The sequence below is a fragment of the Varanus komodoensis genome, unplaced genomic scaffold (assembly GCF_004798865.1).
Source record: "Varanus komodoensis strain SLA01 unplaced genomic scaffold, ASM479886v1 scaffold1, whole genome shotgun sequence".
Classification (NCBI taxonomy): Eukaryota; Metazoa; Chordata; class Lepidosauria; order Squamata; family Varanidae; genus Varanus; species Varanus komodoensis.
Genome location: NW_025335268.1, coordinates 42,455,595 through 42,585,982, shown reverse-complemented (window position 1 = coordinate 42,585,982; position 130,388 = coordinate 42,455,595). Strand labels below are relative to the sequence as shown.

Sequence of the window (130,388 nt, the reverse complement as noted above, 5' to 3'; positions counted from 1 at the left end):
AAGGAACTATTTCTAGCTGGAAAGGTTGTCGACCAGAAGAAGCAGCAGCAAAGAGGAAGAGGGCTAGACTTGTCCATTTGTAGAGTGCTTTTATTATACTCAAGCACAGCCACTAAACAACTTCATCTTCTTGCTGGTAGGATGATGCTTGCTAAGACCATATACACTTGCACTTTGTCATGAAAGCAAGAAGTTTGGGGCGGAGTAGATTCAGGGATTCAGTTTTGAGCTGGAAGATAGGAGAATCAATAACTATCTGTTCCTGAGTGATCCTGAATAAAATAATGTTTCAATTTTGTCTCTAATGCCTAAGATACCTCTCTTAGAGGCAGCACATCAGAAAACATTATAAGGCAGTCTTACACATATTGTCGGTTGATTAATTGACTACATATTAGTGGAGTATTCTGCCTACTTTGGAACAAAAATCTAAGCAGATAGAAAGGGATGTGCTCTGTTTTAATGAATATAAATGAAACATGACTTACTGGCATTCTGACTTAATAGCAGATTTTAGAAATTAATAAGACTGATTCTTTTAGAAAGAAAGACAGCACTGCTGTTATGTGGCTTTGATTAGTTACTGATACTGTCCTGCAACTTTGGTAGATCAAAGGTAAAACTTGTCTGCTTTAAATAATGTCATGTTAAAATATATCACTGTAGTTCTTTTAATTGTTTTATTTATTCATTTTGTTTCTATATCATCCCATCCCAAAGCATCCAGACAGTTTATAATGACTGTGGGTTTTTGTAGTTCAGTACAGGACTGAAGTATAAGATATAAACAGGTATTAACTGTGCTATTACAACAAAACTCATTCATAACATCACACTCTACTACAAATGAAAAGGAATGGGATATGGGACAGATGGGATACAGATGGAGTTTACAGTAGTATCAGGAAAGGGAGCACTTGAGAAGAAGTGAAGTAATGAGGCCAAGGTTAACTTAGGAAATTTCTATCATGAATTTTTGTTTTCATTCTGTTTTTTATGTATTTTTTTAAATTGGAGTTTTATTTTGAAATTGTCCACTTCCCTCAGTTTTTGAGCTAGGATAGTAAAAAACAAACAAATTAGTGCTGCGGTCCCATCTACACTTACTGGAGAGCAAACTACTGAACTGAGTGGGATGTATGTCTGAGTAAATGTGCATTATATGGATATTGCATTACAAGCGAACCATCAGCCTACTGAATGGTGGCACAGAAGTGGTGTTGCAATAGACAAGGTCTTGCTTTGAACATTTATTGATTAAATTTCTAAAATTCCCAGTATCTCAAACTCTCTGGGCGTTTTATAGCAACTTTGGGATTTGGTAGTTCAGTACAGGGTTAATATAATATAATAAACTTAATAAGATTCTGTTGCAATGGTCACTGGGCCCTTGGGATAAATTGACTGATAAGAAAAATAAGACTGAAAGATAAATGGGAAAACTATTGCAAAGAACACCAGTTGCAAACATATATAAGTAATTTTCTTCTTGATTATTAATGTAATAATAACATTTTGGATTAAAATAAATTTAAATTTAATATTTAGCATTTCACATATCTATGATCATATCCTTGTATAAACATTTGATTTAATTTGTAGTTTGGCTATCCTTAGTTTAATATTTAGTTTAAGACTAAGGATAAAAAGTCTAGTTTTTTCTAGATCCGCAAACGTTAATATGCTATAAGGCTGACATTTCTTGTCAACTTTCCTACTGATGGAACTTTCCTTTAATGAATAAGTTGACAAACTCTAGTACTGGTGAATAGTCATGCATTCACACTGGCATATCAGGATCCAAGGAAACTTTTCACTCATTCTGCTTATTACTCAGTGAAAAGTATTCATATCATCATGCTTTAGAGGTTACATTGTGTTTTCTGAGACAACATGGTGTGTGCATATGCCCTAGCACAGGGGTCTCAAACACAACTTACCTGGGGGCCACTGGAAGTAGAGTCTGGGGGAGGCTGGGCCGCATCAAGTATTCCACCACCGCGGTGGTGGTGGGCTGCTCATCCCGCGTCGCTCCCGGAGGCCGGCCCGGGCGCCACCAGCGCTTTGAAGGCCGCAGGGCCCCTCCCCCGTGCCCCGTCCGTCCCGGCAATTGGCCCGCGGGCTGCGAGTTCGAGACCCCTGCACCAGCAGGATCAGGCCTGCAGCTCAGCACTTTGCCTGTTACTTCCTGGCACCTTCTTGTAACTGAAAAGGGGACACTGCATGGCACTGTTGATGGGCCTGCTGGCTATTGGAGCTGCCACCAAAGGGGGACAGTTGAGAGGAGGGGCATGAAGGCCAGCCCGTGTATTGAGACAGTGGATTGAGGAAGCAGTTGCCAGAATAACAGGGAATGACAGGAGTGAACAGATGGAGCTATAAGTGGGGAAGGCAGTTGTGTCATTGTGGGGAAGGAAGTCACAACAGTATGTTCCTCCCAAATTGTCTCCCATTTCCAACAGTCTGAGTGCCTTCTGGGACTGCCCCTCCGAACTGAAGCTATTGCCGCTGAATGCCAGCTATTGACCTGGTCCTGGGCAGGTTTTTCCTTCTGGCTTATAGCATAGAGACATGGCTGCATGAGATGGGGTAGGAAAACTCTTCCCTAGTTTTCCCACCTAGGTTCCCTGTGTCGCACCAGGTAAAACTTGTTGGAACTGCAACAATCTTACCATGATTCTTTTCCCCTGTCCTTGATTTTATTCCCCTGCCCTGTTGCACAGACTTCAGGTATTAAATCTAAATATCTGAAGGCAGCTGTTTGGGAAAGAATACGAATTTGATTGTTGTAGTATCCACTCCGCTGCCCAGTTGTCTAGCTTTCTGTGCTTGCTGAAGCGGTATTGGAGTCCCTTGGCTTGTTGTGCAGGAGAACTTCCACAGACACACTGAGGCTGCTACGTGAGAAGTGGCCCAGTACTTCATGGTCTCTATAACAACAGTAGATCTGTCTCAATTGGAATATGGTCCAACTCATTCTGGACTAATCTGGAATCTGGGGTACTCAGGATTTGGGAGTCAAGCAATGTTCTATACCTGCAGTGTCATGAACAGATCAGTGATGGGGTTTAGACAGGTATGACAGAGCCTTTGCAAGGAAAGGAGGCAGAAGATGATCTTTCATCAGAGGCTGATAAAACTAAGTGGTTTTCTGACAGCTCTTGGGAATTATTGCATCACTTCAGCAGGAAATTCTGTTGAAGCATGGTGGACTTTCGGAATAAGGAAATAATTCAGGAGGTTCACAAAATTGCCCCAAGTGCCTTTTCCTACTGCACAGAATTAAACAAGCTCTCTAACTTTCCAAGGAGCTGAAACATGGGACAGTGGCTAGAGTAGGGGCCCTCATACTTTTCCACCAGGGGGCCAGCTGAGAGCTGCCGGTGCTGAGCGCAGGCCAGAAAGGTGATGCCGGCGGTGTGCGTGGGCGGGTGCCGGGGTGGGAGTGGGCACGAGCACGGCAGGTCCAAAAGGGCATGGCAGGCCAGATAAATGGTCATGGCGGGCCGGAGCCGGCCCCCGGGCTGTAGTTTGAGGACCCATGCGCTAGAGCAACATTGGCAGAAAATGCAAAGCAGGTCTGATCAGTCCTGGGCTGGGGCCCCCAGGAAGACTAAATCCATGGTGGTTGTAAAAGAAATGTTCTTGCCCACCACTGCACCTCCACAGGTTTCCCAGTGGCCTTGGGTGATCAAGGCCTATTGCATTCTGGCTTATGAAAAGAAAAGGTACACTACTTCCTAGCCCATGGTCTGGGTGCCCCTCCCTTTGTCACCATACAGCAGGATGACAGAGACCTAGATTCAATGACTTAGCGTTACTCAAATGCAGATCATGTGACACAAATCACTTTTCAGTGGTCATGGCACTTACTCTTAAAAATTACAAATCGGTTAACTGAGGAGCTAACAGCCCATGGCTTAAATTAGCAGCTGTGCAGAAGCCAGTACATAGTCTTAGGTAACTCTCAGTACAAAGTTAAACGCATTTAGAAATCCAGGTTCATGATGCAAGGCTCAATAACAGGCTATGGATCACAATTAAAGAGGAGTTAGAGCTAACATTCTAGGTAAAAATAGAGACATATCTAAAAGTAAGATCTTCATGCTCAGGAGCCCTGAGGTGTCTTGCTCTCAAGATCAACAATAGGTTCAGCCTAGCAGGTCCTTTGACAGGCATGTTTAATGACAAGGATTCTAAGTTCATGGGCCGCAGAATGATTCCCAAGCCCAGCAGCCCCAAGCTGAGTCAGTTTCAGGACAGGTTATGAAAAGGCAGAGGCCTGGTTTATTGAGAGAGATTCCATATCTCAGAATTTTACATTGCAGCAGTCCTAGTCAACCAGGATCCTGGGATTCAAGAATTATTTATTTATTTATTTAAAATATTTATATGCCATCCTAATCGCAAAAAAGCCTCAGGACAGCTTATAATACAATAAGCTAGAAAATAAATCCAAGTAACAGAGAGGTTTTTCCCTTAGAGCTTCTGCTGCAAAGACTCCTTGGTGGATCCTCATTCAGGAAACAGGTCTAGAATTTAACGAACCTTGCACTACACACAATGGCTGTGATCAGGTCCAGTAGCAGGGTCTGCATTGGAAATCTCTAACTTGTAGACATCAAGACAAAGTAATGATCAGTAATAGTCCAAACCTGAAGGCATTCTGACAAGCAAAGACTAAAAGACCTGGCACATGGGAAATATTACTTTGTGGTCTCTGAAAAGACGGACATTATATTCCACAATAGTGTTTAATGATACACAGTTCCAGAATGGATAACAAGTCTAGAAGAAAGAGCATGTTGTTCATTATGTTGAAGGAAAGTCCAGAAAGAAGGTTTAACAGGCAATCAAAGATATGTCATCTGTTCTTCTACAGGGAACCAGTCAGAGTCCCAAAGTACTTGTGTAGCATTAGTTGCTGTTTGAATTTTTCTGGTTACAAGATTTTTTGGAAATACAGACAGACAGGGTTAAAAGTGTTGTCAGGCCAAAATATTTGGGTCAGCATGATCACCAGCTACATATTGTGTCTTGGAAGGTCTGTCCGTACTCCCCTCTGCCCAACACACACATTCTTTGAAATCTCAGCCAAGCAACAATATTGGAAGTCTTGCACTAGGTCATTTGGAGCTGCAGTAGCTAGTTATAGAAGGGAAACAGCCCTGGCATATGCTGGAATCAGAAGCAGCAGAAAGAAGGAGCAATTACAAGGAGGATGCTATGAAAACCTGTGGACTTTATTATGTCCAACCTGGAGAACAAGTCATCTTATGAAGAAGAAGAGTGAAGAGCCAACATGAAGGGGCCCAGCCAAAGTCGGACAGGGAACTGCAGGATTCCTCCTGGACTATTTCTGAACTCCCCAAATGTAGGAATTGTGACTTGAGACAATTCATTTCTATGAATCGTGTAGGAGCAGAAGTTTAAATAGAATGCTGTGAATTTCTCTGAATTACTTTGGAGTAAACTGGCTTTTCTTTTTGTTGTTCCAGTAAGGTTGCAGGTAGTTCAGTGTGAGCTTTGCTGGCTGGGACTGTGGAAACCTACTGGAAACACAAGAATATGTTGTCTCAGAAAGCCTCATGTGGATTGCCAGGATCTGTAGTGTGGTTAGGTCTACCTAGTCTGGAGGAGCTGACTGGACTCACCTGATTCTGTAGTCTATGTCTGCAAGGCTGGAGAGATGGAAATTTTCCTTTGACTCAAAGGAGAGGGCAAAGCCAGAGCCTGAATACAAGACTGAATGTCATGTTCCTGGAAGAGCAATCTGATTGCCATCTTCATCAGAATCTTCTGTACCCTGAAAAGGCTGAGAGCTGGAAGACATGGCAGTATTTTCCCAATTAAGTTAGCTTAGAATTGTAGCTGTCATATAATCACTGAAGCAACTACCTGTTCTCACTTGGACAGATAAAAAGAATTGAGTTCATGGTGTAGCCTGGCCTTAACATTCAAGGATAATGTTCCCTATATCCCTATATTTCCCTATATGCTACTCATAAATATTCTGCAGGGTATTTCAGTATTCTCAACACAGCATGGGAACTGAGGCTAAAAGAGCAAAAAGCAAACTTCTGTGTCTAATAAAGAACCCAGCATATTTGTGATTAACTATTCATTATGGCCTTCCGACATTCCATTTTTCAGATAGTCGAACAAGGATTTGGTTGCTGTTTTACTGAGTTTAGAACAATCATTTTGTTGTGTGCTAATCTGGTTATTTTAGAGGGTCTGGATTCATCAAAGAGCTTTTTATATTTCAGAGCCCCAAGTAGTATATGATCACCTTCAGCAATATTAAGTTTAATTTTATTGCATATCAGGAAGCTAAGTCACTCTTAGCTTTTAAGTTGATGAAGTTAGAACAACCTTCAATAAAGAAAAATACATTTCATAACCTATTGCTTAATTATTTATAAAGAATAAGAATCATTTTTAAAAACTTAGAGTGTATAAAAATTACTGTAGTTTTATTACACTTACCTAGCCATATAGGGTACCTCTGCCATGTTGCATTATTTACAGAATTTTACAGAGGGTTTTATATTACTTTGCTTTCCCACCACAGTCTTATTTTGTTCCCAAGTGTTGCCTTTTGTTGTTGTTGTCAGTTGCGAAGTTGTGTCCGACCCATCGCGACCCCATGGACAACATTCCTCCAGGCCTTCCTGTCCTCCACCATCCCCTGGAGTCCACCTAAGCTCACACCAGCTGCTTCAGTGACTCCATCTAGCCACCTCATCCTCTGCCGTCCCCTTCTTCTTTTGCCGTCAGTTGTTCCCAGCATTAGGCTCATCTCCAGAGAGTCCTTCCTTCTCATTAGGTGGCCAAAATATTTGAGTTTCATCTTCACTATCTGGCCTTCTAAAGAGCAGCCAGGGTTGATTTCCTCTAAAGTGTTGCTTAATCTCTGGCTAAATAAATACAGTTACATGTCCTCTCTATCTGAGTGATGGCAACTGTGTGCTATGATTGTGTATTGAGTTACCCTGTATCTTAAACTTTTTTTAGTGGTAATGCTGCTATTGGAGTTGCCTGGTACTGAAAGTATTAAATAATTTTGTTCATTGAGTCCTGAAAAAGTTGCAAACTGCTGATCTGGCCCTAAAATAAGCAGATGATTTAATAATAAGTCTGAGAAGATGAACAAGAAAATATGTAACAATACCCCTGTCTCATATACAAGAACATTGAAATATCCTAGTGAATATGTATGCACTAATAGATCTGAATAATTCAGATTTACCTTGACTCCAATATGGAGTAAATAATTGGAAGTTATCTCAAATTCAGTGTTGTAATTTGTTGGTGAAAGAAATGAGATATAGATGATACAGATAGATAATGGTATATAGATGATATAAATATATGAAAAAATAAAGGTGTGGCTAAAGGCCAGCTAGGTTTATGTAAGCACTTGTACATTGGTAATGAAGCTCACACATTTTTGAAGGGTTCTTCTATGTCAAGGTAATCTCTGAGAAGAATCAAGGTTCTAATTGAAGAATATAGATTTGGTTTTGGATCTTACCTTATATGGTTAGGATTATCTGCTGATTCATACTGAGCTTTTTTCTTTCCTATTTGCATTTACTTTTCTGCTTTAGTAAGTTCCAGAATCGTCTGCTTCGTCTTTAAGTTCCAGGCGTATAAGAACACACAGGGCTCCTACCACAGTTTGTACAGTTAGAAATATTTGTCACATCCTGCAAGAAACAGGTCCAACTGGGGAAAACTAAACTAGCAATATTTCTTAAGAATAAGGCACAACAAGGCAATACAGAGTATGCACATGTATAGACAGAATGCCTTGGGCCTGCGCCAAACACAATTAGAACAAAGCATCATCACTTGACAACTTTCTCATGAGCTGCCTCCCATCGCATGTCTGGGAATTTTCTTCCCTCCTTTCATACCATATCTAAGGATGACCCTAACCAAGATGCAGCTCAAAGACTCATCCTTGGGCTGATTCTTTCTCTGTTCTTTACTGATCTATGAGCAGTTTCTACTGCAGCTGCATAAACATCAGTTTTTTCTTTAACCCTGCATTTGCCAGAGCAAAGGGGACACCATTTTCTCCAGCCATTAAACTGTGATCCATTTTCTCTTACAAAACTGACACATTGTTAAGAAAATGTTTTTGTGGAAGATACCGACAGATTTTTACCTTAGATTAACTGGTGAGAGGGGTTGTTCTCTTTCCATTCTGGTTAACAAATATGATAACAGCTATAGCTGAATGGAAATGTTTGCAGCCACAACATTTGTTATTATCTAGGGTTGGCCATCAATATTGTATTGACTGGTTGGGCAAAGCAATCCATAATCCATCTCTATAAACTTTTGTTACTGATCAATACATAAAATACATAGGGATTTAAGCAAGAATGTAATAGGGAACTGAATTGTCCCATTCTGCTTAACCAGAGGATCACCACTTTTGTGTCTGTGCCTATCATGCCTGTGGATCTTAAGCTTTATTTTATTTAGCAGACTTTTGTTTCATGTCTGTTGGACATCACAACTGCTCTTTAGGAATGTATTGCCTGATTTAGCTAATTGCTGGTACTGCAATTTAGTACTTTTAAAAATATGTTTTGGCAATGCCCAGTAGTTGTTTCTTTTTTGGAAGAGATTATATATTAGAAGAGAGATACATTTTGCAGTAGAACAGCCCTTAGTATTTGCTGATATGATACAAGCTAGTTTAAATTATTTTCCTGCTTCCATGTAAATTAACAAATAGTATAAATAGATTTTACATGCCCTCTTGGCAGTTAAAGATTGATACTATGATATCAGAATGATACATGATCATCTCTTATAATGCAATAATGAGGATCTCATGCTGTTTGCAGCATTTGAAAACTTATTTGGATATTTAGCCTGCTTCACTTGCTAGTGTTATTGCTAGGAAGTTGTATTTTCATAACTGTGCACATCATATGTATTGGTTACTATGGATATATACACATTTATGCATATTTTAAGATAGTTCACAGGACTGTGATCTTCATTGTTCCATAGGATGTCTTATGAGAGCCAAGTGTGGTGCTATCAGTGGAAATGGAAACGACATTTGCTGTTCCTGTTTGTTCTCTGTCTTTTATGTGTACAGTATTCAGGTAAGAAAGAAATTTTATTTTGGTCTCCAGAGAACTCTAGTTTAAAAAATGGACAGATTTATAGAAGATAATTGTGTTGATCTTACCAGGGTTGTGAGGAAGACAGCTGAATTTTTGTACTGACATTGATAAATATGATCTTAATTAGTGTCACTTGAATACTGTTGTATCAGTACTCCCCTGCCATTTATAAATAGCCACACTTTGATGTTCCTGTAAAAGTAATAATCCAGTGATAAGCGTAACTTCTACTTAAACAATTCCTAGAAAAAAAAAATACTAATCGGTTTCTTATTCAAAAACCAATTTCCTTTAAGCATTACAATCCCTTACAAGAGAGTAAGTCTTGTAAGGGAGAAATTTGCCAGAAAGTTGAATTTAATTTTGAAACAAAACAAAACAACTAATGGTTAGTATAGTGCATTTTAAGTAAGGTATTTCATCCACTCACTCAGTCTTCTGTATGGAAGTCAGAAGGTAACTTAGAATTATTGCCAAAATGTTTACAGTGCAATCCTCTTGCATGTTTACTTGAAAGTAGATTTCTGGCAACTTTCTCAAGCTGCTGCCCATCCAAGAAGGGTGATAAATGATTAGCTCTTTGAGGTATTGAAAGCAAATGGAATAGTTTCTATAATCTATTTTTATGCAGTTCATGGCATGCTCTTGCAGAAAATAGGATATTCAGTCAGTCTACTGGCATATTTCAATAGGATGATTCTGAATATAAGTGAATTGCAAAAGACATGAAAATATATACTAGGATTGTGAGGGTTTCTTGAGTTGTTTTAACAACAAAATAGTCTAAGTGTCTTCCAATGTAGCTTTAAAAGAATAATAATCCAGACAAAAAAATTAAGCAATAATATTTATTGTATTTATTTTACTTTGTGTATTCTGGTTTTATTGGATTTTGATAACATTATGATTTTAGTGCTATTGATATTAATTGTCTGTTGTCTTGTGTGTTTCATATTATGTCAGTTGTATGGATTTTAATGATGTGAGCCACCCAGAGAGCTTTATGGCTAGTGGGGTGGCATACAAATCAAATAAATAAATAATATCTGAGACAAAGCTAAAGAAAGCAGGAAAAAATCAACAATAAAACAAGCCTCAGATGCCAGAGTTAACCTGTGCTTACTACTAAAGTTCATTCAACTTTTATCTTTATCAAGCTGGTGCGACATGCAAATCTCAACATGCAAGTATTTGCTGGTATTTTAAAATTTTGTACACTAGTTAAAACCCAGAGAGCCTCTTATGGAATGAGTGGTGAGTAAAAAATAAAGAAACTGCTCTTCTGTCATCCTGGGGCTAGCAAGTTAGAGCTGCAGGCACTGAAATTCCAATTTTGGTACAGAGAGAAGGGCAATATTTATCTGGTATTTTTATTAATGCTTTATGAAAGTTCCCTCGTGCTGTCACTGCAGTGTTGATGCATAAATTAGTGTAATACTTCTTTGACTCATGCATGTTTCTGAAGACTTTTTTTAAAAAAACCCATATTTATTGTAAAGAGAAAATAACCAGAGTTGCAGTAGGAAAAAAAAGTTCTTAGTTTCAAAATGTTTTAACCTGTTTTGAGATTTATAGATCTTTTCCAAGAATGTTTTCCCCTCTCTGCCCCCACCTGCCAACAACTTTTCTGCTTATCACCCTTTTTGGAAAGAAAACTGTTGTTATAGCTCATTTAGAAACCTTACTGCTGTTTCCATCATCCAAGAAAAACAGGTTTACTTGTTTGTTTGCTTGCTCCTGTCATGGATTACTGCAACTCTTTAGATCTTGAGAAAAGTGTTTATCCTTTTTTTTGTCTTAGCTTTGGCATATTAAATAAATTTATACGTCTGGAACAGGTGCACATAAGTAGGAGAAACATAAATTATTGCATATTCATAACATATATTACTTAGCAGAAAGCCCCACTGGATTGATTCTGTTCTCTTACTATGGCTTTCATTGCCTGTTGCTTTTCATTCATCGTTCAAAATAATGCAAACCAGGAATTAGTCATTTAGCACTGTTCTCACAGTCCTAAAACCAGTGCTTTTTTTGTAAGAAAAACGGTGCCGGAACTCATGAAATTATTTAGCTTTCGCATGTAGTCAATCACTGTACACACACCCACACATCTCAGTTGTGTAACGAAACATAATGGTCGCCGCCCGCAGTAAGCACTCAGCACGCGACCACACGACCAATCACAAGCCAAGCAGCGCCACAAGCCAAGCAGCGCCATCACAACCAGCGCGGACAAAGCACGCATGCTTTGGATTCGACACACAAGCAGCCCGCATGCACCGTTTTAATGATTTTGCCGCCAACCTGCTACACTCGACAGGGCGATTCAAATCTGCATGGACCAAACATGAATTTTTCAAAAGTTACTTTTAAAACTTGAAAAATCTGTTGAAAAAAGGTGCTGGAACTCTGTTCCGGTGCTTTCTATGACAAAAAAAGCACTGCCTAAAACCATTGAGAAGTCTTGAAGAAACCTTTTTGACTATTATGAGAGCTTTAACATACACATTTAGTCTTCAAAAGTAGTTTGTTTTTTAGAAGACTTTGCAAGCAAAAATGTGTGAGGAAAAACTTAAAGCATTTTTCACATTCTGACTAACTCAGTTTGATGTGAAAACAAGCCATAACTGAAGAAAGTCCTTCAGGAAGCCACTTCTCATTATGTCTGCAGTTTAACATGGTTGTGCGTCAACGTGTATATATAAGAAGGGAGGCAAATGATAGGCAGATGAATGACTCTAAATACTCTAAAGCCTCATGAATTCTACTAATGACATCATTCACTTCAAAGCCATGGTAAAATTGGTGTATTTAATTCATTTTGTCCTGTTGGATGACATGCATCTTTGGTGGAATACGTTTAAGCAGACAGACACCTTAAAAAGTCTGCTTTCTTTTCTTTGGATGGGCTTGTGCAGCTATAATCCATTAGTAGTGCGCCTTAAGAAAGTGGAAAGCAATAGGTCATAGAACAAAAACTGAACTGAATTACCAATAGGGGTACCTGGTTGCTGGGGTCTTCTAATTGCTTTCAGTATGAAATTCACAGAAAAGTAGTGCTTCTATAAATAAGCAAAAGAAGGTTATGTTTTTTTAAAGCACCTGCTAAACATGTGATATGTTTCATATAGGGAATCACAGATTGATTTGTTCTCCAAAGTCACTGTGAAAAAATGTTATATATTTCCATCTAAAGCACAGCCTTATTATTAGTAGAGAAGTTTGGACATTTTATCTGATAATAGAATCCCACTTGTTACAAATGTCTAACAACAAAAATAATTAATTTAAATAGTTGACTTTCTAGGTAGATTGAAAAAATCTTTAATGGAAAACAAGACACATGGGGCAACAGCTGGAGATGGCTTCTTGACATTCATAGAAACATAGAAACAGAACTAGCCAGAAGGGTCTCCTGGGCTATCTAGTCTGACCCCCAGCTGCAGCAGGCTTCAGTCATAACATGCGTACCATGGCATGTAATTGGTCAGTGCCTGAAATAAGATAGGAGTAGTAAACTCCTACCTGACCCAGCAAGGCCCTTGTGATGTTCTTGTTTGATTCTTCCATCTGAGTCTTCTCAGCCACATGTGACATACTTTGGAGATGAAGGAGAAACTCATTCAGTTAGCTTTAATGCAAAATTCCCTAATTCACAGCTTCTCAGGCGGAAACACTGATTTGTAAATAGTATTGCAAATTCTCTGAATGTTTTGATGGAGTTCATGAAAGAATCCATATATTAGTACAAAAACATGTGTATATTGTTGAAAATAACATACAATGCATATAACATATGAATGCACATAAAACCATTTTTCACAGTATTGCAGAACTAGGTTTAAGAATGGAAAAATGAAAGTGACAGTAACCAAAGTAAGGTATGTGTTCATTCTTAGTAAGTGCCACATGATTTTCATCTTAATATGTGGAATAGCTTAGTGGTTCCTCAATATCAGTAAGTCCACCACCCACCCATTGGTATTTTGTAAACTTCCTCTTCCATTATTTCTATTACCTTTCATGGCCACAGGTTTTTGCTTAATTCAAGGCACTGAAGTTCAAACTGTGTAATTAGTTTATTAAGAACAATCTATTCTAGATATATGACATTTGTTAGTTTCATTATACAGTTAATATTTTACATTTATTGAAGCATTTCTTTAAAAAGGAAGTGCAGATCCTTCTGTAGCATGCTTTTGAACTAATTTCACTCCACGTCATATCCTTGCCTAGGATGTAATGTTGACTTCTGTTTGTCCAGAGGGGAGATCTGAAGGCAAGAAAATACTCAGGTTGTCATATCATCCAAAGAACTGGGCCTTACTGAAATTCCAGGCTTTCCATTCAGTGTCTATCTAATCATATGCCTCAATTATGTTAATCAAACCAAATAACTTATTTTGGCTGTGTCATTGTGGAAAAAAGTCAATACTTCATAAAAAATGTTCTTCATATAGAAAGAGAAGCCTTTGGTTTAGTTGACAAGCTATTTACACAGGCCAGTAACAAATTCAAGAACAGTGGTGGTGCCGGTGGAATATAATTTCTGTTTCCTCTCTCCATCATAGTAGATGGATCTCCCTTCTGCACCTTACAGCCTTTGAAAGGCAAGATAGTGGTGGTGTTGCTAATTAACCAGACTACCTAGAAGCCTATATGGGAGAATAAACATATTATGGTAACAGGGCTGGCAAAAGAAAAATAAAACTCGCTATAATAATACATAAATACAAAGAAGCATAGGCAATCCTTAAAAAAATACATTTTGTAGCAAAGTTGAACATGAACCAAGCAATACACTGTCCTAATCTGGAACCTGCTTTGAGGGATAGACCACAGCTTTGTATTAGGTAAAGCATTAATAAGGAAGATGGCACTCAGTTTCTGGGATGGGAGACTGAGTTTCTAAGTTGGAAGTAGATTTCGAGGCATGCTTGAACCCTGGAACTGGCCCACCTCTGCTCACAAAACTACATGGTTGAAAGTATGCCAGGATGCAGTGGGACAGGAAGTTGTTTGACATTTTCAGCAAACCTCTTGGACTGCAGTGTCTAGATTACATTTTGTTTTCTGTTAGAACCTTCCTTCTCAGAAACTCTCATTCGTCACTGGCCACTGTAGCTATAATGCCTTCTCACATGATTTTTCAAAACAAAAAATGAATTCCTTTGTAGTTTATATTTTAGTGTAAAATTATTTGGTTTGATAATGGCTAATCTTACATGGGTTTCATTAAAAAGGTATGACTTTCAAATAGCAGTGGGTAGTGTGATGGGAACAGGGAAATTGAAACCACATTTCTGTGGTCCCATCACCATTTTTCAATGGCTTCCTTTGCTCTGTTTGTATACCCATTATAGAAAATGCTCTGTATTGTATGGGTTGGAGACTAAAGAAGGACTGCAGGAAAATATGAATGCAGTTAACTTAATCATGAATGATGAATGATGATCACAGCTTTTCAGTAGTCCTTTTTTTTCTTGTCTGTGAACTCAGTTCAGGATGAGTTTCAGAGTGGCTGCTGCAGTACTTCTTGAACAAAGTTGGTTTTGTTTGAACACTTGCCCTGGCTGTTTAGTGTTCCTATTCCCCTAATTAATGGTGCAGTGACAAGCTCATACTATTGAGCTGAAGTCATCTTTTATTCTCAAGTGATTATTAGGTGGAGAAAAGAGCTCATGGCTTAAGTTATCACAGAGGAATTTGTGGCAAGTGACAGGATCCTTGGTGCTCGCCTCTTATAAAGAAGGGAGAACTTCTTCCAGATCTGAAAACAATGTATTACCGCGCATCTCTCTTTTGTGGGGGATTTTAATGTTCCAGTATATTTTATGCATGACCTTCCCTAAGACACTATCCTTGTGGAGAGTTCCTAGTGCAACTCTCAGCACCATTTTAATGCACGCCTCCCATAGGCTAGCTCTGATCTCCATGGGAAGGGTGGCCAGGCAGGGTCATCCAAGATCAGGAAGTTGCAATCCGTACTTGTTCTCCTCCAAATTATAGAAATAATTAAGTGTGGCTATCACTCAATTGCAAACATATGGGGACTCCAGAACACATAAAAACCTCTGTAACTAGTCCAGGAAACATCTTGAACTGACCCATTCAGAGCCCAAAGTAAAAACTCCATACAGGAAGAGTTGCTAGTACTGGCATGTGCATTAGCAGTCATTAACAACCAGCAGGATTAAGAATGTCCACATAGAAGCTGCATGTACAACTGCCATGGCATCTCGCTCTAGATATCCTGTTCAGTTTTATACATGGCCAATATGGAAACTGAGCTTAAGCGCCTTCTTTTCAATTTTACACATATCCTTTCATTTACAACATTTCTGGCTTATTCTCACATACTCAGTTTGGGCCAAAGCCAGGCCCTTTGGCCTCCTTCCCAAAGCCTGCTGAATACAATAAATTCAGACCTCTGACAAGGGCTGTTTTCCCCTGTTTCAGCAACCTGTTGAGTGGAAAGGGAGGAGAAAGAGAAAAAAGGAAAGTAATAAGGTAACCTCACTCTGTTTTGCTCTAGCTCCACCCAAAGCTTACATCAGCTCTCAGCTATGCCCAGCTGAGAGGGCACCCTCGGAAAATGAGACCATCCACACAAAAACGGTATCCTGTCTTTGATTTAGGAGAAACCCTTTCATCAAGTAACCAAATCTACCAAAATGTCCCTTTCTAAAACTCAGTGTTCAGTCAGGTCAGCCTGAAGTGCAGTTTAGGTGCAACTTTAAGGGTGAAACAGACTGTTCTTTCCCTTCCTCTTCTGCTCCACTCTTCTTTATTCCTTTGGTTTGTGTTCCTATTCCTTCTCCATTTTAGTATTCCACTTAGTTTGGTTTTAAACTTGGTTCTTTCACATTCCTTCTCTTCAGAAAGTTTTCACAGAATACCTTCCAGAATACAAAGTTTCATGACAGTTTTTTGAAATGGTTTTTCACTGGGAGGTTACAATTAACTCAAAAGGACTTCTTAAAATCACATGAAAGGGCATTGCAGTGTTTTTAGATAATTAAACACATTCAGATAAATGTAATGAGGCAAATTATTTTTATAGTAAATGATTGCAATTCAAAGAAATTTGGCATTTAAAATTTAAAATGTCTAGAACTATTAAATCATTTTGTTTGTTGGTTAATTGGTTGGTTTGCGTATTTTTACAAATTCCCTCTCTTCATAATTCTCGAGGACAGGCTGATGCTGTCTGTGGTTGAAAGGAAATGGTCAGCAGCAGACTAAGAATAATGATAGGCTGCAGCCATCCTATTTAGAACTATGTCTAGCTGTGCATTAACTGTGTTGCCATACTTGTTCATCTGTCATCCACTAGAAGATTATGCAAAGGTGCAGTTCATGCAGTTTGTATCGAGTATAGTGAGAAAGTCATGGAAGATGACAGAAGTTTTTGCACCATGTTGGAAAATACACACACTAGATTCTTCCTTGCAAATGTCAATTGTGGAAAGGAGATATATAGTGTATTTTTCCCTTTACAAGAAACATATATTATAGCAAGATACTGTCCAGTTTAAATCTGGCAGTATTTGCTAATAAGCATTTAATAGTAATAGGTCCATTGCCTTAAAAAAGTTGCCGCTATAGTGTTAAGTTTTCATAATGTTGAAAGAGGATGTGAAAATAAGAATCTGTGAATGTTTGGCAATGTGGTGTGTCACCACTTCTGGTTTTGCAATGGAGAATCTTGTGAATATTTGAATCGTAATATTTGAAAGGGAAATATGTCTGTTTTCTGTCTATGATATCACCATATCATATAATGACAAAAAAGTGGCACTTAAGTAGCATTTTGACTGCCTTTCTGTGAAAGATCTGAAAGACAAGGCCCACTGGGGGCATTGGTATCACATGTTTTTATTAGGTTTTGCTAAGGCTAAGTAAAAGCCATCCTAAATAAACTCTCATATTCTGCTGGCCATATTTTCTGCTGAGAATGGCATCTTCCATCTGGTTTGGTGGGGCTGATGTTGGCTCAGAAGCTCTGTTAATCAGGCCAACAATAAGAATGGACATTTGTTTTCTTCTCTTATTTGAATGACAAGTGAAATTCTCCAACTGAATCTGGTGATGTACAAATTAACATTCTAGGTCCTATAATCTTTCCTTCCTTCAAAGTAAGCTTTAAAGCATTCTACTAGCCCTATTCAGTAATAATTCTCAGAGCCAATAAAGCCACAAATTGAGTCTGGCTAACCGTCCATGTTACTACTTACCCATCCATGTATAATCTGCATGTTTTCAATCCAAGCTTAAAGAGGATTTTTTGCATTGACTATTAATTATTTTTGTCCACATTGTGTTGAAAGATATATTGTCACTTCATAATCAAATTGCTGTGGTGTGTTGGCTCCTAATGATAGAATATTTTAATCTCAAAAACATAGTAGTAAATGCTTCTTATCTCAAATAACCAACTTCTGCTTTTGTTAATGCCAAATGCATGAAATGCTAAATGGACATCTTGTTCTCAGTGGAAAAAAACCACCCACACCCCCCCACCCACGCACACACACATACACACACACTTCCAAGGGAAAGAAAAGTGTTACTGCTGAAAAAAAAAATTAACTGCTTTTATTGGACATGTTACAAGGAGTCTAGTTTAAGGTATAATGTAAGACCATGACTGTAGTTACAAATCCTGCAGAAGTGAAAGGAAATCTTAATAGTGTTCAGATTGATTATTTTACATTAATTGAGACAATTACTCTAATACAGGCTTAATTTCCAGGTAACATAAATGGGCTAGAATGTATTCGATCCATTGTAGTACGTTAGCAGTAATTTATCCTATAGTGTAACCACAAACATTTCCCTTCATTTGTTGTGATATTTATCACCTGCTGTTTGTTTAGAAACATTATGGTTTTGAATTATTGATCTTGTCTGCCTCACTGAATTTAGACATATTGGAATATTAAATGCTAATAACAATTTAATCTCTTGCCATTTAAAACAGCCCTATGAGGTTCTTTTTTTGGGGAAATCTGTATTATAGTTTCTAATTGGGGTATCAGGAGACGAAATGGAAATGAAATGAAGATTGAGTTACTTTATTCCTTCATTCCATTTCTTTCGTTAGGAGCACAGGCAAATTGTAAGCTATGTAAAGAACTTGTGCAGAAGGGAATGGCAGGATGCCTAGAGCTTATAGAGGGGTATTTGTATGTTTTAATGAGTAGCAAAATGAATAAGTGCTTCCAGAATAGGATACTTTTGATGTGAAGATCCTCAACCAGATGAAAGAGCCCAATTACAAAGCTAGGATATAATGCCAAGCTTTTCTGCTTCCTTAGCACCTTTAATTCCAACATCTTCAAAAAGACCAATGTTTATACTCCCAAACACTTAATATTTGAGACAAGAATTTCCTTTAGATCTAAGAATTCTTGCTAAGCAATTCCCATGTGACAGAACAAATAAATTGGAAGTGTTTCTTGTATCCTGAGGTATTGAGAATCCCTTACAAATGCAAGTTGTCAGCTTCTTTATAAGAAGCAACACTGACCCTCTGCAAAGATTGGACTATATACGAGTATGAGTATGGTTTGTATTGATACTGTGTCTATGGCTTTCCTGAGTTTTGTGAGGCTATCTAGTATTAGCATGGAAACACCGCACACAATTGAGCAAGCGGTTTGAAAAACTCTGTAAAGCACCATGTATGCTGGCAGTGCTATATAAATAGCAAATAAATTAACTGGGTGTCAATATGTCATTTTCAACAAACAAGTAGACCCTTGTTGCCAGAGACCTGACATACTAGCACACTAAAATTTTTGCTGAATGTTTTTCAGTGCACCTTTAACTTTGTTTGCTCATTAAAGTCCATTTGTTTTATTTCCTAACTTGATTTTCTCCATATCATGGAACCAAGACAAGAACCAACAACCACTTTAGAAATGAATGATAGTCAGCGAGGTATCAAGGATAAATGATTAGCTAATGGGGATAGAATTGTAAATTGATCTTGCAATCATAAGGTGAGCAATCCTGCTTTTATATTGAAAATTTCTGAAATCTGTGACTGTAACTTTCCACAGAATACCTCTTTATTACTGCAGCTTAGTTGCATATTAGTAATGATGGTTACTTGTATGAAATTAGATTTCCAAAGAGATCAAACCTGGTGTTTTTTTTTAACCTGTTTTATTTTTAATAGCACAGCTCTATGCATGTCTTGATTTTCAGCAGAGCTTGATTAAGGAGTTCTGCTCAGTCTTTAAGTTACACAAATTGTTGCTCATAACAGAATGTAGCAACAGGTTGCGAAAGTGTGATGCTGCATCATATGCACAAACTTAATAGTAGATTCTCTTCTTGCGTATTGTGTAAAGTGTTTCTTCAGCTAGCACAACTTCATTTGCATGGGATGAGTACTCATAGAATAATCATAGAATAGTTGGATACTACTCAGAATAAATTCTAGTATTATAGTAACTCTAGCTGCTAGGGTCTAGAGTAACTCTGCTATTCATAGACTACTATATACTATTATAGTAACTATAAAAAATAGCTTTTATCTTGTCTTGGGAATATTCAGCCATTGTAATGTTGTAGTACTAAACACTCTATGCTCCAAATGGGCACAATGGAACTTATTTCTGAAAACACATGCGGATTATACTGATCTGGGTAATAGTTATTAGAAGATAAAGTTTGTGTAATAATGGCATTTGTAGCTGTGCCAAGAACTTTTTGATATTATTTCCTGAAAAGTGAATGTTTTCTTAGAACGGGAGATCTTTTCATTTGTAAATCAAATAAAAGTATTTGAAGAAGCTTTTATGCAATGATTCACATAGGATGTTACACCCAAGCCCAACCAATGGAATATAAACAGTCCATTATGTATCACATTTAAATATTACACTGATTTATTGCCTTATATTCCTGCTATGTGAAAACTGCACAGTATTTTACCCATTCTGGTTTCTATGCCATCTTTTATTTTAAAGTCTAAAGAGCAAAAGCACCAAAGAAATAGAAAGAAAAGTGTGTCAAGAAAAGAAGAAATGCACCCAAATGATTTATTCATCTAAATATTATGCTTCAAATTATGAATGTAGAAATGTATAATATTAAGATCCATTGCTTCACTGTTATGCCCATTGCACATTGGAGCGTGCCCTGTGAAAATATCTACAGAGCACCTCATATATTAATTTCAGGCATATTTTATTATTTGATCAGGCAGTATTTCACCCTTTCAATGCTGGTACAAACTGAAATCTCTTGTAATAGTATCCAAATATAGTAGGGCATGTTTTGTCCTGCCAGTGAACTCTGTAGCAATGCTTACAGACAAAATATTCTCTCTCATGAATGTGCATCAATATACAGTGGTACCTCGGCTCATGAACACTTCAGTTCACAACCAAATCGGGTTGCAAGCAAAAATTTCATAAAAATTTTCACTCAGATGGCAAACTCTACATTGGGTGGCAACCACAGTCGCAGCCATCTCCTCACCCCCCAAGTGGGAGATGGCTGCAATCGTGCTGGGGGGGGGGGGGAGATGGCCGAGATTGCGCCTGTCTTTCCTGTACAAGCGTGCCCGCGATTGCGCCCATCTTTTCTGCAGGAATGCAACCACGATCTTGGCCATCTCTCCCACCCTCCAGTACGATCGTGTCCTGTCTCTCCCTCTCCCAGGGCACCCCATTCGCATCCGTCTCTCCCTCCCCCAGCACATCCTGTTCACACCCGTCTCTCCCCCCTCAGTACGCCCACAATTGCACCTGTCTCTCCTCCCCCCCCCGCATTTGTTGTGCTGGGGGGGATGGGGAGATGGCTGCTCTTGTGCTGGGGTGGGTGGGGAGATGACCAAGATCTTTGTTGTTCTTTGTCACTTTGCTTCACATTTTTCTGATAAAAAAATAGTTACAGAATGGATTAACCATATTTACATTGAACCTTATGGGGAAATTTAACTTGGCTCATGATGACCAATTTGAGTCACGACCAGAGTCCTGGAACAGATTAAGTTTGTGAGCCAAGGTACCATGGTATTGGAAGGAAGAATCAAAACCATTCGCAATGGGACCTCTTACCGTGATAGATATTGGAGATTTCTGTGTAACATTTCTTAAGGAACACCGACATCAAACTTGCCAACCCTGCTTTTTAAAAGCAGTTGTGGGCTGGAAAGAGAGGCTGGAAGGAAATGTTCAGAACACTTTTTGTACATGAGCAGTGTATGTGAACTTCTAGGTCACTGTTAAAGCTGTTTATGATCAAGATACAACTTTACTATTCTGTGCTTGATACATTATTTTAATACACTGGAATAATGAAAAAATAGTGTGATTGCATGGTGTTGTTTTCATCTCTTAATGGAAGTCAATGGGGGCATGACTTTGACAGAAAAATGGCCTGCAGAAAAGGAGTAGGCAGCTTCACCCACCCTCAGGCTGGATAATTCAGTGAATTTGTTTCTAAGTAAGAACATAGGACCACACTGTTAACCTCAAACTGCAATGGATGCAGGTCAGAAAGAAGACCCTGTATGGGATTTTTGGAGGAAAGCTGAAAGAGATCATTCACTGAAGCTTAGTGTCAATATACAACTTAAAAAACATTTCTGATGAATTTGAAGTTCACAGAAAGAACAGACTTGCATTGCTGAACTCAGCTGACCATGAGCCAGAACTGTAAGCTGAAACCGGAGACACTATTACAGAAGAAAGCAAAAAGGAAAAAAAAAGATGGGATGGAACTCAATAGCTAAGGACAGGTGAAAAGCAAAAGATGACAGAAATAGGGTCAGGACCTTGAATACAACTTTTCAGCAACTATCGTATATGAACAAAAAGAACTATTACAGTGGTCAGTGCAAAGACATAGATTTACAGCAGAGGGAAAACAAGAGAGCTCTTCCAAAAGCCTAAGCAATCAAAGGGAAATTCAGACTTTGATTCAGGATGCTGTAAGGGCAAGAGGGGAACATTCCTATTTCACCAGGAGAAGATTTAGAGAACAATATACAGAAAAAATAAAAAGATGTCTGACTTATTTAGAGAGAAATCCTATGAAGAAGTACCTTCAATACTAGAAAGCAGAGTAAGAGTTGCTCTGAAAGTGCTTGGAAGAAATAAAGCACTTAGAGTAGATACACCAATAGAATTATTCCAAGCTGCAGAGAATGAATCAGTCAAAATCCTATTGTGATGTCCAGACGGTAGGTGTGTGTGTGGGGGGGGGTGGAATGCCAGGTCCAGGGCACTGTCACAAGCAGGGGTTCATAGCTTCATTGAGGGACCAGAGGCTAGGAGCACAGCCAGCAGTCCAGGATCAGAAGCACAGAAAGGAACTGTCCAGTGCAATGCAGGGAAAGCATGAGCCAGCAGCAGTCCAAGATCAGTTACTGTGTGAACAGTCATAGCAGGGGCTGTAGTGCCCTGGCTGGGGGCAAGACATTCTTTGTGGTCTCATGGAAATGATTGTGCCACCTTCCAGGTTTATTTACAAGGAGACACTTTATGTTCGCAACAAAATACAAATTAGCTAGGCTAGCATCCCTAAAGCATTTAGCAGCAAGTCATTTATACAGCAATTCCTGCAAGGTAGGCCCCAATCAGCTGGAATGGATGGGGTCTGCAAACAGTCTGAACAAGAGCAGAAGGGAAATGGCTAGCTTATATAGATTACATGTTTACAGCAGCACAGTATACAGCAGGCAGACAGCAAAGTGTATCGGAGAGCTATGAGTACAATGAGAGATGAGGTAGCAGGGACATGGATTGTTTACAGAGGTGCCAGGAAACAATGAGGGACAGGGAGCCAGAAGGAGGGCACAATAATTGAGAAGGTTCCTTGCTTGACTTGCCAAGGTCCCTCGGTGGAGGTCTCCCTTTCTCCAGAGTAGCTAGACAATGGGATGTCCAATAGCAGAGCATAAGCTCATCAACAGCAGCCTACATGAGGGTAGAGAGGTACTGGCAGGGCTGATAAGGCATTGGTTCAAGGAAGCAAACACAGAGGGGTGGTTGTCCTTTGACCCATCTTATCAGGTCAAGAGGGTGTCCTCCATTGTGAAGGCCCTCAGGTGGGGTCAGAAAGAGATAACAAAGGTGCTACATCATAATTAAGACAGAAAAGGCATCTAGAGTTTACCCAGACCTGGCAAGGCTTACATCTTTAGAAGCCAGAGACCCAGGCCTTAAGTTGAGGTGCAGGCCTGCTGCAGGGGTGGACAAACAAATGGCAGGAGAAGAACAGGAGTGGGATGAAGCAAGACAGAAACAAGATGAGTGTGAACTAGAATGCTGGAACACAGTTGGCACAAGGCACAGAGTTGCAAGGAGTCAAAACACAAGGAATGATGAGGCCAGCTTGTGTTGCTGTGGCAAGGAGCAGCAGTGCAGAGAAGCCTTTTATGTTGGTCTCCAGGGCCTCCAACTGTACCTCATACTTGCTTTCCAGCTGTTCCCTGCAAACAACTACAGAGGGATATCTGGTTTGCAGACACTTGCAGGGCCAGTCAGGCCTTGATCCTGATACCTAACTAGAATATGCCAACAAATACGGAAAACAGAACAATGACCCACAGATTGGAAATGTTCAATATACATTTCAGTTCCCAAGAAAAGAGATGCAAGAGAGTGCAGCAACCATAGGAGCATTGCACTCATTTCCCATGCAAGCGATATTCAGTGTTGCAACAAAGAATGTCTGTATGGAAAAGCAATGCCAGATGTACAAGCTGACTTCTGAAAAGTAAGAGGCACTTGAAATCATATTGTCTACTAAAGTGCACCAGAGGGTTTCAGAAGATCTGTATCTGTTTTATAGACTACAGCCAATCCTTTGGCTGTGAAGATCATGAGAAGGTATGGATGGCCCTGAAGGAAATGGATGTGTCTCAACACTTGATTGTCCTGGTGTATAACCTGTATTGTGAACAAGGAGGTACTGTTAGGATAGAAAATGGAAAACAACAGAAGGACTTCCTATAGGCAAAGGTGTCAGACAAGGGTCTGTGTTATCTCTGTATCAGTTCAAGCCATATGCAGAACACTTCATAAGGAAAGCTGAATTACAGAGGAAGGAAAGAAAATTGGCAGAAGATCCATCAATAATCTAAGATATACAGATGTTACCATATTACTGGCAGAAAGCCACAGTGAATTTAAAAGATTCTTGATGAACATGAAATAAGAAAGTGCAAAAATAGAACTATAGCTGAATATTAAGAAAACAGACCACATAACTTTACAGCAACCATGAAGAAATTGAAATTGTGAAAAGATTTTGCATACCTTGGCTTAACCATCAGTTGAAATTATCAATTCAGATGTAGACTGCAGCCAAGAAATTAAAATAAGACTGAGACTTGAAAACCTGCAGTAAAACAAGCTGACAGGAAGGACCATAGTTGTTTGAAACATGGACTGTGGACCAGCAAAGACAAACTAGTGGTTCCTAGATCAAATCAAGCCAGAGTTTTCTCTGGAAGTAAAAAGTGATGAAATCGAGGATGTCATATTTAGGACATATCATAAGAAGGCAAGACTCACTGGAGAAGACAGTCACGCTAGGAAAAGTAGAAGGCAGAAGAAGAAAAGGAAGACCAGCTATGAGATGACTCAATTCCATCAAGGAAGCCATGGCTGTGAGTTTGCAGGAGTAGATCAGGGCTGTTTCCCACCTCAGATGTCAGTATTAATATGTTGATGGCAGGGATGGGACTAAGCGAAGGCTCTATGATGTTAGAAGTGGGGCAAAAGCTGGAAGACCTACTTACTCCTCCAAACGTAAGTTTTCCCAAGGACAAAGGGAACAGACATTTCAGGAAAGACAAACTGAGTCTGATGGAGCCAAAATTGGACCAAATTCCTTGTACCACTTTTACATTTGCTCTCTGCGGATGGAGAGATGCTAAGCGACTTTCAAAGGATAAATTCTTTCTTTGTCGGGTAGGGGTTGCTCACCATTTCAGAAGAAGTGTTTGAAGCAGAAGAAAAGCTTTGCAGCATGAAGTGGCATTTTGAAAATAGAAATTGAAAAGGAATGCTGCCAGGCTGTTCAAGCAACTCCAACACCGGACTTAGTTGTATCTCAGTGCAGTCAGGAGTTTCCTCTTGCTGTTCTGTTCTTGTTTAGCAGAAATAACAAAGTTCTTGTCCTGCTTCCTAACTGGTATGTCTTCTTAGTCTTCTGTACCATACATACATGCACTTTTGATATGTCTTGTTTATCCATACAACCAGGCATTGGAAATTTAAGAAACTTACCAAAGGAACATAAGAAGTTTCAGTTTCAAAGCAGACAAGGCCTTACATGGCTGGAGGGGGTGGTGCTGTTACAAGTTTGTTCCAGGTCTGAGGAAATGATGACTGGGCACTATCAACAGTAGTAAATTCTGATCCTGTACAATGTGTTAAAGTTCAAGATAAGGAACATTGTGCTAAATTACAAGCATAGGTACACAGCATTAAAACAAATTGTTCAGTGGGTTCATTAAAAATATCTTAAAATGTTGTAAGTCATTTCCCAGTTTGTTTCAAGAATCTGTGCACTTGTCATCCTGCTTCAATAAATCTTTTCAAGCCTCTTTAAATTATGTCTCCAGAGATAACAAAACACCATTTTCCTGTCTGTATTACTTTTAAATACATAATCATGGAAGAGATTTCCTTTTGACTAATATGCTTGGTGTTGTTTCAGAAATTGTAAAGCAAGTCAACTCTACAGCTCTGCCATTTGAGAGAGTAATTTAAAGTGCATCAGTAAGTCAGACTTAATGACAAGTGAGTTTGCAACAGTATTTTTCCCTATACCTTATGTAACTTAAATTAAAGCAACAGTTCACTCTAGCCATAAGACCCCTTTTCATTTCTTTGCTAAAATAGTTATTCTGTGTCTGTTCAGGGAAACTATTGCAGAGGTTTTTTTTTTACTCCTTTCATAAGTCTGTACAATTTTTCTACATTATCATTTAATTTATGATAATTATGAATTTGGAAGTGGAACCATCTTTCCTGGAACACATGAATACAGAAAAAAACCCACATGTCAGCAGAAGTTAAGAAAGTCAGGTTTTATGGATAGCAGCTCATCTCTAGATTTCTGTTCACAAAGGCTTCTTGGAATAAAATATATCTTGTCTGCTGACCTGGAAGAATACTTAAAATTATTGAATATTTTGATTTTTTGTTATATTACATTAGAGATAATCATAGGCATCCTTTTTTGGACCTGTCAATGGGATCTATGAGACAGATAGAACTAGAGAACACAAAAATAATGAAGGAAGTAGATTGGCATTTCTCTTCGGTCTTCTCACCTTTTCCTCCTGACAAGAAAGACAAGACAAATGGAGAAAGCTGAGAACTCAGAACAAATCTGTTTTATGCTATTTTAATCCTAGAATTTATTCACAAAGGATTGGAAACTAGGCTGAAAGGCCAGCTCCTTTACTGTACAGGCTAAATTTGGATATCAGGAATCTCCATTAATAACTTGGAGAAAAATAGGGAAGTTTGAACTTACTGTGCCATCTATTATGCTATGGAATAATTTTCCTGAGAGATGTGAGGGGTGGAATGTCCATTTCATCAAGTTGTTCAGAAATAGATTGGAAAAAGCATACAGCTGGGCAAGGGAAAATCCTACAAAGGGACAGATGAGGTGATCTTAATAGTGTTATTCCATCTTTATAAAAATATGTTTTTAACAAAGTGTAAAGCTTGCATCCAAAACTCACTGAAGCCAGTTCCAAATAATTTTTCTGTATCATGGAACGGATTGGAAAGGAAGTCTGTGGATATCCAAAGCATTCATTAAAAAAAGTAAAAATAAAATGCATTGTCAAGTCAGAGATGAGGAACCGCTTTTAATCCAAGGTCCAAATTCCATTGGTTCTTGGGGCCCACAAACAACTGGTTGGCAAGACCAAAGACAAAACAGGTAGAGCAAAAAGCATCCCCCACCCAAAAAAAACCCTTTAAATCTTCAAAATATCAGCATACTGCAGCTTAACACTAGTAACTAAAGGGATGCATTTCAAAATTTTTGAACGAGGAAAAAACTGCACAAAAGCTAGGAAACCACCAAACAATGAAGAAAAAGGGTAGGGACAAGAAAACAGGATGTGGCCATCCAGGAAACCCCTAAAGTCTGGATTAAGACTCCAGGAGCACCAAATTTGGCCTCTGGTCCTGAAGTCCTTCACTCCTGTCTTAATTACAACCTAGCCTCCAAATTCTCCTTTTTCTCTCATGCACTAGACTAGGTCTGGCTAGGAGCCCTTCCAGGAAGCTGTACATCAGTTGGTAAATAAAGCAGTTATGATTCAAAACCTGTTGTGGAGTTCAATTCAGTAGTTACAGTGCAACAGCAAAAGCTTACCATAATAGGAGCCCCCATTTTATGTCTGTGTGGTTCCTAGAGAAAAGTGTTTTTGATTCTGCCTTTCTACCATATGGACACAAGTATGCATTGAGGCATGTCACGTGTCTCCTAATGACCTTCCATAGTGGAGGCTTCTTTTATCATAACTAGTTTTTTCTTGAAATGATTGCTTGGACTCCTCTTGGCTTTCTGCACGTTATAAGTAAGCATATGGAGCAACAGCAATTACAACATGCTTATTCTGCAAGCTACAAGAGACCACTGCATTTCAACATGTAAGTTTCATCTAGGGATTTTGTCAGATGAATTGTGAACAAAGAACAGGTTGTTGCAGTACTGCAAAATAATAAATTTAATTACTTTACAATGGACTAAATTTATCAATAAAAGAAATAAAGATGGGGCATGAGCCAAAAATTATAAGAGGTATAACACATTTCTGTCAGTGAAATATTTCTGGATCACAAATTATTACAGCGTTCTTTAGTTTGCTGAATTTTAGTTATTTAATAAAAATGAAACTAAGGTCAGTACTAGTAAGTAATTTTCTTATTTGTATAAGCTTCTAGCATGGTTGCCAATGAAAATATTCTTAAATTACATTGGGCGTAACACAGGATTTTCACACTACCCCTTCCTCTGGGCAAAATCTTTGCTTTCCGTGTGACCTCTTCACAAATTTGGATTGTGCTGGTCAATGCATTCTGTTTTTACTTGAATTTTTACTGGCATAAAACCAAAATACTAAGGGGAAAACAGGCAGCACAGAGCCCGAACCTGGCTCAGAAAATATTTTCAGCATTTATATCTGGTTTCTTTAGACATTCTCAGTTTAATCTGGACTTAATTAGGATATAACTGGTTAACTGTCAGGAGATGGAACAGGGATTTGCCTATCATAATAATAGAAATCAGTTGCAAGCCCTTTATAGATAAGTGTGCTGGGCACATATTCTTTTCAATTAATTGATTTTAAAGTACGTCTTACTTTGAAATTTTTAGGGGATTCAGAGGACCCCTCCATATTGCCAGATTCTACAGTGTTAAAAACAGATTCCCGACACACTGGAAGAAAACGTTGAGAGCTGAGGGGAACCCCAAGGGAAGCAGTAGCCCTGTGGAGCTGGTGGGTAGCTGGCCGCTCCCTTCAGACAGTTCCCTCACACTGAAAGAGACTTCCATGTTCAGGGTAGTCTGCATGTGGGTAAACCCATGCTTAGCAACATGGGACTATTCCCAAGCAAGACATGGGAGATAGTAGAGCACATAGATGGAATCCTCATATAAAGCACTAAAGGAGAGTAAAGCCAGCCTAGCCAGAGACTCAGAAGTCCAAAGATGCCAAAAACCTGCCTGCTTCCCCCCTTTATCCCTGAGCAATGTCAATGAAAAATACCTTACTGGTTACTTGTTCCCAATTTCTTTAAAATTATTTGTGTTAATGAGCATAACACATGCTCATACATGTGTTAATGAGCATACTCCCTTAACACTGTAATAGGAGAAGGAAGTCTTAAGAAAATAATGAACATTAAAATTACAATAACATGACACAGGAAAGGAGGAAGTTAAGAAATATAGTGAAGAAGGAAAATGGGCCAGTAGTAGGCAGTTGAACGCCTATGTATAACATTATTCTCATTGCAATTTTACTTTTTCTAGCATTACTACTCTGGAATATATTTAATATTCAATAGGCAAAAAATTTTCCATGTTTATTCAAAATCCAAAATTACAGAAAATTACAGCTTTTGAGGGCCATGTTCTTAACTGATGCATTATTTAAGCAATATGCATATAGTATGGTTTATTATGCTGTAGTTAGTCCCTTGTTCACTACTACGTTTGAGTGGTAAACTAGTTGGCCAAAGTTCAACATTTTGTTGTTTGTCATGTCAAGCTACAGTAGCAATGGATAGAAGTGGTTAAAAATGAAAACAAACAAAAACAGACTCTGAACATGGCAGCAGTACCAAAACAAACAATAGCAACAAACAGTGTGTTATATAAACTGTTAGCATAGTGTGAAACTAGGCCTTGGAGTTTACGCTGCTGAAGCTTTCATACAACCTAAGCTACCATTTCTCATACCCAGCTGGTAATCAGTACTGTTCACAAAGAGTTTGAAGGGACCTTAAAGGCTATCTGGCCAAACCCCTTGCCAGTGCTAAAGCATTTTAAAGCATATTTCCTATTAACTAAGTGAGGTTTCTAATGCCATACCCACTTACCTAGGAGTAAGTCACATTAAACTTAATGGATCTTCTGAGCATGGATGGCATTGCACTGTAGGTGACAGAATGGAGAGAGTACGAGTTATAATGTTGTGCTGCTGTCAGCTGGTGTTGGATATTTGGAATTTGGAAAGGTAATCTTAAGTTGCATGCTAGCTTGAATTGCTTAGACTTGATCTGTGTTACTTGTGAGTCAGGCTTATATGTTTGTTTCTATTAAAGATAAATCTGTAACTTAGCTCAAGATCGTGGTGAAGCTGGAACAAACCACAACATATGCAAAGCATGTGTATGTTGCCTAAGTAATGCATCTGTTCGCATTGTACTTCCCCTGCATTTTGGAGATTGAATGTACATGTAAAGCTGATAATATGACATGTCTAACAGAAATATTTATTCTTAATTGAATTTTATCACATTTAAAGGCTGTGCCTACAATGCTCTAATCAAGTGAACTTGGCTCTTACAAGTTTGACCATGTATGATTCTATCATACCCATCTTCATACTCTAAGGAGATGATGATGATGATGATGATGATGATACTGTCTATGCTGTCAAGTCCTCACCTGCTTATGGCAACCTTATGAATGAATGTCCTCCAGAATGTCCTGTCCTTGGACAGCCCTGCTCAGCTCTTGTAAATTCATGGTTGTTGCTTCCTTTATGGAATTGATCCATCTCATAGTTGTTCTTCCTCTTCTTTGACTGCCTTGATTGTCTTCTCCAGTGAGTCTTGCCTTTTCATATGTCCAGAGTTGACAGCTTAAGTTTGATCTTTTTGGCTTCTAGGGAAAGTTTTGCCTGATTTGATCTAAGATCCATTTGTTTTTTGTTCTGTTGGTTCAAGCTATTCTCAAAGCACCATGTTTCAAATGTATTAAAATTATTCCTGCCAGCTTGCTTCACTGCCCAGCTTTCACACCCATGCATAATGACTGGGAATACAATAGTTTGGGTGATCTTGGCCATGGTCTCCAGTGAAATGTCCCTGCAGATAATGGTCTTTCTTAGTTCCTTCATTGCTGCCCTTCAAATCTTAGTCTTCTTATTTCTTGGCTGTGCTCCATCTGAATTGATAACTGAGTCAAGATATGCAAAATCTTTTCACAATGTCAATTTCTTCATTGTAGACAGTACAATTGTTGCTCTGCAATCCTTCTATAGTTATATTCTCTTCTGCTGATGTGATAATTACTCTTGAAGAAGGTGGATGCTTCTTAGTCTGGTGTCTCAGCCTTGAGCATTCCACCTTCAGTGACCCTGCTAAGAGAGCAGCCTAGCAAGTGAGTCTGGAATCCTGGTGGAGACCACCAATGAAATCAAACAGAATCAAAGTCATTGGTATTTGTTTGCATGTGTTTGTGGCTGAAGTCTGTGAAAGTGCTTGTTTATTTTTCAGGAGTAGGCCCCACTGACCTGCTTTAAAACCTTTACTTCTCCATCAACAGCTGAAACGTTTTAGCCTAACAGTAAAAAGTTGCGTGATTTGATAAGGAACTGTTTGAGATAGGCTGACTTTTCTCATACAAGATCTTCCCAGTTCACATTGCTGATCCTCACTAAAGACCCTAAACATTTTTTCTCCCCTTCACTTAAAAGGGGTTCCATGATACTAAATAACAGGCAGATATTTAAGACACTGAATTTTTCCAGTAACTGTGCCTTCATAATGCTGAAAGACTGTACCTGTTTCATTTGTGCTACAGCAGCTGAAAGGGAAGGCAGGGTGGGGAAATTTTCTTTGAATCTGAATGCAGCTCTGATTGAATTCCTCCTTGAAATAATGTTGCCTTACCTTTCAAAATAGGTTAGAGTCAAACAGCAGTGTACTGCTTCAGCAGTCGGGGAAACAAGAGAATTGGCCCTTGTCAGTTTGAGCCAACTTTATAACTAGACCTCCTGCTCCTTACAAGGAACTCAGCAGTGCTTTCCCTTGTGTGATGCAAGGTGTAAGTCAAAGAGCAGCACTGAAGCCTAGCAGTTCTCAGGTAAACATGAACCCGAATGAAGCAGGAGACTACTGACTGGTTGCAGACCGAACCAATTGCTCAAGTCTCCCTGGTAACTACACTCCATTCTACTCATTTCATTGTAATGTTTTAATGTACTGTTGTAAAATGCCCAGAGCATGTTGGCTATTGGGGAGTCTAAAAATGACAACCACTTCCACCACCACCCCTTCAGTTCCTAAGAAAAGAAATTTTGGAATGATGTCCCTTAAAATGGGGTGAGCAGGGGGGAAATCATACTTCTTTCAAACCTACAAATACCTTCTACCTTTTCTGGGACTACTTCTTTACCTAATGTGACAAACTGTTTTCCAAAAAGTGCTGTACAAAGGGATTCATTTTATTACCAAGTAAACTCCATGTTAATCTATGGGGAGCGGGGAATAGGAACATAGAAACAGTGCAAGTCAGAAGGAGTCTCCTAGGTCATCTAGTCTGACCTTCGTCTCCACCTGGCTCCACTTATGGCATGCCTACCATGTGCATGTCCAGCCTATCCTTAAACCCTCTCACAGATGGCGCTTCAACCATGTCCCATGGAAGCCCATTCCATGCCCTAGGGGTCTTAACTGTCAGGAAGTACATCCACCTTGAATCTTGGTTCCCTGAGCTTTGCTCCATTGGAATGTGTTCTGCCCTCCACCACAGGAGAGAAAAGGTCACAACCCACCTCTGCATGACACCCCCTCACATACCTGTATGTTGCTAATAGGTCCCCTCTGAGTCTCCTCTTCTCAAGGCTGAAAAGACCCAGTTTCCTCAGCCTCACCTCATATCATATGCTTTACCCTGAAAACCAGCCACCATCCTTGTGGCCCTTCACTGCACCAATTCCAACCTTGCTATATCCCTCTTGTAATGAAGGGCCTAGAATTGAACACAATATTCCAGCTGCAGACACACCAGTCATATAGAGTGGCAGTAATTCCTCTCTCGATCTAGAAGTCGTGCTAGGGTGGTATTGACCACCACATCACACTGATTGCTACATCATGCTTAGCCTGAAGTCAACCAGCACCCTAAGATCCTTTTCACAAGTGCTGCTCTCCAGCCACTTGTCCCTAACCTATACTTATGACACCCATTCCTATGCCCCAAGCGCAAGTCCTTGCACTTACCTGCATTGAACGCTATCCTGTTGTCCCCTGCCCACTTGCATAGATTGTCCAGATCCTTTTGGATCCAGAGTATCTGCTCCTCAGTTGTAGCCACCCCCCCCCCCATTTTAGTATCATCTGCTAATTTGATCAGCAGACTTGTCACCCCCTCTTCCAGGTCCTGCTGAAGAGATTGAACAGGATCAGTCCCAGGACAAAGCCCTGGGGGATCCTGCTTGCCACCGCCTGCCATCCTGATGAGTCCCCACTAATAGTAACCCTCTGTTTTGGGTTCCTCAGCCATGCCGTAATCCATCATCAGTGCATCAATCTATCCCAAAACTCCTCAATTTCTCAACCAGGATATCATGTAATACTTTGTCAAAGGCCTTGCTGAAATCTGGGTGAATCACATCCACCACATCTCCTCCATCTAGCCACCTAGAAACCTTGTCATAGCATTCCACAAGATTCATCTGGCAGGACCTGTTACTGCAGAAGCTGTGTTGTGTGGCCACCAAACTCCCTTCCCTATTTAGAGTTATTAGATCTCCACTATTATGAGCCTTTCCCTTGTCTTTTCCAGAATGGACATAAGGTTAACCGGCCTGTAATTCCTCATGTGCCCTCTACTATCCTTTTTGAAGACTGACACTATTGATACCATCCTCCAATCACCCATTCATGAGACCTCAAAAATGGAGGCCAGCGGACATGAGAATACCCCCACCAACTCGCTAAGTACCCTCAGGTGTAACCTGTCAGGGCCTGGCGCATTTGTAATGTCTAGTGTCCTGAGGAGCTCCTCGACTTCTGGGGGGGTGACTCTAATCTGTGCCCCTAAATTTCCAGCCTCATCCAATCCCCCATGTGGAACTCCCCCATCTTGCTTTGGGAGAACACAGAGGCAAAATAGTCATTTAGCATCTGTGCCTATTTCCTCATATCAATCACTGAATCCCCTGCCTCCTTATTAAACAGTCCCACTGCTAGTCTCCCCTTCCTCTTGCTATTCACATGTTGATAGAAGCCTTTTTTGTTGCTCCTGATATTCTTTGCAAGTCTCAGCTCATAATCAGCCTTAACCTTGTGAAGAATCCTTCCGTGATGGGCCTCCTCCTCCGGGTATACTATTTTGTCTACTTGTCCCAGTGCCCATTTCCTATGGAGGTTCCTCTTGCCCCTAATGCCTCTTACCACTTCTCATCCATGGAGGTGCTCTCCTTTGCCTCCCCGCCTTGCTAACTCTGCAACCCTCCTTTCCCTGGCTGGCCCAAGTCCCTGGATAGGCAAGACAGAGGAAAAGGCCACTTGGGCTTTTAGGCCCAAGTTTCTTGCCCAAAGCTACAAAGTCCCGAGTGATCCTGCTCACCCCCTGCCTGGCTGTGTCATTCTTCCCCACATGGGAAGCGGCTGGTGACCCCCCCCCCCCAAGGGAAGAAGATGTTCTAGTATGTCTGTCACATGCTGGATGCATGTGCCCGGCAGGCAACAGACCTGCCTCACCTCAAGGTCAGGGCGGCACACTGCCACCTCAGTGCCCCATAGCAGGGAGTCCCCGATGATAATCACCCATCACTGTCTCTTCCTGGTGGCAGTAGATGGCCGTGCCTTGGCCCTTGCCTCTCCTGCAGTAGCCCCCTGGCTGCATCTGGCCCCAGATTGGGGATCCTGAACAGGTTGGTCCCCCAAGTCCTCATCAGCCCCAGGCTCTCCAAGCAGAGAAAACCTGTTTCGCAGCTCCAGGTTGACACTAGAAGATGGATGGGGTCTTGCTGGCCTTCTCCTCTTCCTGTGGGTGATATGCCTCCATGTCTCCCCGGCTGTTTCCTGCTCAATCCCTCCCCAAACCTTTTGTATGGAGGAGGCTACTCCCGGATGGCCTGGAGAGCTCTGTTGGCCCTCAGACTCTTCACCTCCTCTTCTAGGAGGGACACCAGCTTGCACCTGGGGCAAGTGTATCCCTGCCTCTCTTGAGAGAAAAGGACAAACATGTCACAGGTGCCACAGCAGACAGCAACACCTGTGATTTCTGCCAAGGCCATCTCCCGGTCTGACCTCGGGTAACCCTTGCAGGTCCTACCTTCTTCCCCCGCCATATCTGTCCTACACTACCCTTCCCTGACTACTTGCCTAGTTCTCCCAGATAAAACAAACAAAAAGTTAAAAACGACCAGGGGAAAAGAGTCCCCAGGCAGTCAGGGCCAGAGCTTAGCACGTCACCCATCGGTGCTGCACCAGCAGTGGCATGAGGCCTCAAATAGGCCTCTCGGCCAGCTGGCAGTTCTCCCCTCTCCCTTGTGCCTCTTCACGTGTGCTGGGCCTGCTAGGCCTCCCCTCACCAGCAGCCCAGCCCTCATCACTTGCATACCCTCTGCCCCCTGGATTCTCCACACTGCCAGGCTTTGCTGCTGCCGCCACTGCCACCACTCACTTTCTCCTCCAGGCCCAAGACTCAACAGAGCCTAGAGAAGAGTGAATAAATAGTGGCTAGAATCACAGAACACACTAAACCATGCTAAAAATAGACAATTACCAGGTTCAGTTTACAGACTTGGCATGTCACCCCCCCCACACACATACACACACATCCACACACTCTTACTTCCTGTAGCCATGGCTTGCAGTGAAGGCTAGTAAGGCCCCTGTGTGTCTGATCATGCTAAGCTACAGTCAAGCCAAAAAATCAGAGATTCCTTTAAACAGAGCAACAGAAGCAATCCTGTCATCTGCCCATCATTTGCAGGCAGTTGGGGAAAGCCACAGGGTCTGCCGCAAGCCTCCTCAAACTGTTTGAGGTGCACGGAGCAGATGGATCAGCCACTCAGTCTCACTTCCTCAGAAAGAAGCAAGGTCAAGTGCTGAGACCAGCTGACAAGGGTGAGTCATTCTGCTTACCTTCCTTGCGGTGGAAAGAAGATGCCGTCTCTCAGCCCTAAGGAAGGGTGTGTGGGGCAGGGAGCAGGGCTGTCATTGTCTGTTAACCCTGACAACTGGCTGCAGGTTCATTCAGTTTTTTTTTTTATTGCTTCAAGAAAAATACAAAAAAGATTAAATAGTCTCTCATCTGCATTGTTAGTAAAACAAAATAGTTTGTGGCATGCACTTAATGACCATTTAATTCCAGTTCTCTAAGAGGGTATACGACATACAAATGAGAAGGTTGCACAGAGTCTTTGCAGGAGAAAGGCATTAAGCAATTCCCACAAGTCCCAGGTGCTTCCAAAATCTCAAGCTCCATGCAGGTTCCTCTTCTTCCGCACGCCAATACTGAAGGGTTATCCTCTTGCTGGAACTGCAAAATGAGGGACATCCTCAGTCAATCAGTCCCAGTTCACAGGCCCTCTCTCTTCTGAGGACTCTCTCCTTTTCCTGGCTGAGCTCACAGAGTAGTTTGCCTCTCCTAGGTATGATCACATGGAAAGAACTTCACTAGGGTCACACCAACACTGCACCCTTTTCCCAGACCCTACTCAGGACTTGCAAAGGAGTGGATGGTAGATGCCAGCTTGCCTCACTGTCTGGCTGTCCTGGCACTCCTGGGTGCTGCACCAACTAAGGGTGAGGGATTATGGGTGCAAGTGGCTGGGACTCCTTCAGAAGAGACTCTGACAAATGTCCCCACCCCAACCTTGCCCACAGCAACTCACCATGGGTCTGCTCAGCTGAGCGTTACTGTGGCTGAACAATGGAATAGGCTGGCTCATGCTAGACCTGGAAGCCCAATGTGAGACACCTTGTACCTGCCCATTCTAGGTTGCCAGCCCTGTGTTCCTGCTAACGCCAAGAGAGTTGGATTTCTTTTGAGCAAACCCACACCCCAGTGCCAGCAGGATCATGGGACAGAGGCACTGATGAGAGTGGCCAAAGGCACCAACTTTTGACAGCTGACTGTTAGGCACAGTTGGAGCCCCCAGCAATTTTAAGGCCAGGATGGCTGTACGGTTACCCTGAACTTAAAATATCATCCAAGCCTGCCCAATAACTGTGAAGCTGCTGGTATGGCTCTGAAATGCTACATTTCTATTAGCCATTTCTTGCCCTTTATATTCCAAAATCAGTACAGACCAACTGCAATAAATCTCTTCTGCACTACCAAGTCTTTAATCAGCCTATTGAGCTGTTTTTATTCTTCCATAAACTATGGAAACTCAAATATAATGTATTTCACCTTTTTTAGTATTTGGAAACTGGTGTTATAGAAATGTAGTGAATGAATAGGCCCACTGCCCCTTCGTTCCAGTTTCAGGTGGAATGCCATGCAGGTGATTCACCTTAACACTGATCCATTGCAGCAACCATATAATTTGGATGTTTAGAACATAAGAGTACATACAGTTTTCAGTTAAGCTTTCTATGGTACTTATTTGAGGGGTTCTCTTCATAGTCCTGTGTTTATATATTATTACTGTTTCCCAGAGTTCAGTTTACAGGAACCATAATTAGCCTTTCATTTCTTTTCCAGAAAAAAAAAGAAAAAGAAACATGCATGTTTTCCAGTTGCAAATGACTAGCAGGGTTCTTCTGCCTCCATGACTAACTTCGAAAAACAAGAGGTGCTAGGGCTCCAGCCTGCTTGGAAACCAAATGCTCTGTCCCAGAAACCCTAACCTTTAATCTCAGATGTGTGTGGGATGTCCAGGCATACTTAGTGTTATGGAAAAATGCACTCTGCATGTTTTCAGTAGCTCATCCTATTGTACTTCATGTATTCTGAGAATGGACAATTGAAAACAGACTCTAGTACTTACTTGTGATACCAAGTTTGCTTTAAACTGGACAAAGTAGCCAGTTATAAGACAAAATTTTATAGTTGGACTTAAATTTTAGTAATTTGAAAAAGTTCTCATTGACTCTAAAAAGAAAATACTGAATCTTAAGAATAGTGAGCTGAAAACCAAGTACTTCTTATATATGTAAAGCTGCTGGTGTGTTTCTGAAGTGTTACCCTTTTGTAAATAAGCCATTCTTTGCCTTTCTATTCCAAAATCACTTTAAGAACTACATCTTCCGTGGGGGGTGAAGGTCTGGAATGTGGTTTTGCGCATTTACACTGTTTCATGTTTAGGTCTGCCAAGCACAGTTTGTTTCCACTATTATTAGGGGAAAGACTTGATTTTTAAATGGAAGCAGAACTGTGTCTTTCCCCCCTTTTTTGCCTCAAGTTATTTCCATGTAAAATTTCCTGTCTTGAGTATTCAATTCTCACTTCCAAGTCTTTAAAAGCAACAAATGTGTACTATGACAAACGTATTTATTTATTTATTTATTTAATTTCTATACCGCCCAAGAGCTGAAACTCTCTCTGTTATTAACACAAATTTCTGCCCGCAGATTTTAGGTGATCATGTTTAATACCATAACCCTGCTTTGCCGCACAGTAACAATAATACTGTTAATCATAGTAGATTATTTTCCTTCCTGCAAAGAATTTAGGTTGGGTTAGCACAATAATACATCGAATAACTATTTGCTGTGCTGTCTAGGGTGATATCTTAAAGAGCACTAGTCTTAATCTCTGAAGAGGTCTCCTGATTGATTCACTTACTGTTATGTGTCCCAACCAGTTCAACCATAGGACGAGTTCTCATCAAGACACAAAGTATCAGGAAAAGAAGACGTAAAGCAAGCTGATAGGACTGGAGATACAATACTCCTTTTGTCTCCTGGCATCAGTGGCCAAACCCCAATTGTTGAATAATTTGTATGAGAACACAATCCTGTCTTTCATTGAAGTATAAAAGATTTCAGCAGGCCTATGCACTATTTCCAGTCTCAAATATGAAGGCTTTACATTCTTCCGGGTTATGATAGTGCTACTGTGTAGAAGAAATGAGGGGAAACAACCAAATATAAGCTTTAGGTTTTCATAAATCACACAGCTTATAAAGGTACATCCAAGATAAATAAATATTAATGTGGTAACATTTGGAATAGGAATGGTACAAAGAGGTTAAAAAAAATCCTGCCCACTTGTGGCCTGAATGAACTGTTACTTTGAATGTGTTCTTTAACATTTTTGCATTGCTATAAATATTGCAAAAATAAGTTTAAAGGCATGAAATGATTTCATTCTTTTGTTGCCATTGGACTGAGCGTCTGATAAGTAAATGAAAGATTTACGTATGTTCTATTTTAAAGGACACTTTATAGATTGCAGACATAAGGAGGGTGAGAAAATATTCCGGTTACATTGATAAAGTTTTTGAAAACTTAAAAAAAAAGTTTAAAAGTTTAAACTGGAGCTGGTCCTGGTAGCTGATACTTCTTTTTTTAGATACATGAATAAACTGGAATAAACTCTGTGGGTTTATTGATGCACATTTTGGCATGACATGTGCTGGGTACCTTTCTGAATGTTCAGCCATCATTTTGAGAGTTTCTACAGAGTATCAGAATCTGGACAGAGTATCTTTTAGAGACCGAGTGCCCAACCCACTTATTTATCACAAAGTGGCAACACTGCAATAAAACCTGAATACTGAGGTTTTAGTTTAGAAAAAAAACAACTCATACATTAACATCTTTTGTCTTAAAAGAAAAACGCAGTAACAGACAGAAAGAGCCATGTTCACGTGACGAATCTGAGTGATTTTCTCCTTAAAGTACTGGGCAAAGTCGTCACAGCGAGCCATCAAGAGTGGGACGGGATCCTTCTTAGGGCCAGGATGAACCAGCCCATGTACCACTCAAAAGAGCTTTGCTGGACGGCACTGTGAGGAGGCAATAGAAGTGGAGAAGAATTTCTTCTTCGCCGCCCTCACTGCCACAGCATAGGCTCGATAATGAATAGATAACCCGTGATCAACCTAGCTACTATTCATAGGTAGGTTAATTAATTGATTATTGCAATGTGTCACTGTGACATATGAGCACATTCTACTTGAATCCTTCATTCGCTTCCAGTAAATATGATTACCAGGTTTTTGTACTGTTACTTTGAATGTGTTCGAAAACCTCTTGGACAATAGGTGAGCGTGAGACAACGCTATTATGTGTACACCATAAGAAGCAGTACATATTACAAACAACTTTTAGCTATCCAAAATGCTTTGGCTATTGACTGGTACAGAAATGTCATAAATACATATTCACCAATCTCTTTAAAAATTGTTATAGCAAATCTTAATTAGAATTGCCTTTTCTGGCCCTCTTAAAAATGATGAAATGCAAAACTCACCACAAGCCAATGCATGGTGGATTATTAGAAGCCATGCTGGAAGCCATCCTGGTTCTTGAGAACATTTGCTGTATCTTTGCCTTGACCTCTTGCCAGCTCTTTTTCAGCTCCTGCAATGTAGCCCAGTAATATGGCAGTGCCTACAAATTAGTTGAGGCTAGGAGGCTGAATAATGAGAGGAAATAAGTAATTAAAGCTTCTGTTTCCCTGTTAGAGCAGAAACTGACTTTAGGGAATTAAGCTATTCAAGGGGCAATTAATAGGCTATTCATCACTAAACCCACATATGTGCTCACCAGGAAGCAATAAAACAGACTAACCCTGAAGGAAAGATGCTTTAATGAACTGCTGCGAACCCTTGTTGTATGGGGCTTTAGACATGAGAGGGAAAGTCTGGGTACAGGGAGAGGTATTGCTGGATAAGATGATGCAGCATTAAGTGGGTGTGTGGAATGTCAGTTTTAATTCTCCTTTGAGCCAATTGGAAAAAAGCTTCCTAAAGTGCTGTTGTCTGAAATTAACAAATGTGTTATTAGCAGAATGAATGCACATTTGTTAATCATTTCTTGTACATAGTCAAGATATTCTCTTTAAAGGAAGCTTAAAAATAATTTTAAAGGAATTAAATGTCTTCTCTTGAGTCACACTCATAGTGAAGGGAGATCCCATGTTGTCTGTAGTGATCCAGTATCTTGTGTCCCTGGGAAAATGGACTATATTTTCCAGATAATGCTATTAAGAAAAATGCCATTCTTTGACTTTTGTTTTTTATTAAATACATTTCATTTGCATATAAGAAAGTATACCTCACTAAAAACAACTTGATCTCTATGTTATTTATTACTTCAGTGTAATACATCAAATATGAAATAATAAATACAGGCAATTCTTACTACACAAATAAAGGTCTTGAAAGTTAAATACAAAGTAAGATTAAAAATGCAGAATACTAAATACCACTAGAAATCACACCAGTACTTAATGGATTTTTACATTTCTACACTTTGTTTTTCCAGTACTAACTAAATGATTGCCGCTCCTCCATAACTTTAAGGTTCTTCATTGTTTGAGTCTTATGCACCATGTTGCATACTTTATGGGGTTTTTTAAAGTAACTTCCCTACACAATTTCTTAAGTTATAAACTGTTAATATACTTGGAGGTTGTGAGCTCCCTGCCAAAAGCAACATACCTGTTGCATGTTTCCTGAGCATCAGGGTTACTTCCTTCCTGCTCTCAACATCTTGTTCATAGGCAAATGTTTAAAAGAAAGTAGTAACATGAACATGCCACCTATTAGTAGGGTCTCCAATGTGGTTCCTGGAGATAACTCTCTTGGCATCCATCAGGTGCCACATTCCTCTTGATTTTTTAAAATTATTATTTTTCAACCGGGAAGCTGACAGGCTATAAAGCAAGAACTAGTCTCTAGAGCCAGCTTTGTTTCCCAGAATATCACACGCACCCCATCACCACCCAGCATTTTTGGTCAGGTTATCTCTAAGCCCCATCAGTTTACCCTCTGTGAAATGGGTGATGTAGCAGAAAACTGCGGGTTCAGAAGAGTGGCTTTCTGTTTTATAGATCAGACTCCCACCCCTGTCTTGTACTTAGATTCTTGGGCAAGTTGCTTCTCTTTTAACCTTCTGGAAAATTGGGTACTTTGTGTCTGAATGGGCAAGCCTTCCCCTGTGGCAACCATTTTGTGAAAGCACTTGCAAAATTCTCATATACCAAATGTGCCCATTGACCCAGAAAGTTGGGGATCCTACAGTTTGATGTTCCTTTATTTTTAAAAAATACAACATACCTGTGCACTTTACCAGTGTGAAATACAGTGGTATAACATTCATGTACACATGTACTAAATTAGCACTCTGTGAGCCATATCAAATGGTGCCCAGGCCCTAGTGGGACTTATCACTTGTACAATGAGAATGCTGAGCTGTGAATAGGAACTTTCAGTGAATGCAAATGCCTTTGTCCAAAATGGGACAGTTCAGCAGAGTTTCCATGACAGAGCTCTGCTAACCATACAATTAGGACTTGCTATATGGAGTACTAAATTCATGTTAGACAAGTAGTGGGTCCTGCATGCACAGCTGAAGGACCCAGGTGTGGGTGGGAAGAATGCAGTGGCCCTGTGTACTGCCCCACATAAATATAACGCTGAAACACAAATTTAGTCCAGCTTAAACTCCCAAAAAAGTTATGACAGATGTTTTTAAAATGAAAGTTTCTTCCTTCTCTCCCCTTTTTTTTTTTTACTTCCTTTTCATTTTATGTTCCTTGAGGATTTTAAGTGTTGTTTATTTGGAAACTACACCTGTGTTTGAGTGGCCGTTAGCTTGTATTATTAAAAGCAATTAGTACTGAGAAAATCTCCCTGAAAGACAGCTGTCCCTTTGTTACATGGGTATAAGGCATTCTACCATAAGCACTGAATGTGTCTTTGGAAATACTGTTCAAAAATTAAATGGAATGGGGCAAATCATTTTTCCCCTTTTGGAGCAATGTAAAATGGCCATCACAGTCTCTGAAATTAGAAGATTAGCACATTATACTCTCCCACCAGCTGTTCTAAAAATGAACCCTAGTGGAGAAGAGGTTTGCCACTTTCCATGTGCCAGACACACTGTAAGTGTTTTTGTGTCCTCTGTTTGTGTCGTAAACTGACAAGTGTTTTGTTTGTCCTGTAGTCATTCCAGGCCACATGCATCATGGTGGTTTGGCATCTTCTCCTGTTTGTCTGCAGGTATGACCTCTGTTGTCCTCATTCTTCCACTTGTTAAGAATCCTAAATTTAGAAATTCCTCTGAACTGTGGCTGGAAGTTTAAATTAAATATTTAAACCTAGAAGTTTCTAGTAGTAAGGAAATTACTTTTACTAGCTGAAGGAACTATGTACTTTGCTTTTCATCTTCTCCTTTTTTAGCTTCAATACAATTCTCGGTTTTGCATCTGTTTTTGCAAATCATTAGGACAGACAGGTGAGATCATGTTTCTCTTTAGAACCATGCCAATTAGCTTCCTCTGCACTGTGGGACAGAAGAACAGAAAAGCCAGATGAGACGGATACTTGCACGAAATGATATTTGTATTTATCTACCTTTCTGAGTGGATGTGTCTTAACTAATGAAGACCTGCCATGGTGTATTAGAGATAGGTGCTATTGAAACAGCTTATGCTACCTAAACTGTTAAGTACCATAAGTAATGTACTGATTTTATTTCCTAAACAAAGAATAGATAACCATTGCATACAGAGTGGGTCTGCAGTCCCAAAGCCATGATATTTGGCTTTAGGATGAAATTGGCACGAGGTGCAGGTGCTTAAAAACTCAAATTGTTGTAAGGGCACATCCTTTAATTCTTGCACACTTGCCCTTCACCAGCTCCCACAAAATAGTGTATCTTGGGAAATGAGAAGTAGTTGCTGGCAAAAAAAAAAGGCACAGAGAAGGTGGAGGAGGCACAACAGGCTTCTTTGTGCTGTAGGAAATGACATTGGATATCTTTCCTTATATGGCATGATGGGATTGGTCTGAAACTGTGCTGTCTGATCTAGAGACACGCATTTTAATGACTGTAGATGATGTCAGTTTGTACATCATCATGGGTAATATAGTCCAGTTAAATCACCCTGGAGGTAAAAGAGTCAGACAGCCATGCAAACAGTATAATTAAGAATACAGTAACTGGTGGATTGCCAATCCTGGTATGAATTTACGTGTACACCATCTGAGATCTTCCTCCAAGTACCTAATCCAAGAGAGGTGGCAAGAAGGAAGAGGGCCTCCTTAGTGGTAGTCCCCTAATTATGGAACAGTCTCCCCAAGTATTTTCTGGTGCCAGGTATTTTAGTATCAGGTATTTAACAGCATATGACAACAGTTTTAAGAGGTACTGGGATTACTTATTGTTGAGTGTTTTAATATACACGCATGCACGTGCACGCACACACACGGATCTGTGAGTGTTGTGTTTAAATGGTTTTACATTTTGTTACAATATTGTATTTTGACAGCTTTTAACCTCTGTAAACTGTCCAGTGAATTTTGTTTCTTGGGAAATATTTGTGTAGTGATGTGCTGTCAACATACTACATTCCTATGAGTGAGTGCTCTCCATGATGTCCTATCCTAGACAGCCCTGCTCAATTTTGATTTTTTAAAAATGTTAATAGGTCATGGTTACTACCACATTCTGCTCCTAGGCTTGCTTTGGCATTAAGAATACAGATTCCACATATCCTGCTTTCAGTTACATAATCTGTTTCATTTCTCTACTGGCCATCTGGTAATATCAGTATGTATAAGTTGTCTGTACAACTGTCTGTAGTATGTATTTGCAATAAACAGATTGTTGACTTCACAAAAGTCTATGAGTCATTTTCCTGCTTTGTTTCCACCCCCCAGGCCAGATTTTCACACATTTGATTCAGCTTTGCTTTTCACTTTTGCATTTGAGTAGCGTATGGTTATCAGCATGTCTTTTTTGGTGTGTTATCAATTTCCTCTTGGATGCTTGCTTAATGGTTTCTAGTTCACATTGATTCATACTTCTCAGCTTTCATGCCTCAATTGTATGTGTTGTGCAGTATTGGGTTTTCGTTTTGTGTCAGAGCATGACAGCCACTAGACTGCCTTTTGGTTTTAGTCTCAGTCACATCATTATCAACAGTGCTGTTCGTCCTTGCCCTTAGTCTTCCCCAGTAGCTGGGTGAGTGCCTTTCAACCTGGGCTTCTCATCTTTTGGCACTGTCTCTTGCTTTATTTTGGATTGTTTCATCCTAGGGTTTTAAAAGTGAGAAATGTTTAAAAGTGGTTTAGTGCAGCTGCCCTTCAGTAACAAATGAAATGAAGTGGAGGGGTGGCATTGCAGCATTTGAGTGTTTAGCTGAATGCTTGGACAACTTGCTTGAAGATTTCCAGGCATTCGGTTTTAATGCTTCAAGGGTCACTGCATTTTTTCGTTTGAGTTGTGGTGGCTTATTTAATCCAACCCATGGTGGTCTAACCATACTTTAATGAAACTGTATTAAAACATTTGTCTATGGTTGTACTGATAAGAAAATAATGCTTTGAAATTGTAAGAAAGAAAATTTTAAAATCACACCTTAAAACTGTGTCTCTTTTTTGGATTTTGCTTGTAATGCTCTAGCAATACCTTTAGTGTATACAACTTATAACTTTCAATCCCTTGCATCTAGGGGTATGGGAATTTTGTTGTGGTTCATCTTTTTCTCAAATTTGCTCTAGTTGCACCTTCTAATGGGAACATGAACAGGAGCAGATGGGGCAGGGGGAATCACATATTTCAAAATTTACATCCATGCTTGAAAATGTGCATTTTAAAAATAAACATTAAAAAGCCACCAAATTTTAATTGATTACTTTCTTGGGGGAAGTACACATTTGGATGCATGCTTCAAGAATATTGCGGGATACATACTTCTCCCATTGGAACACAAAATGGAATAGAAAAGTGGGAGTCAGGCAGACTCAAGATTGAGACAGAACATGGAGAGGTTTGATGAACTGGTTCCCCACTGGTCCTATCCCTATTTGAGAGAGTCAGTTTAGAAGCAAAATAGACCTCTCAGCCATCTGAGGGTTAGGGTGGATTTGATTTAAATCAAATTGATTTAATTGATTTAAATTTGATTCAGTAAGATTTAAATCATGGTTTTCTACATAATTTGCACAAATGCCTGGCTTACCCAAAGGTAGAGAGGAACTTCATTAAAATATTCTCAAACTGGATCTCTTTTATGGCTTCCTGCCATTATAAGTCTTCCTCAGGAAAAGAATAATATGTTAAACTCAGGCTATACACAAAAAGATCCAAAGATGTGTGTATTATTCTGCTGAAAAGGTTTCAGATTCATTTTTGCTGCTTGTCCCTCCCTCCTCACACTTAGCTTCTTGTGTGGTTCTATTCCACTCCCAACAATTTTCTTCTATTTAATGATTTTTCTTTTTACAATGTAGCACTTAGGAGGTAAGGAGATGATTCTGTGGACATAGATTTGCAAAGGAACAATGGGATTAAGGTCTTTTTCTCAACTCAATAAGTTTATTTTTTAATGTTGTTGTGAAGAAGAGACGTGATCTGTGCAGACACGAATTCACAGTTTTGAGAACTTTAAAACCAAGCATCTGTGATAATATCATCTATATAGAAAAACTGCCCAATAATTTTATAGAAATCTCTGGAAGAGAATATTGTTGTGAATGGACTCATGGAATTAACTTACCAAAAATTTTAAACATTTCATAAATATGCAGCCTCATGCTACATAATTAAAAACTAATCCTTATTTCATGATGAATAACCTTTGGACTATACTGTACCTTAAACAGACAACTATCTTTAAATAGATTTTTTCCTCAGAAAGTATTTTATTTTAAAAAATCCAATTAAATAAAAAATTGATTTAAATTAAAAATGGATTTTAAAAAAACCATTGATTTTTATCCATTCTGCTGAGGGCACAGAACCTCTGGTCTGGGGACCAGATTTGGCCCTCTGTGGGTTGTCCAAGTCTCCCCAGAAGTCTTACCCCTTTTTCCCTTGCCCAAACACTTTTCCCTTCAAAAAGTTGAAATGGCTATCCCTAATTACAGGTAAGAGTTTCACACAAACATATACTGGCATTTAGGGTTTTTTTTTTTTTTAAGATGAGCTATGGTACAGGATGTGGTAGGCAGGCAAACCCTTCCATGTATTAGGCAGTTTTACTTTCTGTATATTCTTCCATTTACAGGAAGGAAATCCTGAATTCAGCCCACCATTTGTTCCTTTTAACTCTACTTTGTATTTGCCAGATATTTTGAAATCTTCATTTAATGTTTTTAAATCAGATATTCTACCTTGTTTTAGTAGCCATTTTGAGACTACTAAAATAGAAAAGCAAGATATAAATAGAAAATAACTGAAGCTAGTTATAAGAATGGAAATTAAGAAATTGTTGACTGTTCTTGCAACAAATTAGCAAGTAACATCTTCTGGATATATGTAAGGTACAAAAAGGGATCCTTTGTATGTGTATTCAGAAGTAAGTCCCATTGAATCAATTGGAATTATTTCCAAGTAAGTATGTTTCAAATTGAGGTCTTATATATTCTAATTCAGGGTTTTTATGCCTGATTTTAAATCCTAATGTGAATTATTTTAAAATTTATTTTACTGGGTTTTGTCATTTATATGCAAAAGGAAAGAGTGTGGAATTGCCCTTCAAAGAAGCGAAACCCACCATTGTGATTGTGTGTAAAGGGAGGCAAATTCTGTTAGCAAAATTATGGAAAAATGCTACCTAATATCCATTATACACTAAGTGATAATTTATATATTATTATAAATTATAATATTATATTATTTTAAGCATTTATATTAAATATCTACTTTCCCTCTGCTTCTTCCATAGCTCTTGGATGCTCTGATTGTCGTATGGTGCTCTCCAACCCCACAGGAATTTTTACCTCTCCCTGCTTCCCTAGTGACTATCCCAATGGTCAAGCATGCAAGTGGACTATCAGGGCTCCTTCTGGATTCATCATTCAGATAACATTTGTCGATTTTGAGATTGAAGAAGCTCCCAACTGCATCTATGATTTTTTAAGACTACAAACTGGAGATAAACAAGTTACTTTGTGTGGCATCACTGCCAGAGGCTTATCATTTAATTCATCTGGGAATGAAATGATTGTATCATTTACAAGTGACTTTAGTATCCAGAAGAGAGGTTTCAATGCCAGTTACACTCGAGGTAGGTATATGATAGACATTTCTTCCTTGTCACTTCCAATAAGCCTCCAGTATATATGTTAAAAATGTTGGTACTTGTAAGATACACATCTGTGCTAAGAGAAGCACATCTTTAGTTAATTACAAGTCTCCTGTAATCTATAAATTACAGGAGTCTGGTTATTTTAATAGAGCTATTCTGCATTAAGTAAGAGGACTAACTTGGGTTCCATAGCCTGTAAGGACTGGCTTCTGCTTCAGATCTCAACTCTGCCATGAACTTACTAGGAGAAACTAAGAGGAGCCATTCTTTCTGCCTGAGCCCTCTCCCATGTACATTCATTGGATAATAATACAGACCTACATTAAAGGGTTGTTTGAAGGATTACAAATTGGAATGGGCTGACAGAATGCTGCATATCCAGTAAAAATAGGTTTTCCTCAAGGATTCCAGTTCGGTGTCAAAGCGATGAGTACAGCATTCAGAACAATACTTGAAGGGACTTCATTTGGCATTTTCTTTCTTTGAAGAAACTGCTGTCCTTCTTAGCCTCCAGTTTTTTCTTTCCTTTGGGAAAGAAGAATGGAGTGATACAGGTGATCTGAGGACAAATTCAGGTTGAGTATCCTGTGTGAGGTTGGACATGTTGCTTGCTGAGCAGGGCTGAGCAGGGCTGGATTTCTTTCTTAATTGTAATAGTGTTATATGAAGTACTTCGAACAATTCATAGTACTATATCAGTGCAGGCTAGAGTCAGCAACTTCAGGTCACGTTCTTCCCCATAGGCACGTTCAGTGTAGCATATGAAAAGTGCTCATAACACAAGAGTAGATAGGACTATGGAAGTGGGAAAAACATTGTATGTAGCAGGTTCTCTAGTCCATATGCACCAGGCTAGGACACAATAGCACAACAATTTATTTAAATACATATATTCTTCACAGAGATCAGATTAATATATTAACTGGTGCTCATTGCTAGAATAGGAATTCAAAGTATTTGGACAGTAGTTAGTATTATAATTTCATACATGGTGGTTGTGCTGTGATCATACCAACAGCTATGATTCAGTGTTAGATAATGTCTAATAAGGAATGTTTCTAGTAACTTTTAAGTCCAGTTCATTCATGGGCTGAGATTAAAGGTTTTGCTATAACAGAAAAATCGTCACAATTTTTAAGGGTATATATGATGCAGCTTCATTCTAAGAACAATAGGCATGTTGAGTCACAACTAAATGACCTTGTTCTTTAGTAACATTCAGGTTTTCCATGTGAAAAGTAATCATGGGAAGCTAAGATATCTGCAATGTTTAGATAGGATTATTTTTTTAAAAAATGGTGGCTCTGCATTGCTGCAAAACACTAAAAACACTAGATGAAATTGCATCTGCGGATACTGTGTACACTAGGCACATCCCTAGGATGTAACACATGGATTGTATACAGTTGCAATTCAGTTCAGTTCCTTCCTTCAGTTATCTTTAAATTAATGCCTGTTTTGGCCCTTTCTTATGGGTTATGGTCTTTACAGTTCCTTACTGAATAGGACTGTACTGTAAGCCACCTAGTCCTGATAGGAGAACTATGCCAGTTTTCTTTCCATTGCCCTTTGCAAGTTTTCAGAATCCTCTCATACATAAAAATGGGAGCAAAACTCCTATATTTGAATATGAAAAACACGCATATTTGGAAAATATTAAGAAATATTAATAATTTAAAAAGTTAAAATTTAACATTGATAAAACAAAATTAGTTCCTTATAAATGCAATTTTATATCTGTATATTTTTCATTTATGTATTCTTTGTGTATATAGCAGTCAGTAAAAGAAGTAACAGCTGTGATGCCTCAGAAAGATTAAAACACTTACGTATTAGGCAACCAAGGGGGAAATCTGTTCTTAATACTGACACCAGCATTCTGTTCTTTTCCCAGTTACTGATGCAATTGTTGTCCTTTCTCTCTTGATGAGCTCTAGTTTCAAGTCACTTGTAGCTCCAGGGTACCATTGTTATAGAACTGAACAGAGTTCAGATTTGTAGCCAATGTACTAAATGTTTTGTTCTTAGTATTTTTGAGACCTGGGACAAACAGATGGACTCTGAGTAGTGAGCCTGTTGGAGAATTATAATCACCTTATTTTGACAGACGTACAAATTTCCAAACTGAATTGAACCCATCCGTAAATGGTTCTTCCAGATTGCAGTAGAAGCCAGCTATGCAGATTAGCCATTGAAGGAATCACAAACCTATTTCTAGGGTAACATTTTAAGTTGAAAAGAAACAAGCTGGGCTGTTGTTGCTGCTGCTGCTTTGGGGCACAAAAGAAGTACTTAAGTGTGTAAACTTGTTGAAGGCCTAAAATTGGTTTGAAAAAAGAGAAATGCCTTAATGAATAAAGAAAGAACAAAATCTGCCAGAATTAGGTACTGTATTTATATTAGCTGAGAAGCAACTGAAAAACCCATGCACACCTGGTCCTGAAGAAAGATGCTAAGTATTATGAAGATTTCTAAGTATACCTAATCTCCTAAACTTTACAGTTACTGAATTTCTCCACTGAGTCACATTTGATATCACTGACATTTGAAGTGCCTTATTGTTGGCAATAAAGTGTCTGTCAACAAGACAGACAAGGTAGGAGGTGAACAAAGCATTGTTTTCCCCCATGCCGAAAAGGAAGAAGCTTGACTCAGTGGTAGAGCACATGTTTTGCATGCAGAAAGACCCAAGTTCAACCCTTGGCATCTCAGGTTGGGCTGGAAAATATCCGGTCTGAAACTCTAGAGAGCTACTGCTAGTCAATTATTATTATTATTATTATTATTATTATTATTATTACTATTATTATTCAATTTATATCCTGCCTTTTTCCTACAAAGGGCTCAAGGCAGCTTACATCTCCTCCTCCATCTTATCCCCACAACAACAACCCTGTGAGGTAGGTTGGGCTGAGAGTCTGTGACGGGCCCAAAGTCACTCAGCTGGCTCCATGGCTGAGTGGGGACTCGAACCCAGATCGTCTGAGTCCCAGTCCCATGCTCTTACCCACTACACCACACTGGGGCCAGTTGATATTAGATTTGACTCAGCTTCCTATGTTCCTTACATAATTTAAGCTGCCATCACCATGAAGAAGGGTCAAATGTCAATGTGCTGTACCAGAAGTACATTGTGCTACTAAGGGCAATGGAGAATTAGTTTGGAGAATTAGGCTTGTGTTTGCCCATTACTCTTCCTGCTGTAGCAACAGTCCATGTACAGATGGTAGAGTATTTGAACAGGTGCTGCCATATAACCACAACCCACCTTCTTTACCTGTCTTTGGTATTAATGCATTACAAGGTGCATTTTAGGAGATAGCTTCATGCTTTTGTAGTGACCAAGTTACAAGGAAATGCTGATTTTATTTTTGAAAAAATAATTAAGTAATAACATTTAAACAGGGTTGAAACCCTATGTATGAACACTAGGAAGTAATTCCCTATGAACATTTTGAGAATTTTATAGATAGAAAGAATTTTGCCACCAGGCTTGTGAATATACAATACTTGGCTTCTCGTATATTTAGGGGTTTTTTGGGGAAAATATGAACAGATTTATTCAACTGAAATACAAATGTTTGAAAACAAAGGGCCTTTATTTGGAAAATAACTTGGTAAAGGCATGCTGCACAATTTCGATGAATATATCTGGTATTCATTTCTTCAATGTAATGCAGCTATGCAAAACATGTCACTTGGGAAAATCCATGAGGAAAATTTCAAGTTACTGCTCTACCACATTGCTGAATACAAACAGATAACAAAAATACAATTTTTCAAGTGACTGATTACAATTTTGTGGGTGTGAAATACCATATTACATTTACAATGTGAGATGCCCTTGCTGATGTCAATGTTACCACCTACCTGTCAAATGAGAAAATGCAGTGAATTATTTTAAGCAAAGCTTTTTGTCTTTTCTGAAATACATTTTTCCTGTATTTTAGTTGCTGTGTCATTGAGGAATCAAAAAGTTGTCATCCCACAGTTCCTGGATGTTAATTATTTGACTCTGGCAAATTCCGTTCAAGTACCAGAACTTAACCAGTTCACGTTGTGTTTTGAAGCAACTGAAAACAGCAGCAATAGCCCTGACTGGAAGGCTTTCTCCTATGGTGATTCTTCATCTACAGAGTTTTTCAGCTTTGGAAAGTCAAAAAGGGGCTACTTCTTATCTATTTCAGACACAGAATGTACGTTAGATGATGTACTTGACACGGGCCCAAATGGAGAGTTCTTCACAGAAGCATTTGAGCAACTCTGTATTGCATGGGATAGCTTCTCAGGCACTATAGGTGTTAGTGCCAAGAACACATATGAAACAGTGCATTGTTCAGGTACTTCTGGAAAGGTCATTCCTGGCAATGGGAAGTTGGTTCTGGGTTCTGGTGGAAATCATATAAGACCTCTCAATGGGGATATTTACAACTTTCGGCTTTGGAATTTCACAATGAGCCATGAAGCACTTTCCAACCTTAGCTGTGATGTGAAAGGCAACATTGTGGACTGGGACAACGACTTCTGGAGTATCCCAACATCAGCACTAAAAGCAGAAAGCAACCTGAGTTGTGGTGAGCATCTTTTATGGATTTTTTTTCTCTTAGCTATGAACGGGGCACATGTCTGAAGGAAATGGCACATACTGAGAATGAGCTGAGCTTCCTACAGAGCAACCATTTTTCTTGGGCTTATCCACTTTGCCCATAGGATACATATTTTGCTTCTGGGTATATTCTTTCTCTGAATTCAGAAATGCACTGTGATATCCAGATTGAATTCAAGCTTTTCAAAAGAGTCAAAGATTTTGTTAAATGTTGGGTTTATTTCACAGTGCAGTATAAGCTTCAATCAATAAATAACTATGAGAAAGATCAATAAAAATTATTTGATCTTCTCCCTAGACTCTTGTATAGTTGAAAGAAAATATATAATCAGGGAAAATGTGTATCTGATGTGGGCTGGAAGAAATGGGTGCAGCAAAAAAAGAAGATCTCTGTATACAGAGGTAGAATGAAAGTTTAAGCCAGATGGGAGTCATGCTCAGAGCGTCATGATGTCATATGAATAGGCTTCAAATCAGTATAACAATAAAATCCCTGTAGTTATGAAATTAACAAAACTAAGTCAAAGGTCTGGTCAGTTTCACATTTGAAAAAGGGAACTGATAGTGGCATTTGAATGAAATATGCAGGGTTGACCCAAAGGTAACTGTGTTCTCTGAAAGTGGAAAAAGGGTCATTTTGCAGTTAGATTTCATATATTAGCTGAAATAAAATGTAACTTTCTAAGGTTCTGATCCAGAGGCCTTTTAATGAGCTCAACACATTCTATAGTGTGTTTTTATTTCCACTCCCCACAACTAGAGAATTTCAGGAGAGTTCTAAAAGTTGGTCTTATAAATAAAAACACGCAAATAGATGTATCAGTAAGATGAATTTAAAGGTTATTTTCTTAAGGCTGCTATACATTAGACCCAACAATGCTGAAGTTCAGGTTCTATTCACAAGGGAATCATCTTGATACAAGATTTCTCCAGTGACATCCATTTCTCCTTCAAATGTATTCGGCAATAGTAGAAGAGATGATGGAGAGATTTTGCTTATTTTTTCAGGGGGTGAACTGTAGGTTCTTTCTTTCTCAGAAGTCTGGATTCAAGTGCAACATCAAGCAACCTGAGGAGGGTTGTTTGGGTCATTAAGCCTTAGGTGGTCCCACTTGCAGTGGGAGCAACCAGGCAGCATGCCCAAACTGGCTGGTTCACATTAGCTCACAATTTTCAAAAACAGTGGGTTGTGGTGATACGTGAATTGTGCCTCTACATCAGATGGTAATGCACTTTGCTTTTTTGGGGTAATGTCCCATATACTGTACCCTTGCTGCTCAGAAGCACCTGAACTCAGAACCTTCCAGGATTCCTATTCACTTGCAGAATAATGCCAGCAAGTCAGGCCTCTCTGCCCTCTACCTGTATTTCCTTTATATAGCATATCTAGTGAGAATACTTTGGCATGAGGACAGCCTGGAGAAGGACCAGGATAAATTGTATCCTGGCCACTCCTGTCTTGATTCCCAGCCATCAGAACACCCTGTTTTCCCTCTCTAGCTTGTTTTTCTGATGTCAGAAAGGCAGCTGGCACTTTTCTTTGCTTGTCAGTCATGAGGGGGCTGGAGTCATCTCTTACTCCCCTAACTGAGCACTGTCTCCTTCCTTGGAAAGTGGTCATGGAAACATCTTTCAGTCCTTGGGATGCTCACCCAAGAATCATAGGATGGGTTTTAAGACAGAGTTAAATGATTCCTAACTAGTGGTGCTGTGTCAGTGGATTTCCTTCACCAGTTGCAGGTTGAATTGGGTATGATCCCTTCCAGGTCTGTGGTTCTGTGAAAGCACTATTCAGTCTTTGTTCAGCTGCACCAGCTAATAGTTTATTACCAAAAACACAATTCCATTTCTAAAATGAGTGTTTTATATGAATGTTTCCATGAGAAGTAAGAAATACTTGGATAATTCAGGGTTTGATGTCCTTTCTGTAAGACAGGATATCTGGACACTTACTATGTTTTTGTGAAGTTTGCTTTATTTACAAATAGATAAATAGAACATACGAGAGATAAGCAACTCATTATAACCCCAGAAAGAGGGCCTGTGTCTATTATTCATGTATCTAAATTTATAGATACATTCCAACTCCAAGCCCTTTCTGCCTTTGTCCTTTCCTAACTAAAAACTGTATACATACATATACACAGAAAGGGGGATGTGTAAAGGGAAGTTGCCATCTTTTTTATGGTATATTTCATTTAAAAAAACCGCAAATTCCCAGTTATGCCCTAATCATTTGTTTGCTAACCATTCTGGGCTATTAACAAATAATCTTCCTAGGAAAGAACAGCTAGCTAACAGCCATAAAGCTATTTCTATACTTTTAAAGGAGTGTTGCCATCACCTACCCACACCCCAACAATAATAAGGATTATAACTGAGTCCCTATCATAGGTTTTAGGCTTTTTTTTTTACTCATCTCCCAATTTCCTGGATGTGCTTAACTAATCCTGTTAAACTCCATTCACTTAAGCCTATCATGTTCAGAGAATGTATCTGATAGGAATGAAAAGTTTCTTCATTAAGATTTGGGGCAACTGTTTATTCAGATATATGTCAATTTTGATGGTCCTATATTCACTGTTTGTAAGAGGTTTGGTAGTGTATATATATGTAATCAGATTATGAGCACTGCTAAGTATTATCCTCTCTACTCTTACCAGCTCCATGGCAAAGGATTCCAAGGTAATCTTGTCTGTGCTGACTCAGAAGTCAGCTTTTGTGCAAGTGTGTGTCCTATACACATAAATGACAGCAACTTTAGGGCTTCTCTACAGGAGGGATTTATTGTGCACTCATAATCCTTTACTCACAGAGGTTTTCCATCTTCTCCCATGTTTTCCAGCCATTTTTGCAGCATTTTTAGAGTTAGAAATTCTGGCATTCTCCTAGGTTGTGCCGTTATTTGCATCAGAAGCTTAGTATATTTTTATAATTCCTCTCTATACCACAGCAACACCTTATGTTGTGTAATGAAACTTGGATGAACATATAGAAATGCAAAGGGGAAAAGACATCATTGCAGGGCACCCTAATCCTACAAAGAAAGTGGAAGAAGGCACAGTAAAGCTCTGGTTCTGTGCTTCACAGAGAGAGTGCTTTGTCTTTTTGCATTTGTATACATGATATAGTCAATGGAAGATCACTGAACTGACATGAATTCTATCCTATTATGGAATTGCATCTCTCAGTGGTTTCACAAGCTTTGCCCTTAACTTTTGTTGAAAAGTCTTGAGTATCAAAAAGAAAGAAAGAAAAGTCTTAACATCATCAAAAATTGCATTAGCTTTTATGTTGATATGTCAAATGGTTATATAGCAAAGGATCAAACTGAAATTTATGTTAGAAATAATATATCAAGGAACTTAAAGGAAGCAACAAAAATGATAGGACAACCTTAATAAACTAAGAATAAGGGGAAATAAACACAGACTTCATATTTATATTGCAGATTTAGGAAAAAATGTCATTCAATGATCTGTTATCCATCTATGGCCTTGCATAGCCTAATTTATAGCTTTTGGGTGGGGGTGACTTTTGAATTGTAGATTGCTACTTTGTAACGTTGGCTTGGGGCTTCTTTACCTTTTTGCTCTTCCTATTTTGTGATGCTGCCTTTGTATCTCCTGCCCTTAGAAAGTAAAGGAGTCAAAAGCATGACTTTAGCAGCATGTGGAAGGAAAGAGCTAAGAGGACCTTATATTTCCTCTTGGTGGATTTTATCTTGTTTTGAAAGCTAGTATTATGTGACTGTTTGCCTCATCCCAATGATCAATCTATAATATAATTGTAAATAAACAGATATTATCAAAGAGAAGGAGTAGTACGCACACAACAGTGTCTCATGGTAGATTAATTTGAGATGCAATTTAATCAACCATTCAATTTCAAGTAGTAATAAGACACTTACCCCATAACTGTCATGAAAAGAGCAGTCTTCTCTGCTAGGATATTCCAAGAATTCAGAAGAATATACTTCTGAACATGGAGTTTTCACTCTTCTTCACTGGGTTAGTAGGAAAAGGTGCCTTTACCAGTTGCATAAATGCCCATGTATTTGTGAACTGTTCTCAATAAATTAGCTTCATTAGGAGGGTGGGAGAGCTGTAATTCTATTTATGTGCATATTTGGTAAGCAGTTTTCTTTAGGCACTTCACTAATAAAGGGAATGTGTTGTTTATGGTCTGTCTCTTCTTATTTAAAAGGTTCATATCTTGTCCCCATACCTTCAATTGAACCAACTAGCTGTGCACACCTTGGAAGTCTCTGTCAAGGTAAGAAAGCAGGGCCCTTCTTCAGCTTCAAAATATATTGTTATATTCTTTCTTTCTTTCTTTCTTTCTTTCTTTCTTTCTTTCTTTCTTTCTTTCTTATTAAACCGTTATCATTTTAAAGATGAAAGTCTAAATGGAAAATAATAAACAGAAGATTGTTTTTATCCAACACATGAGCGGCTATACTAAATGTTCCATATATAAAAGAATATAACAATTCATTTGTTAGCACCGTGTCTGGAAACCCTTATTCTAAAACCTAACCATCTCATTCTATATAATAAAAGGTCTAGTTTTATTTATCCCTTCATCTCATGTCCCTTTGTTACATATATTAGAAACTGAGTTTCCATTCCTTCACAGCAAAAGTTGAGTGCAGATCAACACTCTCCCTAAGTCTGGTAGTTTGGCTGGCAGTTTTGTGGTCTTCAAGTGGACAGTTTTCCAAGGAAATAAAAGAAAACCTGGGATTATTTTCCCAGGCCAACTCATATATATGATTGATTTCTCCACTGATGCAAAGCTGGCAGAAGCGTCATTGCATTTTTGCATAAGTGTCAGATCTAATACCTTGATTCCACTTGTGCATGCAGTCGCACAAGAATTTTCATAGATCAGCACGGCAGCATTTCACTAGGTGCTTGCTTGTGCACTCTCTGGCAGCACATGGAACTGCCATAGGACACTGTCACCTCCTGTATTTTCTCTATGAATACAACCCTTGATACAGTTCCATGTGTCAAAATTCTTCTTGCCTTTGCCTTATTTTAAAGCTGATGGTTGCTTGCTTGTCTCTTCAGTTTCCTAGAGGCTAAGGACTAAATAATACCAAGCTGATTTAAATTTGGTCTGACAGCAACAATTCATTTTTGCTGAATTCTCATTATTCAGCTTTATTGCAGCACTCTGCTATGCATGTTTACTCAGATGTAAGTCCCACTGTGTTCAAAGGTAAGTGAGAATAGCTCCAAACTGCTGTGAACCATTCTGAAACAAGAACAGGAAATGGCAGAAGTCTAGAAGTGCTATGGCTTGTTTTACTAGAATTAGTTGCAGTGCTAATTTAAGTGGAAATGTCTAATCTTTGAGGATAACGAATCAACAGTATTTTATTGGGAAAGATATAGGGACATACCATATGAAAATGAAATTTCTGTTTAGACAAGAAAAACATACAGAAAGCAATGTTCTACTTCACTAGACAAAACATAGCAAGGTTACACTATACTAAGAAAGGGAATGAATGCTGTCAGCCTTTATTAATGTGTGACTCTCAACATTGCATGACTTGAAAACCCACAATGGCTTGTCATTTCATAAGAACCCAGACTGATTCCTTCGGGATGGCTTGTTTAAGAGCAGCAAGCCATACTGAGAACCCATGGGTTGTTCTTGGGGTTGTTGTGCCCACAGTGTGTTGCAGCGTCACCCAAACACAGATGACCAACCCCTCAATGGGGTCTAGAAACTGGGTACCAAGCCTCTTAGCAAGAGCAGTAACAATTCTTTGCTACTCTTACTACAGGTAAGAGTATTCAGCTGTCCCACAAGAGATGACTGGCACTGGCTTGCCGGCTTCCTTACTGAGATCGTGAGCCATTTTCAGCTTACCATGGCCTTTTACCCATTTAACTTCTCTCCCTCCCCCAGTGATTATGAAAATCAACCTGACAGCTGGCTTTCTCAGTTTTGGTTTTGAAAGCCACTAACAGCCCATTCCAAGTGCCCAAGTGGCACCTTGAAGAGACTGGCACTGGCTAGCAGACCATTAAAAATGTGTGCATTTAGTGTGCATATTCATATTTTGTGCATATTTTAGCCACAGTTGCACGGCTGTAGGGGTTCACTGTCAAAACTCTTTAAAAAGCAGTTTTGTTAGGACGGTAGCTGTTTTTTGACTGAGGCATATGGTTACATATGTGTCAATCCAACTCATGCCCAGTCCCCTGTCAAAACCCCCTTCATAAAGGCAGGGAAGAGTAAAGGGATAAAAGGAAGAAAAGCAGGGAGATGTAGTTCACAATTGTAGTGGGGAGACAAGTGAGCCTTGCTGCTGTTTGCCTTAGTATTTCTGTGGGAGAATGGAAAAAGAAAGAGAGGAGGGAGGGGCAGACAACCTAGGGTGACCCCAGTTGCCCATTGGGCACACAGTGGGATGTTCATAGCATAACCAGCCCATTGTGGCTTATTGCCTGGCTGAGTTGGTGAACCATATGAGTGCACTCATTATATCCTGTCTTGCTCTGAAAACCATTTGTGAATGTTGAATGATCCCTTGGAAGGACCAGACAACTTAAGGAGTATTTTTCCAAACACTGAAAAAGAAAGATTTGACAAATTAAATTATTTTATCTCTCTTCTGCGCCTTTGCACTTACTGCCACTTAGCTGCAAAATAGTTGCCTTTGCAAAGGCCACGAGGCAACAAATTGAAGATGATTATCCTAAGCCTGCAAGGTTTCTGCACAACCATCTATAGAAACTCCGTAATCCTAGTGACAAAATCACTCTTTGTAGGAATGGAAAGGAATCTTCATCCCAGGTGTCAGTTTTGGCCTGACATCTCAATCCAGTCCTCTGGGATTCCCCAGAGGGCCATGCCATCTTCCACTGGCTCTGTCCCTTTCCATAAACTGCTGGTTGTGTTGTAGCTCTCTTGAAACTTCTCTCCTAGTGCTTAATTCTTGGCAGTAAGAGCTTTCAGCCAAAACATGTGGGTATTTTTCCTCACACCTTTAACTTCTACCCAGCCCTCTTTGCCTCCAACCACACTGACTACTGGAATGCAACCTCTTAAGAGCTTCTCCAGCTGGTAGAGGCTCTCTATTCCTTCTCCTTAGCAAACTAAGAAATACTAATTTGCTAAGGAGACAGAGACAGTTGCAGAGCACACTTTCTAAATCCTCAGGAGCCATTCACCCCATCAAGCCCCTGTGCAGATCCCATTGGGATGAAGAGCTTAGTGCATTGAGAATGTACTTCATTGGTCACATTCTGCATAGAGAATTGTAATGAATGTTATTGCTCTGATTCTGAAGTCATTGTCCTTTAGACATTCTTGGATAAAACTGATACTTGAGAACATTATGCCACCCCCCCCCCCCAATTTAGTGGTACTGTCCTCAGTTGCTTTGAAGAAAATGTCTCCTTGTACTCATCTTCTGAACCAAGAAACTATTATGAATGTGGTTGTCTGAAAAATACATCACTTTTTAATTTTTTCCTTTGTTGTAACCTTTAATCTTAAAAATGGTGCTTCTCTAAATACCAGTGGGAGTTAGACAACTGAAATCCAAGACAACACTTTGAAAATGTATCCTTTACAAATATATTCATTTATGATTTTAATTCTGTTCATTACACAGAGCTTAGAGGATTTAATTAGATCCTTACATGGGTACCCCATGGAGGCTATTTATATACTGTTTGCAAACAAATGTTCTTGTTCAAAGGCCTTAAGAGACAATGATTCAGAATTTTTATGCCCACAGAAGGGTTGATACGGCTGTTGTTACTTCAGCGAATGTCATTCTACAGGTGACATGTCAATGTCAGGGCTTTACTTATTTATTTTAGCTGTTTGTATTATGAGTTTAAGCTTCTTTGGAGAGATGTGGCACATGTTCAGATAATGTATTTGGTTACATCTGGGGTGCTAAATTTATAGTCCACTTTGTTCTTTAGTGGAGATAGGGAGAAACATCTATATCTGCTACATTTCTACAAAGCCTTCCACTTGTAGATGAGCTAGCTTAAATAAAGGGCTAAGAAGTCAAACTCAGCTGCAGCACAAAAATGTACATGTATGAAATTTGTTCAACAGTTTACAAGGCAGTTCCCTCCCCTCCCTGTTCATGTTTTCATGCATTATTCCATTTTGCCCTTCATTAACCTTCATGTTCCATACAAGCTCACTTCTTTCTCATCTTTGTTACCAGCTACTGTAAATTCCACCACTACATCACCCACTGTCACCACTAACATGCCTGATACTAACAGAACCGATAAACAAAACAATGGTAAGAAATTCAATGTTCCATTTTCTTTTTATGTTGAGTAAGTATACTTGTATAATATGGGCCAGATGTCATAGAATAAGGCTTAATTCCACTTTGGTAAACACTGATGAAAATGTTCTGTGCCAAATCAGTGCAAATTCTGGAGAGGATCAACTCTTATTTCCTATAGAGGAAAGTTAATTTTTAGACTTCACAGCTTTAGTATTAATGTTTTATTACTCTTCAAATGTACTTTTTAGAAATGAATGTGTTATGTGATTTTTAATGGTTTCAGCATTTTCAAATAATCTATGTATTCCAACTGTTTTCATACAGGTCATGACAAGATTTTCAGGGTGGTGCCTAACTCAACCTATAAAATCATAGGTTTTTGCAAAATCCTCTAGAGCAGTTCACCCAGTCAAGCCCCTGTGCTTGATGTTGTTTAACCATTTATGTCAGGGAAATTGCAGAGATTCACAACAAACCGACTAAGGATGAGGCCCTCAAAACTCCTTTTGTGCTTTTGACATGTGTGCCCATCCTTGCTAAACCTAAACCTTGTCTAAATGAATGCAGTTCCCACTAAAATAAGTGAGAACATCTTCACTTATTACACCTCTGAGCTTTGCCTGAGCTTTGCCTGAGGAAGTCAGTTTTTATCAGTAACATTTTTTCCCATGTCTTAACTGTTTGGCTTACTGTATACAGAGCTGCAGGAAATGAAAGGTCCTGCTACAGTGGTCTTCAGAGTCAAGAGAAATTCAGCTGATTCCTCTCATCCAGTACTACAAGGGCAGGAAGATTCTAAAATAAGAGGTGTCAAAAACATAGGAATTATTTCAACCCCAATAGTTTGGCCAGTGAAGCAGAGGCCTCTCCTTACCAGTAAATCTGCATCATCTGAGAAACAAACCCCAGAGAGAAAAAATGCGCTCAATTATTTCATCCTAACAACACCTGAAGTCCTACCAGCTCCTCCTTGGGAAACTCAAGTTAATATTTTGGCTCCTTTTTCAGAACAAGTACACATGGAACATAATTATAATGGCTTACTCAGTGGTAATCCTAGGACAATACCAACTATCCCTCTTGATCATATTAGGAGCATGGTATTCTCTTTTCAACAGAATGAAAGTATTGATACAGGACCAATATGGACATGGGCACCAGAATTAGAAGATTCTAAATCAGATTCTTTATTTCCTTCTGTGGTGAACAAGACTATGGTTTTTAAATCTACAGGAAATCATCAGTGGATATTATCATCTAAGAGTTACATGCTCTCTTCTGCCTCTTACAGTGTTTTACAGTCTTTTAATGCATGGAATGAAGTTGCACCTTTCAATCCTGTCATGTCTGGAAATTCAGAAGAAAGTCTTATTTCTCTTTCTACCCAAACTTCTTCTACATACCCTAAGGAATTATTTCAAGAAACAAGACCACACTTACTACAAAGGTCATTTGAAAATGTCTTCCTAGAACCCACTGCAGAAAGTCTACAAGAGGATTCTATTAGAAATGGCTTTTACATAGTTGGTGAACTACAGCCTACAAAATTTAATTACATCAATGAGTATAATTCAGTACATTTTAAAAAACAAGTTTTAAAACAGAGTGTAAATCCCTCTGGCTCCTTGCAAAACATGAAAGCCTGGTTCCCAGATGTTATGCCCATAATCCAGCCAACAGAAGTTCTCCTGCCAGTGGAATACAGTACAGAATTGCAAAGTTTATTGTCAGTCTTACCAGAAACAAGAAATATAGGTTCAGAAATTCAGCAGATTATTTACTCTTCATCTTTATATCAAGAAACTATAAGTACAGCTTCTTTAAAAAGCAGCTTATTTACATTTAGACCACTAGCTGAAGAACTAGAACATCCAAAGGAAGAGGAGGAGGCCTCCTCTGCAGAAGATGACCATGAACTAAATGCATTTATTTCCTACATCAGCTATGTTTTTCCTTCTTTAATTCCATTGAAAAATACAAATTCAAATAGAAATAGGTTTACTGGATCTGGATACATAGAAACCAGTAAACTTGATAACCCACATAATAGTGTTTCTTTTACTGTTGATCCTGAAAGCATTAAACTCTTGAACCCTGTTGAATTAAGCCTTCTACCACAATATCTAGATAGTCTATCTTCAAGAAATTATTGGACTTTAGAACAAGAATCTGTGCTAGTAGAATCTATGAAAGAGTGGTGGTCTTCATTTAGGCCATCAGATTCTTTCCTGACACAGAGACAGTCCTTTTTCACATCTCCAACAGAAACAGGTGATACTACCATGCAAACCACCCTAGTTAGCAGTCCATTGGACTATGGAGCTGTAAAAACCAACATTTCTACTTCTGTGTCAGAAAAGAATGGAGATACATTTAGTACAGTTGTTCCAGTGGTCTCATCAAAGATTTCAGAAAGTCTGGAAAGAACATCACAGCTGGAAACAAAAGCGGACCTTTCCCTTGTTTCCCTAAATTATGCTTCTTCATTTCATTTGCCATTGACTTCACTGGAAATACCTCTGATTCAGCCTTCCTTGCATCTACAGATAAGTATTTCTGATGTATTAAATGAAAAGTTTTCTCAGGGCATCAAAGGAGGTGGCAGTTTAGCCTTGCAACAAAATTTTGATGAAACACTAGTTGACTATTCAGAAAATACATTCCCTTATCAAACAGAGATATTAGCACCATCTTTGGAGACTTCATGTGAAGTAGGTGCTTCTACAGTTTCATCACTGCATCCAATAAATTCTGAAGGACTTCCACAGAATATAAATAACATGAAAAGTAATTGGTCCACAAGTTCATCAGCTTCTGTAAAAAAAAAAGAATACTCAATAATAAACCATGTTTTTCTTGGAAAAGAAAATACACAGAGGTCTAACCTTGCCACAGGGTCCGCAGCTTTGGAAATATTGCATACTTATAGTCATAGATCCCAAATCCGAGCAAGTGCACAATCAGCGGCACTAATAATGTCCACACCTTTAATCTCACAAGGTCTTCAATCTAACCTTGCTTTAGATTCTGCCGGCTCAGGCTATTCATGGAATGAAGAGTCAAACATAAATACTCTGAATGAAAGCCATCTAACTAACAATAAGCTACAAGCTACAAAAGTTTTGGAAAGTCAAATCAATCCTTCTTTTCAGTTGGGTAATGTCGAAATGGTTGTTGATGATGTGGTTCATAGAAGCCTTAATAATAATGTAGAAGCTGTGATTACAGGAGAAGAATCACCTTGGAAGGTACATCACTATTCTAGCAAGCCTATTGATAGTACTGCTAACAAAGGATTGTCCTCTTTAAATCCTGATAATATCCATGCTACTGGTTTGTACATATGGACAACTTCCCCATCATTTGAAGACTTCTTGGATTATGAAAAAGTTGTAAACTATTCTTCCTTTTTGGAATCATCAAAAACATCAGTTGTCACTGATGGAATATCTCATTCTTTTCCAACTGTTGAGCCCAGAAACAGTTTTGATGACAATACATTAAACATCTCAGAAACAATAACTGGGATTACTTTCCCTCACCATAGCTTGCAGCCTCAGAGTTCAATGGAAATTTCAGCTCATGAAAATCCTCTGCTTAGTGTGGTGTCTGAAGGAAACCAAAGTGCTGTGCCCAAGACAACACTGACTCCTAGTCACAGCTCTCCCAAATCTGTTCTGTCTTGTTTTTTATGTAATGACTTCATTGGCTGCCCATGTGGACCTGAGGTCAAGCACAGTAGGTCAAAACATGAACCTAGCTATAGAAAAAAAATCATCTCATCTGTTAGATTTTGTAGAACTCAATTTAGAATAGTTGCAAATAGTGCTGTAAATCTTCAAGTAATTGAAAGTTACTAGAATTTCATTTATACCATTTTAAAAAGATTAATACTGAAATCATAGATCTTTAGTATGTGATTCTAATCACTTCCATCCCATTTACTAACCACAAGAACTTTGAGGAGACTACTATGACAGTCAGATGCTATTGATATGCCAATACCATCCACAGGCATTAGTGTTATTTGTGCCATCAGAAATTTTATAACTAAAGAAAGTAAACCCAGTGTGATCAAATGGTGGAAAGCGCATATGAAAATCACCCCTTTATGAGTACAAGAGACTGCTAAGTCTTCCTTCCCCATCTAGCTTCTCTCTACCAGAATGCTGGATCTAGTATTGTGCACTATAGGAAAGAGCTTCTGTTTGCCTTTCTGCACTGTCCCCTATCTTGTTGATTAACAGGGGCAAAGAAAGATAGTAGGAAACCCAACAATATATTTCCAAGAACATCTATGTCCTGAATGGCTTTTTTTTCCAGTAATTAATTTTATTGATATCCAGAATATAGTTCAGAGAAAGGGAAGATGTTCCACAATCTGAAAAGCATAAATGAACTTTTGACAATTATACTTACATACAGTTTAAAAATAAATAAATTTGTAGATTGTCTGTGGGCATTTCACAATTTTGAAGGAAAATCATACATATTAAAGGAAAATTGTATCAATTGAAACTTTCTGATTTGATCATTGTATAGTCTCCTGAGAGTGTCAAGAAAGCTATAGTCTTCTCTACTAACCTCAATTAAACATGTTGTCACTCACCATTCAGTGATTGTGCATATTAAAGTCTTTTGCTCTGTTTTATGGATAGTAATTTAGAGCTATACTAAATTTGATTTAGTGTATTATATTATAATATAAAAAGTATATCTATAATTCTACCAAAATTATTGCAAAATTTCTTTTCACCATAATGGTAATTGGATTTTACTCTTAGAAACTGGTTGATGCATCATGTAGGGCTTGTATACATGTTCAAATAAGGCCATGTATTACGCGGCTGGAGCTGTCCGTGCTATCTGGTTCTGCACACATTTTTAATCCAATCCAGTAACTGTGATCTATGGATCGAAACAATTGTCAAGAAAAAAAAAATCTGCTGTAGTAGGGCCGCAGGGCCACATTAAAGGAATCTTTCTTGGCAGCTTGTTTAGTATGTCCCGGGAAGGCACTGTAAATGCTGCTTTACCAAGGTGATAGTGAGTGAAGCCTTTTATATGGCACGGCAGCTGTTATGTAGCTGCTACACTGCTGGAAAGACTATGGGTGTGACATGAGAGCCCCTTTCTGCAATTAATGCTCCTACAAGGTGATCTGCTGTAGTGCAGTGACAAACATCTACTAGTCAGAGCTATAAAAAGTCAGGGCTTCTATTTTCCACCCTGATTATTTTGGGAAACCAAGATTGTGGTTTGAATGTGTTCCCAATTGGAACTTGATCCTCTGCCTGAAATTATTATAACTGATATGCCCTGAAAGTGTAGATAGAATGGGAAGAAGGCAAGATAAGGTACAAAGATCTCAGTGGTGCAGCTTTTATTCATGTGTGTCAGAAATGGCGCATGTGTGGTCCTACAGATACTGTTGACCAACATGGTCCATGTTGAAGTATTATGGGAATTGTAGTTTAACAATACCTGGAGGACCATGTGTCCCACTCCTAATACATATAATCATCACAATATTGTATACTGGCTGCGATCAGAGAGAACTTAAAGGTTCTGCTGCAATCAATGAAAGTGTGCTAATGTAATCTGAAGCAGAATCATATTGTGAAATTGTGATTTCATAGAAGGCTGCAGGATCTTTCTAAGTACTGAACTATATCTTCTTTTATTATTTCTAAAAAGGCAGTGTGGTAAGAAGGACATTTAAGACTGAAGCTTTACCACATAAGCTCATGAAAAGTAGAAACATCATTTTCATAGGAGCAGAGATTAGGTTTATTATAGCAATAACTATTATTGAATGTTAATCATGCTACATTCAAATAATTAATACAGTTGAATGCAGATTAACAAATAGGTAAGAACAATACATGCAATCAAATCAACAACAGGTTTGAATTAGGATAAACTATTATGGTGAAATCATTAAGTAATAACTGGCAATTAATTATTATTTAATTCTGACATAATTACAATTAATTAAACTTTAGGAAAAGTTTAAATGTGAATAATGCCATGAAAAGATTTTTCCTTCGGCCTGTATTGTGAAATACCAGGTTCTATTTACTGTTGCAATTTTTAAAACAATGAAATTAAAGCAAGTTGACAATTATAAAAGTAGATGAAGTTGACTTTAAAAGTTAAATGGGCTAAGTAGCCAGTAGGGTGTTTCTTCAGGATTCATTAGCATCATAGCTACATGGAATATTTGACAATATTTGGTGCTAGTCATTTCATTTTATTGTCAATTTACTGGTGCGTGAACCCTGTTGCAGCAATTCTTTCTTACCCAGGCTTCCTCTGCCTGCCATGAGGATGACTGGAGATTTGGTCATGTGATTTATAAACTCCATATTTCACTGTACTTTCAAGCAGAATGTTGCAGGCAGTTGTAGAACATGTGCCATTATTCTGACTTTTATAATGTTTTTGTAATGTACAGGTGGACTGTTCTACAGAATTTCCATTACTGTCTTCAATGAAATTGATGATACAGAATCAAATATTCAGAATAAAATTGCAGAATGGGTAAGATAGAATGTTTTATAAGCAAGTTTGCTATCATTACATTTCGATTAACAAATACATGTTGTTAAAAATGCTAGTTAAACCTTGGAGTCTACTTAAATTTTGTTTAAGCATGTTATATCTGTCTCTGTAATTTTAATTTTGCTGCTTTCGGCATATGGATTATATTCTGCTTTGTTGTGACTTATTAAAAACTGCTCAGATTCTCAAGATATACCTGCGGGCAGATTAGAACCAATTTAATCCCTCTTGAGCCAATGCAATTCTGTGTATGGAGAGTCACACCTCCTGCTGAATCTATGGCAGTCCAGTAGAGATGCATTGCATACAGCTGCATTATCCTTCACACACATATAACGTCTTTGCTTTCCTCCCTTCTACCTTCCCTTCCTTTTTTAACATGTAGCATACAGGTATTTGGTGCCTGTCCTGGAAGCAAGAGCCTAGATCTAAAAGCACCCCTAGAAAATCTCTCCTTCTCATGGAAGATCTATCGCTGGCACTTAATCATTTATGGCAATAATTTATTACTGTCTTTCAAAGATACAAATCCTTCCAGTATGGTTCAAATATATTTTTAATGCATTTTAAACATCCATCCATAACATGTCATTGGGATGTTTTCTGTAGGGCAACTAGTGGTACAAGGCCATGTTGGGGAAAGGAGCAGTCTAGCCAGAACAAGAGTAGGTACCTGATATCTGTGTGCTTCCTTTGATATATCAAAAGTGGAAGCTTCCGGAACTTGAACCTAACTGCAAATACTACAGGGCATCTTCCTAACCACAACAGCAACGTACTCTTTAAATTCAGAGCTGTTCTTCTATTGTTGCATATTTTCGCAGTCAAATATGCAGTTCGTTTGCTGTTTTCCTTTGGATTCCATATCTTTAATTCTTTACCCACTGTTCTTGTTTGCTAAGTAAGCTGTAATTCCTGGGGTGCAAACCAGTCCCACCTTGAAGCTCAGTCCCATTGCTAAGCAAATTTTAATGGCTGAGGTGTACAATGGCTCATTAATGTATTCACTTCCCTTTCACTTTCCACCTCTTGTAGGCTTACAGCATGGAATTGAAATAGATTTAATTGGCATTGTCAGCATTTGATGTACACCAGCTATTCTACACTGTGAAGATGCAAAATGTTTTTACTGTGGTACAGTAAGATTAAATAAACACAACCAAGTTGGCACTTGCTGGTTGCATAAGTATACATTCCCTGTTCTGCAACATGCTTACATAAGCTCTGGTGCAACTCACTTCCTCCAGGAGTCACATACTGTAGCTGAATTGTGTCCACCTGTGTGCAATTCCAGTATCACATGATCTAAGATTAAATGTATCTATTTTTGATAGGGTCCAGTGTTCATTGAGGAATGTATCTTAACAAACAGCAACATAAAGACTAAAAACTAAATAACTATCTAAACAACTATCTATCCTATCTAGGATAAAGTTGTACAGTAGCACAATATCCCAAATAATAACGATTTGGGATTAAGAATTATTTGGAATTAATCCCAAAGAATAACGATCCCCTGGAACACAATTAAATGAATGAAAAGAGTATGGGTCAGTCGTGATTCTGCCTACAGAACACAATCCACCAAAACTCGGTGACTGGAAAAGAGAGCATTAGTCAGAGAAACAACCACGAGGCAAGTGGTCTTGCTGCAAAATGCTGTGTGTGTCACAAAGCCAACAGTACTCATTGGCCTAAGCATACCATCCTCACAGTGAAGTACAGCATTATGTTGTAGGCCTGCTTTACCTTGGTAGGGTTTGGACAACTGGTCAGGACTGCAGGCAAGATGGATAGCTCTAACTACAAAGCAATTCTAGAGGAAAATCTGTTTCACTTTGCAAGTGACCTGGGACTGAGGCAGAAGTTCACCTTCCAGCAAGACAGTAACCCTCAAAACACAACCAAAGTAGCACTGAAATGGTTTAGGAACAAGAACATGGATATATCTGAAAGGCCAAGTCAAAGCTCAGACCTCAAGCTGACTGAGATTCTGTGGCAAGGCTTGAACATTGCTGTTCATCAGCAGTCTCCATCTAGCCTGGGTCCACCCAACTGGAGCATTTTTGCCAGGAAGAAAGGACAAATATTGCCAGATCCAGATGTGCAAAGCTGGTAGAGACCCAAGAACACTCAGATATAACTGGTGCCCAAGGTGCTTCTTCCAAGGATGCACTTGGAAGAGTGAATATTTATTTAACCAATAAGTGCCAGTTTGTTTTTGTTTACTTAAATTTGTGCCACATTAAAAATAATTTGTATCTTCACAGTGTTGCATAAGACTCATATTTTGTAATAGCGCCAATTAAATCCATTTCAATTCCAGGTTGTAACACAAGAAAATGTGGAAAAATGAAGGGGGTGTGTATGAAGGCCTCTTCCAGGTGCTGTGAGTGGTTTTCATGTTACAAAGCAAGCCGTAGTGCCTGGGATATGTACAACTGCTTTTATATTTGCTTGTTTTGCAGTAATACTGTTTTGTGATCAGACATACGGAGTACCTCAACCTTAGGTAGAAAGATAGGATTAAAATGGTTTAAATAAATGAATTTCACTACTTATTATACAAGAGAACATTAATTAATTGAAATATGAGAAATATACTAAATAATTGAAATGCCAATTCCTGTAAATAGCTATATTTGGAAAATCAGTGGGCAGGTTTGCACATTGCAACAACCCTTTAAAAACTGCTTGTGTATGCTGCCCAGTCATTTTTCAGCTAAATGGAAAAGCTGAACAACACAGGACACACTGTTTAGCCGTAAGTTCCAATTATGGCTTGTTGGCGAAAGGGCAAGCCAGAATTCCTGATCTGCACATAATTGCAAACAAGGACAAGATGTTCCTGGGTTGTTTAGCCAATCGCACAGTTGAGTGTTACAGTTATCGCAAACCATTAAAAAAAAAAAACCTCAGGTTGGTGCAAGATATGAACCAGCTATTATGTTCATACTATGTCCTGTTTCTTTTTCCGTGGGCTCTGCGATTGCCTATATCCTCAGCCTGACCAAGGCAGCTGCATATGTAGGATAATAGGGTCCATAGAGGTTGCACAGAGTTGGGAGGGTGTGGGGAAGATATTTATGAGTATGCTGTTTGGATCTGCCTTGATTTGCTGAAGTCTGATATGTTGCCTATATTTACGATTTTATGACTGTTCCGAATTCATTGACAAGCCAAGGAATGGGCTCTGCAATAGATTCTGCTGTTGTCTTACTGGGTCTGCCTGGCAGGGAACTCTGTGCCTTACTTTTCTTAAAGATGATGGTTTCCTCTTACTGCCTGGTTACTCAAGGCAAAACATGCCCTACTTGGCCAGTCATGGTTCTTGTGCCCTTTCAGATTAATCCTCATAGCTCTCAAATTTCTCCTACTTGGGCAGTATGGCAAAAAAGGGAGGAGTTGGCTATTCATGAGTAAATATCACATAGGGCATCTCCTGGATTCTGAGCCATGGCTATAGGACAAAATATATTACAAATTATATGCTGAATATTAGTAAATAAAAAGGGAAGCAGTCAGTTGAGGAGATGATAGAACTTCTCTGATGGGTGTTCATACCTATTACATTTGTACATACATATTAAAAATTGTATTGCACAAAATTAATTTTGTCATGCAGTAGTGTGCAGGTGAAGGCAAAGTAAGAGATTCATTTCTGCTGCATAATATAAGGCTATCAACATCTACATTCCTCTTTTTTCCAGCTAAATATCACCTTTGAGAATTGGAATTATACTGTATATGTGGTCAATATAAGGTAACTGCTTAATACAATTGAAAGACACGCTAGTTACCACCTCTTATGGAAGACTCTTTTTTCTAACTTTTACATTTACATCTTTTTTTATCTGTAGTATTCAGTCCAGTGCTGTGAGCAAGGCAGCAAGGGAAAAAAGAAACACAGGACATCAAAGGTAAAATTGTACTAGGTTCTGCCCAGAAATAATTAGTTTCATTAATATGTGGATCTTTACCGTCCAGCTGATATCCTGCAAGGAAAGCAACCATTCACTGACAAAGCCTCAGGCAGTATGAGGGCCTCTGTGGGTGTGTTATTCACATGCACTTGTGAGCAGCATGGGATTGCATTGTGAAGACCCCGTTATTGTGCCATTTGATGTGTTTCATATGGAGGAGCCACTTAGTCCTACTGTAGGATGGGGAGCAGCTCCTGTACTGCTGAGAGGAACATGAAAAATGAGTCTCTGGGCTCATGAGAAATTAGCGTCTCCAAATGTTAGCTGTACTTAAGTTTACCCAGACCAACACTGAACACAACCAATTAGTACAACCCTATTTCTTTGTGCAGTTCATAAGCGCCTTAGCCAAAGTGCCTTCATCCTCCACTTTCATACTATTGTGTATTTTTCCCCTTTCATCTCTTCTACAGCTATATTCAAAATAGTTCCATGTTTTCATCTCTTTTATAAGAAGGCCTTTATCACTGAATTATCCAAATACAGGGGTTGTGGGGGAAGTGACATGGCATACTTCACTCTCCAGAAGTGCAAAGGAAAATGAAAAATAGATGTGGCCTGCTCATCTTACATCACTTTGTAATTCACATGAAAGAGATCCAAAGCGACAGCGATCACAGTGTAGTACTCCTATGTGCCAATGACAGACGCATGTTTGCCAGGCTGTAAAGTGCATATTTTACCAGCACCTGGAGCAAGGCAAAAAGATATTTGGAAAGCAGAAGTGTAAAAACACAATAGTTAGTAGATTATTAAGTGATTCAAGGAAAACATTTTATTACTATTAATTGGCCCATTTCATTAGTTCTCTGGTTCCCAATTCAATGGTATCCACTGTAGAGCAGAATTGAATGGTTGATTTGAAATGATTGCCATAGCTAGGTTTAAGGGGGTTTTTTTCTCTCTCCACACTTTCGAACAAAGATCATGTGCATATGTTTGGGTTTAACTCATTGATGCCATGCCCTTTTTGACATCACAGTAATGCTACACATTTCTGTTCCTGCTGCTGCTGCTTTTCCCCGAAAGATCCTACAGTTCCTAGGTGTAGCCATATGGCCAAGACTGGGTCACATGGGTAAGAGACACATGTCTTCCTAAGGGCTCCCCTGTTTCCCTGTGTGGCTTTTCCATTTTATTTTGCAAACAGCTTTTGACTTTGGTTTTATTTCCTGGCTCCATAAACATTTGCTTGCTGCAGCTGCCTCACTGAATTATGATACTTTAGGCCCATAGTCTGTGTTTAATCTTACTACAAGGAATGGCTGTTCTTACTACTGATTAACCAGCAACTCACTGAAAAATACCCACTGGTCACATTTAACAAACTATTGAAGGGCAATTTGCTAAAACTGCATAATTTAAAACTGCATACTTTAAGACACTACATGGACAAGCAAAGAAATTTGACTGTGTATGATGAATACCACTAGTAAGTTTTTATTACTTCTATTGCTATCATTGCATTGTTTTATTGCATTTTATGGTTGCTTTAAGCCTCAGTTTCAGTTATTAGGCAATACAGAAATCAAGTAATTCAGTAGTTAATTGAACTGTTGCTACCAATTTTCATAGGTCTATAACTATAGTCCTTACTAGTTAGCTATACTCCACCTGTCCCACAAGCATATCAATTGTGGTTTTTATTTTTTCATCAATCTTATAGTGTTCTTTTGTTGTTGTTGGCACCTCTGTTTTTAACTTTATTTCAAAATAAAATAAAATAGAAAAATATCCTAGAATTTAACAAGTATTACTACCAGTTTCAGTGAAGATATATTTTGTAAATAAAATAAATTTGATTTTTGTTTTTTGAGATGTATGAATAACATTTTCAAAACCATGCAACAGGGTGAGTTCCCATTGCTCTGTCCCAGCTCCGGCCAACCTAGCAGTTTGAAAGCATGCAAATGCAAGTAGATAAATAGGTACCATTTTGGTAGGAAGGTAACAGTGTTCCATGCATTTTGGTATTTAGTCATGCCGGCCACATGACTGCGGAAACTGTCTGCAGACAATGCTGGCTCCCTCAGCTAAGAAATGGGGATGAGCACCGCCTCCTAGAGTTGGACATGACTGGGCTTAATGTCATGGGGAAACCTTTATCTTTTTATATGCCATAATTACTTTACTGTTTTCTTTAATCCTCTTTCTCATTATGGTCAGTATTAATCCTAAACTATGGTTAATTTTAACTCTACTAGTCAAACTAGACTGCTTCATAAACTATGGTGTGAAATTGCCTTATTTTCACTGATTATATTTCAAATTAACCACAGTTGTTCCATATTTGGGCAATATACCAAGCCATACTTAATTTATTTATTGTTGTAAGCCGCCCTGAGGCTTCGGCGAATGGGGCGGGATAAAAATGTTTTAATAAATAAATAAATAAATCATCTAAATGGGAACCTCTTTGAAAGTCTTCTTCACAACCACATAGGTTGGAAGGAATGGGGTGAGTGTACAAGTGAAAGGCTTGCCTGGGTTCATTCTTGTAACACTAAATACTATTGGCTTTATGTTAACATATGAAGCAGCACACCCAGGCACTCTACCCAAGAAAGTTTACAAGACTCTACATTTTTTGGGGAAGTGAAATAAGAATTTCAGTGGGCTGTTTTAGGTGTAATGTTGAAATTGTTTTTGATTCTGAGTTTTGTTTGCCTGTTTTCAAAAATGACAAGATTTGTAAAAAAATAAATAAATAGCAAGTATACTTTATTAGATCGTACCTTGTCGGTAAGTCCATGGATGAAATAATAGCTTTCATTATGTTTTGTGGATAGTGTAAAGCAAATGAAGTAATTTTCCATATTCCTAACTTACATCCTGATTCAGGAATTGAACTATATTTTCTTTTCAGTTATGATGTCCGGGCTCTTTTGGTTTACAATTCTACCAACAATATAATTTTAGAAAAACAGACCATCGAGGATAGACTCATAAGGAGTAATTTTTCTATGAGGAACGGTTTAAGTCTCCGGAAAGTAGATGTTGATCCAGTTGGTGAGTTTAGTATATTACATGGTTAATAAAATTATTAATATGTCACCTTGCTTCTCCTCACACACTGTGAGTGACAATCCTTTTGCTAAAGAAGAACAAGCAAAGCATAGGATTTCATGGCAGCTGAGCCCCGTCTCCAATATAGCTGGCCGAACACATACGGAGGACAAAACATTGAATTACCTTTCGTATTGGCGGAGCAGCAGTGACTAGCAGTGACTAGACAGATTTCTGCCTGATCAAGTTTGGACTCCACAGGAATGGAAAACCAATTTTTATGCTCTGACCCTGAACTAATGGATCCTGAGTTTCCTAATGTCTCTGGGATTTTCTTGCAAATTTGCCTGGTGAACCTGCCAAGGTCCAAATTAACGCCTGAAATCAGGAGCCGATAATGGCCATTAATACTGTAGCTCCTCATTTAAGCTGTGGAGTGCATTCAGCTCCTTGATACTTTATGAAGTTGAAGGAAGGGAAATAGAAAGTCAGATACTAGACACAGGTGGCAGAAATCCTGAATGTGTCTAAACAGGCAGTCAAGCCCATCCTAGGGTATATAATGTAGCTGTAATAGCAGCAAAGAAAGCCATTGCATCTGCACCGTGCTGTCAGTGAAGCTCATTTGAGTGACCAGGAACTTGCTTCATCCAGGTCCTGCAGTCTACCTGTGGCGCCCCAGAGGTCTCCTGCAAATGAAGTTGCAGCATAGTTTGCCAATGATCTCTCTGATAGAATCACAGATGAATGCAGGCAGAACACAGTTTGCTCCTGCTATTAAAGATTCTTTTTCGTTTGTACATGCTGAGCATGCTTGTTGACAATTGCAGTATGTACGAGTTGAAAGACCAAGCCCTAACTCTTGTACACCAGATAATTGCCCTGCCTATCAATAAAATCTTCTGTGACCATGCTGTCAGTACTGAGTTTGGAAACAGTAAATGTGCCACTGAGGTAGTTCCAGCAATTCTGAATGAGCCAATTGAAAATTTCTGGAAAAGTCACATTTAGATCTGCTGGCTTTGGAAATTATAACTCAGTTTTACATTTATCTATTTTAAATTCATAATAACATTGATTTTTGTATTGTGTTGGATTGTTTTATGCACCATCCGCCATGCTTCAACTATGGGGCAGTATAGAAATGAAATTCTTCACTGTTATCAGGTTCAGAGACAGACAGGCAGCCAATACAAGCAGGCCAGAATTGGTGTTTACATGCTCAGAACCTCTAGTCCAAGCTACTAGTTTGTCTGCTGCATTTTACACAAGCCACAGCACTGTGCACAGTCTTGAACAGCAGCCTGAAGGGGAACACCTTGCAAGAATCCAGCAGGATGATTACTAGAGCAGTCTGGATAGAGGCATAGCTGGGCCACCTGCTGAAGCTGGAGAAAGGCACCAATGCTGCTGAGGCCACCTGAGCCCCATGTGGCAAAGATGGCTCCATGAGAACCACCAAGCTACAGAGGGCAGCCTCATCCCAAACAAGCTGACCAAGCTTCATTTTGTTCAACTGTCTCTGCTTTTTGAACAGAGAATTAGGACTATAATTCAGTGGTACAATGGATCTATTCAGCAAGAGAGAGAGGAAGAAGGCACCCACATAGATACTTGGTACAATTCTAGTATATATATGTTTACGATGGTGAAATGAAAGGTGGGAACCCACATGGCAAATTCCAAGTCTTGCCATTATTTACCACCATTATTAATAGCATATTTGTTTGTGTATGTAGACCATATACATACCAGTTTGGTTCGTGAGTCTGAAGAGTAAGAATAGCAGATTACAGTGTTGGAATATATGCAGAAGTGCACATTATACTGAACTCAGGGAAGCAACGGTGAGCTAGGGGCAAAACGAGAATACCCAGTCCCACTTAATCCTCAGCATACACCATGTCCATGTAAGTTGGGGCTTTGCTACTTCAGGAACAACTATGCATAACAGTATTGCACAGTCTACCTAGGGATGTGTGAGCTTGGCTTTGTTGCATCCATGAGTCTGCATTCCTGGTGAGCACACCCAGCATTTGTGCAACACCAGGAATCAAGCCCAATGTGAACATTGCAGTTGGCATCCGTCTTCTGCATTAGATGTCTAGGCTTTAAATAATTTCCATCCTCAGTAGGAAAAGTGCAGAGCCTGTATTCTGTAATACCTGTAATCACCCATATCACAAATTACTGATTCAAGCAGCCCTTTATAGGTAAAAATGGCAATAGGTAAGCCTCAATAATGCATTTTGAAAATCGGGTTTTTTGGTTTTGCTCTAAATTAGGTTTTTTGGTTTTGTAGAAACATGTGAAAGCCAAGAAAATCCTCCAAGTTACTTCTGGAAAGATACCAGACCAACTGTAACTGATTTCACACACTGCCAAGGCAGCACCACCCAGATTGCATCGAGAAGATGGTAAGCACAAAGGGCATAAGAGCCCTACTAGTAAGGGAAGGGTGAAGTATAGTGTGGATATGGTGATCTTGCCAAGGTCATGCTTAAGGCCTAGAATATTACTGATACCATTGCTAGTTGGGGGATGGGGAAACAAGGTTAAGAAGTACAGGATCTGGGTGCTGCCCAGTGGGGTTTTTAAATTGTAGGAGTAAGGAATGCAGAGAAAATTTAGGACTATGCAATCTCATAAGACCCTTTGTACTCTATTCTTCTAAGCAATGTTCTTAAACTCATAAAGCTTGTTTCTTATTCTTCTTCTTAGCTTTCTGAACCTGGATAATTACACATCATATTGGGGTGCTCCTGATCTTAGAAACTGCACAGGCAAGTGTTTTGGTATTTGATCGTGATATTTTTGAAACATTCTTATGGACTTGAGCTTCCGGTTGTTTTTAACAGCTTTGTTGAAGGCATATGGAATGTCTTGCCAAGATCTACTGCCAGCACATATTCAAGTGAACTTAAGCTTATTGATTTCAGCGCCTTGAGCACACTTGATTCTGTAATAAATACTGGATGATGATGCTTTGTTTGCACTGATTTCATCTTAACTACATGCACATGGCTGACAATTCTCAACTTGGATCAGGGTTGATCCCCATTCCATATCACTAGAGCAAGATTTATATTTTAAACTCCCTTGAAAAGTAGTGTTCCTTTCTTGGTCTATAATCCAGGTTTATCTTGTTTTGCGTGTGTTCTTACAGAAAATGCAGCTGATATAGCCAATCAACTTCTGAATCTCATGGGAGAAGGGCAGCAGTTGACTTCAGACAAAGTTAATGATGTCATTCAGAAACTTAAAAAAATTGTGAATGATGAGGAAATCAATGAATCCCTAGGTTCTACCGTCGTCACAATATTTTCCAATATTCTAACTAGTTCTGATAGTGTTTTGGCGGCATCATCTTCTGAGTAAGTATTCATGAAAAAATAATAGGAAATTAAGTTCCTATAAGGACATTTAGCTGCCAGTGTACAACATGTTGTTTCAAGAATACATATCTTCCATATGCTGGAGTTGCCCAGCGAACAGAAAAATAAGTGGTTTTTGTTCCCTTCTGTTGTGGAAATATTTCTCTGAGAGAGAGGGATAAATAAACTAAAACCAAACTTGAAGAATACTACTATACGGAATCATGGCCTTGACAGTAAATCTGCTATTCTGATGTTAAAATAGGATTTGCCCGGGAATGTAACATTTAAGAGAAGTTAAGCTAAAAGATAAGCAAAGATAAACATAGCAAGGCATCATAGTTGTGTTTGCAATGAGATCAGATGATAGATAAATAAAATTGGTCTGATTTAATTGAATAATAACTCATTAGTTAAAATAGTACCCTCTAAATCAAAGTGATAACATGGCCACAAGAACCAAGTGCCACAGAATGCAGTTAAAGAGACAATAGCTTCTGTGATCTCTATGATCGGGTTGCTGGGGCAACAAACATGCAACAGGTTGCAGATGTATCACATGTCAGTCATTATTGTGTAAGTAATTATGTTATTCCAAAACTTTAATGTTATTACAAGGCCGTTAAAATGGTCAAAAACGTGCCCAAATTTTTAAAAAGCAGTAACACAATGTGTATAAACAGGCCTGTATTTTCAAAATGACTGAAGCATCAGGTTTAAGAAAGGGGTGGAGGCACTGAGAAGGGAAGTGACACTTCTGTTTCCCCAAAGGGAGCAAACAAAGCAGCCAGACAGCCACAGTGGATTTAAGCTGGTACATGCAGGTTAGATGGGTCTACCTCAGGTAAAACTGGGCCATTGCATGCAGTTTTTTGGTAGAAAGGTCAGATCCAGTGCAAATGAATAAAGAGCATAGGTTCTATTAGCATTTATGAAGCATTTATGCAGAACAGTGAAGCAACATTCTATTCATTTGGGATGCTTGTTTATAATGCACAGGTAAAATATTTTTTTATTAAGGATATTGGGTTGCTTGTGTGGTAATGGTGATAATGAAATAATACTGTTTGCTTGATTTTAGAGCGATAAAGACTATTGATGCCTTAGCATTGAAGATTCAGTTTACAGGTCCTTCCATGAGTATCTCAACACGAAATTTGGCACTTGGCATTTCATCTTTGAATTCAACTTTGTTCCGTGGCTTCTCCTTCAGTGTTGGTTCCCAGAACAATGCTTCAGACTTGCAGGTATAGGAAGCACAGCTACAAATGCACAGGCTTGCATTAATTCACACAAGCAGAAATTCCACTGATTCCAGTACCTGTTTTAGAATGCGATTATCAAAATAAGGCCTTTGAGCTATACCTTGCTTGCTGCAGTTTTTAACCATTTCTGTACTACTGCTATTAACTTGCAACAGCAAGCAAAATATTATTAAACATGAATTTATTTTTATGTTTAACAGAGAAGTACATTTTTGAGCTCCAGGAATGCAAATGTCATAGAATGTTCACAGAAGGCAGTACATGCAACTAGGGCCTAATTTGACTTTTTAAAGGTTTTGTTTGATTAGTTTTTCATAATAGAATTTGTACTCCACTTTTCCTTTTCCAAAACATGATATCCAATACAGGCAAAAGGAGGGAGCAGCACCAAAACACTGACAAGTAATAAGAAAAGCCTCCTAATGACCCATTAAAATGCTATAATTTCAGTTAATGAATAATGTTGTAATGAATAATCTCTACTATGTCTTATTGTTTCTGTCTCCCTGAAAAAAGTAATCCAAAATGTATTTGGCATTTGATATTTCTGTTTTCATATGTGTGCTATGCCAAGATTTCACATTTTGTTCATTATAAGCTGCTAACAATGAATGAGCATTAAACATTTATAAAAGAAGAAAGTATGCAGCAGTAAAAGCAAGCCAGATATAAACAAGAGCACTTGAGCCACTGAACAATCGACAGTTTGCTGAAACCAAAAAGTTGCTATACTGAGATAAGTTCAACTATTAATGTTCAAATTTCAGTTCTGAACATTCAAGTACATTGTAATGCAGTCCAGGTCTATAAATGATTATAATTCCCTTAAAATTGTTGCCAAATTTCTTATTGACGGGCTGATCAATTCTACAGTGCCTAGAAAAGGCAAAGAACATAGAATTGTTTGGAGTCCTTCCCCCTTTGTGACAGTCTAGTGGGTTGTCAATACTGGCACAGCCTTGACATGAGGAACTCTGGATCCCAAAGCCACTCTTCTCAGGTGCCATGAAAAACTGGGAAACTAAACCAGCTGCTTCCCAAGGTCATAGATGTGACTAATGAAGGAAGCAACAGGGCATTCTGGTGGGCAGGGAGAACAGAGGTCAAGATGCAAGAAATTCTTTGCTCTTTGCGGCTGTGGCCCAGACCCAACCCATGTAGTTTCACTAGGCATGTTCAGGGGGCCCATCTAGAGGAAAAACTTTTCTGGATAGGCTAGAAAAGGTCCTGCTGCCAACCACCAAAGCAGAAATCTTCAAGATTGGAAACCCCTAGGATTGTCCCCTCAGTGTTTATGGATTCAGATTGCTCAGGATGTGCTGTTGTTCATTGTGGAGAAGATGTTTCCTTTTTAGTTCAGTGTCTCTTTTTTCATTTGCATTTCAGGTTGATTTTGATAAAAACCAAGAAAATGCTTTGGCTTCAGTTGCTTTGCCTCCAAGCTTACTAAACAGTTTAAGTCCAGAAGATCTTGATGCTGTATCCAGGGCTCAGTTTACTTTCTTCAATAAAAATGGACTCTTTCAGGTAAGCAGGGTAATGATTTCCTTTGGCTAAGTACAAAAGTGCCCCTAAAAACATGAAAGCATACATACTTTGCAATTTATCTTGTTTGATGTCAGTGAGAGCTTGCTGATGTCAATAGCCTTATACAGATGTCATCTCAATGGTGTGTGAGAAAAATAGGAGGACATGTTAATTGAAATGTCTGAAAACCTCTGTAGAGTGTTTTCAGTATGATCAGGAAATCTGCAAACAAAGTGGAACTGCAGCTGGTGGAAAGTAGGAACTTGTCTTGAATTTTTATTTATTTATTTATTTATTTATTTATTTATCAATTCATATCCTGCCTTTTTCCTACAAAGGGCTCAAGGCAGCTTACATCATTCTCCTCCTCCATCTTACCCCCCACAACAACAACCCTGTGAGGTAGGTTGGGCTGAGAGTCTGTGACTGGCCCAAAGTCACCCAGTTGGCTCCATAGCTGAGCAGGGACTAGAACCCAGATCCCCTGAATCCCAGTCCCATGCTCTTAACCACCACACCACACTGGCTTTCAGTTGAATTGAACCATATAGCCACCCAGAGATTCCTTTAGGAGTAGAGGGGCAACATATAAATGCATAAATAAATGCATACATGCATGCACACGTATGTGTGTGTGTAGTCAGTCAATGTAAGGCAGCCAGAATAGGTCATTTGTTTGGATGATCTGGTCACAGCTATCTCCTAGGTGCCATGTTTTGAACAAGCTGCTGCTTGTGAACAGTCTCCAGGGGCAGACCTATGTGGAGTACATCGGAGTACTTGAGTTAGTGAGATAGCGTATTCTTAAATATATGATTCGGAAGGTGTTCTTATTGTCTCCGTTGTTTTTCTCTAAATAAAAATAAGTTATAAGTTGTAGAAAACTGTAACCACTGACAAAATATCCTTTGAAATTGCACAGAAACCACATTCAAGAAAGAAGTCTTGTTTTTCAATGAGCGGCTTGTTTCCTATAAATCATTTGTAGTGACCTTTGTCTCCAGTGCATCCGCAAAATGCTGCAGCATTGTGCTGGCATATATTATACTTTTTATTGGCACTGTGGATAGATATTAAGCGTAATCTAGCTTGGCAAATCACCATGACCCTCCACTGCCTTCTTAAATACACCCAACAATATCTGTAGAGTCTTTGGTCTCTGCATTTTCAACATTCCATTGTAATGACAACAAAGAAGCTTAGAGTGAACAGGAAAAGCCGGGGCATATAGCTCTTGGGAAAATGTTGTTATGTCATGGTAACACATAATTCATTTAGGGAACAATCCCAGGTTCCCAGGAATGGTAGATGAGGGCCCAATGGATGCTATGAAAACAGGGCATTCTCAGGGCATGGAAGGGGTGGGCTGTGGGTCTTGTTTCTCCAACATGCCAACTAAGGCCAAAACAGTATGCCTGCTCAGGGGCTGACTTACTTCTTTTATCTCCCATTATAACAAAGAGAAGCATTTTTTCCTGGAAGAGCCAGGAGGGAAATAGAAATCTTGACCCTTCCCACACCGTCACAAGCCAGTACAGTAATGTCTAGGAAATAGTGGTTTCTTCTTTTGGGGAATCTCCCACCAGCACCTGTCTGTTCGTCTGTCTGGGACTGGTCTTTTTATTTGTTACACATAGTTCCAGTTTCCATATACTTGTTTGCAATAATGATCACAAGCATTAGTTAATGAGAAACATAAAAGCCTGACTCTACAAGCTCCTACTTGATCCATCTCTTTTCTGTCATGTGGCCCTGAGCTAAAGGAAAAATCATACTGTGGCTTGTTCTATTTAACTGATTTTATTGCTGACATGGAAATGGTAGATTCTCAGATTGCTAATACATAGAATTAAAAGTTTGGGTAATAGCAGAAAGTTAAGTGTACTCCCAGTTTTCATAAAATGAACTGCATTACTTCCTTACTAAGCAGAACCCATGTTTACTGAATCAATACATCATGAAATGAGTCCCGGATGCCTTGATGTCCAGATAAGATTGAAATACTTGCTCAGTCATTGAGGAAGTCTGAATAATTTAAAGATAGTTCTGCCTGGTCTTCTTAGAAGCTTTGATGTGCTTCTAAGGGTAAACTAAGAGCCATCAACATGAGTAAAAAGCTGGACTTACCTTTTTTCTAGTTTTTTTTTTAACTTGTACACTTAAGACTAAATAAGAGAGAAAGAGAAAAGGGGTGACCTGGTCCACTTTCAGCCCACCCACAATTGCTCCAGCCGCCATTGATCTACCAATTACCTCCAAGAGAATGAAGGTTTCTACAGAAGAAAGGTTCCCACCCATGTGCTAAACCATCATTGCATAAGCATTGAGAGTCCTCAGGATTGTGTACTCTTCCCTGGCCTCTTTGAGCACAGCCATAAAGAAGATATCAGAAGCATCCACTTCCAGTTTAATCAAAAATGGTTTAGCCTGACCCAGGCCTAATCTGAATCTTAAAAGCCATTACCTCTCTTGCCCTCTTAATCTGTCACTAAACAGTACTCTCTTGCAAGCCTATGAGATTTTCTGCACAAGGCTATAAATCTGTGGTATCTGATGACACTGCAGAACTGAGATCCAAACTCCTGCAAGTTTTCACTCTCCTGCTTTTTTCCTGTATAAGCAGTAGGTGGTGCTTTGTCACGGTAAAATAATAAAATAAAACAAGGAAAATATATTTGATTTTGCTTTCATGAATAATACCCTATTGTCCTTGCTCTAAACCACCCTTTGCTCCTAAGAATATTTAAAAATAGACATAAAGCTGGAAGTTCACAACATCATCTAATCGATCATGAGCATATAATACATGCCTAACATAGCAAAACTCGGTAGACACAGTAACAAAGTTTCAGGGCCACTCAGATACACCATAGCATCTCAGAAGTCACACAAAACATTCAACTATTACAGATCATAAACAGGAGTTTACATAGCATTTTTTCTGTAAACTCAAAAAAGGAAGCCTGAATAGGGATAGATAGATAGCTAGATGGAGGGATGCCCAGGGAATTTCCTTACACAGAACTTGGAAATCTTATCTCCTTTATCTCTTGGGAACTCATTACATGGTAGAAAATGTAGCAAATGTATTGTGCTACAAGTGTCTTTAATGCCAAAACTAAAGATTATCTCTTTCCTCTGGAGACAGTTCTGTTAATAAGATAAGAAAACCATTACAGCCTCAGTTTGGGAAGTGATCTAATTATTTCAGAAGTGGATATTAATCAGCATTGTTTGAGGGTTAACTCTGATTTGTCTCAGAAAAGAGTGGGTAAGGGAGAAACATTCTGCAAAGTACCATACAGTCTGTTCTGGCACTAAATGTTACAATAATCAGGGAAATAACAAAAACCCTGGGAGGAAAAGCAGCCATTTAGTGTTATAATCAGGATATTATTTCTGAGGGGATCTTTTAGCGTCTTATAGGTATGCAAGGGGATATCATGTGGAGGAGGTCTGTGACCCTTTTTCCCCTGCAGTGTAGGGTAGGATGTGTTCCAGTGTGGCAAAGCTCAAGGAACCAGGCTTCAGGCTGGATGCCAGGAAGTGCTTCCTGGTGTAAGGACCCATAGGATATGGAATGGGCTTCCAAGGGAGGTGGTTGAGGCCCCATCAGTGCGGGTGTTCAAGGAAAGATTGGACAACCACATGTTGGGGGTTACATGAGCAGAGCCAGCTGGAGCTGGAGGTCAGACTGGATGGCCCAGGATACCCCTTCTGACTCGCTTTGCTTTTATATTTCTGTAATGAGCAATGATAAATGTTAATGTGCTCGCAATTGACTTGGTCTCTCATGTGAAGAAATAAATCCATGTACCTTAGCTATTGTTCTGTGGATTCAGAAAGATATTCATGCTATTTTAAATTAATCTTCCAAAGGATGCAGAAACTCACTTCAATTTAACCAGTTATGTGGTGGCCTGCAGTATTGGCAATATTACTATCCGTGATCTCCAGGATCCTGTGAAGATTACAATTAAGCATACACTTAAACATGACAAAATCCAGGTAAGAGCTCTAGATTGTTCTTTGTCTTTAAAAGATCAGTAATGCCACATGAAGTCAAATGCAACTATAATGGAAAGACGTGCAAGGTGCTTCTAAACAAGGCATTTAATCCTGCAGATGCCACACTTTAAAAATGGAATTGCATATGGGAACATTGTCTTTCATGTGTAGTTTTCCTACTTTTGTCTTACCAGAAGTTGAGGAAAAGACTGAAAATGTTCACAATGGTTTTTAATTTTAGCACTCGAAACCATCCATTTGGAAGGATTCTCATTCATTCTTAAGTAAGAAACCGAAAAAAGAAAGTAGAAATGTGGCTATTACAAGTATAAGTGCCTCTTGTGGCACAGCTGAAATTCTGTCTGTAAATACGTGAGAAATTTGATCAGGCTCTTCATATTCCAGTTTATTAGCTCTGTGCTAGTACTTATTCACTGTGGTAAAACAAGTTTCCAGACTTCCAGCTCTAAGAGCACTTGTGCATTTTTAACTGCTAATGAAATCTGTGCAAATAATCTCCCTTTAACCAATTTGTGCAAATCTGCCAGTTTTGCACAAATTATGCTAGAATCACATGGGTTGGGGTGTGTATTTCTGCAAATTAATTTTCCAAAGGATGCAGAAGCTGACACAATTTAACAAGTTATGTGGCAGCATCCAATATAGCCGATATTACTATATGTATTCTCCAGGTTGCTGTGAAAATTACAGTTAATAATACACTGAAATATGACAAAATGGAGTCCTACAAAAATACGGATTGAAGTCTGTGGAAAAGAATCCCAATTTGGCTCACTCAGAAATGGACAGAAAATATGTTGAGTTCAGATGACCAGATGTCCCTGATTCCCTAATGCTCTGTTGAATCTTAAGGATTTACAGCATCTCTCAGATCAGAAGAAGCAGAATGATGGCTACAGGAGCTATAGCTCCAGTAATGTTTTTTTTTTCCCCCTTGCAGCTTGTGACTAGAAACTAGGGCCGAAACTAGGTTTTACAAACAGAAACACTGGCAATCCAGTGTAGGGACTAGCATTTGCAGGAAATAGGTAGAAGAATTTCTTGAGGAAGGCCTTTGCAGAGGAGAATCAGCAGGCACAGGAAGAGGATGAACTCCTTGTTTCATTATTTGTTATCCCCTAGAAGTGCTCTCTGTCTCTGCATTCATATAATCTGCACATTAAGGGGCTTGAACCAAAAGTTTGTTAAAATGACTAATTATGCCCTTACCAGGTAACCAAGAACAGTTCAGAACAATGTAGTGTGGGGTTTGTTTGTTTTTTTTAACCAACACGAGATTTTCCTCTGAACTGCTGCAGGGGAAAAGGGGGTTAAATTCCCCACACATGCTACGATACACCTTCCTTAATTTCACAAAGAGTCAATACTGTGAATCAACTATATCTACTGCTCAGTGTTGCAGCATTGACATCTGAGCTGTACACAAATAGCTTGTCCTTTCCTGATCTTCTACTGCATAACCTGTAGGTGGTGCTATATAGCAGAATAATAAAATAACTCAAGTGGGAAAATGTGTTTTGTCTCACTTTCACAAATAATACTTCATTTTCGATGCTCTAAAACCAGGAGACAAAGAGAACTGAAAGCAGAGTGTTATCATGTCATCTAAATAATAAGTGAGGAAAGGTGAATGCACAATTAATTCTTACACTCTACTTACCAGTTCCCACCAGCAGATACAAGTTGCATGTTCAAAAAGCTGTTGGTTAAACACAAAGACACAATTTCATATGCAGATTGCCCCATTCTCATTTTCAGCCTGCAGCACTGGAATAAGAAACTGAAAGACAGTGGAAAGGAGCTTTCAATCTCAGAATGTTTTAATAAATTTCACAAGACTACATGTTTTAATTTGAGGATATCAGTATGGCTATACAATGTTTATAAACAATATTTTTATTTTTATCTTGCTTGTATCAATATTTAGAAGGCTTCCAGTCCTACCTGTGTCTTTTGGGATATGAACAAGAACAGTAAGTTTGAACTTGTTCCCTTTGTTTCTAATATAGAAAAAATACTGCAATTATTATTTATAACTTGAAATCTGTTTTTAATTTAATAAAATTAGGAATGTGCCAGAAATACTATTTTTCCAAACACAGGATAATGTTATGTAAAGGTAATGTGTCAAAGAGGTTTGGGCTTTCAGTGGTTTCGAGCCTCCACAGCAGGAAGAGATCCATTAATGTGGCCCATTTCTAGGAATTTATGAATCTTAATAGTTTCCTGAAGTCTGTTGAGATTTTTCTGTGCTGCTAATTTGTCTGACAGTCCTTGTCAACCCTCAGAATGGGAATTAGTTTGGGCTGTAAATGTGATAACTGCTAAGCATCCTCTCCAATCTTGTAGAATCCATCCAGCCCTTGCTTTTCTGAGGAGGTAGGAGCAGCTGGTTGGGACGGTGGCTGGAAGCAGCTGTAGAAGAGGTACTATAGCTCATTTTTGAGTCAACACCAGAGTAAGGCAGGAGACTAAATCATAGTGGAGGAACAGAAAGCCCCCATGCAGCCCTGGGTGGGGTAGATGACATCAGGGGCAGGGCCCATTACATCATTAGGCAGTGCAGCAGGTGATTGATCCGCCTGCAGCATCAACCAAGATGTTTAATCTGTATGGAATCTTGCCCAGTGGGGAAGGTGCAGTACATGCAAATCTTAGAGGTTTGGGCCCAAATACAGACAGATTTGGCTGGCACTTAGAAAAACAGCTGTTTCCAGCACCAGCAAGGACCTCTGCTGTGCTATGCACAGGGAAATCCACATTGTGCTCTCCAATCTCCTTCTTGGGGGAAGCCATGAAGATTCTGTGGGCAACTCATGCTCCAGAGCATGAGAATAGGCATGCTGGATCAGACCAAAGGCTTATTTGGGGCAGTATTCTGATGCTTCCAGGGTGACTTCACCATTAGGCAGAATAAGTGGATGGTCCAGGCAGCAGGTGCTGGGGAGAGAGACACTGGCAGGAGCCCCTCCTAACACTGCTCTTCCAGAACCCCCAAGTCTAGCCTGCTGCTTGATGTACCAGGAAGTACAGTGCAGGAGAAGGTGGCAAGAGTGTTTGTATCCATTTCGCCAGTCATTATTGCGTTCCATGGAGAGCCTAGAGCAGGGATTGACAAGCCATCCAACCTAGCTGCTTCTTCCCATAACCCCACACCCTCTGCTGTGGAAGGAAATGCTCTTGTTCTCACTCTCTGATCAGTGGATATCAGAGAGATATCAGAGCTTTGCCCTGCTTAGCACTGAAAAAGGATGAAAAAATGGTTACCCTGGCCTAGGGCTCTGACAGAGAGACAGTCAATGCTGGCTGGAAATTCCCAAAAGCTCATAGGAATTCATCACATTCTATCGGTTTGTAGAAACAGACCATTCTAATAGGCGCACCATTCTGTAGAAAGGAACAGACACTGCCAACCTCAACATGAGTCTGCTTCCTAGGTAAGATCAGCTTTAGAGGCTCTATTTCTTATCCCACCTTTATATGACATTAGATAGACACACTTGATTCAGAGACTTTTCAGTGGTGGCACCACAGTTCAACTGAGTCTTCTTTGATTCTTTAGTTAGTTGCTGAAAATCTTTTTATTTCACTATGCCTTTGGGGGTAAATTGTAGGGCAGTATCCAACTGGGCCATTGTGCGAGTGGCCCATTCCAGCAGTTCTATTGCACAAGTCGGACTCAACACTTGAGTGGCAGTTATTTTATTTCTTATAGGAAGGTTTTCCCCCAAATAAGTGGGAAATCTAATTTCTGGTTTGCAGCAGGTCAGCTGAGCGTCATTTGAAAGTTCTGCTGATCTGCCCAGTGCTTCTGCTTGTTTCCAGTTGCTAACAAAACTGCTAAATCTCCATTGCAAAAGCAGCAGGGCTCACTGGTAGAACAGAATCAGCACAGCCAGAACATAATTAGCAGGGTAATGCAGCATCTTATCCACAGCCTCCCAACTGCTTGCCTCTGCTTTTGAACTGACTAATTTTAGTTTTCAAAGGCTGTTTTATTGCTCTGTTATTGATTTGTATTGTGTTTCTGCTTTATGATTTCTTTATCTGATTTTTATAATTCCTGTAAGTCACTTTAGATATTACTTTACAAAAACCTAATAACTACCACATGTATCCCCTGCATTTTCTAGATGGCCAAGGTGGATGGAATGAGACAGGTTGCGTAGCACTGAACAAGTCAAACGAAAATGAAACGGTCTGCTTATGCAATCATCTTACACACTTTGGGGTACTGATGGTATGTGCTGTCTTAGTTCTTCATGAGGTTCAGAAAATGATAATATGCTTGTTGGATTTGCTGCACTCTTTGAACTAATTTCATGGTTTTCTTAGAAAGAACTGAACTGCTTCTTAGAAAATGCTGGATCCTCTGTACACTTTTCATGAAACATTTCATTTTCTCCTGAGAAATTCTCTCCCAAGCACTTAGAATCTTTTGCCTAGAATTTTACCAGCTGTATATCACTCATTGATCTAGACAGTAAATAATGATGTATTTTCCTATATGAATAGGAATAATATGGACAATTCATCTACAGTGGTGATGAGAACCTCATATGCAACGCATTCCACTTTCACCGATCTTGCTCTGGGCATGGTACACACAGTCCTAATCTAGCACTGGGGACTGTGCACCTATACCTACTTGGACCTGGAATGTACACGCTCAGCATCCTCTTTGTGTCTATATCCTGATCCAGCATGGGACCTGTAGTGAGAATTCTATATAGGCTGTATTTTTCAACTGCTGACCTGGTTTCTAATGACTGATGAACTGTTATTTCTAATCCTCCCTCCCTCTTTCACTTACTACCCCACTAAGGCACCTTTATCTACCATAAAGGAAACAAGCATATTAGATATCAGTATTTTTTAAAGTTATTATTTTTGCAAACTGAACAGAATTTCTGAGGATCCCTATACACTCTTCTCAAAAATCAATTCAGTCTGAGTTTCTGTTCGTATTAATATTCTATTGTTTGCAAGCGTAGGAAGAAAATTAGAAAAATAGAACTATGTATTAAGCCAGAAGAAAGAGCTATATACGCTGAGACAAAGTGTAAGAATGTTTTTTTTTTTTCTTCCATGCATGTGATTAATGGTACATTAGAGCCAGAGGATTTAATGTTTGGTTTATACAGGCCTTCTAATATATTAGCTCTTTTCACATCTTGCTTGAATTTAAATATGAAAAATATCACAAGAGCTTCTGTTCTCTTTCAGACTTGTTCTGTTCCACTTTCACATATTTGTGGGAGAAGGGGGCATTCTTTAAGATAAATTCAATGTGTCCTTTCTCCTGCTGTGAGTGCTTTTGTGTGAGATTCGGAAGTGAAGAGAAACCCTGGCAGTCTTCCAGACTGAGAATTATAATATTTTCTGGTGTTCTAAATTACCAGTTCTTTTCTGTGGAGTTCTCATTTATAATTACATATAATAGTTTCAGTCCAGCAAAGAATATTTGTGTGCAGAAAATGTATGCACTTTCTCACTCTGCCTTTGCATCTGATGGAAGTGAAAATGAACGTGGTATAGCAATGTACACCATGAAACGGATCGATTCACCTGTTTCAGTATTGGGTATTTCAGTGCAAACATGTTTTCTCTCTTCTGCAGCAGACAATTAGAACTAGCACTGCTGAATATCTGCTCAGCTGGAAAGACCTTGCACATATATGTTTACATGGTATTAATTACTAGGATTGAGGCCACTGCCTTAATTAGTTTCTAGATTAGAAAAAGAAATATGTAAGTAGTGACACAGATGCATCTGCTTGTTGTTAGTGCAGGAGTTATGGCATGCTAGAGTTCACCTGCACTTCCTCAAATGTAGCCCTGCTCATTTACCTGGCAGGAAAACCCACTGAACTCAATGGGACTTACTACTAATTAAACATATGCATAACTGTGTAGTCAAATTTTTATAATACTGAGGTCTCTCAACTTTCTGGATTTAGATGAAGCAAGAAATGTCTCAGGCTTTTTAGAGCTGCTATATGGTACTTGCAGTGGCAGAAAAGAGAACCCCTTTAAGTGTGTTTCATCCTTTAAACATTTACAAATCATCTTCCTTCATGAAAAGCCCTGTTGTGAGGCTGGCATTCTTTCCCAATGAAAGTAGTCACTCCAGATGATACGACAAATGTCTTTATTCTAAACAGTATTACATGTACAGTCAAAACAGGATGGAAAGTTTTTCTTTCGTTCTAAGTTCAGCCCACACTTGATTTATGAACCCTTCATGGCCGCCCCTTCATGGGTGGAATGCTGTGACCCCTCTCTGCGTCATTCAGTCGGGATTCCAGCTGTCCCAGTCTGCGCCTGCACCTGCGAGAACGAGCATCCTCAAATCTCCCTTGTCCCTTGTCTACTTGGTTCTCACATTCCATATCAGAAGATTGAGAGTCTGTTCTCATGTTTACTCCCAGATTGTCCTGTTTTTGCACCTCTGTTTGGGCTTCTCTCTGCACCTCCTTATATGACCCATTCTTACTCTCAGCATCTGTGAGAGTGGGGAGTAAAGTTTGCTCTGCTGACACCAGAAATAACTCTTCATCAACACTCTGGTTCTCATGGGAAGTTTCCTCCTTTTGTACATGTGTAAGGGACTCATCTGAGCGCGTGCACACGACAAGCTCCACAATGTATTAATGAACAATTAAATCAAATTCTTTCATCAATTGCTTACTATTAGGCTGTTTGTAGGTCAAGTATTACATTCTGTCAAGCAGTCTATCTGTTAGTGGTCTTTTGCTTGCTTTCAAAAACTAAGCCAGGCTAGAAGAGCACTCCAGTTTTGACTTTTCACAATACTGAAGCACACAGACTTAAATAAAATCTTAAAAGATCATGTAATGCTTCATGAATTGGCAAAAGATTGACCTAATTTGCCTGTAACAACAACCCATAGTATGGTTTGAGTATGGGTTTTCACTGAATCATGAGAATTGAACGTTTGTTCTTGAATCACAGGTTATTGTGTGAACCTGGGCTACAGTTTAACTTTGGGTTGTTAACCACAAACTACCTAGAGTCCACAACTCAACAACAAATGATTGCTTCCCTTCTTGGGTTATTTGTAGCCAAAGTTAAGCTATAGTACAGGATTGTCAGGATCTGGGCTGCTCTGATGACCAGAACCAGAGCAACCACCACCATATTTGCAGGACTGATCCCAGGCCTTGCTGGAGTTTTCAGTCAACTGACAAGCACCTGCTGGGAGTCCTGGGGGAAGAGCTGTGAAACAGTAACATGGGACCTCCTGTTGTAGTGTCTGCTCCTGGTTCCTGCTGTTTCTTCTGTCTTGCCTGTGCCAGCATCCTGCTTGACTTTGCCTGCTCCTGGTTCCAGTAGGGTATCCTGCATCTTGTCACGTCTCCCACCTTGCCATGTTGCCTCAGCAACAGAGGTTCACCTGTGTGCTGTTTCTGCTTATGCCTGCACCTTGCCTGACTTTTCCTGCTCCTGGTTTCCTTTCTTTATCAGTGTGATTTGAGACACTGTTCTTATTTCCTGTACAACTTAAGGACCAAACTAGACATACATATATATGTAGATCCTGACAGTGATTTAGAAAAAACATAAAATATTTTGGGCAAGATGGTTGAAAAGGATTTTCCTGCATATTTATACATTTCACATTGTCTTTTTTTAGCCATATTCATCTTTCTCACAGAGTTTTAGGTCTAATACATATTTTGACCATCTCAGGGCAAATAGCATGGGTTAGCAAAACTGATAAGAGAAATGAGTTGTGTTCAACTGTGTCCATTCCTCAGCAGAACAGGCATTATCAGAATGTATTCTCATCCATTCCATTCCTTTCCCCCCACATCTTCCAAACTTATCCACAATGTTTGGGGATTCTCAGTAGATGTAAGGGATGAAGGGGAAGTACTGTTCCATAAGTGGAATTCTGCTTCTATGAATTTAACCTGGTGTACTTAAGGGTCTTGAAATAGTTTTTGACTATTCACACATCAATCCCCATATTTTAGGCTGCTACCCATGCACACACATATATCTTCATTGATATTATTTCCATCTGTTTTGCAGAATACTCAGACTGAAGTTCACAGGTAACTCTGCATGTATTCCCCAAAGCAGGGATAATCTGCATGAAAGAAGGTGTCATGTGTGAGAGATTATACTTCTAAAAATTATGATCCTCCGTATATTATTCACAAGAGAGTAAATTCAGATTTTTAGATGCACGTTCTGAGGAAATGGGAAACTGCAAGAGGAAGGATTTCCCACAAAATGGTTCTTTAGAACTTCATGATACAGAAATGAACAATAGAGCTGGTGTGTTGGTACTGTTTCCAGATGTTACATTACTTATTCTCTGAATTTTTCTCAGGCGCTATAGGAAGGAAACTAGAGGTGTGACAGCTATTTACTAAATATATCAAGGGCAAAGTTTCAAGCCAACATTCTCTGGAGTTTTCACCTGTGTTGCTGTCACAAGGAAAAAAGAACAGTTGGACATTTCAAAATGTTGTTCCAACATTTATCTTTATTTTTTATTTTTTGCTTTGTATACAGGACCTGCCAGGAACCTCTTCGCAAATAGATCCTGAAAACACCAAAGTCCTCACTTTCATAACATACATTGGTTGTGGAATATCTGCCATATTTTCAGCTGCTACTCTTCTGACATACATTGCTTTTGAGTAAGTATTTTCTCATAAAAAATCAGCTATTAACTAAATTATTAACTTAGTGGTAGAACATGTGGATTGCATGCAGGAGATTCCCCATTCAGACCCCAGAACAAATGTCTAAAAGTACTGTGGCAAAATAGCTTTCAACCCTTTTGGAATTTGAGAACACTGTATTAAAGTTTTGTTCCCCCACACAGATATACTCATAAGCAAGAGTGCATGTACACACACGCGTCTACTGATAGACAAGTCTTTTTTATGGGCATAAGTACATCTGTCCATGTGCTTGTTCATGTCTTCAGCAGTTTTTAAGTCCCAAGAGCATCAAGAGTTGAACTTTATAGAATGGAACACATGTTACTTATAGAGACATTTGCTGTCCATTTTTTCCCTAGAAAATTGCGAAGAGATTATCCCTCCAAAATCCTGATGAATTTAAGCACGGCCTTACTTTGTCTAAACTTGGTCTTCCTCCTTGATGGCTGGATTGCATCGTTTGACATAGAAGGCCTCTGCATTGCTATTGCTGCCTTACTGCATTATTTCCTTCTGGCAACTTTTACTTGGATGGGCTTGGAAGCTGTTCATATGTATATAGCCCTAGTGAAGGTATTCAATACCTACATTCGCCGATACATACTAAAATTTTGCATAATTGGCTGGGGTAAGTAATATTTTTATAGCCAATGTTTTCATTTAGTACTCTGATTTGGTTGCATTTCACTATTACCAAGCAGATGGATAATTCTTCTTTTCACCTACCCTGACCTGTTCTCCCTTCTTTCAGCTGCACTTTTATTCAGAAAATGTTTATTAGGAAATGAAGAACAAGGTTTCTCCACTATTTTCTGATTATTTCAGCAGAATATTTTTTTGATAATTTGGGGTGAAAGTTGTTCAGTTAATAATGGTTAGAATTACAGTATAAATTATTGTATTTATAGAAATACAATCCTATGGCCACTAGGCACTGTCGAGATGGCCATAGGATAATTTGGTGCTGCAGTTCTGTCCTTGGAGAAATGCTCCAAGGGAAAAGCTGGGGCTCTGAATTCAGAGCACACCTGCTCTGCAATCACAGCTGCTGTGGTCCTCTCCACACTGGCTGCAACTTTGAGGTCAGGAGACCAACCTCAGAGCTGGAAGCACAGTAGCTATTCCATAAGACACGGTGTGCCAGAGGGAGGCACCACTTTGTGAGGAATCCTGGTGGTGCCCCCGGTGGTGCCCCTCATGCAAAGTGCCGAGATGCCTTAGATTGGCCATCTAAGTGGGAGGAGTGCTGAGGCCATTTTTGCCTCAGCACTTCTTCCACTCTCCACTGGATGTCCATAATCCTTGGAATTTGGAAGGTTATGACAACCACATTGGATGGCGTAATATATATTTTTAAAAGATATATGCTGATCCTGGAAGCGTGCATATTCATATACATTGGGAGTGTGTCCACTCATTTTGGTTGTTGTTGTTTTTGCAGGATCAGTGTAAACACACTAACTTGACTTCAAATGCAGTTCGTGATTTTCCATTTACTTATGTAATTCTGACTTACTTTCCTAATGCATAGTATATGATAAAGGGCCAGCAGGGCTGGTTGTTTTGCTTGTTCAATATGCAATTTCAACACCATGGAAATTTAATATATCTCCATGCTGTTTTGGAATAGCTTGATCTTTCAGCCATTAAAGAGAAAGCATACTCGCAAATAGTTCAGAACAATTCTTAAGAAAGGCTGCTGTGTGAGTATGAAGTTTGTCCCTTCTGGGGAAAAGTGAAGTGAGAACCCACTCTTCCCTCAAAAGTCCTCCAAAAAGGAGGGCTGTGAAGCCAGACATAGGATGCTGCAAGTCATCAGAGACATTCCTGGAAGTTCTTTGGTACAAGTCATATTTTTTAAAAAATACCAAGGCTTATACTTATTTAAAGCACCATTTGCTTGTTTTATTTAACAGATTAAGAACAAACCTGGTAAATATGGGTGGAAATAACCTTTGATTTGATACAGTGAAGGCTGCAACCACGTATGTGCAGCTGATAAAGAGTTGGACAAGAAACTTGTTCCAATAGAACTACGTTACTTGGTCTAAAGAAGATATTGAATATGTGCATATAACAACATACCTGGAATATGTGTATAACTTTACGTTTATTTACTTAATTTCATTTGTATTTTGCTCTGTAGTTGAAACTCTCTGGATGGTTTACAACAGTTTGTAGAAGCAATATCTAAATTTCTGTTCCATTCCTGTAACACTGTGCCTGAGTTTTAAAAATGTTTCTGATAGCACTGTTCCAGGTTGCAAGGAAGACCTAATTTTCATTACAAAACCATGCATTGAAGGGCATGTATAATTGTATAACTGTATAATTCATGAAACAAGGCACTTATTCACAGTTTTCTGTGCCTGGAACTTTAGGCTTCTGAAAAAAAATTTGAAGGGTTGAATGCTACTGTTGTTGTACAAAGCAATGCAAAACCATAAACCAAAAGGATACAGCAAAAATTTGACACCAAATTCTCCTTAATTGTGATTATCAACATCACTGACATCTATTACTAAATAGTTTACAAAAATATAAATCAGTGCTGTAGAATGGAGCCATAGGCAAAATGTAATTAACAGTGGGCTGAATTGATTTCCAACATGGTCAGAATGTAATTTTATATCACATTATGTAGTGATAAAACACACCTTGAAGGCTAGATTTTCTTCTAATACCAAACTTGTGTGATCTGGTATCTGCTTAGCAGAGAAAGTGCACAGCCCACAAAAAAGTAATACTCAGCTGCCATTTGATATTAATATCCAGGATATTTTACATACAGTTGCTGTCTTTTCTTACTGTACAGCAGTTCCTTTACAATAGGTGCTTGCTTACCTTCAACAAATTACATATAGTAGCCTCTGCTTGGGGTTGGTATCACAGCCATTTAGAATAAAACATTTAAGTTATGCAGTGGCACATGGCAGTGGAATACAGTCTGAAGCATTCTTTGACTCAGTCTCGTGTATTATTAGAATGTCTCAGAAAAGGGACAACCATAAACTAAGGCTGATGTGTATTAACCTGCAGCACTGTCAGCAATGCATTACCTTTGGCCTAAATATAATGCATTACATGTAGTAGAAATTTCTGGGCATGTCCAGAAATGCAGTTGCATACTGATGAATGGTAACTATCACATACATGTGCATATAGAGTGATAACAAAATGGTACAGCAAATATGTATGCTAAAGCTACTGTTGCAAAATTGATTTGTTCTAGATAGCCTGTTGCTCTGGCCTAACATAACAGTTCTTGTGTCCTTAAGCATTGTAAGGTCATGTTCTTTTTTATTACAGGTCTACCAGCACTGGTGATAATCATTGTTCTAGCGAGCACAAATACAAATGCAAATAATATTTACAACAAAGAGTACTATGGCAAGAATACTAAGGGAAAAAGTGGAGATGATTTGTAAGTATTTTGTCTCAAGTAGTTAAAATGCAAGGACCACATAAAGCTCCATGTACTTTGCTGTTCTCATCTATGAGTCAAATATCTCTGTGCATAACCATTTTGGAAGTGATATAAGAAAGATTATAGTCCTATTCATGCATTCCTGAACTGTGTGGGGTATATATCTGAAGAGGGGAGTACTGTGGCCCCTTCTCCTTACCTTAGAGCAGGAGCACAGAAAATGTGGACCAGGAGCCTGAAATCTACTTCTGAGAAGTTGTTGCTGCTACATTCCCATAGTAGGCAGTGTCAAAGGCAAAGGAGGAATGTTGAGAAGTCCCAAATAGCATTGTGTTTTAGCTATTGTACAAAAGTCCGGAAAACTTTAGGTTTAGGAAATGGAGTGGAATACAGACAAATGGGTGGGCGACTGAAGTTGTTCTGATCAACTGTTACTGCGACTGTAATAAGACCCCAGGAAGACTAAATATGAAATGGAGTGACTCCATAAAGGAAATCATTGCCTTGAATTTCCAAGAACTGCCCAGGGCTGTCGTAGATTCTGAAGCGCTTTCATATGTAGAGTCGCCATAAGTCAGATGTGAAGCCACATTAAAAAAAAAAATGCACCACCACTATGTCCAAATATGCAATTAGTGAGTTTTCAGTCATTTTTGAAGTTGACAGAATCAGTCCCAGCAGTTGAATAAAAAAGAAGAATCAGACGCTGAGCACCAAGTTACAGGAAACCTGGTTTCAGCTAACAGAGCAGTACAACAATGGAACCAATGACCTAGGGAGGTTGTGGGCTCCCCCACACTAGAGGCACTCAAGATGCAACTGGACAGCCACCTGAGAGGGTTGGTTTAATTTGGAGTCCTCCACTGAGCAGGGGCTTGGATCCAGCTGGGCCCTTCAGGTTCTGCCATTCTATGATTCTATAACATTGTTTACACAGTTTTCTATCCCACTAAGGGTACATGTGGAAACATACATTTATCTCTTAACTGGATCTCAGGATGTGATTCATAGAAACTTAATGTGATAGATAATGTTTGCTCTGGGATTGTCTACCAGCTCAAAAGCATAAATATCCCTATATAACTAGCTTTTATCTTTTTGCAGGAACAATTGATTTGGTTTGTGTGATAGAACCTTTCATTTTCTTTGTTTTTCTTAGAGGCTTAAATATCAGTTTGTATGTATATGATTGGTTCACATTTTCAATAAGCATGTGCATCAAGGTTTTAAAGTGTGCATTGGTGTGCATGCATATACACACATATTTCTGTGTTTTACAAGTTTCTTGCAGAAAACTCAGGCATATTACCAGTGTTGTGAGCAACAACTGAAATGTGTAAATCTGCCCATAGTGAAAGTAAACGCGATTGAAATGAAAAGGATTTCCTTTCATTTATATGTGTTTAGAATCGGTTCACAGCTTGAAACTTGGATACAAATCTGCTTCTTTAGGCAGCTAGCTGAGCCTTTCCCACAGCTATAAATTAAGCTTACAAAGAATTATAGAAATCTCACCAAATATATGTGGTCACTTACTTTCCTTTAACTGTAGGTTCCTAGTGAGATAATTATGCAGCTTTTCACTATTCAAAGAATATTTTCAGATCAGTTCTGCAATGTCACTATTGATATATTCATGTATGTAACAATATAATATATAATATGGGTGTTGTAATGAAACTGGAGTTGGCTGTGTCAGCAGAAATGTCTACAGTTGGATGATAATTATGTAAACACTGGATTTTATGGACTCATTGCAAAATATCAGAATTAAACATGTTTGTTACTTTACTAACTTGATGCAACAGTCTCACTAGCCAGCCCAGTGTGACTAACCAGTCTGAGTCAAAATATTTTAGCTGCTATCAGATTTACTCAGAGCAACTCCAAGTGTTCACTGAGATAGTGGAAACCAATTTTGTACAACTATAAGTGAAGAATTCAGTAAATGATCCTCTTGTGATTTATATTAGGTCCAATTCATGCCATCATTGAGGTATATTCGCTGCTTCTGGGTGATCCAGTCCCTTGCTGTAGCAGTGATGTCTGCAAACAGACTATAACCCACATGGAATGGGTGAATAAACAGTTTGTTTCTCATTCCATCATAACCCTGGGACACACCCATGAGGAAGTAGTAACTACACCACAGTTGCAGTATGGGAATTGTGAAAGAATAAAATGGCAATCAGTTTTCTAAGACAGGAATAACTAATAATGGAATTAACTTTCTTTACAGCTGCTGGATTAAAGACAATACTGTGTTTTATGTGACCTGCGTTGGGTACTTTGGAATCATGTTTCTCATGAACATTGCCATGTTTGTTGTGGTGATGATGCAAATCTGTGGGAGAAATGGAAAAAGGAGCAATCGGACTATGCGGGAAGAGATACTGAGGAACCTTCGTAGTGTTATAAGCTTGACCTTCCTACTGGGCATGACATGGGGATTTGCCTTTTTTGCTTGGGGACCACTACATCTCCCTTTTATGTACCTCTTCTGTATTTTCAACTCATTGCAAGGTATGTGGAGTTCCCCTTTGAGAAGCAAATGAATATTTTAGAAGATAGCAAATTCCTTTGCACTGTGACTTGAAGCAACATTCCCCCAGTGGCCATGCTGGTTAGGGAAGTTATGGACCAATGCATCTGGAGGGTGCATGGTTGGGAAAGGGTCCTTCTGTGATAACCAGTGTAAACCTATGTTGCACTCAATTAGACGCAACTCCTGCAGTCTTCAATGGGGTTTACTCCAGGTAGCCAAATGGATATACCACAGGTTTTGTGAAGTAGAGCCAACTTTGTCAGAGTCATGCATTGTTACCCTTAGTTTGGAGATAGATGTAAATAGTGAGTGAAACTGCCAAGAAATGTGTAAGAGTTTCTACATCATAATCCCTGGACCACTAGCTGTATTGCTTACATCTGATGCATCTATCCTTTGGAAACAGAGGTGGTAGATTCTGCCAGATTTATGAAGCACCAGTGTCTTTTCTTGTTCCTTTTTTCTTAATTCAAATCTATTTTGGAGATACATTTTATTTTATTTGTGTGTTATTCCATATTTACAACATGCTGAAAAGATTCACCTAACATGTTTCATGTAGCAGAAAAGATTTAATTATTACTTACAGGAGCTGCATATTACAGTTCATAATTAGATATAATAAGTTTATTGTACACAAAACAAAAAAGAAAATTTGCTGTAATGCATTATTATGTTGTAGAACATCCCTTTGGTTCAGTTATCCTGGGGATGGAAGGGAATACTAAGCTGCTAAGTACTATGAAGAAAATTCAGCTGTTTACAGCCTCATATATCAAGGGCAGCGTGATACATGAATCCAGCCTCATGTTGCTTTCCTATTTTTTGGCAGCTTTAGGACAAAACAGTGACTGTAGAAATTTATTTTCCCCACAACTTTCACTTTAGCTATATGGGTAGTGTAGCAGTACAGGGTAGCATATTTTCTACCCATCTCCCATCCCTTTTTTTTTTTTCATTTTTTGAAGGAAAAAATGTTCTAAATTGTAATCAAATGTTTGAATACTAGAAATTACTGTAGGGGCAGGAAGTGCTCATATTTTTAATGTGCATGTCAGACACTTATAACAAAACCAAAAACAGTAAAGAAAATATTAACAATAGTTTACATGAGATAAAAGAGGAGCATATTAATATGTAGGAAATTTATATGTGTATGCATTACTGGTGTATAATAAGGAACTATACTATTGTCAGGCTTCAACAAAAGCAAACCATTTATTCCTATATTTATCCATGCATAGGTGGCATTTGAACACTACCAGTTCAGAGGTTGAAAGGGTCAATAGGTTCTCAATCCACTGAGTTCTCAGAAGAGCCCACTTATCTTTCCAGTGTAATATCAGTTGTTTAGTTCTCATAAGGCTGTGGAAATTCCATTTATGTCAAAAGCCAACTATAACCAAACAGGTGAGCTGGCTTTCAAGAAATCCAATTTTAACAAACTTAGAAAAGTGATAAGCAAAGTCCCATGGCAAGTGACTTTAATGGGAAAAGGAGTCCAAGATGGGTGGGAAATCTTAAAAAAAGGAAATTCTAAGGACACAATTACATAAAATTCCAACAAGGAGAAAGCATAGATGACAACAAAGGAAGCCCATGTGGCTTCACAAAAAGCTAAGAAATTATCTGAAAACAAAAAAGGATATTTATAGGAAGTAGAAGGAAGGTAGAATACAGGAAGGTAGCATGAAATTTCAAGGATGGCATCAGGAAGGCTAAAGCTAGGAATGAACTGAGGCTAGTGAAGGATGCTAAAAGCAACAAAACAGCCTTCTTCAGATATGTCCAAAGTAAAAAACAGGAAAGAAATGGGAGTTCATCTAACTCAGTGCATATGGTAAAACTATAACAAATGACAAAAGGCAGAACTGCTTGATGCCTGTTTGACTCGTCTTCTTCCAAAAGAAGATCTATGAGCTTCTTGATGAAGGGGAAGTACAAGCTGAAGGTGCAGGATGCCAGCTCAAGATTGAGACGCGAATGGTCAAGGATCATCTAGTTCAACTGAATCTCCAAGGCCCAGTGAACATCATTCTAGAATCATGAAGGAACTAGCGGAAGAACTCTCAGAACCACTGTCTCTATGATAGAGGACAAGTGCCACATGATTGGGTCTATTGTCCCTATTTTCAAGAAAGGAAAAAAGTTGAACCTGAGAACTGCAGACCAGTAAGCCTGACATCAATTCCTGGAAAATTTCTGGAGCAAATTATAAAACGGTCTGCAAACACCTTGAAAATGTTTACCAGAAGCCAACATGGATTTCTCAAGAACAAATCCTGCCAAACTAATCTGATTCCTTTTTTTGACTGGGTAACCTCCCTGATGGACTGTGTGAATGCTGTGGATATAATCTAACTTCAATTTAGCAAAACTTTTGACAAGCACCCCTTGATATCCTGATTAGCAAGCTAACAAAATGGGCTTGATGGGACAACTATTAGATGGATCTGTAACTGGCTACAGAATCAAACTCAAAGAGTGCTTACCAACGGCACCTTCTCAAGCTGGGAAGAGGTAACAAGGTGCCATAGAGTTCAGTCCTGGGCCCAGTGCTCTTCAACATTTTTATTAATAATTTGAATGAGAAAATGAAGGGGATGATTATCAGATTGTTCATATGACACAAAACTGACTGGGCTAGTTAATACTCGAAGACAGAATGATGGTTCAAGATTATCTTGATAGAACACTGGGCTGACAACAGGAGAATGAAATTCATTATGGACAAATGCCAACTTCTGCAACTAGAGGGAAAATAACTAAGTGCATCATTACGAGATGGAGAATATTTGACTCAACAGTACTGCAAGTGAGAAGGATCTTGGAATTGTTGTAGAGCACAAACTGAATATGAATCAACAATGTGATGTCACTGCAAAAAGGGCAAATGCTATTATAGGCTCCATTAATAGAAGTATTACTTCCAAAACACATAAGTATTAGTTCCTTTATACTCAGAAATGGTCAGACCTCATCTGTAGTTCTGTGTCCAGTTCTGGGCACCAAGTTTAAGAAAGAAGCAGACAAGCTTCAAGGGGTTCAGAGGAGGGCAGCATGACCATGGGTCTGCAAACAAAGTCCTATGGGGGGAGATTGAGAGAACTGGGCATGTTCTGCCCCAGGAAGATTGAGGGGTGATATGATAGCACTCTACAAATACTTGAAAGGCCGTCACAAAAAAGGAGGACAGGATGTCCTCTTGATTATCCCAGGGTGTAGAACACAGACTAATAGAGTCAAGTTACAGGAAACCAGATTCTGACTAGATATCAGGAGATATTGCCTGACTATTAAGGCAGTATGGCAATCGAACCAACTACCTAGGGAGGTTGTGGGCTTTCCTACGCCATGGGTATTGAAGATGCAACTGGACAGTCATCTGAGAGAGATGGTTCCTGGACTAACAGGGTTGGACTCAGTGGCCTCCTTGGCCTCTTTCAGCTCTACTATTTTGCAGTTCTGTGTTGACCTTCATTGACCTTCTGTCTGCAAGATGCAGATAGATAATTAAGCAGAACATGAAAACCCATAAATGTTAAAAGCTTTTCCAATATAAAATTTATCCAGGTTATGACCTTCTTGCAAAATGAGGCAGCTATTGGACATTGTCAAAACATTGGTGTGAAAGAAGCATTAGCGCACCTCCAGTAGTTGGCCAACTTAGCCAAGCCTTTGCGGAAGAGTTTTTGTAGCATCCAAAATTTATTTATGTATTTAAAATATTTGTATGCTGCCCAATTGTGAGACCACAGCACCTCTGAGCATCTCACAATTACAAGAAAAAACCACGATAAAAACCAATAACACATTAAAAATAAAATAACAAATACAAGCAAAAAATACAAAACAAAGGTCTTATGGCATTAGTCATTAATTTTTTTAAAAGAGGAAGGTCTTTGCCTGGCACTGAAAAGAAAGTAAAGAAGGTGCCAGGCAAATCTCCTTGGGGCAATCATTCCAAATATGGGGAGCAGCTGCAGAAAAGGCCCTCCTCCTGGCAGCCATTCCTCTCACCTCCTGAAGAGATGGCTCACACAGGAGGGCCCCCTACGTAGATCTCAAAGGCCGCGTAGGCACGTATGGGTGCAGGCATTCCTCAAGATAACCAGGGCCTAAGCTGTTCAGCACCAAACAGAAACTTTCAGGATAAGATGTAGCATCAGATGCACTGACATTTGCAAAAGGAATGCTTGTGTAATTGCTTGTGCAAGCTACAAGTATATTATGATTCCATTTGTAATGACTAACCTTTTTTGTTGCAAAATTTCTCCCAGAAGGCTCTAAACCTGTGTCTATGAAGTAAATATGGCACAATTGGGCAGCATACAGATGTTATAAACAAACAAACAAATACTAATAAAGGGGCACACCTTCAGGTCCTCCTTTTCTACTCTGCCTCAAAATACATTCTTTGACTAAAAGATGTCCCCTGTGCCTAAACTCAGGTGTTTTCCTAACTTGTCCTCCATTATGTCAGTGTCCCTTCCTTTGTTACTTGCCCATTTATCTATCTAAAAAGCTCCAGGGCTATTACACCTCATTTCTGCTTTTTTCCAGTGGCTTTGGAATAAGTGCGATACATCATTTCAGTGCTGTTGTCACAGGAACACTTCAGATCTCTTAGATGCAGCTGTCTGAAGCAATCAGGCAGTTTTTCCTCCCGAAAAACTGATCTGCAAAATCAATTGCATTGAAATAAGCCACAAGCCAAAAATTATTCATCAGAGCTTTCCAGGGGCTTGATTTTAATATAGTTGCTTGTGGAGTGTTTATGAGGATGTGTGATGGAATTTGGGTTGCACTCCAAAACCCAATATAATCATTAGAGGATGTGCACTGGAAATCCAATGGTAACTCCAAAACAAATTGAATGTTCGCAGTTTTTCCAAATAATCCAATAACCTTAGGAAATAATGGGCTTCCAGTTTAACAGATGATACAAGTAACAGAGAATATGATTGAGTGAATGAGTGGGCGAGAAAGCTAGAAGAACTAAAATGGAATTGCAGGCTTTCTATATTGTTGAATAACAGCATTAAAAATAAGTTAACAAGTATCAAGGGAGGGTCTATGGCTCAGTGGTAAAGTGCATGCTTTGCGTATGGAAGGTCCCAACTTCCATCGCCAGCTGTTCCAGCTGGGCTGGAAAATTCCTGCTTGAAACTTGGAGAGGTGCTGCTAGGCAAGGCAATAGTGAGCTAGATAGGCCAATGGCCTGATCTGGCAGCAGGCAGTTCCTGTTCCTATGAGGGAAAGCAGACTGCGATTTGATAAGTGTGCCAGTGTATTACAGGGACTCAGCTCATAAACAGTTGTACTACTAGGTTGTGCACATTTTAGCACTCCAGTACAATACAATATGATGCTGATGTACCTGCAAGCACGCAATGCCAAACTAAGTGCTGGACCAGTAAGTAGTAGTATCATAGTTATTTATTACATTTCTAAACCTGTATTTGAAGCTCTCTGGGTGGTTCACAACAGGATATAAAAACAATGATATACAATCAATAAGACAACATTTAAAACATTAGAAACATTAAAGTAGCATTAAAATACTTTAAATAAAATGAAAAAGACCCGGTCATGAAGAAAAGACAGACAGACGGACGGACAGACAGACAGCCCCTGGATGACCAGGGAGATCTTTTAAGAGCTTCTGCTAAGAGGGCTGCCTAACCGGGTACCCAAAAGGTGGCACATTTGGTGCTAGGCAGGCTGCAGCAGGGCAGGGGGGTTGTTCCAAAGATGGGAGACATTGCCTAGCAAATACACAGGCAAGACACTCATTGAAAGTAACTCTCCTGAAACACAATTACAATTTAGTGAGTGCAGTGTGTATATTCCGAAGTAATTTGAATAATATGAACTATTTTGATTGATTGATTGATTGATTGATTGATCGCATTTATATACCACCCCAATAGCCCAGAGGGCTCTCTGGGTGGTTTACAAACAAATGTTAAAGCCCTACCAATCCTAAAATAAACAAATTGGCTACACCACAACATATTTAGTTTTATGGATTTAGGATTCAAGTTATATAAGCAGTATGAGCTTTAACACTGTTCTCAGTGAGTGTCTGATAAATGTAGATAAATAATTTCCCATTACTGATTTATGTATCTGCCTATATTCTAGCATACAAAGGTAACAAATGAAGTGGTATTAATGTCTCCCACTATAAATTCTTGTAGTGATTTTTCCACCTGGAATAGTATAGTTATTGCTACTAAGTGTATCTATCCCTGTGTGAGCCATAGTTGAACTGAACTGTGGCATGCCATGGCAGGAAAAGCCAAAAAATTGCAGAAGTATATTATTTTATGTATATGAAAATGCTGCACCTGAAGTTTCAAAGAGCAAGTCTGCATCTGTCAAAGCAAGTTACATAGGCCTTATTCTTCCATCTTTTTCATGCTGAAGGCCTGCCCTTCCATTGGACAGATTCAGTAAACTCTTCATGTCAAATCGAGGAAGAGATGAACTGGACTGTTAGTTTGCTGCCAAGCAGCTCCCACCTCACCTGTGGGGCTTGATGTCCCATTTCTTCCAACTAGAGAGCTCAGTGGGTTTCATTACATTGGTTTAAGGGAATAATGGATGGATTTCCTTGGAAAATGTGTCTATTCAGACAACGCTTTACATAAGCAGGTGTTGATTTTATCACCTAAGGTGGCACCTAGAATCCAAATCATGCAGCAGGTACCAGACCTGTAAAGTTCCCGAAAGCAACAGTGAGATCCATCAGATCCACTATTCCTGCTTCCAGAATGTAGCAGTGCCAGAGATCCCTCCAGTGCCTCCAGCTTCTAGGAATAAAGGCTGGTCTATACAAAGACCCTACTTGGGACCTTCATAACTATACTTCGTTACTATAACTAGCTATAAGTTTATATATATTGTAGAAGCCTGCAATGGATTAGCTTATTAAAATGGGTAGCGTTCTAAAATTGTCCACTTTCTTTCACAATAATATTAACATGAAATAATAATTTTGAACATCTTAAAATCAGGAAAAGAATGCATCACCTTTATAGTTAGCAAAATTCTCCTAAACTCCATAATTTATTTTTATTATTATTATTATTATTATTATTATTATTATTATTATTATTATTATTATTATTACATTTCTATGCCGCCCCTTGCCGAATTAATATTGCTCCTAGATGTATATGGTTAGGGTCATGTCTTCTGTATAGCCCTGAAGTGCCTAATCCTGGCTAATCATGGAATTAAGCAGGGTCAGGCCTGCTTAGAATCTGGATGAGTGATTTGTTTGTTTTTCAAATTTTATATGCCACTATATAGCCTGACAGGACTCTCTAAGCAGGTAACAATATCAATATACAACTAACAGTACAAGTATAGGGGGAAGAAAGAAGGAAGACTGTTGGAGTAGAGTGAACACTTGTAACCAGGTTTTAAAATTCAGATTTCATGAATAATTGAGTGTATGATTCTCTGATTATTGCTGTAAACTACCCAGAGAGCTTTGGCTATGGGCAGTATAGAAATTGAGGAGGAGGAGGAGGAGCCAAGGCAAATTAGACTGGCAAGCCCCCTTTTGAGAAACCTCTGGATATCCATGTGTAGATCAGGTGTGATCAAGTTAAAAAGTTATTGAGACCTGTATTTCTGTTCTTAGAAATACAAGGCTTAGTAGCTCCTATTGTTTCAGTTAAACTTTGTGTAAATACTACAGCCCTTAATGTCTCAGATGTGAGAGGTGCCTCAGCAACCCACTTCTCTAAGCAGTTGCTGCTGTTCCTTTGGTTTTCCATTCCACTTGCTTTCAATGCTACTGGAATAGCATCACTGTGCAGGTAAGTGCTAGGATTGAAGGGAAAACAGTTTATGAAGATCACTGGTGACTAAGAGAAGAGAAGGGAAGAAGTCAAAGGATGGCTTAGTTGGCAATGACTCAGAAACTCATCAGGCTGGCTTAGAAATGAGTTGACCTTTCCTACAGTTTTGAAGGAAATGGTAACTTCTAACCTGTGGAGTGTGGCCATCACTAATAATCAGGGATTGTATCTCATAACAAATATATGCACAATTTCATGACTCACAAGTGTTTCAGGTAATGATAGTCAGTGTTCATGCTTGTCCAGCTTTTTAAAAATGGCATAACAAAAAGTGGATGTTTTACATATGGAACACAGAATGCTAAACCAGACAAGTCTATCCAAATACAAAAACAGTGTTCAATTCATATGTTAAGCCTTGGACGCTGCCTAATGCCATCTGCCTTAGAAATACAATAAAGCACTAAGAAAATATTTACAGAGTTTTACAATATAAAACTCAGAAATACAATTTTTGTAAAGGCTTTCTGTAGCAGAGTGTGTTAAATTCTTTTTTATTTTTTTCTTCTGCCCATGTTTCAGGTTTATTTATATTTATATTCCACTGTGCCATGAAAGAAAATGTACAGAAACAATGGAGACGACATCTTTGCTGTGGTAGATTCAGGCTGGCAGACAACTCAGGTAATACACATACACGCACACACTTATTCAAATCACATTTATATTTCACCTTTCTTTCATTGTAGAGTCCACCACACTGACATTTGATTGGCGGGGTCTCTCATCCAAATACCGGACAGATGCAGACCTCCTTAGCTCCCACAAGGTTGCTATTTTCTGTGGCCTCAGAATTGTCTGAGGGCTTGGTACCATAAGAGGGTTGTTATTTTAAGTAAGCCCCAGTCCTACTATCTGCTAGAACTTTGTGTATGGTTCCTGAAATGTATGACTCTTCAATGGAAAGCAACATCATATAGCCCTATGTTCTAAGATGCTTCAAAATTACCCATATAGTTTTGTATATGTTGTTTGTGTTTTGGTCCCATGCAGGGAAGTCAGTGTTTCCAAGGCTGGAAAAGTTTAAACTCTCTGAACCTGCCCACTGTGTCTAGAATGAGAAACATTCATGTTTTTGTACTTGGACAGATGGAGATTTTTCTCCAACTTGTTTTTGTGTGGTTGAATAGCTTCTTTTGCATGTTTGAATGCTGGCAAAGGAAAGAGTGTGGCTTATGAGTCAGAGGCATAAAGGATCTTGTTTTTGCAAAAGAACCCCATATCCTTCAGTATAGTCTTGTGTAATAGGAGCCAAAAACAAAAATTGGCTATAACACATTTTTTTAAAAAAATATGAAGTCTACACACGTTCATCATAAACAGTGAATTTCACCCTGTGTTTATGCCCAGGATAAGCTTCACTGTTCGCCTTGTAGTTTTGCACACACTTGTGATTTCAACTACCTTCGTTAAGGGCTGATTGTTGTATGTTGTATGAGTAGCAGGACAGGAAAGCACTGAATAATATGTATAAGTGGTTACAGGGGAAATTCAAGTCATGCACTGTAATATTTGTACAAGGCTAAATCATGGACATATCCCCGGACTTTTGATAGTCCACAGGAGAGATGCATAGTTTTCTTTTAAGCAATAATAAATCCACAAGGAGAAAGTGCGAGTGACTTAGTTTCTGCTTGAGTGCGGGACCCACAGCCCTCTCCACAAACCTGTTTGAAATATCTATGCTCAGAGGCAGTCTATGCTTTCATTCATTTTCAGATTGGAGTAAAACAGCAACTAATATCATTAAGAAGAGCTCAGACAATCTGGGGAAGTCCTTGTCTTCCAGTTCCATTGGTTCTAATTCAACCTATCTGACTTCCAAATCCAAATCCACATCCAATACCTACCTTAAAAGGAACAGTCACTCTGGTGAGTCATATCTGTAATGTCTGGAAGGGTCAATATATCAACCTGCAATCTTTTTATTTGCATTGGCCTGTAATAATTTATTAAGGAAGTTCACAGAAGGAAGCATTTACCACTTCCTCCTCTCTGCTGCAACCACCTGACATCCCCTGAAAAACTTCTCTGTAAAGCAGACTGCGCCTCCTAGACAATGGGCACATTGGCACCAGAAGCCAAGCCACCTTATGAAAGAGCAATGCATTGGGGCTGGTTTGCAGAGCAACCCACAGCACTGCCAGCACATGCTCTGACTTACTGTGGCTTGTTTTCCCACTCATGTTTTTCATAGACCCGTGCCCTCCAAGGCACGGAGAACCTGCCTGCCTTTTCTCCCTCTCTCCATTTGCCATCATTAACAAAAATGGAGCATCAAAAAAGTGCAGCTGTGGAGTTTTTATTTTTTATATTTTTCCACCTCTGAAAATGGCACAACTGTGTTCATAACTTTTAATGAACACATTATAACTTCACAAAAAAGTGGCTGTATGATATGTGTAGTCTTGCCTGGTCAATTTTCATTGTGCATTTTAGCTGTCCGAATGGGGAAGCAGAGTAGGTAACATACATGGAAAGCAGCAAAATGAAATTCTTTTCAATGGATCCTTTGAAGTTACTCCTTTTGCTTCTTAGTTATCTCATCTTGCATGCTATTTTGTTTCAAAGTTCATTGGAATTTTGGTAGGAAAAAACTCTCAAGTCAAAATTATTGACATAGCATTTAGTATATATCACAATCTGTGGCTTATTGGACATATTAGTATGAATCAAAACTCCTAGGTCTGGAAGAACTAAAACACATATTAATGCTTTCTTTAGCTAGGCTATAGGCAATTTTGTATTATTGGGTATGACACAGAGAACAAGCAAGTTCCTTTTTATCTGCTTAGAAACTCCTCGGGACTAATTTAATTGCAGAATGTAAGTTGAATAAATAAATATGTTCATGGTGATATTTTATATGCATCTTTTGAGATATATGGTTTATTTTATACTATTTCATTCCATCTGCAACTAGTAATGATCTGTTTAATGATTCCTCTGCAGCTGATCTATATAGTTTAGTAATTTAAGCCAATGTTTAACCATAGCAGTTGTTAAACTAGTTGCTGTTCCCTGAAACTGATTCAGACACTCATGTGTTTATGGTATAGATAATGTCTTCTAAGAACATTTCTTCATCAGTGCTGGAACATTCAAGGTAAAGTGTGCATCACTTTGGCTGAATGCATGATGTTGGTGTGAAAACACTTGCATGAGGTTGCAGCTGGCACAAGGGACTCTCTAATCATGCATACAGCTTCATGTTACCCTGCGCAACTTCTCTGTCATTGGTTGTGACTGATTCAGCACACAAAAAGGCTTTCAGCTCTTGCTGCTTGTCAAACGCATGGGAAGAGCATCCTCTCAGGTGGCAGAAGCCAGCTTCAAGTCCGCTTTCTCTTCTGTATGCATGCTTCACTGCAGCTGGTCAAGATGGTGGAGTTTGCCTACACTTTCATATCTGCACTTTCATATCACAGCAGCTTATATTTCTAAAATTTGTACCATGGTTCATACCACATGACTACATATTTCTCAGAAGCTTCTGTCTTTATTATACTCCTCAAAATGCATATTTATTAGGCTCCAAAAGGTAATGAAAAAGTCACTACTAAATTGATCCACTAGTAGCCCTAATAACTGCTTGCAATAGGAATTACTGTATTCTGTGGTGACAGATGTTTTCCCTAACTATTTAGGAAGGTTTTAGTTGTAAATTGAAATATGTATATTTCACTTGTGTTTAGTTCAACATGCATTGATTAGAGAACACTTTTAATTCCTTCACTGTACTCAGTGACTGAATATGGACAACTTTTCATGGCTTTTCATGGGTGATTTTATCTATGATAAGCCATTATTACATCATTCTCATTGCCATCATCATCATCTCGTTGATTAATTTCTATACCACCCAATAGCCAGACTTTCCTGGGAGCGCACCGGGAGTTGTTGTTTACAACCACCATCCAAATACAGTCTACAAATAACATTAACAGCATAGAAAGCTCACCATATAAAAATTCAAAACTACTCTGAAAACATACAAAAAACCTCAGTAGCTCATATGGCCTCCTACAGATACCAAATTCCATCTGCAATCTCTCCTTGGGTGTTTTCATGGGGGTGAACCTGGTGAATATGGTTTACACAACAGATAACCAAATGGACCATGGGTCAGGCAAAGGTTATTTAACCACTGCATTGCCCACACTCACTAGGTTCACACAACACGATCCCCAAGTGTGTTTTGTGTATTCAAAATGGTGGCTGCATGGGCTGTAGAAGTTAAATATCAGCAATACTTAAATATTTGCTGTGATTGCCATTTCTGAAGCTTTCCCTCTCTTTCATTAATGGAGCCCATTTCAAGAGTAGAAATAGCATAGGACTGAGCTATAAATAGCATAACTGACTTACTTTCTGTAGAGTTCAAAAAGGGCCCCTTTTTAAATGTATTTAATGATGGAACATATGAAGAAACCTATATGTTTGTTATATAATGAACATAAATACGGAAAGAAGTTGTTAACAATACCTTTCAAAAGCAGCAGGAAAAAAAATGAACCTGAGCCAAAAGCATGTTTGCTGGGAGCAAAAGGCCCTTGGAATTTATTACTGCACATGTTCACCTGCTTTAGCATGCTTGTGCTTTCTTCCATAAGACTGGGAAAAAAAATGTGCAACCTGTTTTTCCTTCACCTTCAGACTAAAAGAAATTACTGTTTTAACTCTTCATTATAGCTTGGCACTATAATACATTCTTTTGAAAAACCTTTATTTTCCTCATATTGAAGACATGTCAGCCCAGGTTTCATATAGTGCCTGGCTTTTGCTAGCAAACTCCATTGAAAATGTGTTCTTTTCAATATATTTCATTATTGTTTTCACAAAGGAAATATTTAAATATTGTGATAGTAATAATTGGAGCTATCACAGAAGTCTTATCCTAGGTCAAATAAAATTAAAATAAATCAAGGCAATTCTTATTTTTTAGATGTTCGTAAGTATAATCTGCTTAATTGAAGAAGTGATTGCTCATTACTTGAGCTCCATCTTCTGGTCATACTCAGGCTAGCAAGACTGTTTCCCAGCATCAATTCTATTGTGCCATTTTTTGTTTGAACCCTAGTAATAGTATTCTGAAGTATAAGCAGGCAGTAGGATTAAATTTGTGTATTTCTTTTAAAAAAGCAAATCTGAACCAAATTTGCATTTAAATGAGATATTTTAAATATATTTTATCTGAAAATATGTATTTTAATGCATTTTAACACATTTTTTAAAAAATCTTGATTGTCAGAACATTCAAGACTTGCAAATACCATGATATTCCAATTGATACTTTAGTCTATGAAGTACACATCAGGTTACATCCTATTAGAATTTGCAGTGATTAAATTCCTCAAGAATCCCTAATCATGACACCGTTAGAGTTTCTATTTTCTCCCTCTCAGTGGCAGCTAAAAATGTGCAGCATAATGGGAACAGACAATGTTATGAGGACAGTGTAGGAGGGGTGATGCTGCATGTTATGGTTGAAAACTCAACTTAGGATGCAAATTTCAGGGGCAGCCCCATTTCTTCTTAAGCAAGGAGTTAAATCTACAGGAGCTGCTTTTTACAACTGTTTTTTACCTAGGCATGGCCAAGGCAGTTTGCCCTTCATTTGTACTTATTAATTACATTCTTATACCACCTCAGTGGCCAAAGTCAGATGGAGGTTTGCAGTGTGAATGCATAAAGAAACTGCAAATGTGGATTTAGTTCCCTTCAGTGAGCACAGATTGATGCACCTAGATCTGGGCCTAAGAGTCCAGAGAAAACATGGTTGATATTAAATGGATGCCTATTGTTAAACATTGTTGATTTTAATGGGATATAAATGCTCATTCAGCATTTATTGCATTGATTTCATGCTGTCCCTTCTAACGTTTTAGCAACTGTGGGAGTGTGAACAGGAGCAGAAGTTAGTTTTCCATATTTAGAATGAAGGACATAGGATCTTGATACCATCATCTGGCCAAAGCATGTTAAGATGTTCTGAAGCCAGTTCAGTGTGATGCAAATAACTTTCTCTCATTCTGAAACTGGCTTTGGGATGTTGTTAGTTAACCAAACCTAATTGTGTGACATTGTGGCATTTCTATCAAATTCTTAGTGTGATTCTCCAAGTGGCTAGGATCGGTGGTCTAGGAACAAGAAGAGAGTAAAGTGGCACTAGAGTAGCATCTGTGGGTTTGTGATGCTAGAAAACTGGCATGACAAAAGATTTGGAAGGGAATGCCTAGATGTCCTTCTTTTGATACTAAAAATATGCAATGGTGAATATTTGTGCAGCATTCATGGAAATTTTAGGACCATTTGTCTGGTTTCAGTAACCCTCTAGAAAATTAACATAGGAATGAGAAAGTGAAATCAAAGTTACTGAAAGGTAAAGTTAAGTTTCAGACTACTTAGGATGAAACAAAGAATTTATGTAACAATATTAGTTATAGGAAGGCAAAGCATTGCAAGGATTGTGTAATAAAAAGAAGCTAAGTGTAACTCTTGGAATTTGCACTAAGGGACTGTCTGTCAGTGGACAAGTGGCATAAAATTTTCAGTGTTATTGACTTCCAATTTCTTTTCCTTTTCGTTAGACAATGTTTTTCTTGACAAGCCTTCACCAAAATATATCCAAGTGGACACAGAGCAAACATCAATCATCCCAGTGCACCAGGTTATTGACAAAGTGAAGGGGTACTATGGTACTCATTCAGACAACTTCTATAGAAACATTATCATGTCAGACTCCTTGAGCCACAGCACAAAATTCTGAATTTCTGGATACACTGAACAAAAGAATTCAGCAAACAGCATGAGGATTTAGAATGATGGATTTAGTGACTGACAAGAAAATAAATGCTACCAAAGCCTTGTGCCTTATGAAATTATATCTTCGTATGTATAGCAACTTTCTACTAAAAGGTGTCCTCCTTTCATCAACTGCTGGGAAAATGCATCTATTTGTTTCCTTACTTGTACACTATTGATATGCTACCATCAGGGCTGCACCCCAGTGGCATATTGGTTGTATGTTGAACCCATCTGTACCTTTGAAAAAATGAAGGTGGTCCTAAAGCCCAAAACCAAAGCTGGTGTTAGAAGAAACTAAAAGTATAATACCAAGCTTTGGATGCAGTGCTCTTAAATATGTATTTCTCTGTATGTCTTACAAGGAGTATAGATCATATATGGAGATGGATGGATCCATTCTCCTTGTGTGTTCTGTGATGGGGTGGTCTGCATCAACTAGGTGAAACAGATTTCATCTCTCCATCTCTGGAAAGTCAGGAGACCCTCTGGAAAATATTAGGCAGGAGAGCCTGAAGTTGCACGGTCTGTTTACACATTGGATAAACCCTCCAGCCCACATCATGCAAGGCAAGGAAATGCTTATCAGTGAATTAATAAATGCATGTACTTAATAGTGCAAAGCAAAGCTGTGTACAGATGAGGTGACTTTAATTTTGTTTGCAAAGTCTGGGCCTTATTTATAACTTGGTGAATGGCAAAAACCTCTTATCAGCTGGGGTGGTGGGAGTGCTTCTCTTGTTTTTGTGCTTGATAAAGAGCTTTGTGCAACATGAACTTTTGAATGGTCTTGGACCTAAAGTAAATTGTCCAATACAACATCTCACTTTTCTGTAATTCCTACTTTTAACCATTATCAATTGAGAGATTCTGTGCCAGATACCACATCCTATGCATGAACCTTCATTGAATACAGTAATGGATGAAATTTATACCTACCCTGCCATATTCAGGATCTCATTATCATCTAAGGGTTACATTCATGGAAGCACCAGGCTGGAACATGAGCAAAGACTCCTCTGCTGATTCCAGCTCTTGTCCATTATGTGCCTAGACTACATGTGTCTTGGCTATTGGAGGAAGTAGTGCAGTCCACTGCTGTGCATTCACCGACCAACACATACAACAGGGTGCACATTCACACATTTTGCAAGTGTGCTAGTCAAGAAGTCCATGTGTACTCAGTTGGCTCAGTCCACCAAAAGAATTGAGGCATTCACACACACTTTTCTATTTTATTGTTCTGTAAAACACAGGACTCATATTACCGTCCTTGGGAAGCCTGCACAAAAGCATTTACATTTCTTACCTACATTTATATATAATGTTCTGAATTACAGCCTATGGTTGCAATAGATATACTTAGATGTACAGAAGTCAGTGTGCGTAATCTTTCTAGAAAATGTATGTTGTGGTATTCATTGTTGTTTAATCTTTGCAGAAGATGTATGTTGTGGTATCCATAGTGGTTTATATAAATTTTCCACTGGACTAATGTTAAAAGGGTTAAAAGAAATTTCTACCAGTCAGAGGCAAAGCTTGATACCAGGTTTGCCACTCCTCAGTTCCCTTACTATAACCTTTCCAGTTTTACTTCCTTGTTTAGTTCTTCAGAGATTTACTGCACAATCATCTACATGTCTGACCAATAAGATTTACTCTAAGTCCTGCAGGCCCAGGACTTACTAAGTGGTCAGTCACACATTCCATCATGTTAACTGTTACTGTTCTCTGCATGTGCTTCCCTTCAATATAAATTACGAGATTTTTACAATCAATTGCAGAACTTCCTTTTGCATTACATCTGCTTAAGAATGAGGACTTTTCATGTGAGTAGCTCAGACTTGTACAGAGGTCACCTGAAATAGGAACCATTTTCTGGCAATAGTGACCCATGCCTTGATTACAATATGGTTAGACTATTGCAATGGACTCTGGGGCTCCCCTTGAAGACTATTCAGAAGGTTCAGTTGGTGCAAAATGTTGCAGCTAGGCTGCTAATCAGTGTATAGTACTATGGATACACCACCCTTATACAGAAAGATCTCCATTGATTGCCAGTTTTCCAGGTTCGATTCACGGTGTTGGTTTTAAGTTTGAAAGCTCTAATTGCTGCATTTCCTGGCTGTCTGCAGGACCATCTATCTTGTCATGTACCTGCACACTTACTAAGCCAGGCACACTCACTCTTGCAGAGGCCTATTTGCTGAGCATGCTGGAAAGAGCTTTCTCCTGTGTTGTTCCCAAGCTCCAGAACAGGCTCCCTTTAGAATTAAGTCTTGTCCACTCTGTGTTCCAGAACAGGGTTAAGGCATGTCTTTTTCACTTGGCTTTTTACATTGTTATAGTTTATGCTAGGAGTATTTTTAATGTTTTACTATGTTTTTATTGGATTTAGGTTTTTATTTTCTGAACTTTTTGTAAATTGTCTTGGTTTGTTTTGGTAAGTCAGTATAGAAATGCAATAATTTAGTCCTATTTAGAATTCAGTTGAGCTAAACTGGGGTGAGCAACTTGTGACTCTACAATGTTTGGGCCTACAATTCCCATCATCCTTCACCATCAGTTATGCTAGCTGATGGAAGATAGCTAGTTGCCTGCCTTTACCTAAGCTAAGTACTGCATCCCAAATGGATTGTGGATCTGAATGTGAACTGACTTCTCATGATATCAAATTATGCAGAGTCTGATGTAATTAAATATTTCAAGGAGAGATAAGAACATTTTGTATGTGGACCCTGTATATGAGCATCTCCTTTTTAATAGTTTTCAGAAAGCTTTAGTGTAATATTTCCTTTAGGTTAAAAATAGAGGTCAAAAAAGGGCAAACAAATGTGTCTGAAAAATTATAAATTAATACAATTTAATAAGGCTTGAGTAAGGCTTTAGAACAAGTAGAATTAGCTATTGCCTGACTATTATTGTACAGTTTGCCTATATTTTCACTAAATTAAGGCTATCTGTTGCTTTTACTACCATGTAGTAGTCTTAAACAATTTCAGTCATACAGTTTCCACTGCTGTTTCTTCTGTCACATATGTTTTCAGTGTAAATCCATGGTTTTCGTGTTGGCATAGCACCTGCCTCCCTTGTATATACTTATTTATTTTTGAGGTTGAAATTATGCCAGCATAGTGTTTAGCTGCATACTGGCTAATCTTGTGATATATTCATCCATTTCACAATAGGAAAGGAAGAAAACTCATGTCAAATATATATATGTGAATTGTATTTTCTATGTGATGTGTATTGTGTATTATATTGTTTAGCAGTATGAGGGAAATGGTGATGTAACTTCAAATCCAAGTTATAAGGAACTAGTGAAGGAAATATAGAGTCTGACCAAACCAGAAATATGAAAAAGTACTCCAGTAGTTAGTATTCTGAACAATTAAAGGTTAAAAAATTGTGAATGTTTCTCGGTTTCTTTGCAGCTGAACAGCAGAATCTTTGTTGGGATGCTGAGGAATCGCCAGCTGTTTAGAAAGCCTGCATGCCCTGCATGCCTGCATGCAGCCAGTATTGCGGAAGCAACGGTGCTAGACTGAATGCAGTCTTTCGAGTACATGGGGCAATCGTACAGCCATTACCTGGGAGGCCATGGGATTATTTGGAGGCCCTGCTCTGCTCTGGCATTCTCAGAATTGGGTCTCAGAAATCCAAGGCCATCCTTTGCCCCCCCCCCCCATTGCAGCTGGTGCAGAAAGAACGGCACTGGCTGCCTCCCAAGGTCACAACTGGGTCTGGGGCAAGGAGGCATGCTGAGGGTGGAATGAAGGGAGGCTGGGGCAGTAGATTCACACATACTCCCAGCCTTGTTCCTTCCTCCTCCCTGATGCTTTGAAAACGGCAGTCTAGATAAAATACCCAGCACAGGGGTGAGGGCATAGGATGCATAGAAGCCAAGCCTCAAAGCTTCCATTTCCTGCACTGGGGATGCAGCACACAGGTTTGCACTCTAGGTTTTGAGATGTTTTTCTAGGCAGCATAGTCCAACGTTATGCCTACTGAACACATGGTTCCCCAATTACAACCAGTCTTGTTGGACCAGTGGGGATGCAAGTAGACCTCCAGCAACAGCCACACAGTGTTCTCTTTGGTTTGCCTAAACACGTTTAATTACCCAGGCATGTAACCCCAGCCCTGCCTCTGCAGTCCCGGTGGGTCTCTTAAATGCTGCTTAGGAGCAGACCTGGGGTAGAACTGCCTAAGCTGGGATCCTGGTTGGTGCTTCAGCAGTTCAGTAAGGTGGGCATATTTTCTTGGCAATAGCTGCACGCCTGTGAGTTGGGCCCAAGCACAGTGCGGAATGATAACAGTCTAAATCCTGATACAATTGTATATGCATGAAACACAAATCTTAGCGCCACTGTGCTTGAGGTTTTTTTCCAAAGGCTCAAAGAAACCACTTTGCAAGAACCCTGAGGTATAAGACTGAGAGATCGTGAGCTGCTTAAGCATCTGCTCCTCCAGTCAATGCTGGAAGTGAGTCAGGCTTGCACCTGGCTTTCCTCTATTCTGTGCAGCTTGTGCTGTTGTATCATACGGGTTCTCTGGGCAAGAACAGAGGCTGCAAGCCAGAGCTCTGAAAATGTGCCAATAACTAAGCAAATGGAGCTCTTGCATGCCCAAGTGAAATTTCAGTGGTGACACAATTTATTCAACATGATAGTGAGCTTTTCCACTTGAATTGGAGAGCAAAATTGTTGCCTGTTAACAGGAGGCTCCATGATGCCACTGGAATTCCCACATTCGTAAAGAGCAAATCACTAATGGTCAAAGTTCACACAGAGGTAGTGAATGCCACCAGAACATCTAACATCATTGCAGGATCAGATGCTACTGATCCTGCAATACCTGGTATCACTGGTATTTTGTTTCCTTTGTTCGTTTTGTTATTTTCCTTTGTTCATTTCATAATGGGTGTGTAACTGAAACACTAGATAGAATCAGAAATTTTGTTCACTCTACTTTTGGCAGATAAATATCTTTTCTTTAGGAAGACACACACCTTCTCACTTGTAGCCAGAAGAAAAAGGTTTACTGCAGCCAAGCTAGCTGACACCAGCTCCAATCAATGGGAAATCAAATCGCTGCCACCAGCAATAATTGATGGATCCAAACCAAGACTTTTCTCATAATGGCTTTCTGTGCACAGCAGAAGAAGAAGCTGCTGTAGCCCATGGATGGACTTCACAATTTGAGAGCCTGGGGTAAAATAGTATTCTGCCTCATGGAAGCAAGATAAGGATAGGTGGTGATGAATGTCAGCTTTAAGAAGCAACTTTAATGGAGTGCCACACAAAGTGATAGATAATGCTCAGATTTTGGGACTGTTGTGTGGATTTAAGAAGGGAATATTTGGCAGAAGACAAAAAAAGAACTGGGATCTGGAAGGAACTTCTGATGTGAACAAAATGAAGCACTTTGGTAAACATTTTGCTCACCTGAAATGCACCCCCTTGGGCTTTGTTCTCACACTCCTTTCCTTTGGGGAAATGGTGCAAAATGTGTTTTGCAAAGGGATGAAAACTGAGGGAAAGAGGACTTACTGCCAAGACAACTAGGAAAATAATCCGTTGCACTCTTCCAGTCATGCACAGTTGTCCTGTTGGGACAGGGTGAGGGTGCACATTTGGATACATGTTCAAAGGAACATCCATTGAAAGTAGATGATTCAAGTGGATCATACTCGCATGCAGATGCATATCCTAGGAAGCTATTACCAACCTATACTGCATCATTTCCCAGAGGGATGTGTTTACAGGCATGTCCCCATCCACGTTCTGTGCAAATATGCATGAGTAGAGCCAGATTGGAGCTGGATTTTGTGTCTTCCTGTACACAAAAATGCCAGTCCAGTGTGGCAAGGCAGAGATTTATTTAAAACTTTTCTAGATCGTCCCATTACCAAAGGAGGTCAGTTTAACAAGATTATCAGCCTGGTTGCTTGCATCATGGGGGTCCACTCCCATGACCTCCTCTCAAGGAATCAATAGTTGGTGTTTCCAGTGGCTGTACCGGTGGATTAAATTACAGAAAAGTAGAGCATATGTTTTTTCAAATGCCTTCATGCCCAAGAAAGGCCACTTTTTGCAATAAAAGCTGAAGCCAATGAGCACTCAGCACAGCACTGATGGTGCTTATAGGTGGTAGGAATGGGACATTGCAGTAGACGGCCTGGGATGTCACTCAGTAGTTCAGCAGGGAGAGCTTGGCTGTGCCTGGCGGGCAAGGGCTGGTGCCTGATAAACCTGGGATGGACCAAATTCCAAAAACTCTCAAGCAAGCCCAAAGATAGCCTTTTCTCTTGTCTCTGGGCTTCCATTCTTTGTGTGACTGTGAGGTTTTATTTATTTGCAGCATTTGTAGATCATATTTTGGCAGATCCTGGAGGAGTGAACAAGAAAAAGATAGGACAGATAAAGCAATAAAACATTTCATTAAAAACTGTTAAAAGTGTAGCTGGTCAGGAGCAAAGACATTCTCAGCAGGCATCAAAAGGGGGTGGGGAGTGGGCAGGAAATTCTATAGAAAGGAGTCACCACTCTGAACTCTCCTGTTCTGGTGGACTCTAATCAGGCCATCAGTCCATTGGGAACTATCAGGAGAATGTTGTCCGATGCTTCAGTGACCAGGCAGATTGGTAAATGAGTCCCAAGTTGTATAGGGCTTTGTAGGCTGAGGTAAAGATGAAGTACCTGAAAAAACGCCCGGCCCTGAAATCTAACAAAGAAGTAAACCCCAGCCATTTTAATGATACATAATTTTGAGCAAGTATTTGAACAAGCAGGTAAGGATTGTAGTTTAAGTTTCCATAAAATGGCTATTGATTATATTGTTGATATTCTGGAGAGAAATCACAGGGAGTGCTGTGATCAAAATCATTATCCCCGAAGCCACAGAGGATGTCTAGCCACTGTCAAAGGAGGCTGGGTCGGTCTTTGGTCTCACGCTGTTCTGTTCTTATGAGCCACTGTTATAATGGGACCTCCAGTCCTCAACATCTCTTGTAGTAGTCATCTCTGATCTATCTCAAAGTATATTTTCCACTCTCCAAAAAGTTTAAAGTTTTTATATCTTCCAAACACAGCGGCCCAAAATCTTGGGTCTTCACCATCCCAAAGACAGATTGTACATGTATTATCAATTCATTTCCCCCACCACCCCTGTCTGTCTGTTCAGAATCATGGCGCCGTGCTCTTAGTGGCTGGCGATGTGTGAGCATTCCTGCATTGCAGTAGTTCTCAGCATGTCACTGAATAAAAACAGGTAGTATCGTTGGCTCTCTTTCCCAGAACTTACCAACAGAGGGCAGTGTGGTACTGCTATTAAGAAAGCACCAAAACAACCAAGAAAAACTTTTCTGAATAGATCTGTAGATATAAGGAGCATCCACAGGCAGAGTAATCTTGATCCCTATTTCATGAAACTGCAGCACAACATAAAACTTAATTGTGTACAAATATGTGGGTTTTGGCAATTATCTGTGCACATTTGGAAACCAGGGCCGCTGGAAGAACATTTCTGTCTGCTTGATCTGTAAGGATCTCCCACACTAGAGACATTCAGAAAGAGACTGGACAGTCACCTGAGTGGGATGGTGTAAATTGATGTCCTGCAGCAAGAAGGCCTTCTTGACCCCTTCCAACTCTCTTACTGTTCTGTAATTTTGTGATTCTATGACTCATGAAGTACCATTTCACAGAATGATAAAACAGTAGAGTTGCAAGAGGCCTAGAAGGCCATCAGCTCCAGCCCCCTTCTCAGAGCAGGACTCTGGCTTAAACTATCCCGCTCAGGAAACTGTCCAGTGGCATCTTGAGTGCCTTTAGTGTGGGAGAGCCCATGACCTCCCTCAGTAATTGGAATCATTGTCATATTGTTGAATTGTTCTAATGTGACTCTAAGTTAAGCCATTTAGCCACTCCAGCTTCACAGCTGAAGTGACAGATAAGACCACCAACAAATTAAGCATACCAACATACAATGCTGTGCTGTCATACCTTGTCCAATTCCATTTGAGATCAATTTGTGCTGCATTTTATCATCCCCTATTTCAGAAAAAATATGAGAAAAAACCTGGAAAAGGAGGTTTCTTGGTAGCCTATCAGGGTAACTCGAGTTTCCCCTTCACTTCTTTGAGAGCCAGACATGGTTATGCTATGAAGCCAGAGGGTACAAATAAGGACACTGCTTGACTAAACAAACAATTTTCAAAGCATTCCAAACAGCACTAAAGGGAGAGCAGCCAAAATCTCACCAAAACACCATTGGAAGCTTCTGCTCATTTTTAAAAGCATGCTGGATCAGACCAAAGGCTGGCAATCCAGCACCCTGTTTCCTGCAGTGACCAATCTGAGGCCTGGAGGAAGCCCAAAAGCAGAAAGGAGGGCAAACACAGCCATTTCCCAACTGGAATTCAGATCCTCATCCTAAAGGCTCTGATGCAACTAGTAACCATTGCTAGCCCTTATCTATCAATATGGTCTGCACTAAGAAGGGTATTCTTTGGCTGGTGGAAAATAAATTGTAGGCCAAACTATTATCTACTGTTATCCATCAGATGGTTAGTCAAGCTCTGGCAAACCTTTAGAAATCTGAAGTTTAGACAGCAGCTTCATGGGCTCAATGACAAGACTTCCTCTGTTTTCCATGCAGGTGTTCTCAGTGCCACCATAATGCCACCACCTTATACCACCTTTGCTGCATCTAATAGACTGAAAGAGAGGCTGCTAATGCTGGCAGCATTCGACACGACACAGATCAGAGAGGGCTTATAATCTGACAGCCTAAAAACAAACCAGCCAGAATTAAGGAGCATATTAGTGTGCTAATGAGAGAGCACGGGCAAAGAAACAGAAGTGAAAATATGGCAGGTGCTTTCCATGTAGATGGCCGTCTTTTGGAAATTGGCCATGTTCAAATAAGTGGAGATATGAGCTTTAAACACTGCATCCATCTAAAAAGGAGATTGTAAAGCAACGCTGCCTTTCTTTCAACATACACGGCACATCTAAAAATAAACTGTGAAACATTTACCTCAAAGATACTGGATTTTTACCCTTTCCTCTGAAGCTTGAATAGGCCGCATCTGGACAAAGGTATTTTGGATGGCTTGAACTAATGCGTGGGAAGACTTGGCAGGCTTTCCTTCTCTTTTCATGCACATCTGGAGCTGGAAAAGAATTTTCCCCGAAGTAAAAAATGGCATGAGGTAATTTGTTAGGAGTGTTTGGGTATGGAGAATCCTATTTCTTTCAGTTTTACGTTTTCATAATTCTAGTAAAGACAGCTTGGATTCAGCAAGCGTAGCTACATTCCTGGCTGCCACTAGCAGTGTAACCGGTCCCAGACCAGGGAGATTTTTTAAGCATCTCACATGGACTTACCTGGGATTGAAGTCCATGGATCTTACTTCTGAGCAAATATGGATAGGATAGCACTCTGCATGTAGTGAAGTGACTCTCACACTCTTGAATTCTGCCAAACCTTCATCTAATTAATAAGAGGTTACACAGTCATGCTTATTTTCCCTGGAATGAGAAAATAATGATGTGCCTTTATCAAATGTACATGGCTAAGAACTAAGCCGCCTAGGAAGGCCTCGGCAATTATTGGCGGACTATAAATACATGCAAATGAATAAATGAACAAGCCAGCTGGAGGAGCATGGCATGAGGGAGGCTGCTTTCTTCCCTAAAATGCATCAGGATCAAGTTGACCCATCTTGATTTATCTTTCGGAGTAATCAGGACTGGGTGGCGAGTGTGCCTCTGAGAGAGCTGACAGCAGGGGAACACAGCTACCCAGGTTGCTTGCTTCACGTGTTCCTCCCTATATCCCCACCACCAGTGACCAGGACAGTCCCACTGGCGCCTATGGGATTGTTGCTCAGCATGCTCTCCTGGCCATGGGGAGATGGCTTTTCATGCCAGGGGCACCAGGACAAAAGACACTGCCTGCCTCTGCTGGCAAACCATGTTCTGGTGGTTAGGAAGGCTAGCAGGTAGTCTGTGCCTAAGATGCACCCGTGTGAGGATCCCTATATTGCAGACAGACAAGAGAATGATGGCTTGCTTGGGGCTTTTATTGGTTTTTTGACACCAGGCCAAACTGTAGCCTTTTCCTAGGAAGCTCTTGTACTGTCTCCTCAGTTCCTTCTTCCTCTGATCACTACTGCAGTCAGCTATTTATCTCAACCATTTATACCCTGCTTTTCTTCAGCAAGCACAAGGCTGTCAGGACAGGATGTTGAAATACAACAATCTGTATTTAGCTCGTCTTTCAAGAGCAAGCAAACATTCATATGACTTTATTGTTCTAATGGTCTTGGGCTGTACAGGCCTATGGAGGAGTGCTCCAAAGTAAGTCTTCGGTGTAAATGATCCCAGTCTGGCCAATTTTATTACAAGGCAGGCTAGAGAGATTTTAATGAGACGACACAGCTAAAGTGAGGTTTGAGCAGGGGACTACAGGCCCTTTCCCTTAGCTACTACTCAGAAGTAAGCCCCACTGGGGCTTCCATAAGGAGTTAACAGCATTTGACCATGTGATTTTCAAATCAGATGAGAAAATGATTAAAAGACTGTATAATTTTCTACTAAATAAGAGAATGGAAGATGTACAGGTTAAGGAAACTATGATAACATGGACACAAAATTTTGGATATAATATTGAGTTAGAGAAATGTCAAAAGCTGTGGGAAAGAAATATTAAAATAACATTAGCAACTTCATACTAAAATGTTTTATAGATGGTACTTGTCGCCAAATAGGTTAGCTAAGATGTTCCCGAATATGTCAAATGAATGTTGAAAATGAAAACACAAACCGGGTACTTTCTATCAAATGTGGTGGACTTGTGAGAAGGCAAAAAGGTATTGGATTAAAATACACAAATGGCTTGAGGAAATGTTACAAAAATCTCTAACATTTAAACCTGAAGTTTTCTTATTAGGCATTATACCTGATGATCTTAACAAACAAGCAATGTATTTGACTCTACATGTAACTACGGCGGCGAGGATTGCATTTGCCCAACATTGGAAGAATGAAGAGCCACCTGCCAATGAACTGATTCTAAAAAAGATCTTGGACTGTGCAGAAATGGACAGATTGACTTTGTCTCTGAAGGAGAAAGAAGATACAGACTTCTATCAAACTTGGGATTATTTTTATCATTGGCTAGAGAAACAGGACTATGCATAGATTTAATTATGTTTATAGTTTAACATAAAAAGAAAAAATTGGGGGGGGGGTGACCCAATAGGTCCAATGTTCTCGATGATTGATGTTGTTTTTAGGTTTTAGTTTGGTTAGGTTTATTAAGAATAAAACTTATTCAAAAAAGAAGAAGAAGTAGTAAGCCCCACTGGGATCACGCCAAGGTAAGGCTATAGGGTATTTCAGCCTGTCTGAAGCTGAAGGCAATCTGACTTCCATGGCTGTTATTGCATGAATGTAACTGACATATAAATGCTGTTGACCACCAGAATTTCATGTGGTTTGCATAATTCTCTCAAAACAACAGATCCAGGATTTGCTGCCCTTTTGTGCAGGGGAAAATTCAGACAAAAATTCAGAAAATTTAGCAAGCTCAGAGCGGAGCTAAACATTCAGCAACATTGCATGGTATCATCCTCCGAGGACTGTGTATCATGGATTCCCTGAACCTAGTCCTAGTGGACCAACCTGGCGTGACAGTGAGCAGTTCAGGATCCTTCTCCCTTCCATTTTCCACAGTCAGGGAGTTTTTTGTGTGGGCAGATGTTTAAGCATGTATCCAATCCTGCTTGAAATTATAAAGGATGCAGTTCCAGGAAAAATGGCAATTTATGTGATATTTCTGGATATGAAACTTTTTTTTATAATAAGTCTTTATAAGTTTTATTCAAAATGACCCTAATACAAGTTTTATTCAAAATAACCCTAACACAAGTTTTATTCAAAATAACCCTAACACAAAGAAAAACTAAAAACAACATCAATCATCAGAAACATCAATCATCAATCATCGGACCTGCTGGGTCAGCCCCCACATTTTTTTTCCATTTATGATAACTTAGAAACATATTTAAATCTATACAAAGTTCCGTTTCTCTAGCCAATGATAAAAGAGTCCCAAGTTTGTCATTGAAGGAGAAAGAAGATACTGATTTCTATCAAAGTCAGTCTATCCATTTCTGCACAGGCCAAGATCTTTTTTAGGATCAGTTCGTCGGTGGGTGGTTCTTCACTTTTCTAGTGTTGAGCAAATGCAATCCTCACTGCAGTATTTACATGTAAAATCAAGTAAATTTCTTGTTTACTAATATCAACAGGTATAATGCCTAATAAGAAGACTTCAGGTTTAAAAGCTAAGGATTTTTGTAACATTTCCTCAAGCCATTTATGTATTTTAATCCATTACTTTTTCGCATTATTGCAAGTCCACCACATATGATAGAAAGTACCCAATTTATGTTTACATTTCCAACATCCATTTTACATATTTGAAAACATCTTAGCTAATCTATTTGGTGACAGATACCATCTATAAAACATTTTATACAGGTTTTCTTTATACAGAGTTGTTAATGTTACCTTAATATTTCTCTCCCACAGCTTTTGCCATTTTTCTAATTCAATATTATATCCAAAGTTTTGTGCCCACGTTATCATAGTTTCCTTAACCTGTTCATCTTCCATTCTCCTATCGAGTAAGAAATTATATAGTCTTTTAATCATTTTCTCATCTGATTTAAGCATCACCTGATCAAATGCTGTTAAATCTTTATAAAAGCCCCACATTTTATAGTCTTTAGCATATCTCGATTGTATCTGCACCTTATGCCACCAAAAAATATTAGATCCTTGTTCTTGTGTTTCTTGATTCAATTTCAATCCTCCATCATTATCCAAAATACCATCATATCTTATGATCCCTTCAAAGTTCAATGCATTTGGATATACAAGCGCTTCCATAGGTGATTTTCTCTTTAACTTTTCCCACACCAACATTAATGATTTCCTAATATAGTGACTTAAAAAAGAGCCATGTAGCTTAGCCTTTTCATACCACATGTAAGCATGCCAACCCATTTGCAAAGCATGCCCTTCAAGATACAAGATTCTCTTATTTCTTAAAGTTAGCCACATTGAAATAGAAGCTTGATAGTACAGCATCCAATCAGGGATACCAAAGCCCCCATTCTCTTTAGGCTCCTGTGGATACGAAACTTTTTAGATCATTGGAAGTAAATAAATTTTGGAAATCAACCTCCACACGTATTTGTGCACTAGCTCTAGCTGGATCTTGGCTGAATACAGTTGAGTCCCTGCTGGCCAATTCCTGATGTACAATGCCTGTATATCAGTGAATTAAAATGAACAATTCACACTGCCATAGCAGTGTGGCAAATAGCAATCCGCAAAAGTACTCATAAGACAGGCATTGGTATGTGTGGGGGGCTCCTTATCTGGGAGTACAGATGAGTGAATTTATGTTGGAAATGTTAAAAGTAGAACTTGTACCAGACAGCAAGGGGATTAAGAAATTTAACTGGAGAGCAAATTTACAACATGAATGCAAGTACACAATGTATGTACAAGTTGAGAAGTAAAGAAAAGTCTGTTATTGCTGCATTATTACATAACTAGCAGGCAGTCCTAATTTTGCACTGAAATAGCTCTTAATTCAGTACAGCACAACCCTCAAGTTACGCTTCTGTCAGAATTGGACCTCATCTGAGTGACACTTCTACATGGTGTTCCCCTACATCCTCTGGGGAAAGGGATGCCCACTAAGTTCCTCTGACATGGGGCAGGAAGAAGAAGGAAGCTGCATGGCTCAGGCACCCAGAGTGCTCTCCCCATCCACTCGCTTCATGCTCCAAACATCATTCTTTGATTGCAACACTATGAGCTGGTCTGGGATGGCTTCCATCTTGTGACTAAAGATGGTGCTGCAGTTTTCAGAAACAAGGATACATTTGCATTAAATTAAATTAAATTAAATTAAATTAAATTAATGCATTGAAAAAAACAAATAACCTTGAGGTACATGTCCCTCCGGTTCTCTTGGCATCACAAGTTTCAGGTGTGCAGGTCTCTCAGTCTTCATCCTATGGTGTTGACAGACAGAAGCACACATGTGCGCACATCTTCTGTATTATAATTGCTATAAAAGGAGTATGATTTACTGGAGGGATATGAGTGCTATTAAAGCAGTAGATTCTATCAATTCTTCTTAATCAACCAGATTAAACTTCCAGAAATCTGGAAGCCAAAAGAACATTCGTAGTAATTGCAGCTTCCTAAAGTGTGACTGAAAAAAATTGATTTTAGAAAATATTTGCATATTCTTGTCAACTCCCAGTAGCCATTATGACTACCAAGTATCTCAGCTGGCTTGTATAGACCCATCCTGTTTGACCGGAATCTCTTCCAATCACCTGGAGGCATCCTTTGCCCCTTCTGCCTTGCCATGCATCACTCCTACACTTGTCCACAGGGTCTAGGTTCAGACGTCACAATAATGCACCATGGCTTATAATCAAGGGCCCAGTGCTGTTCCTGTGGGGTACTTTATAGGCTTCCATGGGCTGGCTTATAAACCAGCCCAGCTGCCAGTAGTTTGTACGAGGGTTTAAATAACCCACTTTGGCTTAACCTGTTGTCTGAAGCCAGGTTACACATTAAACCCCAGTCAAGACAAAAAGTAAAGGAGCTCCTTGAGCAAAATGTCTCCCCGAAGCATGGCTGTCATGCTCTCAAGTGCCCCTGCTCTTTCTCTCTCTCTCTCATTTTGGCAGGAGCCCAGTGAAGCTGCCTGTGGAGGCTGGACCTCGCAGAAGAACCAGCCACTCAGTCTTGCTTCCTCACAAGGAAGTGAAACCCACTGGATGGATGATGTCCATCACCATTGCCACCACTGCAGCAGCAGAGGGGCCGGATGGAGAGGCTCAATGTGCCTTCCTTGAGTAGAAGCAAGCCCATCCTCCCCAGGGAGGAGAGGAGGAAACAGGGTGGAAAGTGTCCCTTCCTCTTGCCCGTCTCATATCCCCTCTGATGACGAAGCACGGGGGGTCGGTGGCACTGGGGCCTGCCCCACACAACCTTCCAAGCCCCAATAGGAGGCATACCAGGCACGAGCTCCCCCCTCTGCCCCTGAGCGGCTTGGGGCGTATGCATCCAGGACAGAGTACCATGGCTGACAAGTGGGGAAGGGGTGTGGGTGGACTCCCTGCTGCTCAGCTACGCTGCACCACAGATGAGCAGCTGGACACCACATGTGGGCTTCTGAGCCAGCGTGAGGCTCCTCTGCCCTTCTCATCACTCATTCCAGTGCTCCAGCCCGTGCTTCTGCTGGCACCAGGGGAGCAGCTGGCAGGGGAGCAAGTGGCAGCTGCCACAAGGGCACACATTCAGCCACCACCATCTTGCGCTCCTCAGAGCTCCTGCAGTGGCCGAGATGCTGCAGGAGGACTGAGCAGGCAGAAGGACAAAGGCCACAATTCTCTAGTCCTCTGATGCAACTTCCAAGCAGGCTAACTTCTCTGTGAAGCTTCTTGGTGATGTATACAGGGACTCTGAAACCCAAGGTTGGGTTGCAGACTATGGGGTGCAGGCCAGGCTTGAGAAAATTCAGAATAGATGGGACTGCCAGGACCCACCATGGTCTTTTGTAGTATCCACCCAACAAAAATTCAACCCCCTTTCTCAGGGCTAGCATTCCCAAAATTAATTCCAGCCCTAGAAAGAGGTGTTCCAAAGGCAGGCTGCTCCCTGGGGGAGGTGCAGGCCCTTCTGCTCCAGGACAACCAGGCTTACCCTGCAACCCTGCCATGTGCTCACTGCCTTGTATGTTCAGTCCTGGAAAAATCGCCACCTCATTTCAGAGTGAACATATAATTTTCTTGAATAGCTAAATGAGATAATTTAACATTGTTTTCCCCCCACATTAAATAATGTGGCTTTTCATAATTTCTGACCTAGTGTTAATGTCTGAAGCAGAAAGGCAATGTTAAAATAAATGCAGCTTTCATGTTAATTCTTTTTAAAATGGTCATTTAAGTTTAAATAAAATAACACATAGCTTTTTTTTCTTTCATCTGTTTTACTTTACCTGATTTTGACATATATTTTCTGGGATTACACCATTTTCTAAAGAAGACTAGGAAGCAAAAACAACAAAAACATTGAGTTGTACCCAATGCTGGTTCTAGTTAGAGCAGACCCATTGAGATAAATAAGACTTAAATCAGACTAGCATAGGATACAGCCAACCCATAGTCTGATTGGTTTATGGTTATTGTGATTATCATTACTGAAGTTTCCTTCCTTCTGTATTCTGTCTTTGATATGTGAACTTCCACAAGCAGAATATAACTTTCTAAGTTCTATTTGTTTTACCTACTACAAATGTGATCTACACATTATATGGCAAATTATTTCCAGAAGAATATCATTTCATTTTCCCAGATATTACATTTTAAAAATCAGCACAGCAGTCACCTGATCTGTTGCTAGTGCAACGTCTTTGCTGTGCATGAAGGTTCCCACCA

The 130,388-nt window shown here is 39.3% G+C and overlaps 1 protein-coding gene across 1 annotated transcript; it reads left to right on the top strand.

The window, feature by feature from the left end:
• Positions 1 to 9,040: 9,040 nt before the first annotated feature.
• Positions 9,041 to 117,251, top strand: ADGRG6 (adhesion G protein-coupled receptor G6). Its single transcript, XM_044423491.1, has 24 exons — positions 9,041 to 9,134; positions 47,487 to 47,828; positions 51,800 to 52,423; positions 56,662 to 56,730; positions 60,668 to 60,748; positions 67,197 to 67,282; positions 71,014 to 71,066; positions 71,164 to 71,223; positions 74,153 to 74,295; positions 76,595 to 76,709; positions 77,014 to 77,075; positions 77,459 to 77,666; positions 78,748 to 78,913; positions 80,318 to 80,458; positions 84,338 to 84,466; positions 86,415 to 86,460; positions 88,621 to 88,727; positions 93,035 to 93,162; positions 93,549 to 93,817; positions 96,499 to 96,613; positions 98,856 to 99,139; positions 107,561 to 107,662; positions 108,758 to 108,910; positions 113,629 to 117,251. The coding sequence occupies exons 2-24, from the start codon at positions 47,510 to 47,512 to the stop codon at positions 113,805 to 113,807; spliced, it is 3,639 nt and encodes a 1,212-aa protein (XP_044279426.1). The 5' UTR covers positions 9,041 to 9,134; positions 47,487 to 47,509; the 3' UTR covers positions 113,808 to 117,251.
• The last annotated feature ends 13,137 nt before the right edge of the window (positions 117,252 to 130,388 follow it).

What these genes read in the sequence shown, in the direction of transcription:
- ADGRG6 (XM_044423491.1), top strand. Translation starts at nt 47,510, where the DNA reads ATGGTGCTCTCCAACCCCACAGGAATTTTTACCTCTCCCTGCTTCCCT. An exon ending in AGAAAGCAACCTGAGTTGTG is followed by an intron (nt 52,424 to 56,661) that starts GTGAGCATCTTT and finishes CTTATTTAAAAG; the next exon opens with GTTCATATCTTGTCCCCATA. An exon ending in CCTTGGAAGTCTCTGTCAAG is followed by an intron (nt 56,731 to 60,667) that starts GTAAGAAAGCAG and finishes CTTTGTTACCAG; the next exon opens with CTACTGTAAATTCCACCACT.